This window comes from Opisthocomus hoazin, chromosome 14 (assembly GCF_030867145.1).
Source record: "Opisthocomus hoazin isolate bOpiHoa1 chromosome 14, bOpiHoa1.hap1, whole genome shotgun sequence".
In the NCBI taxonomy this organism is placed as follows: domain Eukaryota; kingdom Metazoa; phylum Chordata; class Aves; order Opisthocomiformes; family Opisthocomidae; genus Opisthocomus; species Opisthocomus hoazin.
The window spans coordinates 7,378,970-7,515,304 of NC_134427.1; the positions used below are offsets into that span (position 1 = coordinate 7,378,970).

At 57.6% G+C, this 136,335-nt stretch overlaps 7 protein-coding genes across 11 annotated transcripts in view; 3 read left to right on the top strand and 4 right to left on the bottom strand.

Annotated features, from left to right (window-relative positions):
- Positions 1 to 10,844: 10,844 nt before the first annotated feature.
- On the bottom strand, positions 10,845 to 70,270 carry PCDH19 (protocadherin 19). The gene is made up of 5 exons (XM_075435716.1): positions 68,110 to 70,270; positions 64,758 to 65,085; positions 41,820 to 41,878; positions 38,706 to 38,875; positions 10,845 to 15,591 (listed from the first exon to the last, which is right to left on the bottom strand). The coding sequence occupies exons 1-5, from the start codon at positions 70,248 to 70,250 to the stop codon at positions 15,008 to 15,010; spliced, it is 3,282 nt and encodes a 1,093-aa protein (XP_075291831.1). The 5' UTR covers positions 70,251 to 70,270; the 3' UTR covers positions 10,845 to 15,007.
- Positions 70,271 to 96,278: 26,008 nt separating this feature from the next.
- On the top strand, positions 96,279 to 104,989 carry TNMD (tenomodulin). The gene is made up of 7 exons (XM_009937161.2): positions 96,279 to 96,332; positions 96,460 to 96,594; positions 99,806 to 99,946; positions 100,749 to 100,850; positions 102,675 to 102,828; positions 103,949 to 104,121; positions 104,780 to 104,989. The coding sequence occupies exons 1-7, from the start codon at positions 96,294 to 96,296 to the stop codon at positions 104,987 to 104,989; spliced, it is 954 nt and encodes a 317-aa protein (XP_009935463.2). The 5' UTR covers positions 96,279 to 96,293.
- A 2,686-nt stretch (positions 104,990 to 107,675) lies between these two features.
- TSPAN6 (tetraspanin 6) lies at positions 107,676 to 113,641 on the bottom strand. Its single transcript, XM_075435796.1, has 8 exons — positions 113,503 to 113,641; positions 113,204 to 113,392; positions 112,750 to 112,824; positions 112,037 to 112,135; positions 111,618 to 111,773; positions 110,949 to 111,032; positions 108,624 to 108,723; positions 107,676 to 108,425 (listed from the first exon to the last, which is right to left on the bottom strand). Exons 1-7 carry the CDS (start codon positions 113,587 to 113,589, stop codon positions 108,655 to 108,657), a joined length of 759 nt encoding a protein of 252 aa, XP_075291911.1. The 5' UTR covers positions 113,590 to 113,641; the 3' UTR covers positions 107,676 to 108,425; positions 108,624 to 108,654.
- A 1,442-nt stretch (positions 113,642 to 115,083) lies between these two features.
- On the top strand, positions 115,084 to 120,572 carry SRPX2 (sushi repeat containing protein X-linked 2). Its single transcript, XM_075435431.1, is given in 11 exon segments — positions 115,084 to 115,712; positions 117,413 to 117,465; positions 117,467 to 117,500; positions 117,587 to 117,778; positions 117,886 to 118,062; positions 118,404 to 118,530; positions 118,617 to 118,738; positions 118,828 to 119,007; positions 119,139 to 119,272; positions 119,358 to 119,479; positions 119,778 to 120,572. Coding segments are annotated over 11 exon segments (1,392 nt in total). The 5' UTR covers positions 115,084 to 115,642; the 3' UTR covers positions 119,959 to 120,572.
- A 442-nt stretch (positions 120,573 to 121,014) lies between these two features.
- SYTL4 (synaptotagmin like 4) lies at positions 121,015 to 127,922 on the bottom strand. 2 transcript variants are annotated; one of them, XM_075435762.1, is made up of 16 exons: positions 127,762 to 127,922; positions 127,463 to 127,678; positions 126,892 to 127,001; positions 126,622 to 126,736; positions 126,350 to 126,457; positions 125,938 to 126,061; positions 125,760 to 125,850; positions 125,458 to 125,561; positions 125,282 to 125,365; positions 124,780 to 124,958; positions 124,517 to 124,619; positions 123,495 to 123,656; positions 122,591 to 122,696; positions 122,091 to 122,190; positions 121,409 to 121,617; positions 121,015 to 121,289 (listed from the first exon to the last, which is right to left on the bottom strand). In XM_075435762.1, the coding sequence occupies exons 1-16, from the start codon at positions 127,869 to 127,871 to the stop codon at positions 121,147 to 121,149; spliced, it is 2,064 nt and encodes a 687-aa protein (XP_075291877.1). In that variant the 5' UTR covers positions 127,872 to 127,922; the 3' UTR covers positions 121,015 to 121,146. The 2 variants fall into 2 exon arrangements, with proteins under 2 accessions (XP_075291877.1, XP_075291876.1); XM_075435761.1 differs by having other exon boundaries at positions 125,282 to 125,368.
- Positions 127,923 to 129,080: 1,158 nt separating this feature from the next.
- TYW2 (tRNA wybutosine-synthesizing protein 2) lies at positions 129,081 to 132,221 on the bottom strand. 2 transcript variants are annotated; one of them, XM_075435570.1, is made up of 7 exons: positions 131,941 to 132,221; positions 131,671 to 131,818; positions 131,408 to 131,597; positions 131,170 to 131,320; positions 130,983 to 131,092; positions 130,007 to 130,164; positions 129,081 to 129,935 (listed from the first exon to the last, which is right to left on the bottom strand). In XM_075435570.1, the coding sequence occupies exons 1-7, from the start codon at positions 132,003 to 132,005 to the stop codon at positions 129,501 to 129,503; spliced, it is 1,257 nt and encodes a 418-aa protein (XP_075291685.1). In that variant the 5' UTR covers positions 132,006 to 132,221; the 3' UTR covers positions 129,081 to 129,500. The 2 variants fall into 2 exon arrangements, with proteins under 2 accessions (XP_075291685.1, XP_075291683.1); XM_075435568.1 differs by having other exon boundaries at positions 131,170 to 131,597.
- Positions 132,222 to 132,269: 48 nt separating this feature from the next.
- CSTF2 (cleavage stimulation factor subunit 2) overlaps positions 132,270 to 136,335 on the top strand; it is a 7,722-nt gene continuing 3,656 nt past the window's right edge. For 2 of the 3 annotated variants that reach the window (XM_075435565.1, XM_075435566.1), the window contains exons 1-8: positions 132,270 to 132,398; positions 132,496 to 132,574; positions 133,845 to 134,014; positions 134,308 to 134,444; positions 134,563 to 134,682; positions 135,124 to 135,279; positions 135,407 to 135,524; positions 135,832 to 135,894. In XM_075435565.1, coding sequence (XP_075291680.1) covers positions 132,341 to 132,398; positions 132,496 to 132,574; positions 133,845 to 134,014; positions 134,308 to 134,444; positions 134,563 to 134,682; positions 135,124 to 135,279; positions 135,407 to 135,524; positions 135,832 to 135,894 — 901 coding nt within the window. In that variant the 5' untranslated portion in view covers positions 132,270 to 132,340. The remainder of the gene's footprint in view (positions 132,399 to 132,495; positions 132,575 to 133,844; positions 134,015 to 134,307; positions 134,445 to 134,562; positions 134,683 to 135,123; positions 135,280 to 135,406; positions 135,525 to 135,831; positions 135,895 to 136,335) is intronic. The other variant, XM_075435567.1, reaches the window with a different exon arrangement.

The window sequence follows — 136,335 nt, forward strand, 5'->3', positions numbered from 1 at the left end:
ATGTCAACTGCACCACTCAGCTTGATGTCATCTGCAAGCTTTCTGAGGGTGCACTCAATCACGCCATGTCGTTGATGAAAACATTAAACAGCACTGGCCCCAGTACAGATCCCTGAGGGTCACCACTCGTCACCGATCTCCATTTCAACATTGAGCCGTTGACCGCTACTCTCTGGATGCAACCATCCAACCAATTCCTTATCCACTGAACAGTCCACCCATCGAATCTGTATCTCTCCAATTTAGAGCCCTGGCAAGCAGTCCTTGCAAGCCAATTAGCAGCAAATGTGGCTGATACAGATTCTAGTTATATAGCATCTAGCAAACAAAAACGGATTTCAGCCCCATCTAACAGGGACGCAGAGGCTGGCATGGCCACGTGCCGGGTCACCTCAGCCCGCTCAGTGCATTCAGCGTGTCCCCGTGGGCTCTGGGTCTTTTACAGCACTGGAGGCTGTGGCAAGCAGAACACCCTGCAAATTACTGCCAGGGAGTGCCACAATGACATTCCCAGCCCATCCTTGGGCATGTGAAATTATTAGGTAGTAAATTTAAGCTGAAAAAAAAAGAGGAAACTCTTTTCCACACAGAACAAAATTACATGGTACAGTTTATTACCACCAGATGTTGCGGTAGCCAAGAGCACAAGCTGCTTCAAAAGAGACCAGACATACAAACAGGGGAGCAGACCGGCTGGCTACCGAGCCCGGCAGCCTGGCTGCCATCCCTGGCTCGGGATGTCCCCGTGCCCCTCGCTGCTGGAAGCCGGCAGGCGCTGCCATGGGAAAGAAAGCTCAGTCCTTCTTTCTGACACCTTCTCCCCAGCGTCTGCTGCTGGCTGGTGTTGGAGGCTGAGCATGGAGCTGAGCGCGGAGCTGGGCTGGCACAGCCACCCCCGTGCTCTGCTCGCCGGTGGGAAGGTGCTAAAGAGAGAACTTGGAGTCAGTGGCACCCTGGCAGGAGCCTGCAAGCGATCCAGCTGTGAGCTGCAAGGCAGGCATTTGAGTGACGGTTTAGATCCAGGCATCAACCGAGCCCTCCTGGCTGGGGGTAGCTACCTGCAGAGGATGTCAAGCTTTTTTTTTTGAAATCAGTGTACTGTGCAAGAAGGCAGCCCATCCTCGTGGCTCGGATGGTAGGCTCGTCTGGGGCGCTGCAGCAGACCCTGAGGATGGATTTCACATGCCTTGGCCAGACTGGCACCACGGGGCACCGAGGGCTGGAAACTGGAAGGCCCCTTGGCAGAACGGAGCCATCCCAGATGGGCAGGGCAGGGCACCCCTCTTTGCCGGGCACGGGGTTCACACCAGTGCCCCCCTGCAAACTCCTCCGCACATGAAGACAAGGAAAACTACTCCATCCTCCTCGTTACCAACTTAAATCCAACGTGCTGCTGCTTTGTCCACGCTGCAAGCCGTGCGGCAGCAAAAGCGAGTGGTGCTGTTGGATTAATCACTGCCACTCACTGGCACGGTTCACACCCACATCAGCCCAGCAGGAGTAGTACCGAGCTTTGTCATCGCAGAAGTACTTTTCAAATATACATATAACAAACCTAACATCAAAGATCCTGAAAGAGAAACTTCCTTCAGATGATATCCTAGGCTCAGCCTCTACAGAGCACAAACAGAAGGGATGAATGATGCTGGAAACAACAAAGAGAAGTAAATCGTCTCCTCTGGATGAACTCAAGCTTAAAATCTAAAAAAGGAACTTGTCTTGCTTTGTCTCTGCTGAAAATCCACCTCCTGTCTGGATAATACGCGGCTGCTGGGGAGGCAAGAGGCAGCCGGAGAGCTGGGCTGGAGCCTGGTCAAGCTCTGTTTACAACCCCGCAGATCACCACGGAAACAACAAAACCTGAGTGTTTGCTTCGATTGGCCTATTCAGATCTCCATCATACTAATGTAATGTGTTAATTAATAGCAATAAGTCGCGCTTCTGAGGTGCCTTTTACTCAACAATCAAGACAACTCTGTCAACCCTCATCTGCACCCCCCCGGCAGCGAGGTACGCGAGGGTCTCGTCTCTCCCTTCGAGACGATGAAACAGAGGGAGAGGGGCTCTGGGCTGCCAACGCAGCCGGGACACCAGGCTGAAACGGGCTTCGCAGGGCGGCCCTCGGGCACCCGGGATGGCTCACACAGAGAAGCGCCCGGCATCCGGCTGGAGCCGGTCAGAGTAGCTCCAACTCCAAACCCTCACTGCAAACCACTTGTGCCGCAGTCCCTAGGGTGGCCCATGTGGCATGGCATCCTCAGGGACCCTGTCCCCAGGGCAGCAGGAGAGCAAGCAGCACCCCTCTCTGAGAGGCGGCCATGAGCCAAGGCTGGGAAAGGCGGAGCAACGCCCAGCCACCGTGTGTCACTTAAGGAGAGGCATCCCCAGCTATTATATAAATTGCTGATACGCCATTTAACAAGTTAGCATTAATATTTATTGCAGCATGTTCACAATTGTAAAGATCTTCATTTAAAATGTTTTGTGCCTCACACCCTGTCAGCGGGGAAAGCACTATGAGGCAGAAAGCAGGCTTGCAGGCTCTAATGCAAAGTGATGGCTCCAGCTTCAGAAGGGAAGCCTATTTCCAGCAGGAACATCTGCTCTCGGCGTTGAAAGCGGGTACCTAGTCGAGAAGGCTGGGAGCAGATGGAACGGGAAAGTTTCTCCCCTTCTTGCTGCAGAGCCGCGGCGAGCGGGGTTCACCACCTCGCCAGATTGCCTGCCGGTGGTGCCGCCGTCCCGGGCCGCATCCTCAGGCTTTCTTCTCCTCTTGCTCCAAAGCAAGTAGGGAGCAGTGGGGGGGAAAGAGCTTTAATTGCTCTGTGCGGCAAGAGCAAGCCCAGTTTGGATCCGGTGCCAGAAGCCACGCTGCTGGGGGTGACGCGGCTCAGTCAGGGAAGGTGAGAACGGTCTGTGCGTCAGGGGGAGGGAGGAGGAGAGGTTCAGCTGCACGAGGCAAGGAAAGGTGAGAGGACTGTGGAGCAAAATAAAGATTAAGGTGGAAAAGTGCGAAGAACTTAATGCTAAGATCTGTTAAACCTCCCTCTTGCAAAGCCGTATGCAGGTGCTTAACTTTGCAGGCTGTGAGTAATCCAATTAAAGTTGTTAAATCCCGCAGAGACTTAAATTCAGGGGAATTAATGATAGCGCGCAAAGTTAAGCGCACGCTTACTGGGTGAAATTGTGTGAAAAAGACTGTTTAGGAGAGAAAGCTTCATGACTCGGAACTTTTAGAACTGGGGTAAAAAACACCATCAAAAATATCAAGAAATAATCGTGCTCTGGGTTGGAAGAAACGTTTGATGTGACCTAAAAGTCTCTTCCATCTCCGACTTCTATTAGTCTGTGACAAGACTTAAAAGGTCATCTAGTCCACCCCTTTGCTAATGCAGGATTATTCCCCACAGCACAGTGCCTGTTACTTTGTCCAGTCCAGTTTTAAATGAAAAGCCTTGCAAAATTTCCTCTTCCCAAGGACCATTATCCTCCCAATTCTAATGTGTTTCTTTTTGTCAATAGTTCTGTCAGTATAATGAAATCCTCACTGTGCTAAATTGCTAAAAAAGATCTAAAAGTCGAATCTTCTTCTAATATGACATGAAAGTGCTAGTATAAAAATAGGATTGTATTAGCGATTCTCCGCTGTATTGTATTAACATCCTATTTCACTTAAGAGAGGCAGGACTGAATTATCTGCGGATTCTTCCAGCCACTACTCTTCCAAATCTGTGTATTTGGGGTTCAGAGCTGCATGACTTCCCATTAAAGCAATACAATCAAATCCTATGCAGCGTGCAAAATGCTGAGGCAGCAGTTTATGGCATGTGCCAAGCATGGAGCTCGACCCCGTCCTTCCTCGCGCCCAAGCAAACTCCACAGGCTCTGCGAAGCTGCTGGGGGTGTGGGAAGAGGTGTAGGAAGGCAGGTGGGTGGGACGTGAGGCCCCAGGGCTACAAAAAAAGGACAGGTGAGACTCGAAGAAGTAGCAAGACTTAGAATGTCCATCACGGAAGCGCGGTGCGGAGGTGGGACGGGTTTCTCCCGTTCACAGGCCAGGGCTCTGGGGCAGCCCAGGTGAGAAGAGGAAAGAGCTGGCGACAGAGACCGTGCAACCTCGAGACAGTCAAAATGGGCGTTTGTAGGCAGTTTTGAGGGCATGCCAGGAAACCCAGCTGCCGGGAGGAGAACTGGTGCTCGCAGCACGCTTCAAGGAACGAAGCTCCTGGCATCCTTTGGAGACCAGCCAGGGATGGGGAGAAGAAGCGGAGGGGCTTGGGACCGGCACGGAGCCAGTGCCTCGGCCGGGAGCCGGGACAGGTAGTGCCCGACGAAGCAGAAAACAGAGGTGATGCTCTGAGCGCTCCCGACTACCGCCGGCACGGCCCCGACCCCAGCTCGGTGGCAGCCTGTGCATGACCTTTGCCTGCTGCGTGGTGGCAGGTGCTTTCCGACTGCGCCGTGGCTCCAAACAAGCATTTAAACTAGCAGCTTCCCACAGCCTGCCAGGATTCAGCAGAATTTAATATATCTTTGCATTATATTGTAATAAAACCTAACGCTACTGCAGCCCCAGTTTTTCCCCAAAAAAACAACTCTGGATTCTTTGAAGGCCCTGAGCTTCAGCGAAGCTGTCTGCAGCATCCCATTTTACCAGGAATCCGGAAAAAAACAGTTTCATCTTGTTTCAGCCCTGTTCTAGTCACCATTCCCAGCATGTCCCGCAGCCGCGCCCTCCCTGGGATTTACAGGGGCTATTTTCCCAACACATGCTCCCTCGTTGCTATTCTTTTTCCTTTTTTTTTTTTTTACTGCATGGCGGAAAGCTATTGAGTAGAAAGCCAGTGGGAAGCCACTGCTATTGTATCTCTGGTTTAGTTCCTTATCTGCCGAGGGGTCCTTTTGTGACTGTGTCGAGGAAGGACATGCAGACAGTGCCTTTTATCACCAGCACGGCATCTCCGGAATGAAAGGAGAGGCAGCGGGGATGCAGATGTGACGTTAAAGTATAAAAATCCACCATATGGTAAAGATTGCTTCAGCTACAGTCTGGTCAAGATGTTGACACTTTGGTTACGAAAAGCAGTATGTATCTCTCTCTTGGTGGTTTCTGTTCAAATTAAATGTTTTGTATCAGGCAGAGAACTAATAACGAGCCAGGTTTTCCCTTGACGGAGGAGTAGTAACAAATATGGAGTAATGTGAAAGCTGACTTGAAAATTACTATTCCCAAAGATGCAATAAATGTAGAGATAAGATTTGCTTAGAGGACTCGAATGAGATAAATGCTAAAGGTGCTGCTGGTGGGAAGAGCGTCCAGGGGGAACAGGCAAAAGCAAAAAAGTAGCATTTAAAAAACACAGCTTGACCTGTCAACATTGCTGTTAACACCCAACACCTCCCAGACACCAGGCACCGCGTCAGCTTTCTGCAAAACCCCCTCCTTCCCGCAGCGAAGCGTAGGCAAAGAACCGGGAAAAAAGGGCATTGGGTGCAAAGCGTTGGGCGTTCAAGCCAAGACAGCAAGGATGCCTCTGGGCGCCTCTGGAAGGGATGGGATGCTCCAAGGCGTGTGTGCAGAGGCGTACGGAGGCGGGAGCCGCTCTGCGGGCAGCGGGCAGGGCTCAGGCACAGCACCCGCGGCCGGGGAAATGCGACTGCACAGCACCGAGAGGAATCGAGGGGCAAAACCGACACAAAACCAGCCGAGGGTGTTCCTCCGACCAACAGCGTTCTGGAGGCGCAGCGATTCCTCTCTGGCTCAGGTGAAAATAAACTTGGCACATCAAATATTTAACACCCCAAAGCCTCTTCCCCAGGCTGCGCCCCGCAGCTGCACACCCCGCGCCGACAGGCTCCCGTCCCGGCACGCCGGGCTCTGCACGCCTCTCCCCGCACCCCCGGCACCTTCCGGTGCTGAGCGCGAGCGAACAGCAGTGCCGATGACTTATTTAAGAACAGATCAAGAAATATCCCAGCTCTCTTTGGAGACTTCAAAAAGCTGCTGAACGCTACCGCTGCCCTCCGATAAAGACACCGGTTTGCTGTACTGTCTGCGGGGGGAAGCGGCAGCGGGAAGGGGAGACGCGGCCGCCGCGGGGATGTCTCGGCAGAGGGGTCCCCGCTGCCGTCCGGTCCCAGCGCTGTGGCCACCGGACCCACTGCAAGCGGAGGGCAGCCAGCACGGCCCTTCCCCTGCCAGGGGCCGCGTCCTGCCCACGGCTGCCCGGCCAGCCCCAGTCACCTGCCAAGGAGGTGGGATGCGGTTGCTACGACAACAGGAAGCAAAAAAAAAAAAAAGAAATTTAAAAATGATGTTTTTTTCCCCAGGGAACACAGCACCAGAGTCCCCAGCACAACCATTGGTGTCAGCACTGGGCACCCTTCCTCTGCCGTGTACCAGTGAAGGGGCACTGGAGGATGCAGGGCCATGCCAGGGTTTGGAGGCTGGGACAAACGACAGAGGAAGGGACGGTGCAGACAGACAGAGCTTGCTCCATGCTGAGCACATCTCCTGCCTCGCCAGCCATAGCCATGCTACACCTTCACGCTTATGAGCACCTTCCCGAGGCGGCGAAGGAGCAAGGGGAGGGCTGGGGAGGTAACTGGCAGGTGCGTTGGATGCTTTCCACCAAAATTTAGAGCAGGATACTTCAGCCCTTGTCTCCATCATGAGCACAGGCAGCTGGGGCTGGAGCAGAAGGAGAGCAGAAGAATGTGCTTTAACAGAGACCTCGGGAACGGCTTGCTGGCCGAGGACAAAAATGTCCTCCATCGACAGATGACATTTCCCACTGGGAATGAGGGAACCAAAGCCCCATGGCCAAAATCTCCACCCCAGGCTGAGGCTGATAGGAGATCTGATATTGATTCACTGGGGCCAGGATTTCATCCTGTGATTTAAACCTAACTCCTCCAAAGAGAATAAGATCAATTTTACAGAGAATCAAATAGATAAAGAACAGCCTTTGAGCCGGTGTGCACCAGAGGCAGTGAGGGGAGTGAACAAAAAACGTTCTTTCCTTATCAGGAAAGTTAAAAAAAAAAAAAAAAAAAGAACAAAAAAAGATAGAAAGGAACCTGGAGAATGTTGTTTGCTCATTTTTCCTTTTCCAGTCAAAACAACCCCGCCTCTGTCTGCTCTCCGCATGGGCACCGAGGGAGCAGAGCAGCCGAAGGATTCTCATAGCGGGGCTGGGATGGAGCTGCTGTGGTCCCCATGCCCGGAGCCCCCCGCCTGCCCCTGCCCTAAGAAACTGGCCCACTGCCATGGCTGAGGGGGTTCGACGTGCTGGGGGCTCGCATCTGCAAAGGCTGCCACGAGAAATGGGAGAGGAGAGAATACGCTGGTGGTACAGCATCCTTCTGCACAGCCAGCACAGCCGCCTGCCAAATGGGCTGGGGAGCGAGGGGGGGGAAGGCAGAGATTTGGGGCTGGAAAGGGGAGACCAGGTCTGCTGCTGCAGGGGAGTGGGGCCCCACGGCAGCCCACTGCTACCTCCATCCCTGGGGGGATGCGGGCTCCCACCAGGCAACCCCCACCCCTCCTGTCCGGAAAGCTGGAAACCCTTGCACTGAGCTTCACCCTCTTGAAGGTTTTAGCGTCGTAATTCCTTTTTATTTCAGCCTTGGAAGACAATTCATCACCCCCAGGCAGCACAGACTGGTCCACACCAAGGCTGCTGCTCTGCTCCGGTGCCACCCCCCTCAAAGCACCAGGCCAGCTTGGAGTATCTTCTGCCCTGAAGCTTTGCAAGGGATCAGCCTGTGTCTGCTTTTAACCCTCCGCTGCCATCCCAGTCACCTCCGCTCACCCCGGGCAGCAGCACCCGTGAGAGGCACGGGGCGCCCGGCAGGGGCTTCTGCGGGCAGCGATCCCCCCGCCCGCGATTCCGCTGCCATCCAGAGACAATTCTTCTTGGGGAAAGCTTTTAAGCTTGATCAGTGGTGGGGTTAATACCGTTTGCCATGTGTCTCTATTTTTTATCGGTATTAATGGAAGGTGCCACAGCAGGGTTTTCTACAGCAGCGCTAGGACGGTGTCTTGTTGCGTGGTGGTTTTTTTTCCAGACACCGGGTTGCAGTGACAGATCACGCTGCAGCACAGTGGCTGCCAACCACGTCCCCACAGCAGCTGCCCCGCATGACGCCTACCCTAAAGCCCGGAGTTTGTCCCCAAAGAGCCATCCTTCCAGCCGCAGCCGGTTCCCGTCACCGAGGGCCGGGAGCGGAGGAGGGAGCCGCGCGGGGCCGAGCGCGGCAGCAGAGGTGAGCTCGATAATTGTACACCTGCCTGTGCGTGTTCTCTGATGGCTCTTTGGGGACACTCGGTGACATCACGTTCGAAAGAAAAGGACAACAACACACAAGAAAAAACCAGATTCAAGTTAAACAAGCGGAAGGAGCGCTGGGGCTGCCGGTGAAGCTGCATTCTGGTTTCTGCCCAAGGCGAGCGACTGCAGGCAGCCGGTCCCACGCCTGTCCCCACCAGCACCAGGACCCGAGAGCAGAGCCCGGACCCAGGACCAACAAACACAGGACAGGGACCTTCACCCCCCGCTCCCTGCCCTGCACGCAAGACCCCGTGTTTGCCAAGCCGTGCTTCAAACAGAAATACATACATTTTTGCTCTGTGCTTCCAGTCCTTTGATCCCTGCAATTTATTTGTTCTTGTCTTTGTGGGCTTAACAGTCAAAGTGTGTGATAACTCATTGCTTGTTAATCCAATTTGGGTCTATTTAGATATTCCAGTTTAACATCAAATGCAATATAAAATAACGTCCAGAAGAAACAGAAATGAGCTCCGTGTCTACGAACCAGCTCTGAACCTTGCCCAGTAAGGGCTGGCCCTTTCTTTGCTAATCTGCTCTCTCTGCGGCATCACTGAGCCGGTCCTCGTGGCCGAGCCCCTCACCGCGGCGGGGGGCACGGCGGGGCAGGGGGCTCCGACCTCGGGGTGCAGCACAGACCCCCCCGGCAGCTCTGTCCCAGGGGGACAGCCAGGCTCTGGCACCGCCCCAGGGAGCCTCTCGGCGGGGTGCTGGGGAGCTCGGGGGGCTGCAGGTCTGGGGCAGTCCTGGGGGAGCAGCAGCTCCCAGCTGAGCCCAGCGCACCCGCAGCACCCAGCTCTCCGTACCGGTGCGTGGTGCAGACCAAAGCCTGCAGCCCAGCAGTGCCGGCCAAAGCCAGCCCGGCCCCTGGGACCTCCCTGGGGCTTGCTTCAGCTCAGGACCTGGCCCTCAGAGCACGGACACCCGCCAAGCAGGAAGATTTAACCCACCAGCAGCGTTTCCAGACAGGCACGCTTGAACGCAGAATCCCTTTTTTATCTGCAGCATCACGCTCCCTCCCGCCGCCCGCCTCGGCCCTTCCTGGCACCGTTATTTATGCAAACTTCAACGCCGCCGTCGCTGCCGCCGTCTCGGCAGAGGCGACGCTGCGGCTCTTTGGGGTGCGCCGGCGGGGACAGAGCATGGTGACAGCCGGCCGGGGACACGGCACCCACCCGACACCTCCAAGCCCCCCGCTCACCGCGAGCAGGAGCCCGCAGCCGGCACGGCGAGCTGACGGGCATTAGGGGAGGTTTATTAAATCAGGAGAGCCCGCAGGGTCCCGGCAGGTTCTGCCAGCGAGCCAGGACTGGGGTGCTGCAAGGGGAGCCCTCCCTCTGGGGAGGTTTCAGCCTCGTCCCTACCTGGGAGACGAGCCCACGGTGCTGGGTCCCCGGCGCAGGCAGGGACACGGCTCAGGGATGCTGCAGCACAGGCATCAGTCTGCAGCCGCACCACGGGTCCCCGGGCAGGCTGTGAGCCAGCCCAGACAGGACTGGAAACCCCCCATCAGCCCCCAGCCTCCCCTCCACAGTCTGGCTTTATCTCCTTACACCCACCTGCCAATCATCTCACTAACGAGGGTGCAGCAAGGACCGGCAGCAAACCATTGCCGGGGTCCCTGTGCCGACACACACCTGTGCCGGAGCTGCCCCCGGGGTGGTCAACCAGACCCCACCGCGTTGCTGGAGCCTCTGCCATGGGGCTGCAGCGGCGAGGGGCCCGTCCAGGCGTGGTGAACCTGGCTGCCCCCCGCTCCCCGTGTGCCCCAGCCAGGAGGGGTGATGCTCGGGCGTGCAGCTCGAGCATCCTCCTGCCCCAGGGAAGGAGCTTCCCGTGTCACTGCTCTCGTTCTGGTTCCACCTTGGTGTCACCTTGGCTGAGCCACTGAATGAGCAGAGGCGATCAGGGCAGGGCATTTACCCCTGCCAGCCATGAAGCACTGGATACTGCCTGTGTAAGAGTGGTCCATGAACAGACCATTAATTCAGAGGCAATGGATGCTCCTCACCATCTTCTCAGAGCCTCCAAAGTGTCCTCCTGAAAACCCAGGGAAAATCCATCTTCTCTACCATGCCTCAGTCAAGAAGTGTGTGTTGGAGATGTTTCCTACCCGTGTCCACTCCTCTCGGAGTCGTGTTTCCCCCAAAGGTGAGGGAGGAGTGTGCAAAGGTGCTCAGTTTCGTGGGGGTGAGGAGGGGGGCCCTGCCATGGCCAAGGCTACAACAGGGCTCAGACCCTGCCTGCCCCGGTGGGTCACCCGTGGGGACGGGGATGACCCCTCCTCGGGGCCGGAAAAGCTCTGCCCGGGGTTTGCAGCCTCTCGGTTGCCAAACTGGATCAGCCATGGGAGAAGCGGAGGAGGAAGGGGCTGGGGTGGCACCCATGGGACCACGCCGGCGCCCAGCCATGCGCTGGCTTCTGCAGGACCGGCACCCGGAGCCCATCAAAGCAAACCCTCTTAGGCGTATTTAACCAAACACTTACTTTCCATTTTATTCAATAAATGCTTTAATACTAAAATGCATTAGATGCTCAAAGCAGAGAAAAGAAAAAAAGTCACATTTAGGTGGAAAACAAAGTTCTCATCAGATGAAAAAAACCCAGTGTGGCAGTTACACCATTTTGAAACAGAATCGTAATAATTTAATAAAGCTGCTTTATCATCTTCATAAAATAGACAGCATGGTGATTCTTTTTTTTTTTTTCCTTTTTACCATTTTGTTGTTTACAATGATTCAATCACTGTGAAAATGTACATAACATACATATCAGCATATACAACGATTTATTCTTCATACACTCTGCAACGGAGACACCATGACGAGACGCACCGCGCCCAGCCCCGCGGCCGCCGAGCACCGACGGTGCCGCCGCCGGCTCTTCCCGCGCCGGGAAGGCACCGGTGTCACGGCGCGGCACCCGCGGCTCGCACCCGGCAAGGCTGCTGAAAACCAGTTTGCGCTGGGTGCGTTTGAGGGTGACATCCCAGCTTAGAGCAGTGGGGCCGGCTGGGCTTCTCCCCGACGGGAACCGCCGCTCGCACGCTCGATCCAGGATCACCCGGAGCTGCGAAAGCAGCCGTAGCAACAAGAGCATCCATTTTCCCCAATGACAAATGTGTTTCCATTCATAATTAGGTTCCCTCCCCCCCCCCCAAGAATTATTTCAACATATTCATCAGACAGTGTGTTCTTTACAAAAGCAACTTGTTTCCTATTTGGGGAAAAAAAAAAAAATAAAGGATTCACTTCCGCAGAGCGTGTGATCCACAGGCACCTCCAGCTTCACAGCACACGGGGAACGGCGGCAACCTCAGCAGGACACTGCTCGGGGAGGGTTTCTCCAGCCGTTGGTCGTCCCCCTGCGTACCCCCAGCGCAGCCCTGCGGCCCCGAGGGTAGGAGAAGCCAGGGGGTCCCCGGGGCGCAGGGAAGGGTCCCTGGGTGGGCTCACACCCTCCCTCCCCACTCCGGTCCCCAGCCCCAGGGCTGCTCCAGATGGGGTCCTCGTCATGCTCGGGGGAGAACCCTGGATCAACAGGGGAGCAAAGCCTGGAGGAAACCAACAAATCCCAGCGATTTTTCCTAAACCAAATCTGAGGACAGGTTGAAGTTATTAAAGAGTGTGACAATTACATCTGGAACAACTCCCCCCCCAAAAAAAAAGCCACCAACCCACCTGCCCTGCAGCCTTGAAGGTTTTTGCATGGCCAGTTTTAATGCAACTGGGAAAAAACCCAAGACAGAGCACGATTTGCCCAGGAGCCCTGAACTCATCTCCAGTGACACAGAGGGACAGTGACAGGACTAGCGAAATATTCAGGAGCGGGACGAGGCGGCAGAGCCAGGGCCGCTCTCCGGCTCTCCCCTCGGCCCCGCGCAGCGAGGACGTGCCCCCTCGCTCCGCATCCCTGGCTGCAGCCCGGCTCAGCCCAGAAAACCGGTGTTTAAACGATTTTCTTGGAGGCATAAGGGTTTACTGACCTCTTTAATGCCCCCTTTTAATACAGAATTATTTCACATCCCTTCTCGGCTGCGCTTTTATTCAGAGTGGCAAGGAACGTTTCCTCTGGGTAAATTAGAGAAATGTTTCTTTCTCTTTTGTTTTTTTTCTTTCTTCCTTTTCAGTTAGCATCTATTTTTCATCCAAAACGCCAGGCTGGTGGTGGCAGCTCCGCAGGCAGAAGGCAGCGCTCAGCAGAAATTAACGGCTTTTTGGTCGGCTGGGATGAAGATGGGGTGACCGGGGGGGACCCGCGCTCCCCGTCCCTGCGATGGGGAACGGGGGGAGCCGGGTCCCACCCTGCGGAGGGGCGACGTGGGGCCATTGCCCTGCCAAGCCAAGAGGATCTGACAGACGGGGCATCGCAGGCTCTGTCGCTCAGCAAACACACAGGAGAAGCTTCCCCCAGAAAAATCCCCCCGAGCTGACAAAAGCAGGTAACAACAGAATGAACCCAGCCTAGCAGTTACAGAAAAAACAGTTACTCCAACAGCCTCAAGTCAGCCCCTTTCTTCTTTGCTTGTGTTCTAATAATACACACATTTGGGGGAAAAAAAAAACAAAACAGAAATAAATGACAGCAGTAACAGCACGCAGGTAGGAAACACTGCAGGAACAGAAATAACATCTCCCTGAAAAATGGGCTCAGACTCCAGAACAGAGGGGAAAACGCCCGGTTCGCTGTCTGGAGGGACGCAGGACATCACGTGAACGCATGGGATGGGAGCTGAATGAGGTAGTCATCAACACCAGCGAGGGAAGCGTCACAATTTTTGTTAGACGACCGTTTTTTTGTCAGTTCTTTCCCAATTCCTGGCCCTAGCAAGTGGCAGGGGGAACAGACTGACTGCGGACCTGTCTCGGGACCGGCTACATCTTCAGGCAGGATCAATTTGCCCTGAAGAAACAAATGGCTGGAGCTTAATTTTCTTTTGAGCATAATAATGGCTGGAGCTTGTTTTCTAGTTGATGTTTTTAATTTAAATAAATCAGAGTAACAAATATTTGATCATGATATGTAGATCTAGAAAGACTATTTCTTTAGAAACCGCTAATTTAAACTTGCTGGTACAGCAAACAGTGGCAAGAGCTATGTATTTTCCCTTCCGTAATCAATTTTAAATTCTAGGAAATATTATTTAAAGTAGGAAAACCTGTCTGGTGAAGGGTTAATAATAATAATAATAACACACTAACTGAAATCCTCCTACCTTACTCATACCTCACTGAGGAATTATATTCTCACTGCAAGAGAGCAGAGAGCTGTGAAACCCCTTCCCTCTCTCCCTTCTACAAAACGGCTATTAAAGTAGCTCAATTTTTAATTCAATTTTATATGAGTAAATTTGTACCCACACAAAAAAGTCCTTAATTATGAGAAAAAAATAATGAATTGCTTTAATTTTTTCTCCATTAAGAAGGCACATTAATTGAATTAGTAGCGTTGTTACATATCACCTGTCTGCCCCTAAATTAACATCACTATTGCTCATTCCATACTTATTTATGATGCAGGGATAGAAAGAAATCAGAACAGTCTAAAATCCATGCCATGGTGACACACAAACACACACAGACTTGGCATAATCACGACTGGGAAATGCTGACGTGGAAGCGTGTGTCTAATTGAGAAGGTAATTTAGATCTCTGAAGTAATTCCATCACTTTGACTTGGAAATGATTGGAGACGGGGGGATATCTAAATCTGGGAACTGGCAAAAAAAACCCAACCAACAGCTTCTGGAAAAACTTTCCATGCATTGCCTTGAAATTACACGAAAGAGAGAGATAAGGGAAAAAAATTCAGCACAGTGCATCCGACAATCGCAATCCAGGCAGAATTTTCCCCGAAACGTCTTCCCGCAACGCCCTGTCGCTGCCCTGCGAGCACCAGCGAGGCTGCAGGTGATGGTGGGGGCTGGGAGAAGCGCTTGCTCCACTGGGTCCGAGCACTGCAGGTTCCCCAAGGTTTAAGTAAGATGACTGTGATTTTTTTTTTCTTTTTTTTAAGCTTGAAAGCCTTTTGCCATCACTAGACATACAGTAATTTGCAATATCAAATACAATAATAGTACAGATAAGCGTGTGACAGCAAAAGGATTCATAAATGCAGGGCTGTCCATAGCAAAATAGCAACATCTTAAAATACAAAGAACCTCGTGTTGGGCGAATATTAAAACTCACCCGACTGTCATTTTGAACAGTCGCACACAAGAAATGGCCGCTATTTTGTCTGGGCTACAAAACCGCCGGGGTGGTTACTAAAGGCGTCCGAATAAGGAATTTGCCATTCAGTTCTTTCCAGGAATGGAAATCTATCTTCATTTTGAGATATAAAAATATATAAACTCCGAGGAGGGGATACCGAGCGCTCCTGAGGACCGGGGCAGAGGGGGGGTCTCGCCTCTGCCCCCTGCCACCCACCGCCTCCCGGCAAAAGCAAACCCCCAGCTACTTTGCTCCGGCTGCACACCCCTGCCGCCCGTTGAGACCAGTGGGATTGTCACATTAACGATAGCTTCATTTATAAACAATACATTTAGGGAAAGCTTTTAAATACAGCGATCTGTGAACCATTGGTAAGCGATAAAAACAATCTGCGCTGGGAGTCGTGCGGTCCCTCCTCCTCCTCCTCCTCCTGCTCCTGCTCCTGCTCCTCTCGCCGGGTGCCGCTCAGAGGACGATGTCTTTTAGTCTCCGGGCGCCGGGCGAGTCCTTTTCCCGGCGTTCCTGCAGGAGCGGGTTGCCCTCCTGCCCGCCGCCCTCGCTGTCCGCCCCGCGGGGCTCTGCCTCCGTCGGCCGCGAAGGACCAGTGTTCCCAAAGGGCTCCCGGCTGCCGGCGCAGTGCCCGGCGCCGTACGCTGCCGCCGGCTTGCCGGACAAAGGGCTCTTCAGGTGGAGCGGCGAGGTGACGGGGCTGACGGCCTCGCAGCCGTTGCCCGCCTCGCGCACGGCGCCGCTCACCTTGGGGCTGCCGGCGGCCGGGTCCACCGTTCGTTTGCCTTTGGGGTTGGCGAGCCGCTCATCGGCCAGGGGCTCGCCGCCCTCCTTGCCGAAGGTGGCGAAGGTCCTTTTTGTGCTGCAGTCTGCGTAAGGCTCCGCGTCCACCGCCGTCGCCTCGATGGAGAGGGCGATGACGTTCCTGCCGTGCTCGGGGGACTTGGCGCGGCTGGGGACGGCGCCGCGGGGCATCCAGCACCTGTCCGAGTGGCCCAGGATGCGGCACTCCTCCCTGCAATGAAATCCTTCGCTCTGATCTGCGGGGAGAAAACACACGCGACGGTGAGGTGGGGAGCCCAGCGCTGCCCACTGCTCCCACCCCGGCAGCGGGGACCCCACCCCACCAGCAATCGTTCCCAAGTCAAGGCTCCATGGAGGGATGGGTTTTTTCCCGCTGTTCTTGCTCCGCTGCTCAGAGGAGCGGAGTTCGATGTCCAACAGGTTGTGCGTCACCAGACCTGCAACCTGGGGACGGCGGTTGCGGCTGCGAGCCCGTCGCAGCGCGGCGAGATGCCCCAAGTCAGCGCTTAGTGACCAGTGCTAAAAGCCACCACGTTTTAAGCCTGGTTTGACATGGCATTTAAGCTTGACTTTTTGCAAAGGCGGGGAAGGGAGCGGAGGGAGGAGGGGGTTTTCTCTGATTTTTTTGGTATATACGTGTGTTTTAAGTTCTTGCTCAATCCCCGCTGACCTCCCACACAACAGAGGCTTCACAAATCTCGGAGACTGCCCACTCCACTGAAGATCAAATGCATCATTCCCAGCGTTGGGGCTTTATTCATACGAGAGCAATAAAGATCCCTTCTCTCGACTTTGGGCTGTCCCAACACCACTTTACAGGGCTGAAATACGGAGCGGGGGTTTAATCCGCTCCCAGCACCTTCCTTCCCCAGGTCTGAGCGCTCGCAGGCGGGTGCAAACCATCGTGCCCGGTGCTCGCACGCGTCCCCACGCTGCCGGCCGACCCCGAGGGACCGCACGGCCTCATCCCCCCCATCACCAGCGGGCAAACTGGGGCCTGGGGAAGCGGCCGGGCTCAGCCAAGTGCGAAGCTGGAAAGCAAATCCCGGAGCCTCAGCTTCCCCAGCCTTTGCTGAGCATCCGACTGCGGCTCCCATCGAACAGCGCGGGCTCCTGGCTGCTTTTCAGTCTCAGCTCATGACTTTTCCTTCATTCGATGAGAACTTGTAATTGCAGCTAGCCCTCATAAAGCACGACCTTCCCCTACGGAAAGGCTCAGCTCCTTCCCATCCTAACCCACGCACACGCAAAGCAGCATTAAAGCATTAACGCCATTACCCGTAGCAGACCGCGCTCGGTCGGTGCCAGGTTGGTGGATCAAAGCCCACGAAGGTGCAGACTCAGCCTGGGTTTGCTTCCCGTCCATCTGCAAACCGCTCATTCTGATGCTTCGTACATCTGTGTGCATAACCCCCGCTCCTCAGACACATTGGTATTTCCACCACATTCGAGCACTAGGGCGGCTGATAAAAATTCTCAGCACATAACACAATGCACCAAAATATGAGCAGCTTAACACTTACAGAGAACAAACGAGTAAAAGGCAGACCTCAAAAAAAAAAAAAAAAGGATTTTTTTTTTTTTTTTAAAAGGAGAAGAAGCCAATTAATCGAAAAATCTATGGATAAAACATCAGCTTTCTCTCGGCATCGGAGCAGCTGCCCGGAGGTGCGGAGCGTGGTGCTGGGTGGCTGTGCAGGGGGTCTGGCTTTCGGCAGCCGCCTTGCCAGCAGTTTGAGAGAAGGATGCTCTGAGCCTTACACGCAGAACAACCTACACCGAGATCTAAAAGCCCGTGCTCTTATACTTTGATACCATTACTTTCAAGTACTTGAGAAAAATAAAAAAAAAAAAAGAAAAATTGCCCAGAAAGTGTTGCCGTCTGCCTATTTATCCACAGCTTAACTTCAAAAAGGTGCTACAGGCATACAAAGTTGCGTAGTCTGGCTGTGATAGCAGAGGACTTGGTGATGGCCGGAGGGGCTACAGAAATATCTTGGGTTCTCATCCCCGACGAGACGCTGATTTATTGTGCTGTGTGACCTTGGGCGCGTTGCTGGAGCACACGTCACTTCAGCCTCTCCGCAGACACGAAAGGCCGGAGCTGGGCGCGCTGGGCTGGCTGGTGCAGCGCGGGAAGGCATGGGGGGGCTGCTGCTCCTCGCCTTCCCCGCACAGCATCGCAGCTCAGCCCCATGGCCACGGGACCACCGCAGCCGAGGCAAACCGCACTCCGGACGGAGCACAGGAGGGTTTGTTTCTCCTTGACCCCTTTATTCCAAGCTGGCATGTTTTACAGTTAAAAAACCAAATTGAGGACTTATTGCTGCACTGCGAGAGGATATTCCTCAATCCCTAGCAAGGGACCCGCGCTTTAAGATTGGTTTTATTAAAGACCGCTGGCACGGCGCCGATCTGCTGGGGAGGTGAACCACTTTGGACAGCAAGATGCTTGTCTGCAAGTCACGCCACCGGCAGCTGAAACGCAGGCGGGAGAAGAGATGGAAAGCATTACATTAAATTATACCATTCCAATCTTTTATTTCATGAAGGGAATGTAAGAAGTACAAAGGATGCTAGGCTGACAGGCAGAGGGACAGGAGTCACCATCCGTCCGCAGACCTGAAGACAACGGGCAGCTCCACGGCCCGTTCTGCCTCCCTGCCCCTGCCCCTGCTCAGCTTCACTCTGCAGAGACCACGGCCCGCAGCCAGAAACCGCTCTGCTCTCGGGGACACCACTGCGCTCTCCAGACCAGCCCTGACCTGGCAGCAGACCCAGGGACCAGCACAGGGCCCTGAGCAGCAGCCGCTTCTCCACGGCAGAATGCAGATCTTCAGCTACCCACCCATCATCGTCCTAACCCTGCAGCTGACACAAAATACTATTTTTACGCCACAAGCATGCCCTGTCGATACACACAAACACCCCAGCCCTCCTCTGCTACCCCAGGGCCAAAGGCCGGCTCGGAGGGATGCGGGCTGGTCACCTCGCGCCGGGCAGCAGGAGCAGCGATGCCCCAGAGCAGGCACCGAGCTGCCAGCACGGCTCCCGGTGCTGCCCGGTGCAGCGAGCTCTGGCTCACCCTGCTGTAACGGCCCCCAGGACGGTCATTCGCCTTCACGGGCTCTTTATTGCGCTGTTCTGTCTGTCTTTTTTTAACCACTTTAACAATCAGAAAGACAACAACAGGAAATTCTTCCACCGCCCTAGACCTGCCCTAGTCAATATGTCTGCACTAAAAATGGTCTTCATGCAAGGAGCGAAGCCCGGGTAATGACCGCCGCACCACGCACAACGCGGCGAGTGGCAGGCAGCCAAACCAGGCAGCGTCCCACCTCACTGATGATGACACGGGCTTGAGCAAGCTGGCGTGAAGCTACCGCCTGCCGGGGCCTGGCAGGAGCAAAGGGAGCAGGGAACAACGGAGGGGCAGCGCTGGGCCAGCTTCGCTGGAGCCACGGAGCCAACACCTCGCTCCGGTTACAGCAGTCCCCGAGGAGCGCGATGTGCCGGGCTGGCAGGGACCAGCCGGCTGGCACTGCCCCGGGAGGGGGAACACCACGCTGGGGGCTTTGCAAGCCACCCTGCGTCAGGCTGGGCTTTCCAACCAGCCAAGCACGTCGCGCACGCATTGCGAATCGGGCTGCGGGGATGCCCGTGTCGCGCGCGGGCTGTCCGGGGAGATGCTGAACGGCTCGCCTGAGCGCAGGTGCCACGCACGGGTGACGGCCGTGCAGCCCGGCAGGCGAGGTGCCCAGCTCCCACAGCAGCAACCTCCATTTCTCAGCCAGCCTGGCTTCACCCAGCACAAACCCAGAATCTTGTTTGGGAGCACCATAGGGCAGGGCCGCTTTTAACATGATTCCCCCCTCCCCAGGTGCAAAACACCCTGGCAGAAGCCTGGCCATGAGGAGGTGAGCGCTTATCCTCAAGCCAGGCTTGGCAGAAAAACCGTGTCATTGCCAAACGTAAGCCCTCACATAGCAAATATGAAATATAATAAAACTAACAGTCACCCCTGGAATAAATACGCTCCTCAACACATAGGGCAAAACCCGTGCCGAGCTCCAGGTTTCAAACCCGCTCCGCTTGCAGCTCGGGGGACCAGAACAAAGGTGACTAACGACGAGCTGCAGCCAGCCCCGGGGCCCGAGCCGGGCAGCGGGCTGCCGAGACCCAGCGGCTGCAGGGAGATGTGGTGGGACAGAGACCACCACCCGCGGCTCGTCCACAGGCAGCCCACATCACCAGCGGGGAGCGGGAGCCGGGGACAGCGGCACAGTGACACAAGAAGCAGGGAGGCGACAAGAAACATGGTGGCTGCCCTAATTCCTGGGGCGAGTGCCCTGCTGCTGGCCCAGCCGAGACCCTCAGCACCTCCCAGTCCCACCATGAAAGCTCTGGGCCAGGAGAGCAGGGAGATGGGATGGATGCCCACGAGCCAGGAGCCGAGAGCAGCCCAGGAGGAGCTGGCAGAGGACGTGGGGTGGGAGCTGGAGCAACAGAGCCTCCAGCTCCTCCCTGCACAGGGCCACCTCTCGTTAAAAGGAGGGATTAACGAATGTCCAGGGTGTACAAGTGCTTTTAGTCTCCTATTCAAAGCCTGCGTACCTGCGGCAGAGCCACCCGAAGCCAGCGTGCAGGCGCCCGTTCAGCTCTTGGAGCAATTGAATTATCTCCAGTGGAATCCAGCGCCGGCCAAAGAGACAAAGTTAAATCGTAGCAAGGTGCAAGTGCCTGGGAATGTAATATTCCTGATAAATGGCCAGATGACATGTGCTGTTCTACAATCTAAGGTGCAATTTGGGCGATGACAATAGTCCCCGGAGTTTCCATTTTCAAACAGCCGCTCAGTTCAATCCAATCCATGTCAGAGCGGCTTTGCCGAGGTGAGTAAGTAGAGCTCATTTGTGCTATTACATGGGGAGCAAGGAAAAGGACCGGAGGAGTCGCTTGAAAATGAAAAATAGGAAAAAGAAGGGTGACTGGAAGAGTCACAGCCCGGCTGGGACGTGCACGGGGCAGGGAGGGTGCACTGGTGAGCATCGCGCTGAGCGGCCCCAGCCCCGCGCCGGCGCGGGACACGCGTGCCCGTACCTGGGCCGGCACCACGGGTACCCTCGTGCAGGAGCCTGGCTTTATCTCCGCATGCCGGTGTTCCTTCAGCAACCGTATGATTATACTGTAATCACGATGACACTGCTCCCGGGTACGGCAAACAGCACCATCATTAAAAAATTCATTTCAAAATCTTCCTGGAAGCTAATAAATTTTACAGCAGTTTCAATCCTTTCTCATTGCAACAAAGAAAAGCTTAGTTCCAGACAAATTAAAAGTAAATTGATTGCCTTAGGGGAATCTATTCAAATATCACTTTTCCATGTTAGAAATCTCTTCCTGAAACAAGAAGAGGAAAACCAAGGAGAGCCAGCACGGGAACGATGTGGAAAAGCAAATCATTAAATCTCAGTTCACGAAACTAAGGGGGCTGGGGAGGGGGGGGGAATCGAACTTAAAATAAAATGCAAATGTCTCACTGGGGTGCGGGCCTAACATTTGTGACGGAATTTATGAATAATAAATATGAATAAATAGTAAACATGAAGGGATCAAACATTGCTGTTGATGTTTACTCACGGTTAGCCATCTTTCATGGACAACGCGCAACTGCATTATTTAACACTCCTCTTCCAGCTACTCTGGGGTTTCTTTTCAACTCCAAGCACCTTAATTTTCTCGGGTACGTGTGCCACAAGGCGCCAGGCACGTCCCCGAGCCGCCGTGCAGCACCCAGCACCCTCGCCACGCCGGCGGAGCCCACCTGCCCTCCAGCCCACCGGGAGCAGCTGCGCCCGGCTCGGGAGCAGCCATCCGCCGCATTATGCTTCAGATAAAATAATAAGCTCGAGCAAAACACAAACAGTCCCCAGCCATGGTTGATCATTTGTCTGTAAATTAAGACTCTGCACCTCTCCCTTATCTCCTGTAATAGCATAATATCAGGAAACGAGAGGTGGGGAATAGTGTATTATAGTTTTGACCTATGGGCTTGCACAGAGCCTCCTTCGCCGTTCCTAATAAGAAATCTCCAGCCTATGCAGAAATGCAATCCTGGTGTGGCTTCCCTCGCACAACGCTCGGAGGATACCACTAACCAGGGACAGTGACAAATGCTCTTTACTGCAACGAGCAGCCTTTCTTTTCCTCTCTTTTGCCATTGTTCGGGGTTTATGCAAGCTAAAAAATGCTTTCTTTTTAATCCTGGATTGTCTGTCCCGACACAGGAGGTTAACAGTGCTTGGATGAAGCAAATGCCTGCGAGGAATTATTTTAACGAAACAAGGGATGTGAATTAGATTAATTTATCAGGCCGCTGCTGATAAGGACCCATGGCTGAATGCAGCTCATGGGAAGCGCTTCTGTAATGGTCAACAGAGAGCCGCGACGGGGCTCGCTCCCAGCTGCTGCAGATACACACAGCTCCCAAGCAGCACCAAGGTCCCACACCGATTTACACCAGCCAGGTGTAAATCACCTTCTCCCCTGCTCTATGCTACCCTCAATAACGTGGTTCCTTCCGCAGAACGGTCTCTGGATTAGGGATGAAGACGGACACACCGACACATCCGGGGTGCCCGGCTGGCTACACACCGGAGGGCTAAGGACAGATTTGATGCACAAGATTTTCTCCGGAAAAACGCCTTCCCCGGCACGCCGAAGCCTTTGGGATGAGCAGGCGGCTGTGGGGAGGAGGGCGATCACCCGAAGCAAGAGGAGCTGGTGTTTGGGCACGCCGGGCACCCTGGCGGAGCCAGAGCCAGCAGGTATCACTGGGATGCAATTTAAGGCTGGCTGCCCCCCCGTTACCCGGGACTGCGGGCCAGTCCCCACCTCATTCACACAGCAAAATCAATTCTCCTTCACAGGGCCGGTGGAACACACCATTTAAACTCCAATTAATCGTTTTCTGAGGACTTATGCGGTCCGTAGAGCTCGTGCCAGCCCCAGAGCAGTGGGGCTTTCACCTCCAAAACTCTGCTACTCACGCCTCGACACAGGGCTCATTATCTTCCTAACCGGTGTCGGGATGCAGGATCCGGTCCTCGGAGAGGAGAGCGCTCCGGGATCCGACAGACCTTTTCCATCTCAAACCATTACGGCTCCGTGATTCATAGGCACAGCTCCCATTAATGCTAATGGCAGTCACTGCGCTGCCTGCACGAGCGCAGAATACAACCCTTTGACTTCATTACTGGAATTCAATTTCATTAACACTAGATACAGAGGGATTGTCCTAAATACACTCTTTCTTATATTTTTTTCATGTTAATGTAACCATTTGAGTATATTATACCCTGCAGAGATGGAAACATTTCTAGTCTGTTTAAACACATTTCCCACAATTGGGAGCAAAACTTTGTCTCCGTTTATGCCTTTGACACCAGCTGCCTTCCATTTAATGGGACTTTAGTCACTACAGCAAATGAATCCAAAGGTTACTTTTTGCCACCATTGTCAAATCTGAAACAGAGAAATTCACATATTCTGTCCGGGTAACATGGGACCAGCCAAGCAGCCACACTCCAACAGCAGCAATAAATCGAGTTATTACCCTCTCCCACTCAAAATTAGGCATTGCTCAGAAAACCGCTACGCGAGGATTCTGATAAAAATCCAACACAACAGAAATCACAGCTGGGGGAGATCAGCAGCGATTCCCAGCCGCTTGCACGGGGCCAGCCCCTGGCCCAGCGCCCGCCGGAGCAGCATCCCTGCCCTCGCCGAGCCGTACCGACGGACACCCCTCATGGCGAATGCGTCACCGCAGCCTTCTCCGGCACGGCGAAGGAGAACAACCCATCGCCACCCTCACCCCGCAGGGATGCGGCGGATGGGACCCCCGCCTCCCCCCTCCTCCTGCGCAGCCGCCCGGCGCGGCTCTCCCTTCCCTGCGAGGTTTCTGGTGCTTCCACACAACAAGTGAGAAATAAAGGAGCCGAGGTTAGAAACGCTGATACATAATTTACTCCTATTATCAAGATTAAACACATCTTTGCATGCTTAGCATAAAACAACTGCCTTTCCTCAGATTTCTCAAGGACATGCATAAAATTCATTATTATCTAAATAATCAAAAGAGTATTTCAATAGAATATTTAACTGTCTGCCTACTGGAAACTCACAGCCTTAATCTAACACTGATCCTCTGTTGTCCTTCATGTAAATATTGTTGGGACGTCAGCCAAAGCCTAGGGAAGTGAGCTTCATCTTGGTGGATGGGAATCTCTCGTGTCAGATACAGTCAGCCTGACTAATGAGACCTACAGCTTGCCAAAACCTACAGCCTCGCTGTCTGTTCCAGCCATTGAACGCGCTCAGAAACCCAGTGGCACCAGCCCAGCAGTCTACAGATCCCAATCAACTATCAATAGCTTAAGTGTAAGTGATTGTGTATGAAGTACGAGCCAAATGTGTTTCCTTTTTCAGTTTTAGGACCTCCAGTATTGTTATTGCACCAGTAATGCTTGCACGGAATTAATCATAGACGTACCCACAAGGCAAAACATTCTGAGGAGCTCTTTGTACTTTCTAAAAGTGCGCAGCTCTGAAGAGCGGAGGGAGCTGGAAGGCTTCCCAGCACGATGGGGCGTTCCCCACCGTCAAGAGACAGTTAGGGAATTTTTCCCTTTTTCTTTTTTTTGAACCAAAAGAGTTGGTTGCTGGCCATCCTTCATCATGACATTGACCTCTCACTCCTCCACCCTGGAGCCCAGTGTTATCCCCTCCCTGGTGTTCTACTTTTAACTCTTTTTCAGATGAACACAGGGCTTTTCCATGCGGGCGGATCCTCTCCTCCGAAGCACAGGGATGTCCCACGATGAGATGCTGGCCTAGGGTGGCGGGTGCATCAGAAAATCCCTCAGGGAACTGGGATGGCCATGAGGACAGGTCTGCAAAAGCTGCTTTACATTGTCCAGCAGCCAAGAGCACCCACAGTGTGATCTGGCACCATGACTCACTGTGACACAAGGACACTCCTGTTCCTCTGTGCCCTGGCCACGGATCTACACGGAGGGCTCGAAGGAGGCCCCGGCTCCACATCAATGAGGGATAACAGCGATGCCAGGGGAGCACTGGCCTCAGGTCAGACTGGCTCCATGGCCACCAGAAGAGATCATGACACTGCCAAAGTCTGGGAATCTGGCCCATTTAACTCAGCAGAAATTTCATTCTGGCAATGGAGTTTACCTTCATTAATTGAGTGATCACAGTATATAAATACACACATAAAATTACTGTAAGGTCAAGAGTCAAATCTAAAACCTCATTATAAGCCAAGGGAAACTACACTACCTGCAAGTCATGGACAAGCTCAATTTCCAGCAAGTCAGGTGGAGTCATAGAATCACAGAATCATTAAGGTTGGAAAAGACCTCTCAGATCATCAAGTCCAACCATCAACCCAACATCTCCATGACTGCTAAACCATGTCCTGCCCATCCCATCCCATCCTTCCCCATCCCCTCCCGCCCCATCCCTGTCGGCCCCGCAGTCATGGGGGCAAGATGGAGAGAACAAGCCCTCGAGTTTGTCTGGGGCTGTAGACTGAAGAGCCGCGGGGAGACAGCTGAGCAATGGGAATGGAAAATCAACATATTTTCATGACCGGTGTGAGCATTGCAGACAAAGTAGTCAGCTCCACAGCTCCAGCCCTCCTGGCCAAGGTGATGCCAAGCCATGGGTGCCCATGGGTGCCCAGGCACTGACACCAAGTCCGAAGCAGCGGGTCCGCACGCCGCCCCGGGGTCCTTCCCCACGCTCCCATCCTGTGGCTCCGACGCAGGGGCAGGAGGCTCCTGCTCCCTGAGGTGGGCTGCTCCAGCCCAAGCTCTGGACTTCTGGCCCAAGCTCTGCCTCCGATGATTTCCGATTTCTCCAAGGCACGTTTCTGCAGCGCTGCCCCGAGGTCAGGCTGGATTGTGTTGGCTCCCAGCCCTAGTTCACAGGGCTGTCAGCTAAATCACACCTCAGCATCGTTACTCCTGGTGACAGGTGTGACAGACAGACAGAACCCAGCTGGATTTTCAAAACCTAAGCATTTTGCAATACTGACAGGCAAGAAAAAGAAAAACCCACCAACCCACAACCCTCTTAGTCTGAGAGGGTTTTCTCTGGAAATACCCAAAGCTAGTAGGTGTAAGACCCCACAAAGCCATTCCTCCTAAACCACTTTTCTGACCAAACCTTTTAACTGTCACTGGGAAATGAAGAGCGCTAAGTACCAACCCTAGCCGGCGTTACCCAACTAGTCTAGACCCCACCGCATCCTTAACCAGCCTTTCTTCAAAGGGATAAAGCAACGCCGAAATGACTGATGTAATTTGGTGCTTTCAGACAGAGTTAGCGCGCGGAGGAGTCAAGTCCATCACATCGGAGATCACCACAGGGCTGCGGCAGCCGCGAAGACGCGGCCGGTGCCGGGGCTGAGCCGCCGGCGAGGCGCCCGCTTCTGCGGCAGGAACACGAGATGCGCCAAAAGCAGGCAGGTTTAACCCAAACGTGTCCCTCTGTGGTGGGAATCAGCCTGATGTTCCTCCCCCCAAGGACAAGTAGGGGGATGCAACGGGAAGGCAGGCAACGCGGCCCCGCAGTAATTCTGCCGGAGCCTCTCCACAGGGATCCACCCTCGCTGTCTGCGGCACACAGATGTAATGCTGCTTCTTTGCCACTGCACGCTCGCCTCATTTCTAAAACACTTACACATGCAGCATGCATTAGAATTAAAAAACCATTAAACCTCGGAAAGGAAAAACTTTGACAGGATGCGTAATATACTAAGTATAATTAATTAAATTGGATGAGGCACTGGGGGACGAGAGAAGAGTGGATGGAGACTGTTCTTGGAAAAGGGATGGTAATGCACTAATGTTCAGTGTGTGCCATTAAGTAAGAAACAGCCTTGGAAGAGGCGAGGATGAGCGACGGGAGCTTCGAGAGACGGCACCAGCCAGTTGGGCACCTCGGATGCATAGCAGAGAAGGCAATAGCATGAAATGCGGCCAGGTAGAGCTCTAAAAAAATGATCACAAAGGTGGAAAAGGCACCAGAGAGATGGAAGAGCAAAAATGGCATGAAGCTTGCTAAATAGGAATGCCCTACCAGTGACAGCCTCCTCCAGAGAGCATCTCTTGACCCCCCGCAAGGGCTCGGGGCGATGGACCACCTTCACCGCCCAGCACCAGGTCCTCGGGGCTGGCACAGGCATCGTGGCAGGCAACAGGAGATTCTGCAAAGCATCTGGCTCTCTGTGGGGTTGTTCTTTAGTTATTCATCCCCCCGGGCGCGACTCCTTAGCGTGGGTAGCACCCTGCTGCATCCTTGCCCGTCGGAGGTGGGGTGGGAAGCAGCAACCAAAGCCGGGGCCGGGGAGGGAGCATCAAAGGCGGCCCCAGCCGACACAGCAGGCACAACACGATGAGACAGCCACAGTCTGGCTGTTCAGCAGGACAAAGTTTTAACAGGCTTAACAACAGCATCAGCACTGATCATTAGGCAATTACAACTGCTGAAAGTTGACAAAGCACCAGGACCAAATGAATTATCTCCCCAAATCCTGCAGGCAGGAGCACGGAAAAGAGAAAAGTCATCGTCAACAGCCTCTGATAGCTCACCAGGTGCAGAAGCAGTCACTGAAAACCAAAGGGCTGCTCATTTACTTGCTGTTTGGAGAGATAAAAGGGAAAGTCCAGGAAATGAGGTCTTCAAAAACAGTCTCATCATTTAGGGAGCGGTGGGAGGGAAGGTCCTGGAAACACTGATACAGCCAGGCTTGCTCAGCCCTTGGGGAGGTCTGATTCAGCGAGGAAGGGACTGTGTGTGTTCGGGAAGGGAAGGCAGATTTTGGCCGGGGCAGTTCATTCCTGAATCATCCCCAGCGTGGTTACTTGCTCAGTTCTGCACGTTCCTGCACTGCAGCCAGCGCCGGGCGAGGGGATGGCCGCAAGCTCCTCTCCTTGTCAAAGCCCACTCCTCCAGGGATCTGCAGCGCTCAATCCACGCGGGACCGCGGCGACTCCCTGCTCGGCTCCCTTGCAAACCACGGGATGCTCAGCTTTGTCACGCCGTGCTTCTCAAGCACAGCCCTTCACTTTGAGTGACTAGGCACGCTTGCAGGAAAAACATGCAAATGTGATTTAAAGACTCTAAGTGATACAGAATATATCACATCCCTTGGGAACCTGTTCCAGGGGGTAATTATTCTAATTCCTAAAATCATGCGTCTCATTTGCAGCTAGAATTTTCTGAGGCAAACCTCCATCCTCCAGCAGCAGCTCTGCCTTGTTTGCTGTATCAGACAGATGCTCAGTAGCAGATATCTTCTCCCCGAGTTCACTTCTGAACACAGGCTGAGATGACCGATGTCTCAAGCAAAGTCCAGAGCATGTCCCCCGAGGATGCCAGCTCTCCTGGGTCCTATTTCAAGCCCAATGGTCTCAGCTACAAGAGTCCTGCCGGATTCAATGGGCTCTGAGTCAGGTCCTAAATCTCCAGACACGTGTTTGGAGAATGAAAGCCAATGCCTTCAGCTATACCCAGAAGCTCCTGATGCAGAATAGCCTCCAGAAAGCAAGGGGACATTTTTGCACCAACAAAGCAACTCCTCTCCACCCGACGTGCCAGAGCTCGGTGGTCCCTGCAAGGCACGTTTGCCCGGTGCAGGGCTTGCGTGGATTTTGTAGTGAATTAATTGGATGTATCTACCCAACAACAACAGAGGAAGACTGACAAAGCAGAGGTCGGGTGATGGGGGAACTGCAGGTGGAATTGTTCATTTTAATTACTTGTCTTCATTAAGGTGAGGTTCCTGGATCCTACAGCGATGACTAATGGGTCGAAATATTTGCATGAGTGAATATACTTCCACGAAAGGATGCGTGGCTAAAGGGTGGCACAGATACGGAATTTTCTTTGGATTTTACAAGGGTGCTTCCACCACAAGATGAAGTGACTTCGCAGAGCCCAGCAGCGTACCAGAGCGGAGCAACCCTAGATGCAAGTTAAACTTTTTTATGAGGCCTAAAAGTGCCCAGAACAAGCACGGCTGAAGGTGGGAATAAGTGATGAACAAGGTAAAACAGGGGTTATACTCCAGCTACTTGTGCCTCCCTGGCGCCGGAATGAGTTGGATACAAGCGTCACGGCTACCTGTCCTCCTGACAGCACCGAAAGGAAACTGAAATTTGGAACTAGCCAAACACATTCAATTTGCCTGAATAATTTAGGCTGCTGAGTTGTCACGTGCGTCATGGAGTGTCATCGAGAAAAGCTGTACTGCAGAGGAAAGGTCTGTAAATCAATGCATCTGAGGGACCAAAACTGATCAGAGAGCGGCTGCAAAAGCACTGCCTGCCTGAACAGGGGCAGGACATGGAACCAACCGGCGAGCAGCCCCGGCTCCCAGGGCTGGCTTCTCAGGAGCCTGCGGTAGGAGACGCAGTGAGGCCGGGCAGGGTGGAGCAGCGAGAAGACAAGGCTCCCCTTGGAACATGCTGGTACGTCAGCGGCACCGATAACTCAGCTGGGAAACGCAGAGAATGAAAGCCATATGAACGGCCAGTATATACACAGTGCCACCTGAGTGTGCCAGACCCTCCCCGAGGGTATTTATACCCTCCGTTAACGCACCCACTGCTCCCAAAACCGCTTCTGGCTCTCTGAACTTTCCTGAATTACCACTTTGCCAAATTCCTCTTCCCGAGCGGGAGCTGCCCCTTTGTAACTTCTCACCGAGCTGCATCAAAGGCAGAAGCCCAGTGAGCTGAATCGAGAAAGCCGCTGCTCTCGCGGGGCAAACCCGGGGGCTCCTCGCCTGGCTCGGGAGCACCTCGCCGGTTAAACCAGCTGACTGGAGAACGCGCCCGAGCAGCCGAGGCGGCACCGTCTGCTGCGCTCGCACCAGCCACCCTCCTGCCTCATCCCGCTAACGAAGCCGACACTTCCACAGCAGCCAGAGGAAATCAAGTGCCCGACCTATTTTGGCTTACAAGCGATGCAGACACCCACCTTCCTCGGGCTCCTCACAAAAAATTCCCAACCAACGCTCTTCGCTCTTCCATTTTCCCACAAAACGGTGCGAGAACAACCGCAGAGCCTCCTCTCTCCAGCATCAACTCACCTCTCATCCCCACCAGCCGCAGGCACCCCGCACCCCGCAGGACGCGGCCCCCCGCCTCACAGCCCCCCCCGGCGCAGGAACCTCCGGTGACCGTCCCCGCAGCCACGTGCCGTGTGCCCGGGCGGCTGCGCGGCCCCCGAGCGCTTCCGTACGACGCCAGGCGGCATCCGCGGTGAAATCTCACCAAAGGATCCGAGATCGTTTTCTCCAGCTGGGACTGATTGAATACAGCCCGGGCACCGGATGATGTGGGAAATCAGTCGTAGCCGAGCACAAATTGCATGCATAGAGGTAATTACTGCAGCGCAAGGTTGGTAGCACCACTACCCACATGACAGTATATCTCAGCAATTTTCATTTCCTATTGCTTCAATTCAGAGAGTGTTTTTTCACCTTTTTTTTTTTTTTTTTGTGGTTCAATTTTCTCCTTTTCCTACAGGGACCGACGTTAACCCAGGATTTCTTCGGGATAAAGCTCCGCTTTCACTACAGCCAGTCATTCCCCACACCCAGATGTCCTCCTATTTACTGCACCCAGACCTCGAGCCCAACCCGTCTCGACCCGACTCCGCTTCCCTGCCCCGAGCGTGGCTGTCGCTGCCCGAAGGTGCAGTGACACAGCGGTGACCGCCGGTCACCCGCTGCCATGTGCTGTCACCCGCAGCCGGCTGTGGATATCGGTAATGAAACACAACGGGCGAGTAGCTAATGAAGCTGGTTACAAAGCAAGCCGTTCTCCACACTTGAAAAAGGGCAAAAATATGATAAGGAAAATGGAACAAAACAGGGTTTCTTCTGAAAAATAAAAACACTAAGAGAGCTAATGCTGAGAGTGGGGAAGCTGATCATTACTATTACAGAAATTCAGCAAAAATAGGGCCACATTATGCTCACTGTGATTATACACATTGTGGCCAGCATATATCTATAATATACTTGCTGCAGAGAACTTATTTTCCAAACAGACACCGGGGTTAAATGCAGGATGGAAGGGGAAATCACCGAGCAAAGGCAACAGCCGGAATCCCAGCCCAGCCCGCGCCGCTGCATACCTGCGTGCCCACCGTCAGGAACGGCTGCCAAACTTCTTCATAATTCCGTGACCCATTTAAAAACATCTACTCTCTTACATTCATCTATGCTCTATGAGAAATAAAATATAGCGCTTGTAAGTTTTGAGTGGCAGCCCTTCCCTGAAGACGGATAAAAGCTGCAAGTTCTCTTTGCTGTTTGGTGCCAATTATTGCAGAGTTTTGACTTATATATTATTACATAGATCATTTAGTAAAACAACCTACCCACAAACCCAGTGGTATATCTCCCTTCAGCAGTTTTCTGCTGGAACCAGAGCAGTTTAAACGCTCACCCATACACTCCATATTTCAGAGCCAGGCGAGCTCCTTCCCCCGCACCCAGGGGAGATGCAGTCCCCTGCCCTACAGCTCTCAGCAGCGTGCAAGCGTAATTAAGAGAGCTCCAAATGATTTATCTTTATTGCACTCATAAAGTTGTTTGCATCACTTTTCAGGGAAAAAAACCCAGGCAACCGACTGGTACCACCCCGTCCAGGGATGCCGGTCCAGCGCCGGACCCGGATCATCCCAGAGCTGCCGGATGCACGTCTGGATGGCGCGGGACTGGGTTTCACCTGATGGCAACCACCCACGCCCAGGAGCCTGCTCCGAAACCCGCCGCGCCGGGCACCCCGCGCCCGCCGAGCCCAGGGTCAGCGCGCTGCTTGCGGTGATTACTCCTTTAATAAAGAGCTCTGTATTTTCCAGCGGCTGCAAAATTGATGCGGGTTGCCATGGTAAGCACACACTTTCCCATTTAGTAGAATAATAGACAGCTTTGTATAATTCACTGATTTCGGATGATTTCTCACCCCAAGAGCAAGTCGCTCAAGTTACATAAGTCACCTGTTGTTTAGTCAATCTGGCAATTTTAATTAGAATAAATTTTTGTGATTCCTCTTTGCAACACTTAGAGCTGCTCTGCCACCAGAATGCGGAGATGTCTGTAAATTACACAGGCTCCAATCACATCTTTTTTTGCCTTTTTAATTACAGTAACATTGCAGCATTAATCACGTAAGCCTCTGTTAAACAAGTAACAGCCATCCTCCATCATAATTAGAATGAAAGGCCAAGCAAACAGGAGCTTTGGAGTTTACCATCTTTCCTCTGAAAATTGTATTTTACCTTAAGAGTTTCACAAACAGTAGTTTTATTTGGCTCTAATTAGTGTTGTGAAGGAAACACCGAAAGGTTAATAAGAGATGGTTAGTTTGTAATGCAAGTTTCCCAGTGCCAGCCCCAGCAGTTCAGTCTGTTTTCAGAGTCATTAACGATGTAGATTGATTACAGGAGGAGATCAGGAAGTGCTGGCTTGCTGCGTTAGCAGAAGGTTCAGTTTTATTCATATACCTTCCCTACTGTTAAGTAAGATGGCCATTACCTTGACCATTTTGCTGGTCTTAACTGCTGTGAGACAGAAAGTGTTAATGGTTTCCTTAGAGGTTACTGACAAAGGAAAAAAAAAAGTCCACATGAGCCTTTTTTTGGCTTGTTTATAAGGGAAAAGGAAGCTGCAAGCTTGATTGAACTGTTTATTTATCTTGGAAATATTTGAAAATCCAAGTATTGTGTCGTGGTTTTGGAAAAGGATGCTTTGGGAGGGCCAGGGCTAGCACCGCCCCGTCCTTCAGCTGAACCCTGACAGGCATCTTCTCTGCGAACCTTCTGCTTGGGCTGGAGTTGCGGAGCAGTCAACAAAACCAAGCACAAATAGAAGGTGAAAGCCTCTAATCAGAAATATCACTTCTTCGTATCTCCTCCAAATTGCTCTCCAGTCACCCAGCAAAAATATGGGTAAACAACAACTAAATTTGACAAAATCTCATTAAAAAGTGCGATAAAACACTAGAAACCCTCCAACTTTCTGGGCTGACCATGCATCCATTACAAACCTACACAACAGGGCACAGATCCAAGTTTTAATTTTCCTCGCGAAGTTGCCAAAATGTTCACATCTGGTGAGTGTTTTCTGTGCTTGGATGGAAAGGACTTGAGGATCTAAAGGTTACAACTCCTGTGACCCTGGACTGAGTAACTTCAGTGATGGAGACACTGCAAGAGTTATCTTTGATGGGAGGAACCCGAAAACTGAAGAAAGAGTGCCAGGAATGTGGGATATATGATAATGCTTCTTCTGCAAACAAAGGCGGTTACACATCTGTTTGTTATTTAGTTCTGCTGTTGCAGAAGGGGATTGGCATTCATTTATCGTGACAGACATGACTTCAGTGTCACCCCTGCCCCACCACCAGTTTCCAGCGAGGAGTTCTCCAGGCTGTGCTCAACACTGCAGAGCTACGAACCTAAGGAAGAGACAACACCAGAGACCCCTCTGTGCCAGCCAGAGTGTCCGTGCATGGATGGTCCCTCCTCGAGGGACCGGTGCCCCGCTCTGCTGCGACGCAAGGCAGCGGCGGAGGGAGCTGAGCCCATCGGTGGGGTGGCCCGACCCACTGCCCCACTCTGCCTGCCCAGATCAGTCGCCAAAGACGGAGCTAAGCACCGGGCAACGATAAGGGCTAACTGAAGAGAGACTTGTTAGTCTGAGGGCTTGATGGCTTTTTCCCCAGTTACATTCACTGGTCTAACAAGAGATACCATGTCCTGCTGCAAGCCCGCCAGCAGGAGCAGGTGCGTGAGGAGGATGGAGAGAGCGCGTACAGAAGAGTCAGTAACCACCATGCAGCCATCCACGGGCTGACTTAGCGGCTCGGTACGTAAGCATTTAAAAGCATAAGAATTATAAGACAATCAACGCCTCTTCCTAAAGCCCAGCTTACCCACTCATCATAAAAATCCTTCTCTGGGGTTTCAAAGTACTGCGAGAAGCTGGCTGCTCCCTCCTGGCTGGCCACTGCAGGAGCACCACTGAGCTCGCCGAGGCTGCGTGACTGAGAGATCCCCGCAATAATACAGAAATCAGAGGAGCTGTAATAATTGACATTGCCCTGTAAAGAAAGCTTACAGCGTTTATCCATCTTAAGGAATGTGCTGTCATTCACATACGAATGTTCTACTTTATGTCTCGAGCTGCATATATGAATACAAGAAAGCAGGTATTTCTACTAATTTGCAGAAACTTCCAGAGAAATGCAGCTGTATTTCGAGCCTCCAAAGCCCTAGAATATGTCACTTAGGTCTCCATGTACATACAGCTCTACAGAAAGGCTTTTCTGCAGAGTAAAAGGGAGTTGCAGGTGGAACGACTGCTGGAAATCAGCTTAAAAAATCAACAGTTCCTAATACCTGTGTTTGCCTCCAGCTAATGCCATTAGTCATGTTCCCAGTTCACAGCTGAAATGCACCCAGATACTATGGAGATGAGCATAAGAACCAATTGGAATATTCTAGATAAAGCCTGATCCCCTAAATGACGATGTATCTGCATAATTTGGGATGAAGCCAGCAAGCAAAGTTTCAGTGAATACCATGTGCCCAGCTCTCCTTTACATCCAAGCCTATTTCTACACTGTGCCACGGTACGAGGAAGACTTAACGTAAGCATTTAACTATAACTCATTTCTATTCAAAGAACCCTTCGTCTTGCTGGAGTTTATGAGATACAATTAAACCACCTATGTGAGCAAAGTTACTCAAATGTGGAAATGTATGCAGGATCAGGTCTTTCCAGATGACATTTCACGCCAACCTTTACTGCTGATCTGGCACCAGAAAAATGGAAGTGATGCTTTTAGAAGCAATTCTGTAGAGACACATTACTGACATTGCTTAAAAACCCTCTCACTTTGATTTTAAAGCTTTTTCACTATTTAATGGCTGCGGTGACTGTTTCTAACACTGGCTTTTTTATGATTAGTGTGTGTTTATTCTTTTTGTACTTTCTTTTAGATTCTATTTTTATCTTCAACAGCAAATCACTTCTTCATTGGGCCAACAATTTTCCTTCTATCACTGATGGTAAAAAGTACTGGTCAGCACTGGGAATTAGGATAAGTTTGAAATCTGTTACTTCTAACATTAAAACCACATATTCAAAATAGTTCCTTTCTGATTCCTGTGCTGGCAAGAGCTCCTATAACTTACAGAGTACAAGTATGGCTCTGGCTCAAGGCAAGGTAAAAAAGGTAACAGAAAACATTTAAGCAGATCTAGGTGCTCATACACATCCACACCAAGAAAACAAGCTATGCCTGCACAAACGCTGTGTTTGGAAGAGGGCAAAGGGATTTAAAAAAAAAAAAAAAGTCTCAGTATGAGTAAAACCAAGGGAAGAATAACTACCTGAATCACAAAACAGAGTATCTAGCCTCAAAGATGCTAATTCAGGTCCTGAGGGATCTAATCAACCTCTTTGTTGAAGTAAAGATAAAACTTTTTGACAGCAAATGCTTTCTGATAAAATGGAATTTTCAATTACCCTGCGAAACATCTGGTCCATGCTGCCATTTCCCGGGAAAAGCACCGCCACTTTCTGCAGTGTTAGAAAACATTTCAGGCTGAGATTTCCCCACATTGCTTGGAGGAACAGGCGTCAGGAGCTTCAAAACCTGACAGCAAAGCTCCCGTAGCTGCTGGCATCGCCCACCACTGTCCCACAGAGGCGATGCCATTGGTGGGTCTCCACCGCACACTTCACCCCCTTGCTGGAAATCAGGGGTTCCTCCAGTGCTGGACTTGGAGTCCAGGTTACACCAGGACATAGAGAAAATCCACCCCATGTTGCGGTGAAACAGGCCAAGATATGACAGGGGACCCTGGGATTGACCCCCATCCTCCAACAGACTTCTCCACCCAACCCAAAACGCCGCTGAGATCCAACAGCCGCTTGAAAACCTCCCTTCCTCAAACAAATCCATCTGGAAGTTCAGCTGAGGACACTGTTAGGAAAGGAGTGCATATAAACTTCTAGCAGCGCTTAACACCTCCACGAATAAACAAACAATTAAGCGGCAGCGAGGCAATCGCGAAAGGTGGAGCGGTGCCGGTGCCCGCCTTCCTCAGCGTCCCATTTGGTATCAATTAGCAGGGGAAGGAAAACAATTCTGGGTGATAATGAACTCCAAATTGGGTACATATTAGAGCAATTAAAGCCACCTTTTCAGCTGATGAATTTATAATCAATAATTAAGATCCTGAGGTAAAGAGGGACTGGGCAGAAGTCCTGCTCCCAAAATAAGCGATGTGGCTGAGCTCCAGGTGATGCTTCTGATGAGCCACTGCTGCCCACTAAAGCTTGACACCCTCCACACTACATTTTGCCATTTTTCTGGAAATCTAGGTCATTTGCAAAGGAAGAGAATGGGCTCCTGCCAGTGGGACTGGCAGCTGGTGTCACTCCCACCCAAGCTTGGCACCAGAGCAGTGAAGGGGTAGAGGGCCCAAGGCCACCTGAGCATCTGCAGCAGGTCCCCGGGGCTCCCACGGCCACGTACTCACCACCAATGCCAGGCTCACACACTGGCTGATGAACACTAAAGGAGCCTGGACCCCTCCACACCTACCCCACGCCTACCTCTTTCTGCAGGAAATCCAGCATCTCCGTAGGTGAAGGCTGGCCGGACAGGTCCACGCTAACCCCCCCAGTGCCACCACAGCGGGATCATCCTCTATCCCCGAGCTGCAAGGCTTTCTGCCAACCAGCATCTGGCCTCGGCAGATCCAGGATTACCCACCGAGCAGATAAAGACTTCCAAATTACCTGACCAAGTCTGAGAGTTGGCCACTAATAAAGGACTATTGGTGTTAGAAGCTGAGGTCCAAGCCCAGCAGAGCCTGGCCGCAGGGGCAGCTTGCAGGGCACCCAGGCAGGTTCGTCAACGCCGACGAGCAAACCCCGGCGCCTCGCCCACCCCGCTTCCCTGGGATGACGCGAGACGCGCTTCGGGCAGGGCCGGCGAGCGAAGGCAAAGCATGGGGACGTCAGCTGCCAGGCTGCCTTTGGCCGCGGACGGTGTGCTCGGGGCGGTGGTCAGCCCACCGGTCCTGCGCGTCCTTGGCACGGAACTTGTGTTTCCCCCCCGCCCTGCCACTCTGACCCGAAAACGGGTAAAAATTACCATGCCAAAACCATCGCTTTAATCACGCGGGAACCGCTGTTATCGCCATCATCTCAGCATCTTGATTTTCCTGATTATTTTCTGCAGTCCCTGCTCGACAAATCAGCTCAGAAAATCTTCTCTGTAACCTTTTTTTTTGGCTTCTGTGACAGTAGCTGCTAACCTCCCCGCCTGCGCCGCTCCCCTCATCGCTCCACGAACACCCCGACACCTCGCAGGCGAGGACCCCCTGCTCCCCCGCACGTGGCAGCGTGGGTCCCGCGGGACGGGAGGGCTGGACCCCGGCACCGCTCCCTGCCCACCCGCCTGCGGGTCCAGAGGGACGGCAATGCCGCGCCGACACGCCAGCTTCCTCCCAAAAAGGATCCAGAGCCAAGAGCACCCACCCGCTGGCCATGGCGGGACGGGGAGCCAGGCACACCAGCCGCCTTCTGGGAATACTCTTGATTTTTGGGGGGTATTTTACATGCAATGAGGAGTGCGTGTTACATGGATTGGATCGGATTTATTTCCATCTGACTCCTCTGACGAGCTCTGCCTCCAACTCCTCCTCTTTAACTTATTTGCATTGCTATCTGGTGCACCACAGAGCCAGCACGCAGACTTATCAGAAATGTAATCTCTGTAAAACCCTATCTGCAGTCCATTGAGATTGTTTTTTTGCCCAAGAAATGTGACAAAAAATTAACAGATGTTGCTCAGACCATTCAACGGGACGGGAATCAATTATGAACATTTTTGCTCCTACAGTTATCCCTCACTGCAAATGCATCTTAGGAAACCCTCTCCTGATCGAAATGAAAAAGCATTTCTTTGTAATAGAAGAATAATAAATGATAGCTATCAGCCTGCATTCTCTGACATGGCGACAGTCCGCAGAGAATTAAACTGCCACTGTACAGTTATATAAATGTTTAATTTTTTTCATCTTTGGCCACAGTAGGGTTGTCTGGAAATACATTATCGCTGCGGATGCCATCCCTCTCCAATTAGCGTGGCTGGCAGCACAGAATGGGTAGGTGACCTCCGCGTTCCCCTCCTCGCGGAGTCTTACAGGGTTAACTACGGCCATTTAACAGACTCTATCGAGAATTAATACAGCGATCAGCTTCCCTCCAGAAAAAAAACCACATTCAGCGGCGCAGATGGCAAGAACTCTCTCTCCCCCGTTTGACTCTTTTATGACAGCAAAACAAAGGCTTTTAATGATGTTTACCATGAATTGAATTAAACAGCTGAAGACCAGTTCATAATCACAGCATTTTGTTTTCATATCCTTAAGTCTTTTAGCAGTGGGGCTTCCAGTTGAGCCTCAGCCACAGCTTATCTCAAGATATAGCCAAGCGCCCCGAGGCTCCCCTGCGCCGGAGCACCAAACCGCACTCCGGCTTCATAATTGAAAAAGACAGGATGTTTGCAGAGGATGTTTGCATCCGTCAGACATTAAAAGCGACATTCATGCCCAAGTACAAACGACGGCCTGGGCTCCGCCGAACTCCTCTGACTTCTTTCCTCTAGCTAGCACCGGGCTGGTTTCGGGGCAGGAATTCACCCCTGCACGTGGGGATGCGCAAGAGCTGACACCCTGTTCGGGGGCAGAAGATGTAAACCCTCGCCCACTGGCCTGAGCTAATCCCTCGTGGGATGCCTGACTAATTGCCTACACGCTCCGCTGACCTCTTGGACAAGTTTCCCCGACGGCACCTGCGCGCGAGCTCCGCTCTGCAGCGTCTGCGCTCTGGAGAGGAGCGCCGGCACGGGCCAGCAGCCGGCACGGCACCAGCAATTCCTGCCCTCGTCCCAGCTCCGCCACTCGCTCGCTGTCAGGTGGATGCTCAGTGCCTCAGGTTTCCTGCCTGTTAGAGGATAATCCTAACTGCTTGCCCACCCGACAGGCGCGGCGTGAAGGTTAATTTCGATCTACGCAGCACTCTGGCGATGTACGGCGGCGTTATCCCCAGCACGCGCGAAGCATCCTTGTGGTGCACCCACCCAGGTGGCACCAGGGCTGGTGGCGGGGGCATGTGGGGGCCGAAGGGGTGGTGGACAGCCCCCCAGGGCGGACGTCAGCGGCTCACCTTGCTCAGGACCCTGGGACCCCATGGAGGGGACGCTGGTGTTCAGCACGTCGTTGACGGCCGTGTCGCAGTAGAGGCCCCGCTGCACGTCGTGCTCGCTGTCCGTCTGGTCGCTCTCCTCGTGGCCGCTGTCCTTCAGGCTGTTCCCCTCCAAGTCCTTGAACGTGGAGCTGCTGGGGGAGACACAGCTGTGACTTACCGGGTGACCGCAGCAGCGAGACCCGCCATGGCGGCATGGCTGCCAACGCTCAGACTCGTGCCCCGCGGGGACGAGGAGGTCCCCTGCGTCCCCAGCACCCAGCGACAGGGCTGGGACTGCTGGGACTGCTCCCCCAGCTGGGGCCGGGGTGCGGGGGTCGCCCCCTGCTCGGTACCTCTGCACCCCAAAACACAACACCCAGCCTGCACCACCTCGCAGGGTGCTTCTGCCCGGGGGTGAGCTGCTGTGGGCAGTATGGAAGCTGAGAGCGAAGCAGGATCGGAGAATAAAATTGGAGAATAAAACCTATGCATTAAAGGAGCTGTTTCTGTAACTAGGCTCCTCAAGTCACATTATCTCACACTGAAGTTAGACAGGTTTTAGGTTTGTAATTTTTTAGGTTATAGGCCAAATGCTAATCACTTAAAGTTTGGAAACAAAAGTCTTCCCGGAAATGGGAATTTCGTTTCACGATGATGATGCCATTCTTGTTTATAAAAATCACCCGGTCATTCTGGGTCCAAGTTCACCCAGCTTCAAGATATGACCCACAGCTGAGCTCCCTGACATCCCCGGCAAGCGCAGCCACTGCTGGGGGGACCCGAGGGCTGAGCTGCTCCCGAATTTCCCCCAAGGGCTGAGCAGCTCCGTCACCCCATGGCACCCAGCTCCTAGGCTGGAGGGATGGAAGAGTTCCCCTGGGGATCCTTCTGCTGTCACTGCTGCCCTGCGACGGTGAAGCCCCACGCACGGCCATTGGGGCGTCCCTGGGGCCACCGACCCCACACCTCCTTCCACAGCCAGCCGCGGCACGGGAAATCTGTGCCCGTCGAGGGGGATCCACCGGCACCCACTCGGCCCCAAACTTTCGCGCTGGCTGATTTGGCGTGAAACGTCGGTGGAAGACGCGGCCTGTGCTTCAAAGCCCCAACGAGCTGGAGCATTACTTTGAAAAGCCCTTTTGCGTCTCCACGGAAACCAAGCAGACCACCTACCATCTGATGCTTTGCAAAAGCACGCGAGAGGGGAGCTCTGAAACACATATAAATTGGTAAACCTTCAAACATTACCTTTTAAATAAAGATGTCCCTGTTGAAGCCACTGACTTTGATTCCAGGCGACATCAAAGAATTTAAAGTTAAGAAAGCGCCACAAATCTACAATTCATTTGTGTGCGCGTGGATGAGCGAGAGAGGCAGGCAGACAACACAGGAGAAGTACAAATAGATTAATTAAAGCGCTGAATTTGAGGAGATTCACTCACCAAAGATAGAAGAGCTACAACATCTTCATAAAGGCAAAGGATGAACATGATGCCACAGTACGTTACAGAAAATATTTTTTGTTCTGAGGTGTCTGCGCAGCGCTCCCGGCACCCGTTGCACTTCAGATACAAGACAAAGGCAGAAAGCGAGGGGGAACGCTGTCCTACACGGAGCTGCTGTTCCTAACACGCAGACAACCCCGCGTTACAGCGCGTTTATCTTCCCCGCAGCGAGCCAGACCGTGATGCGCAGCCACAAGACGCGTTCCCGCGGCTGACACTTGGCGACAGGACGGGCAGGTCTCGGGGAACTGGCGGCAGCAGCGTTGCCCAAACAATACAGCCCGGGAGTAAGCCCCGCTGCGGCAGGCGGGAGCGCTGCCTGCCTTGATCTTGGGTGTGAACGAGGAAAGATTAATAGATTTGGGTTTTTTCAGGACGCCTGCAGACTCTCTGGCGAGGAGCAGCGTGGCGCAGGCAAACCGTCTCTCTCGCGGTCGCATTAGCATCGTTAAACATCATGAGCCACGCAGGCAAATATACCTGCCCTTCGCTAGCTGAACCCGAGCTGCTCAAACAATGCGCTCGCAGCTCCCTTACTCCTTATATTTTTAAGATGTAAACAAATGGGATCTCAGCCAGGCAGATAATTGGATTTTTTTACTGCTCAGATCAGATCTCAACAGCTCAGGGCCGGATCCTGCTCTCCGTTACACCCCTGCCTCCGTGCTGGCTTCTGCAGAGCCCCAACAGCCCCACCGGGCATGGGCATGGCCACGGCCGCGGTTCACCCGCCGCACACCCTGGCCGGTCCCCGGGGAGAGGACCGGAGGTGGGCAGAGAGCTGCCGGCCACCCCCTGCGTGGGGACACGGCCCCACGGCCCCGCGCGGCGGCTCCGGACGAGCGTCGATGGAGCTGTGCGTGCCTTCCCGCCTCGGCAAGAGCCGGGCAGGCAGGGGCACGCCTGGCCACCGGCCCCGCGGGGGGATGCTCACCTCCGGGTTAGCGCAGTCCAGAGGGGCTCAACCCGGTAACCCCGGCGTTAACCTCCCCGAGACATTTCCTCGCCACTGGTAAGCTCTGAGGATACCAGTGTTTTACCCAAAGGGTTAAATTCCCCCTCGGGTAATCGCCAGGCTGCAACCGAACTGACGGTTTCCTTTTTACCCGTGCAGGGAAAAAGCCCAGCAAAGTGCTGTTTTGCCTCGGTATTCAAACTAGAACAGCGAGCGTGTATCCAACCCAATTACCTGCCCCCAAATGAGCTTTTTTCCTTCTTTTTCCTTCTTTTTTTTCTCACATGGCAGGGAGATCTCGCCACCCAAATCCATCATTTTACTCCTGTGCATTCAAACAGAATAAACTCTACGAATCTGAAAGTTGTTGGGGTAGCGGCACTCCAGCTAACTCGCTGCAGCTCCCCAGTGCGAAGGCGCCAAAAAGAAGAAGAAGAAAAGCCCTGCCTTCATCGCAAACCAAGAGCAATGGGACTTAATAGGAAGTAAATACTGTTTTTAAAATCAAATGATTACTCTTGAAACGTTTTGCATATTAACAGAAGCAAGCAGTATATAACGCAGTAAGGCAGAACATTAAATAATCGGGATTTGGCTGGGCAAACCCAAGGGCTTTCAGGCGAGCCTACGTACCTTTTTATTAAATGGGCTCTGCTGTTCACGTAGTTGGAATCGAAGGAGTAGTTTTCAGTCTGGAAGGAGGAAAAGAAAAGGGAGATGGTTACAAGTCTGATTTCCCCACGCCTGGGAAGCGCCGGCTTTGCAGGGCCAGGACAAGAGCCAGCACAAAGCCCACGGGAGGGAAGGAGCACCCCGGCCCAGCGAGCGGGACGGAGCCGGGCGCCGAAAACTCCGGTCCCCGTTGGTCTGCCCACCAGCTTTCACCAAAAAAAAGGCCGGCTGGTGACCACAGAACAATTTTCAGAGAAGAAACAATGTGACTATGCTCTGTTACAAAACTAATTGCTTTTAATTCCCTGATGGACTCGGTGCTGTGTGTGTCAATTTGACTGAAAGTTCAAAAGGTATTTTTCTTATTAGTGTATAATTAACATGTTAAAATATTTATTGCATAGATATGTAAATGCCAGCAAGGTAATCCCCTGCCGGAGAATTTAATGCGGGCGCTTTTCTTTGTTTTACATCATTTCATTTGCAGAGACAGTGGGCTCTGTTATTAATAAAAAAGCCAACAATGGGTGACATGCTTAAAAGTTGGAGAGGAGTGAAAGCAGGGGACAAAAGTCAATGGACCTGTCATTTGCAAGCAAAACCCACCAACTTGCTCTGCACTGAAAACACTGCCTTTTAACCTCAGATTACAAAGCCCCAGATAGCTGGTGCTCACAGCAGGTAAGGAACCACGTAAAGCAACCTGTGGCTGTGGCAGGTAGGATGTGCTGGGAGCTGCATGGTGAGATGTGGTAGGACCTCCACGGTGAGATGTGCTGGGAGCTGTATGGTGGGACGTGGTGGGACCTGCATGGTGGGATGGGGTGGGAGCTGCATGGTGGGACGTGGTGGGAGCTGCATGGTGAGATGTGGTGGGACCTGCATGGTGAGTCACAGTGGACGCCATGTGGTGGGACATGGTGGGATCTGCGTGGCCTGGCCAGGATCCTTCCTGGGCTTCAGCGACCCAGGAGGATGCAGATCTCTTTGTACGAGTCAGGCACCCTACTCCATCCGTCCGTCCATCCGTCCACCCAAAGCCCCCCCAGATCTGCAGGGATGTCACCCGGGCTCCCCACCAGCATCACCCGTGGCCCGGGGGATGCTCCTTGCCCCTTCCAGGCACCCTGGGCAACAGAAGGGGCCGACTCTGCCCGGTCCCCCTTGCTCTGGGCTGGCAGCAGTGTCCCCCCGGGACAGGACCGGGGACAGCCCCCCACCCCAGCAGCCCCATCCTGCCTCCTCCCTGCCATGGCTCCTCCTCGCCCCGGCCCCACGGCCGCTCTCCTTCCCAAAGAGCCGCTCTGGGATACTATGGCCTGTTTTTATGGCAATTATGAACATGGTAAAAATAAATGCATGCATCTTTAATGTCTCAATAAATAAAGGAAAGCAGAGTCTGCTGCTAACGTAATCACAACGGCAGGATGCAGGGAGCGGGGCCGCTGCAGCAGAGCCGAACGTGAAATCCAATCGTACCCCGGCAGAGGTTACGCTGCTCTGCCAAGATAATAAAGCAAAGGCAGCGTTGGTTAAGTGTGACCTTTTCTGAAATACAGCACAATATCTAATTTACCAAACAGGAGCCTCCCAGAGAGAAACATGCAAGGAGCTGCGAGCCGGGGGAGTTGGCCTAGCACTCAGCACAGCTCAGTTATTACTTTCAGATAGTAATTACTGCTGGAGAGTCACGCAGGAGATTTACTGCACAAACGACTGGTCCCTGCAGCTCCTGCGTCCTCGGTCCTGCAGGACGACTGATGGCTGGAGCTCGGGAGCAAACGGACATGGGGATTTTTGAAACACGCGATGCCCAAGGCTTTAAACGCCGCACAAAATGCCTGATCCTGTGTTTATCCATCAATCCTGACGCTGCCATCCCGGAGGGGGGGATGCCAGTGCCTGCCAGCAGCCCCTCGGGAGATCCCAGCCCCACAAACGGGCTCTGATGGCAGCCCAGCGATGGAGGGCAGGAGGGATCGGAGGCAGATTCGGGGCAATCCCTGCTTGGCGGGGAGTCCCCTCCGTCACCCTGCGCTGGCAGACGTGGGAATGGCTCCAGCAACCCCGGAGCCTCAGGTGGCTCCATCCCCGCATCCCCAGCAGCAGCGTGAGACCCCCGACACCCATCACCGCCTCCATCAGCTTCATCCCTGTGTGCGCCGCTCAGCCCCGGGACAACCAGGAGAGGAAGGGGTGGGTGGGAGGACCCAGAAAGCAAATTTCAACACACACAGAGCTTTCAAGCGCTCAGAGCACTGCCGTCGCGTGGCCCTGGCTGCAGAGGCCCAGAGCCATCCGCAGGGAACACCCAACCGGTGCCACCAAAACCCCACCGCAAGCCGAGGGAACGCCGCACGGGCTGCCATCACTCTCCTGATGGATGATCCTGATGGATCCTCCTTGTGATGGTACAAGGCAGCCAGTTCCCGCGGCCTCGGTCACAGCATCCGTTCCCAGGCTTCGAATCCCCCACGCCACCGAAAGCAGCACGACTAATGCTAATTACTTCCAGATTTCGGATAAAACAAGGAGCGACACGGCCACAAGGATGGGAAACGTGCTCAGGCCTGGGGGTTCACGCCCTGGGCGAGAGCTGCCTGCCCTGCCCGCGCCGGCACGGTCCCACCAGTGCGCGGGCAGCCCGGCAGTTTACGAGGCCTCCCCTCAGCCATGGGATTATCCGTCAAAGTTATCTCCACGCAGGCTAGGGGATCAAAACAGAAAAATAAAAAAGAAATGAGATTTTTCACGGAGAAGGGCTGCTTTATAGCTCACGATATTCAATCGAAGTTCACTTGATTTAATTCTGGTTTATCCTGAGAAGCGCAATCACTTACAAACAGAGGCAAAACGACGGGGAAGGTAAACGTCTCCGACATGTCAACATTTTAATTGGGAAAGGATCCGCTCCCTCTCTTAATGAGGCCCAAAGAACAAAGTCGAAGCACTAAAAAGAGGGAAAAGGTAGGGCTGGCTGGCGCCGATGAAAGCATGTTCTTCATAAAGAGCGTCATTGAGAGGCCGGTCCTCATCTTCTTCATCATTTTGGCAGAAGCAAACAAGCCGTCGCTTCCTCACCGCTCAGCCCCGCTCCTGCAGAAATCAAAGGGGAGCCCAGCCTCCAGCCCAGCCTCTCCTTTCCACGTCCAGAGCCGGGTACAGCGAGGACCTCCTCAATGGCGCTGCCAATTCTTCTCTCCTGCTCATCCGAACACGAATAAAGGATGCTCACGCTCGTCAGGATCAGACCCTCAGCCTCTGCGCTATGAATAAACAATACACTCCAGACCCAATAAGAATAACACCCAGCAGAAAGTCTGTGGTCTCAGCCTGCATTGCTCTCGGAGGAGGGAAACCCTGCTGTCCTCCGGGCTCGGGATTTGCTTTCCAGATGCAGGAATGTTGGTGTCAACGCCATCAACCAGAGAGCCCTGGCTCTGCACGCAGCTTACCAGTGCCTAATTCGAAAAATGCTTTTAACTGCTGCCTTAGCAACACAAATATAAATATAACAACAGACAGACTCGGAATCGAGCAATCAGCAGGGAAATTTTAAACTTTTTTTTTTCCCCCAGCGGTTGCTTTCTGTTGAGGACTGCCAATTCCATTAAATCAAAAAAAACGATGTACAAACATCAGTACAACTCTTCTCGACCTGGACATCGGGGCGGGGAGGGGGGATTGACTTCCCCATTAGCAAAAGGTCCGTTAGCAACAGGGCGCTGCTCTAACGACTGCTCACTCCCTGCCTTAGAAACAGAAATAAACCCCGGAGGATCCAAAGGCGGTTTAAGGGGAATTAATGGAAGCGCCAGCAGAAAGGTCAGCGGGCTGCGGGGACGCCGGGCACCACCACCGCTGTGGCCTGATGGAGAAACTGAGGATGCCATCCAGGGTCGGTCCCCGGGGCAGGGGGACATGTCCTGGGCCGTGCCAGGAGGCTCGGATCAGCGCAGCCGTGTCCCTGCCAGCCTCGGGCAGATGCCCAGGATCTGGCTCTTTCTCACTTCTCCCGCTTTTCAGCTGTTTCAAATGTGGAGTTTTTTCCAAACCAAACTCCGTGGAGGTGAAAATCCAGCTTTCCCCGCTGTGTCTGGATCCAGGCTCTTGATGGAAGGTTTGGCTCCCCGGTCCGCACATCGGCCTCCCAGCAAAGTCCACAGCTCTTCGAAGATGGACCCATCTCTTCTGACCCGAAGTGACAGGTATCTGTCCCTCCGCCAGCCTCCGCCGCAGACGACGACTCTAAAGCATCTCAACGCGGGGTATTTTTGCCCTTCTTCTCACTTCAGGGTGAAAACATTTCTGTCTTTCCACAAATTATTGTAAACCTGCTGCAACCTCCTGCCAAAGCATGTAGGGACCCTTCACAAAATCAACTTCATAAAAATGACACATTTAGCACCACTTTTTCAGGGTTATCCCTTGAGCCTTTTTTTTTCCCCTACGTGCCTTGTTAATAAAGCTTGCATGTCACCCTTGATTATTAAAAAACAAAGCGGACCTTTCTCCAAGGCTGCAATGTGCATCTCTCCTTTTGGGTGTCAGAAAATCCTCCCAAAACACGCGATGGCTCCTCATCCTCCGCATCAAGCTGCACATCTTCACCTGGAGCACGGGTCTCCTGACCTTCCTTCCGTGCCATGGGCATCATCAGGGACCACAGAAATCACAAATGGTTCCCAAAAATCCACAGGGCCTTCCCAGTGGGAAGGGCAGGGCTTGTGAGACCGCTTCTCCTGGTTCTCCAGTATCCTCGGTCTTGTTCTCCATGGGTGACTCAATCACAGGCTCCAGCATCTGCAATAAAACTGTTACCGCCTGTTAGGAGATCTCGTCAGCACTTGATTCTTTAGGTTTGAACTATATTGTGGGTGATGCAGAATTCATGCAAATCGAATAAAAACACTCCAGCTGCACTTGGGAAGCAGGGAAAATTTCAAAGTAGGGACCAGGTCAAATGAAGTGTGGATCAGCAATGAGGTAAAGTCATTATCATTTAGCAAGCTGCTTATTACCCCAGGGGAAATTTAGGTGGTCTAAGACTCGTTCTTCCTGAGAGCAGGCACGGTACGAAACCCCACCGAGCACCGAAATCTCACCCCGTGGCCCCGAGAAGAACAGCTGGGCTTGTCCTGACGCTCTCACACCCAGCAACGCCGCTGGTCTCGTCCCGCACACTGGCAGGAGGCTCATCGGATCCAGCTCCGGGCTGGAGCAGATCACAAAGGACGTCAGGACAGATTTTCCCCTGTTGTGTGTGACACCACGCAATTAGCTCCTGAGCTACAGGCTGCTGACGAGGACACCGCTGCCTCAGAGCATCAGTTGGAGGCCAGGACTGGCGAACAGACCAGCCCGGTGTCTGACCCACCTGAGGAGCTCTGCTCCTCCTTCCCCACGCTCGCCATCTGCTCTGCTCAGGCACTGGTGGCATCTGCAATGTCTGAGGGTCCTGAGCACCATGGCCACAGCCTGGGAAGATGGAACAGGAAACAGACTCGTATCTCCCAGTTCCTCACTCTCCAGCATCGCCACCTCCCAGCATGGTGGGTATCAGAGATGTGACAGCAGCACCAGCCCAAGGCTTTGGGTTGAACCCCCATGCAAACTCTACCCAAAGAGCTACTGGTGCTTCCACCGTGGCGGAAAGTCAGCAAATAGGCTACGAGGACAGTGAGGGGACTGGAACATCTCTCCTACGAGGAGAGGCTGAGGGAGCTGGGCTTGTTCAGCCTGAAGAAGAGAAGGCTGCGAGGGGACCTAATATATACTTACAAATATCTGCAGGGTGGGTGTCAGGAGGATGGGGCCAAGCTCTTTTCAGTGGTGCCCAGCGACAGGACAAGGGGCAATGGGCACAAACTGAAGCAGAGGAAGTTCCAGCTGAACATGAGGAAGAACTTCTTCCCTCTGAGGGTGACGGAGCCCTGGAACAGGCTGCCCAGGGAGGTTGTGGAGTCTCCTTCTCTGGAGATATTCAAGACCCGCCTGGGCAAGATCCTGTGCAGCCTACTGTAGGTGACCCTGCTTCGGCAGGGGGGTTGGACTAGATGACCCACAGAGGTCCCTTCCAACCCCTACTATTCTGTGATTCTGTGATTCTGTGACCCACAGAGGTCCCTTCCAACCCCTACTATTCTGTGATTCTGTGAAATGCTGATGGGCGTGATGGTGCGAGCGATGCCTGCATCACCCCAAGGAGCCCACCACCATCTCCTCCGACAGCCAAGCTGTGCTGTGGCTCGGAGACCCCCATGGGGTCAGGGCCCTTGGAAAGGTCCCGGCTGGCCACCGGTCCCCATCAGTAGCCCCAGCCCGCCCCACGGGCGCTGGAGCACAAGGCGGGGGACACACCTCTGCTGTGTCAACAGCCCCTGGCAAGACGGCAGGCCAACGCGAAGCAGTTCGGCTCTCATTAAGGAGCATTTAAGAGCCAGCCACCTGGAGGACTTCAATACGGGTTAAAAAGATCTGACCTCCGGCATCTCCCTCTGCGGCATTTCCCCATAGCCCAGCTTACTGCTAAAGCCTGTAAGACAGGAGATTGCAAACTGTAAACTAGCCATATAGTGCCTCCGAAAAAGTAAGTGCATTTAGCATCTGATATTGATGTTTTATAATTAGATGTAATACAGCAGATCATTTTCCTGCCCTTGATCAATGAAACCAGGGTTGGTTTTGGGGTTGGGCTTTTTTGCAGACACTCTGATTGCTGCCTAAACCAAATGGAGCGGTGCCTCGCTCGGTTCAGCAGGAACGAGCAGAGACGAGGATGTGCAAACACAGCATCCATTTAGATTTACTGTCCCTGAAATATAAACAGAATATTTATTTCTGACCTTTTAAGCACTAATTCCAAATTTAATGAGGCACAATGAACATTCCTCAGAGCCAGAATCCATGGCTGCTTAACACCACCGACCCTCTAATTATTGCTGCAGCTTAAATAAAGGGCATTTGGTGCTGATGGACGTTATTAAACACCGAAGGAACTGAGTCCAGCCTCCATTTTCTCTTGATGAAATAAAAAGCATTGCAGAGAAATTGCTGGGAGAGTTCATCCTTTAGCATCACCCTGCTCATCAGAATGAGCAGAAGTATCAAACCAGATTGTATTACGGCGCAGGCATGCCCACTAATCCACGCCGAACTCCTGTCCCCTCCCCACGTAAATACAGGCTTTCTCATTTTTTGTCTGAAAATGGATCAGAGGCAGGAGGAAAGGAGCTGCTGTGACGAGATTTGGAAAAAGGGTATAGGATTAGAAACCCAGATTGAATCCCGGGAGTGACAACACACAATGAAGCCATAATTACACTCCTAAAAGCCAAAAACACTGTCACCAGTTGAGTTTGTCAATGTATCAGAACTCTGCAATATGGTTATGAAGAGCAAAAATGCAACCATAAAAAACCTGCCGTATATTCCCATGGCACCTACAACCCAAAAGCTCTTTGGTGGCCATGGCACAGGGGTCCCTCCAGCAGCCACAGCCGGGCAGGCACCCACTTGGCACCACCCCCCCAAAATCGATCGAAAAGCAAAATACCGACCCAAAAGCAGGGCACGCTTTCTAGGGGAGAGCATACAGATGCCCTGGTGGGACCGTGAGCAGCTAGCGGGCTGGCAATGCCCCAGCAGATGCCCAATGTCCCCCCGCGGCTGGGACAGGAGGGATTTTGGGGCAGGGGGGCAATGCCTCCCTCCCCTGTGCCCAGCGATGGGCACAGGGCCGAGCTCGCCACCCCCCCCGGGGCGCAGCCTTCTGCACGCGGTGGCTGCCTCGGTATGCCGTGGGAAAATCCCTGCGGGGATATAATAGCCAATCAAGCTAATCAGAGGGTTTTTTCCCATCACCTATGCCTGGGACTTTCCGATGTGTAATGGATCCGTGCATGCAGCTTCCAGCGCGGGCTACATCCCTCCCTAAGTAGTGCGAGAAACAATCTGGATCTAATCAGCAGCCCCAGGGTAATGGGGCATGACTTACAGATTTGTTAAAAAACCTTTCAGAACTGTCCTTTCCCTGCCTCCTGCCATTAGGAATGAAAACAAATATAACAGAGGAACCTTTTTTTAAATGTTCCCATCGCTAGGGCTAAATAAAACTCCTTGTCATTCACCTTCTGGAGCGGCAGGTCAGACCGACGCATTTTATAGGGAACAGGAGAAATCACAGATTTGCCACTGCAAAAAAAATAGAGAAAGAAAAACCAAAAATCATTGCAGATGAGTTAAAAATAGGGAAGGCGTGAGATGCCTCCGCCAGCTCTGCACATCGGAGTGACGGGACGCCCCGGCAGCCGCCCCGCCGGCTGCATCCCTGCGCACGCAGAAGCCCCGGGGCAGGCGGGGGGCACGCCAAAACGGGGCCAGGTACCGGAACGGGGAGCCAGGCTCGGCCGGTGCCCGGGCCCCATGGGGACACCTCATTCCGCTTCCGCATCCCAGAGCCGGGGACGGCCGAGAGGCACCCCAGGGCGAGGGGGCTCGCAGCGGCGGCCGGAGGATTTCCCCGCTCAGCGGTGAGAAATTCAGCCGTGGGTACCAAGACCGGTGCCGTGGCAGCCAGGGAGGGCAGGATGGGCACACGGGGACCTCGGCCCTGCCCTGTGTCTCAGTGCAAGCTCCCTTTCTTCTGTTTTTTGGGCTTCCCATATCACCGACACACCCCACAGCCGTTTTCATCCTACGGCTTCACCGGAGGCTGGTCCAGCGCCACGTGTGCCCCCGGCACATGGCCGGGCACATCCACACCAGCTCTGGGGTGGAACCTTCGCACCAGCAGCTCCCGCCTGGCTTCAGCTAAAATTGCCCGGCAATGGCGGACAATACATCCGAGGGGAAGGCTGCCCTGTGTGCTCATCGCGTTATCATTTGCATTGTTTATCTGTAATTGCACGGGAAGGCTTGCAACCAGGATAGCCTCAGCCAGCTCCCACCGCCAGCATCAAGGGCTCACAACAAAATTATTTATCAAAACCACTTTTCCCTTCTTTTAATTTTTTTCCCTATTTCAGCAGGAAAACAAAATTTTCCGGCTCATAAAACTACCCTGCAGCCATGAGCCCGACCGCAAGCCCGAGCGGTGCTGGCCTTGCTGCCATCGCCGTCCTCGGTGGCCCCGGCACCACGTGCAGAGCCCGGGTGGGGTGCGGGGTGCGAAGCCCGGCTCGGCTCGGCTCCCCGGGACGCTCGCAGCTCCCAGAGGTACCACACTGCTCCAGCATCCCTGGGGACACGCCAGCACCCTCCGATCAGCCCTTCCTCCCCTCCGAGCCATGCTGCCAGCTCGGGGGCACCGGGAAACTGAGGAATTCAGCCCAACAGGAGCCCGTTCTCTTCCAGAATAAATTGTAGGGAAATAAACGATAACAAAACGCTCGTCGGGTTTGGGGATCTCTGGTCCGGCACTAACTGGGTGCCCCTCTCCATCTCTGCATCTCCCCCTGCCCGACAGCCACCCCACATTATTAACAGCCTGGTAAACACAGCCCGTTGGTTATTACAAAGATGCCAAAACCTTACTACTTCTTGTTCCTTCCAGTTAATGTACCATAGCCAAGGATGAATTGCTATTACAAGGAACTAAAAATAAAACTGTTTCAGAGGCCGTAATTGGCTTGTCTTGTTGGGCTTTTTAAGGAGCCAAAGTACCAGTTCCAGGCTATTAGCCCTAAGGTTGTAGGAGAATGGTGTAAAATATTTCTTCATTAAAACCCTACCTTTTCCATGGAGGTGTTTTTCTTTAGGGTTTTTTTCCCCCTTTCCTCTTTCTTCTTTTTTCATTCTTTTCTTTATAAAAGATATGTGTTACCAAACAAGCTTTAGTTAAAAGAGGGCTTCGAAAGCCCAGAGGTGATATAAATAGACAGGGCTTGGTGCAGCTGGAGAACCAGCCAGAGCTTCACTCATGTATTCAGGTCATTTTTCTACTAAACTTACGTAATATTCCTCAGTCGTATCTGTAATCTCGGGCCATTTTTAATAATCAGCATCAAATCTTGCCGTCCTCGGGGAGATGGTGCTCTGTGCCGGCAAGAACCCAGGCCACCGGCATGGGACAGGGACTGCCACTGGCATGGGACGGGGACTGCCACCGGCATGGGACGGGGACTGCCACCGGCGCAGGCTGCAAAGCTCCTACGAGGAGGCAGCCGGGGGTGCCCAGGGTGCTGCCCTGGGATGGGGACTATAGGGATTTGTTTTTCCTTTTGCGGGTCTTTGGTGCTACTTGGTTATTAAGAGCCTTAGTTCCCCCCACTAGTCAGTATCAGCAGCAACCAGCACAAAACCAAAACAACTTCTTTAGCAACACCCTTCATTCGAAAGCAGCAGATGCTCTGCTGAGCGAGGACTCGGCGGCTTGGCACCAGCCATCCTGATGAGGATGGTGACGATGCACCAGCAAAACAACAATAATTTATGGTCACGACTTTAAAATTGGCTTTAAATCCTGCCACTTGCAGAGCCTGCTCCGACCCATGGGAGCACCTCGGGGCTGCCCTCGCCGCCTGCACGGAGCCGGGCACAGCAGAGACCCCTCTGCAACAACGGCTTGGAGCAGCACAGCATTAAAATAAATAATAATAATAATATCAATAATGATGACGACAGATCTCCAGACCGCACTGCACAGCAGGGGAAGCTCAGCAGAAAAATCACAACAGAGCCTTTCACTCCCCGCTTTTGTGCATGAGAAGGATGACACGTTTCTTTGTGAGACGACAACCCAACGGGGTATTTACTACTTTGATTTTGTGATTTGAAGGTGGCTGCTAGCAGAAGACTATTTCTGTTAGGTACAATTGCTATTTTTTGATACTGTCTAGGCAATACCTTGTTAAAAAGGGCAAAACAACAGTTATTAATTACCCTAATTAACCCAATTCATAAGACACATTTGTGTGGCTGTCATGACAACTGCTTTGACTAACTTGCCAAGAATAGCTTAGCTGTCCATTCAAATAAATCCCTGATAATTACTAGTCTAGTTTACTGGGCTTCTGTGATAATAATAATTAGTGCTACTGTACAAAAGGTCGCGCTAAACAGTTTATGAATGATGCATTTCGCATGGCGATTACATGAGTCATGCAGCAGCCAGCAAGCGGACGCAGCCACACTCGCATCGTGGCGAGATGCGATTAGATTGGAGCCTGCGGCTGCTCTGCCTGCGGACAGCACGGCGGCCTGAGAGGCAGAAGTCGTTAAAGTCGGAGGAGAAATTACCAAGAAGTTGGGTGAAGCCAGGATGGCCACCGCCCTGCCTCCTCGACAGCCAGGCTGTCCATCCGTCCGTTCGTCCAGCCACCACAAGCCAGAAGATGGGACTAATGAAGGCACTGGTAGGCACTGAAAAGCTTCCAAGTCTGACCTGTCACATATTGGTATCTCTCCTTTCCACCTCATTTCCCTCCCTGTCAACAACAGACAATCATGGGTCACCTCTCTGCTTTTGGTATTGTTCCTCATCATTAGAATCACAGAATCATTAAGTCCGGAAAAGGCCTCTAAGTCCAACCGTCAACCCAACACCACCATGCCTACTAAACCATGTCCTGAAGTGCCACATCTACATGTTTTTTGAACACCTCCAGGGATGGTGACTCCACCACTGCCCTGGGCAGCCTGTTCCAATGTCTGACCACTCTTTCAGTAGAGAAATTTTTCCTAATATCCATTCTAAACCTTCCCTGGCGCAACTTGAGGCCATTGCCTCTCATCCTATTGCTAGTTAGTTGGGACAAGAGACCAACATCTGCCTCACCACACCCTCCTTTCAGGCAGTTGTAGAGAGCAATAAGGTCCCCCCTCAGCCTCCTCTTCTCCAGACTAAACAGCCCCCACTCCCTCAGCCGCTCCTCATCAGACTTGTTCTCCAGACCCCTCACCAGCCTCACTGCCCTTCTCTGGACACGCTCCAGCATCTCAATGTCCTTCTTGTAGTGAGGGGCCCAGAACTGAACACAGCTCTCGAGGTGCGGCCTCACCAGTGCCGAGCGCAGGGGCACGATCGCCTTCCGACTCCTGCTGCCCACACTATTCCTATTCTTGGCCACCTGGGCACTCTGCTGGCTCATGTTCAGCCGACTGTCAACCAACACCCCGTTGCAGGACCCGGCATTTGGCCTTGTTGAACCTCATACAACTGGTCTCAGCCCATCGATCCAGTCTGTCCAGATCCCTCTGCAGAGCCTTCCTACCCTCCAGCAGATCAACACTCCCACCCAACTTTGTTTCATCTGCAAACTTACTGAGGGAGCACTCAATCCTCTCATCCAGATCACTGATAAAGACATTAAACAAGACTGGCCCCAAAACTGAGTCCTGGGGAACACCAGGTTTCAGGATCAACAACAAAAGAGGGGTCAGGTCCCCAAAGGCAACGCGAGCCGGGGCCGGGCAGCTCCAGCCCTCTCTGTCTCCCTCTCCGCAGGAAGAAGTCCTCTGCCCTGGGGTCTGGGTGTCCCCCTGACCAGCGGCAGCCCCAGCCCACCCTGTGGGTGCTGGCTGTCCCATGGCAGCAGGCATCACCCAGCCCAGCACCGCTGCTGCGGCCACCAGAAGAATGGGCTACCTCCGTTTCCCCTTTGCTCAGGTCTGTAGGTGAAAACTGATCCGTTGGGATTCCCTTCAGGGCAGCGAGGTGGGACGGGACTGCGACACCGCAAAACCCTGCAAAACTCTGGGGCGGGCAGGGCAGCGGGGCAGGGACGGAGGCAGCACGTTCACATTTAATACAGAGGACAGCTGTCAGCTCCATGGAAATCTATGAAATCACCCCATTTAGACTAAATTCTGATTAAATACCACATATGGTCCTTATTGTCCGTCCCTTGTTACCTATCACCAGAGGCATCTGCATGTAAACAGGGTCTTAATCTGCAACTATTTGTCTGCTACAGCACTCTCCTCCCTCACCCCCACCTGAACTTGCAATTATTCTTATTGATTGACTTTAAGAGAGCACCACGCACACGCCTCGAGCTGCCACGCGCCGAGCAAACGAGGGAGCAACGCCGGGCTCCGCTGTCATCATTACCGGGGCGAGCAATTGCCCTGTCACACATGGCAGGTTATGGCTTCAGACTGGAGGCAGCAAGGCCAGATGAACGCTTAAAACGTCGTTACAGTGCGAAAAGCGAGGATGTAGAAATGACACCTCCTTTCTCAACAAATCTGTTCCCGCAGCATCTCCCGGCCCTGCGGACGGATGCGAAATTCCATCCTGTTAAGCCTGAAGAGCCAGCACAGAGACAGGGGCTCGTGTCCTCTCCATGCGCCAAAATAAGCCCGGATGAGGACATGTTCAATCCGGGGAAAGGTGGATTTGAGGTCCCAAGAAGAAATTTGGTGCCGGTGCCGGAGCCCAGGCTCGCCTGCCTGCACATCACCCACAGCCCTGGCCAAAAGCACGCACTAGAAGATGAGGTGCAGAGGTTTAGCAGACCAACGAGGAGGAATCCGGGAAGCCTGATGCCAGGCAGAACCTTCCTCGGTTTTCCCAAGTGAAGTTTGCAGCTCAGTTCGATATGTTAGTGCCTAATGAAGGTTTCCCCCATATTCTGCAGGGTACAATCATTCTCCTCCTAATGAGCATGTGTTAATGGCATATTCATGCTGACAACAACTAAGTGCGGAGAACAAGAGGCGAACGTATTCCAAAATTCGTCTTTTTTTCTTTTTTTTTTCCAAACAAAGGAATCCATCGTGCGGCCGAGCGAGCCCCAGCCTGGCGGGAGCCCGTGGCTCCCCCGGCGACGCTGCCGGCTCCAGGCCATGGGCTCACCACGGGATGCAGAGCCCGCGCGGGACCGCGGCTCGGGCCTCCCACTAACCCCACCCCTGCCATTAATTGACGTACAGGAAAGGATCTTGGCCCAGGAGCGGTATTACCCCCCAGACAGGGGACACGGCCGCGGCGGGGGCTGAACAAGCAAGCAGAGGAACCGCTCGCAAACGTCTGGAAAAGCGTTTCACCGGGCAGACAGGTTTGGATGCTGTTTCTAAGCCAACAGCCGTGTGGATTTGATTACTAAATGTCAACGAAGCTGGGTTCCTGCCAGAGCATCCAGATGTGCATCTGAATATGAAAAGTGCAGCAGGGAGCAGGTGACGGAGTCGCAGGCGTGGGCACCGAGCCCCCATCCCGGTGCCGGCATCCCAGCCCATCTGGGTTTGCATCCCCGAGTTTACAGCAGCTCGCAGGCACGGAAAAGAACACACAAATCAAATGGGTTTTTCCCCGGTTTTTCATCTCTGTTTGTGACAACAGCTCCCCAAACCCCGGCCGCTCCCCAAAAGCAGCATCAGTCTGCCCCGCGGGTGCGCTGCCCACGGCCAGGGGCTGCGGGGAGGTGCGGAAGCCACTCCCTGACTGTCCGACTCCCGTGGGCTCCCACCAGCACATACATTTATATTTCCAGATCGATAATTGATGCTAGAATCAATAACAGGGAATTTAGCTACATTATAAAAACAGTAAAATCAGCCAATACTGAGAAATGACTATTGAGTCCTGTGTTTTCTGTACTCACTTAGTCTAATAATGGTGAATGATATTTTCCAAGTACATTATTCAGCAATAAAACCGCTGAATTATTTGATCTCTTTCTAACCTTTATGATTCTAAGCACTCTTTTTGACCCAGATTGAATGAGGCAACATCTGCAGAGCCTTTCACAAAATTGTACTCGGCGTGCACTACTGTAGGTCCACTGCCAGAGATAAATGTTATTATTTTAAAGCCATCATCCTCCTAATAGATGAGCAAACGCACTGCATTAGCATAGCCTGCAGAGCTCCAGCACGGGTGAGAAAATGCCAGAGGGTTTTTGCTTAATGGAATTTTACATACCTGACTTAGGATGGGTTAATGCAACCCACCAACATGGGAATTTTAAAACCTGCCCTGTGGCATACACCTGCCATTACAAAAGACGGCATAATCCGACGAGCTCCAGATCCCCGTGAGAACCACGAAGGATCCACGTCCAGATCTCCTGCGGCCAACCGAGCGTCGAGACGAGGACCTCATCGACACGGCAGCCCTACGCTGCTTCTGGCAGACCGACACGGCGTCCCTGGGTGAAAGGAGGAGGAGCGGCTGGGGTTGTGCTGGGGTTTCCAGCACGGGGTGTACGATGTGCAAGCCCTGCGACGCACGTCTGCCCACCGCAGCATCAGCAGTCGCCGCACTCCAGCCTTCGCCAGCCTAACGAGAACTCACCGTAATTCCGTGTTAAACAGGGAATCACGCCGAGGCCAAGTACTAATCACTTGTCTGGCTGACATAAGCCATTACTTCACTCCAAATTTAGACTAGAAACTAGAGGGAGACGCCGAAGCAACGATGCTGTGGCCTCTTCTCCAGCAAACTCTCCAGCGGGTGCCAGGGGCAAGCTCTGCCCCAACGGGAACCGCGGAACTGGGAGCTGTCATCGGCCTCAGTGCCCCATTGCTGAGCCCTGGGCGATGCTCCCCTGGGGACGGGGGGGACCGGGACCGCAGGGACCCCAGGAGCCCTGCGAGGGTAGCACTGCCTGCAGAGCACCCCATCCATCGCCAATTCAGAGCACGCTCTAATTTAAATTATAATTACTCTTATAAGTACACAGATTACAACTATTTATGCTACAAATAAGACCATCCTGTATTTTAATTAACAGAAAATGATTGGAACTCCACTATAGCCTCTACTGGGAACAATATCTAATCATTTATTGAAGCGAGGCCGTGCCCAGCCCCGCAGGCAGCCGGGCAGGGAAGGGGGAGCAGGCAGGGCAAAGGGTTCCCCCCATCCCAGCCCTCGCACGAGAGCGGCAGCCGCCATCGGAGCGGGCGAGAGGAGAGGGCTCCCGGGCGAGACAGAGGGCTCCTCGCTGGAACAGGCAGAGCCCGCGGAGAGGCGGGCAGGGACGGAGGGCGGGCAGGGCTCTGGCCTTGCCGGGTGATGGGAATTTCGGAGAGACCCACGCAGGGCACCCTCGGTGAGGGCAGGAGCCCGGGGACCTGGGACGGCACCTGGCTGAGGAGCTGCTCCGGCTTAAAGCCCTCAGGAGGGACTTCAGGAGATGGCAGCTGGAAAATACGGCTCTTCCACGGAGCCGAGCAGATGCGCATGAGGTTATTCAAAGGCTACATGCGCGTGGCGTGTGCTTTATGCAAAGCAAATGACAGGGAGAAACCACAGAGTTCAAATCGCTCAATACCACAGGCGCTCGTTTGGAAAGCACTGTAAGAAAGGCCATAAGTAGCATGCAAGACCACTCCTTCGATGTCATTTAAAAAAAAAATGGCTATACATCTTTCCTAATTGAAGGGAAAAATCTCATCTCCCATGTAAATGTAGTTGCAGGAGCTTTTTTTTACAGACTCATCAAGTAAGAGTTCTGCATCAGAAATTCAAATTTACTAAAAGGAAAACAAGACGAGCCTCTCTACTTTCAGTAAAAGTGACCCCTAACTGGTAGCATAAAACCATATTTTATATATATATAATTATATGACATATCATATACTTATTTACATAGTTAGGTACCATATGTAATAATTCTGTGCACAGTTTTTGGATGGTTATAAATATATCCTGTACACCATATAGCGTATGGTATATAACAGATAATATATAAGATATAATATACAGTATGTAACATATAATCTTGTAATCATATCCATGTTGAGCACTCTAGGTCTTGCCATCAGAGGAGAGGGTTTTTGCTGTTAAACACAGCTTGGCTACTGCCACCACACCACACACCGGCCCCAGCTGGTCCACAGACCCTTGCAGCAAACCCCCTTGGTCCCACCCAGCCAGGACCCCACTGCGGGCTGGAAAACCCTTGGAAAACTCAAATCAGTGCCGGGACGGGGTGGCAGCCCCTTGTCACCGGTCCAGAACAGACACGGTTTAGTGATGGGCTTGGCAGCGTTAGGTTTACAGTTGGACTCAGCGACCTCCAATGTCTTTTCCAACCTAAACGATTCTGGGAGTCTACGGAAAGCCAAAGCGTGTGGAACTGAAGGCTCGCCCCAGACCCAGCGAGAGACGTGGCTAAGCGAGGATGGGACCTGGCCTATTGATCTCTGTCGCCAGGCATCCAGCTGAACTTCTCCAAACGGAGAGCCTGGAGCGATGACGCCCGGAGATGTATCATTTGGTTGGGCTGACCTCGGAACGGAATAAAAAGCTGCTGATTTCCATAAGGTTGGCCTCCGACGCCGGGAGAGGTCAGGGGATGTGCAGTGATATACAAACCACTTTGGGAGTTGTCCAGCCGAGGGATTTGCCGGGAATCGTGATTTCGGGGCCCGTTCGGAGCGAGCAGGGAGAGCACGGGGGGTGTCCGGGGCTCCCAGCCCGCAGGCTGCGGTCCCGGGGGCTGCCCCGTGCCTCCCCCAGTGAGGGCACAACCGGTCGCTCCCTAAAGCTGGAAGCTTTCATAAATAAAAGAGAGGCTGCGGCTGGCTCCCAGACATCCCAGGGATGCGCGGGCGCGGCGAGGCGGAGGCACTAAGGAGAGCCGCGACCTGTGCTCACCCATGGCGGTGAGCATCGCAGGCACAAAAAAGCGCTGAGTTACAGTGACCTCCCAAGGAGAAAACCAGACTGGCAACGCACGCTCGCTGCCAAGCCAGCCTTCCGACTAGTCGAACATCATCGCAGATCATGCTTTAATTATTAGCTCTGCTGAAAATCAGCCTTATTTCCACAGCCTGGCGTGTCTAAGCACCGCAAACTTTCTCCGGGTTTGAAATTATCTCCTTTTTTTTTTTCCTTCCCCCCGTTCTATACACGCTATTACTCAGAGGCAAGCCAAATCCCTTCCAATTATGTATCATGACGTTTCCCCAGCGTTACACTAAAGCAAGGCCCTTCACTTCTAAATGGCATGGTTTATAACAAATTGTCTGTTATACCAGACAGAAACTGATTTCCTCAAACCCAGCATATTAAAGTGAGTACATTCATTCTGGTTGTAACACACAAAATGTGATTATAACGGACACTTTGGGGGCTTTTTAAGGCTAGCGGAGAAAAGGAAGATAAGCTGGAGGGGAAGAAAGAATTGACAAGTAGAGAAATGACAGAGAAAGAGGAACAGCCATGCTGATTTCATTTCTTACAAAACAAAACTCTTTGTGCGTTGTAGAAATGTGCTTTAGTTAACACCGCCAGATAGCCAGCGCAAAAACTGCCGGTGCCGCCTGAAACGAAAATTGCTCTATTGTGCTTAGAAACCCATTTCCTACGGCGAGGAGAACGCTTTCCAGGTAGTAAAAAGCATATCTGAAACCACCGGGGCCTTATCCTGCCACCGCTGCTCGCTCAAATAATCCCCGCTGCCACGATGAGCCCAAACGAAATCCGTGCGAGTGAGGATTACGCGGGAGTGTATCAAGGTTGGGGGATTAGACCAGGATTATCACTAAAACCAGTAATTCCCCATCTTACTGATGGTGGCCACCAGCTCGGGAGGCGGCGGATCGCCACGGCCACCAACCCCCCGGCGCCGGGGACGGAGTTGCCGGGCACACGGCTTCCCGGGGCACTCGAGTCCCGTTGGATGGGCGGCTGCTCCACCTTGACCTTCTCCATCGGGACCTGCCACAGCAGCACCAGGCCGTGCCGGATCCGCAGCCTGCCCGTGGCATAATGGCAGCGCTGCTGCTTCCCTCCCTGCCGCCACCGCGACGGGGCCACCCCGGACCCCCAGATCCAGTCCCGAACCCCCACGCTAACCCCACCTTTGGACGTCCAACCTCTCAAAGAAGGCTCGCCCGCTCCCGTCTCACACCTCCTCGCCTCTCCCATGCCCCATCCCGCCGGGGACTGGCCACCGCTGCAGCCCCGGGCGAGCCCGAGGGGCCGAGCCAGCCGGGGGATGCTCCCCGGGGGATGCTCCCCGTCCCGGGGCACTGCACCGCGCTCCAGCACCGCTTCCAAAAGCGGCGCAGACTTTGGATGTGTAACTGTCTCCGAAGCACAGATGCAGCCGTTAGACGCACATCGTTTTCTTTTAAACCCACGAAGTAAAACTCCAGGCATGTAAGTGTTACCCAAGGGTGGCTGCTCTGCATGCAAGTCGTGTGCCGGGGATCCTAAACGGCTCGGCATTCAGACCGCTTTCCACACCACCCCACTGCAACCTGCATTTTTATCAAGGAAGCTGCCTAATGGCTCCTATTAATTTTGATCTTTAATCTCCTGGTACAACTTCCAGTAATGCACACACAAAAACTGACAACAAGCCCTTTTGGTTTCAAAGCTGGCTTCTCCTCCGGCTCAGCAGGAAGAAGAAAAAAGCCCTCGGCAGCAGCAACGCCTCTGACCGGCAATGCCCTTGCAGCTCCGCCATGCCCCGCTCTCCCTCCTGCAAAACGAGCCAAGGCACTAACCGGGGCCAAGCCTCCCGCTGTCAGCCACGCTCACCAGAGCTGCTCACAAACACTTCTTGTCATAGCTGCCGACAGCCATGAGGATGCTAAAAGGCCACGGGCAGGGGTCCCCGAGTGGTACCCCGGCACCCAAGGGACCACTGGCCCCCAGCGGGGCCAGGAACCCCCCCGGGACATCCCCCGCTGCCTCCCGATGCTCTCTTGGCAGCCGTGCCCCGGCACAAGCAGAGCCAGCAGCCGAGCCCAGCCCCCACCCAAACCGAAAAGCTTTTCAAGGGTCATCTCGGACTTTTTTTGCATCCTCAGAGCAGGGGTGCAGCCCTCGCAGATGTCACTGTCTAATCCTCTCTGGATCAGCGGGGAGGGTGGGGAGCACCGACGAACCCAACCACGGCCGGCACGGCGCGGCCCGCCAGCCCGAGACCCGCCGCCGCAGCGCGGGAGGAAACATTTCCTCAAGTTCCACAAACAACCCATCCTTGGGGACTTCGATGTCAACGTTCGTGACTTCTAAAGCAAATGAGCCTCACGTTACAGGCCAGTCCCATTGCAAACCCACCGCTGCTAGGACAGAGGCGATCGCTTACGCCCAGCCGCAGCCATCGCGTGCTAAGCGACGCCGCCAGCAACACGTTTACCTCCGCATTTCATCTTTTATCAACCGATGCTTTGCCTTCCCATCAGGAAAAGTCACTCCCAGGCGGAGCAGCAGCGGTATCTCCCCGACGCTGACACCTCGTAAAGGCTCCCGGGGGGGAAACACCGGCGGCCTCGTCACAGGCAGCGCTCCAAACTGGCCCAGACAAAGTCCTACTGCATGCACTGCAGGGAACTGTTTGGCTCTGGAAACTCCAGACTTGGGCAGAAATTTAATTTATTAAATCCTCGTCACCCGGCGGCGTACCGACAGCACAGCTCACGCACGCATCGCCGCGCCAGGAGCACCCGCTGAGGCAGCGACGGGCCATGGCGGGCACCAGGCTGCGATGCTCCTCCGCCAAAGCATCTTTTCTGGAGTCCCCGTGCCACCCTGCGTGCCGGGACAGGGCTGTCGCTCCGGTCGCTGCTGAGCCTCCTCACCCTCGGGATTTTTAGGAGCCAGTTGAACCCACCCCACCAGCAGGATAACGTCCCTCGCAACAGCTGGAAGCATGACACGGAGGCTCTCTGCCAAAATAACAGAAAAGTTCCCACCCTAAACCAAACTCCCAAGCAGCTTCCAGCTGAGATTTCTCCTCCCCGCGCCCCAGCCCTGCCCTTTTGTCCAAAAGCATCCCCAGGGAGCGAGCAGAGCCCTGCCAGGACGCGCTGCTCTCGCCACCAGCGCCCACCCGAGAGGTGCTGGTCCCTGCGCAGGGCCGGAGCCGCCAGCTGCCCTCCCGCGTGCCCGCAGGGCTGCCCGAGGCCACGTCTTCACCTGACACTCCAGGGCACTCATTACAAGAGACAAACTCATCTCTCCAGGCGAGGCACCGGCTCTTCACAGCGCATCCTACCTGCACGAGGGACGGGGAAATGGACCCAGCTGGAGGCACGGGGAGAAGCAACCAGTGTCCCGGCTCCCTCACAGGAGGGGGCAGAAGGTGGTGGGGGTTTTCGGAGAGCCCACCCTGACGGACCCCAGGCTAACCGCTGTGTCGAGGAGGAGCGCGGGCAGCACTGCCTTCTGCCTGCAGGTGCCTGTTAACTTTATGAGCTGGGCTGTGATGCTCCCGACAGTCCTTCCCTCCTCCCCGCCACTGCAGACCTCCCGCTGCCGGCACGTGCTTCCGGCCAACGCCAACGGGTGATGGATTTTACCACTGAATTTTGACCGTAGGAATGAATCACCGGCTGACAGGGTGCTCCGCTGCTCAGCGCCTTCAGCAAGGCACCAGCCAGGGATGCGCCCGAGACCCCTCTCCACAGGACATCGCTCCAGGAAGGCAGGAATTCCTCAGGGACCGCTGTCTGTCAGCGACGGTCACCCACAACCTTGGCAAGAGTCCCCCAGGCAGCTGGGCACCCTGAACCCCAGCTGGTACTCGGCGAAGCACACAGGCAAATCCGAGCGTCGATGGGAACCCCCTAGTACATGACGGGTGGTGTTTCCCACCCCCAGCTCGCCCAGGCACAGCGCAAGGAGCAGGCGGCTTCGGCAGCAGCTCTTCTGCCACATTTGACCAGAGACAGGCTTATCCCAAACTGCTCCCATCCAGACTCGGATGCAAAGCCCCCGCCTCACCCCGTCACGGCATTTGGGAGGAGCAGAGCATGCTCAGCTCTAGGGCTGGATACGTGCCAGCAGAATGAGCGCTCACATCCAAGTCATCCCCATTCAGCTATTGCTAAGAACCTCCACCACAGCTTTCAGACTGACACTGGAGGTTAAGCTGAGCTTTAATTCTTGGGACCCACCGCACCCTCCCGCAGGCAGGCGGGCTCCCGGCCCCGCAGCGCTGGGCTGCGCCGGTGAACCCGTGCGGACGTCAGCTCCTCGCTGCGTCCCCACGGGTACCCTTGGCACGGCAACGCCCAAGCGGGGCTTAAACATCAGGGTTCAACAAGCGTTTTGCCAGCACAGAAGCTGCAGGCTCAGGCCCGCCGGCACCCGCAGCCCCGCGGGTTCTCGCAGAGGGCCAGGCTCTGCTCTCCGTAGCACAAGTATAAATCTGAAGCAGCTCCACTCTCTTCAGCAGCATCATTTTGCATTTACACCAGTACACTGAACGCAAAACAGAGCAAGCCATAAATATTTTAGCTGCTTTTTCAGCCTTGTTATTCCGTTCAAAGCAGGAAACATGACAAACCTTTGATTGTTTTGCTTAATACCAAACAATAATTCAAAGAGAGACAAACAAGCAACATTAAATGATGCCTGTGATGTACAGGAAAGCTGATGAATGAGAAGAGCCTGATGAGGATGGCACGGATCGGAGCAGCCTCTTCCCCTGCCTCCGGCGGGTACCGCGCATCCCTCCCATGTCCGGCACGGCGAGGGGACGGCACCAGGCCAGGCGCGCAGGAGGTCACACCGGGGCGTCCCGCGCTCAACCCGCTGCCTCCAGGGCAACAGCCACCAACACCACCTGCAGCAACCTTCTAAAAAGCTCCTGCGAAGGCAACCAGTGTCTCCTCCCTTGAGCATCGCCACACTCCAGATCCACTCGCAGCTCAGCCACTCCCGGCAGCGCGGAGGCAGCCTGGGCTGGCCGGCCACGCCGGCATCCCCGCCTGGGCATTGCTGGGGGTCTCGGCAGCATCTGGGGGCGAAACACCCACCCGCGAGCACGTGCCGGGGTTGCCCCAGAACCCATAAGCTGGGTGCCCGCCGTTCCCCCGGCCCGTCCTCCACCGCTCCCTCGCCCCAGAGGGTCGGACACGCAGAAGCCACCACCGCCTGCTTGCTCGGCACCCGCTTCGGCGGCGCAGGCACCGGCAGACCCGCACGCCACGGCCCACGTGCGAAGCGGTGGCCGATGGCCGGGGCAGGGGCTGCCCGCCCGCACTCACCTCCGGCAGCGGCATCCCGTTGATGATGAGGTCGGGCTGCTGGGGGCTCTGCCCCGTGAAGGTGTGATGGTAAATGTGGTTGGAGCCAGCGTTCCTGTTGTTCTGGCTCTCCACGTTGAGGAAGGTGCTTTCGGAGCGGCGGCAGCCCAGCGGCAGGGTCTGCTGGTGGTAGTCGAAGTAGTTGAGGGAGGAAGTGAGAGAGGAGCAGCTCACAACGTTCATTTTATCCGTCTCCTCCACGTCGCGCGGCACCAGGCGGATATCATTCTTGCTGATCTTCTTTTTCTTGCTTGACTTCTTTTGATGCCCGTAGGAGTATTCTGCGATTCTGGGGGACAGAAGGAAAATGAATAGCTGAGAGCATCCCGAACCCTGCCCCGCCAGACACACATGCAGGAACTCGGAGGGCTTGGCCCCCATCTCCATGTAGGCTTCTTAGTCATGCACATTACGTCATGTTTGGGGTCTGCTGGCACAACACGGTCTTTGGGTTTTTTTTCACACTTAGAACGCTTTTAGGTCAAACAGGAAAAATAATGGGAAGGGAGAACGACTCTGTTTTTCTCTAGTGTTTATAATTGCTGGTATTTAGTTACTAGGAGTAAAGTCCAGCCTGCAGAAGAGAAAAATGGAGATGTTAAAATCCATGAACTGAAAAGGGTACCTGCATTCATTTCCATCTATAATAAGGATTTTGAAAGTGATTTAATTTGGTCCCCATAATGAAAATTCAAAATGAGTAGTGGATTTTTCTCCCAGTTCATTTTCCACAGCAGTAAATAAAGCAGACCCAGAAGCGGCCCTAGCTGGCAAGCTCTGTTCTCTCACACTCCAAAGGCTGTTTGTTTATTAATGCTTTATCCAAATTGCTGGTGTTTTGACTATCTCCTGATAATACCTGATAACTCCAAATCTTTTCTCCAACCGCATCCTACCCCTCCCTCGCTCCCCGACACGCACAGCCCCTTCTGCTGGGAAATGCTTTCATCTTCTAGAAATCGGAGACAAAAAAAAATGTGTTTTGTGAAGAGAAGTGATCCTTTTTGACCTTTTTTTTTTTTTTTTACTGCAAGCTTGTTTTTCTCTGCCTTTCTTTGCTTCCCACCTGCCAAAGGAACCAACTGATGAAGTGCCTTGTTTGCCTTCTGCAAAACACCGGAGGAAAAAAGTTACCGTAAAACACCACCCGAGCAAATAATGACAGATAGGACTGCACCTTGCACGAACCGGGTACGCTCGGTGCGGAGTGACTGGGGCTCCTCTTCCCGTAGGGAGCAACGCAGCCCCAGCCAATGCCCCACCGACGAATCCGTACAGGCACAGCACTGGGCAGCTCGGTATTTCCCAGGGAAGCACATCAAACGCTACCCACCCTCAGAAATACACATTGGAAAGTCAGGACTTTGCGCCTCTTCTTGTTATGAAAGCAGCATTAAAAAAAAAAAAAAAAAAAAGGAAAGAAAATCCAACAGCTGCAACAGAAATAATGGGATGAATAAATAATACAGTTTATCTAGAAAGGCAAATATTGGAAAAATATTCTTGTTCCAGAAAGCTAATTGCCTGAGCATGAAAATGCCACCAAGCCGAACAGCTCCCATATAACCTTACGTGTCTCATAAATTAACTCATTTTACGAAGACTCTCCAGCGGCTGCTCGTGAAGAACCTCCAAAATCAGGCACTGCAAAGCCTAAAGGCGCTCACCCAGCACGGGGAGAGGGTGCCCCACGGTCGCGGCCGCTGCTGAGCCTACCTGGTGCGTCCCTGCCTCTGCGGCTGGCTTCTCCTGCCCAGATGCACGCTGATAACAGCCCCTGCGTCCCCTGGGCACGCAAATAAATCAGGGGACGACGGCAGGGATTTCTGTTGTGCCAACAATCTATATGCTGCTGACTCGTCTAACAATGCTTGATGAAGCTTTAATTGTTTTGTTTACCTAAATGTTTAAGTTTGGCAATGCGAGAGCCCAATTATTTCCTGCAGGCATTCATTTTGCTGTCCTTTCTCTATTGACCAATTATCTAATTAAACTGCACTTCATTAATCCCTAAGCCGTCACAGTAAACCCAGGGCTTATAGATATGTGTGAAGCTGTTAGGGGCACCCCACGATGTGATTTTTATCCCTTCAGGTCCTATTCTCGTTTAACGGGCCGAGCTGGCAAGAAACCCGGTGCAAGAGCTTTCACTTGAAGCTAGGCATCCCATAATACAGCACAGACCGACCTTTATTTGCAGACGATTTTTCCCCCATGGAGCAAAAAAGGCTTACGAACGCACTTGAACGCTCCAAAAACGGGACGTAAAAAACCGAACTCTCCGGCATTATTTCTGCGTAAATAAAACTTTAAAAACCACGCACCCCCCCGCGCCACGGAATGGCCGGGGGCCAGCCTGCGTTTCCAAGGCAGGGCAAAATTAATTTCCATCCCTCCCCTCCGGAACGGCTCGGTGCCGAAGGAATGGAGAAGTCATGGCTATTTCACTGGTAACAGGATTAAACCATTTATGAGGCATTGCAGCTGCTCTTTTATGGCATCTGATTGATATTCATGTGTGGTTAGCGTTTGTCTCCTAACTTGTGTAACACCGAGAATAGTAAAAGAGAGACAATAATCGCCGGGCTGTTACATATTCAGGGGACCGGCTTTCCCCTCTGCGCCTTTCAGCAGCTCCGGGCGCGGGGCTGACCTCCCCGCCGGCATTTCGGACCCCGCAGCACGCATTCAGCCAGGGCAAAACCACGCAACGCCGCCAAAATCCCCGCCTCGCCCCATCGCCGCCAGCCCAACGGGCCGCGCCGGGTGGCGGACCGGGGCCAACCGTTGGCTTCTCCCCGCGGTTTGATCCGGGTGGCCCCACCGCCAGCCGCGGCGAGGAGCCGCAGCGGGCGCACAATAGCTCTTTTGACCGGCGAGCGAGGGCTGGCGGATGGCACGGCGGCCGCTCGCCCCGTCTGCTGCCGCGGGGATGCGGCGGTGGCTTGGGGGGCTCTCGCCCTCCCGCCGGCGAGCACCGGGGACGGGGGGCTGCCCGCGGGAACCGGCCGCGCCGCTGTAAAACTGTTCTCCCCCCTTCCCGCGACGGAGCGCGTGAAACCAGGGACGCTGCAACAGATTGTCAAGCCGCGCAGTGAAGTCGATTCGTTGCTCGGCTTCTCCCGGAGAACAGTTTTTTCAAGCTCGGCAGGAAATTTCCTTAGAGGGACGGGAACCTCGCTTGCCTTCCGAAAGCAAATCTCCCCCCCCCCACACACACCTCCCCCAGGTACACAGCAGCAAACAGAAGAGTAACCGGGCTGACAAAACCACAGCAGACCAGGCAGGCGGGCAGCAACAAAGATGTCTTTACCTGCAGTTGTAGGTCCTGATTTCCTTGTTATCCCTTTTGCACTTGACTGCCACAAAGATCATGGTGACAAAAAGAATGGCTGCGATAGAGCCCAGGGCAATAATGAAAATCAGGGAGAGGTTAACAGATCCGATGGACTCCTGGGCATCCAGGGCTGGAGACAGGTATATCAAAATCAAGGCGGAAGCCGACAGAGATGTTTTTCCATGGTCGTGAGCCACCACGATCAGCTCGTAGGCTGTCTTTGCGTTCTCCCCAAAGGCTCTGGTGGTCCTTATCTCTCCATTGACCTGGTCTATCTCAAAAAATCCTCTGTCTCCTTCCACCATTTCGTAGGAAAGTCTGCCATTTTCACCCTCATCATAGTCGTCTGCCTTGACCACCGTCACCAAGTAGCCGACCCCTGCGTTCCTGGGGATGTACACCTCTGCGGTCCCGTTGACCAGTGGCGGGGCCGTGATCACGGGGGTGTTGTCGTTGACGTCCAGGACGATCACCCTGACAGTGGCATTGCTCTGCAGAGAGGGATTACCCCCGTCTTTTGCCAAGACCTTGAACTCAAAGGCCTTCGTCTGTTCATGATTGAAGGACCTCAAAGCATAGATATCTCCAGAGTTGGGGTTGATGGAGACGTAGGTGAAGACAGGCATGTCCCTAACTTGGGAGGGCACGATCTGGTAGGAGACGCTGCCATTGAGGCCCAGGTCAGGGTCCCTGGCCGAGACTGAGAGGAGGTAGGCCCCCGGGGTGTTGTTCTCCTGCACGATGACCTGGTAGTAAGGCTTAGAGAAGTGGGGATGGTTGTCATTCTCATCGGTGATCTTGACGGTGAAGGACTTGGTGGCCTGCAACGAGGGGACGCCATTGTCCTTGGCCTGGATGGTGAGGTTGTACTGGTCCCTCTGCTCCCGGTCCAGCCGCCCGTCCACCAGGATGGTGGAGAAGCTCTCATACTCCTGGAGCCGGAAAGGCACGTTGCCCAGGAGCTTGCACTGCACCCGCCCGTTGGCCCCAGAGTCGCGGTCCGAGACCCGCACCAGGGCGATGACGTACCCCGGCGGGGCGTTCTCGCTCACCTCCACCAGCTCGCTGTTGACGGAGAGCAGGTTGATGAGGGGCGGGTTGTCGTTGGCATCCTGGACGCTGATGGTCACTTTGCAATGGGCAGGGATGGAGTTAGGCCCCAAGTCCTTGGCCTGCACGTCCAGCTCGTAGACGTGACCCTCCTCGTAGTCAATGGCTCCGCTCACCGTGATGAGACCGCTCTGGGGGTCGATCTGGAAGAGCTCCCGGGCCCGCTCGGAGACGTAGCTGTGGAAGGAGTAGAGGACCTGGCCATTGGTGCCCTCGTCCGGGTCGGAGGCGTTGAGGCGGATAACCGGCGTACCCGGCGGGGCATTTTCAGGCACGCTGACGGTGTAGGCCGGCTCCTCAAAGAGCGGGTTGTTGTCGTTGGAGTCGATGACGCGGATGCTGAGCTCCACCGTGCCGAAGTTGGGCGGGTCACCACCATCCAGCGCTGTGATCACGTAGCTGTAGTGGGACTGGGTCTCACGGTCCAGGCTCTTCTCCACCACCAGCTCTGCAAAGCGGGACCCATCGCCCCGCGTCTTGGTCTCCAGCCCAAAGAGGTCGTTGGGGGTGATCTCATAGCTTTGCACACCAAAGCTGCCCGAGTCCGGGTCGTAGGCGCTCTCCAGCGGCACCCGGGTGCCGGGGCTGGCCGTCTCCGAGATTTCCAGCTCGATCTGGTCGGTGGGGAAGCTGGGCGCGTTGTCGTTGAGGTCCTTGATCTCCAGCTTGATCACGCAGATCTCCATGGAGCTGGACATCACCTCCAGCGAGATGACGCACTTGGGGCTCTGCCGGCACAGCAGGTCCCGGTCGATCTTCTGCTTGGTCACCAGCAGCCCGGAGCCGGGGCTGATGTCCACCAGGTGGGGGGCCGAGTTGGAGACCACCCGGAAGGCGGCGGGCTGCCGGGAGTCCAGCACGAACCCGGCGTCCCGGGCGTCCTTGGCGACGTTGGCGATCACCGTGCCGGCCCGCTGCTCCTCCTCCACCGAGTACTTCAGGTTGACGAGGGCCCCAGCGCCGGCCCACAGCAAGGCGGCCCCCAGCAGCGCCGGGAGAGCCCCCATCGCCGCCGCCGCGCCCCGACGGCCGCCGGCCGCCCGCCTCAGGGGCCCGCCGCCCTCATGCGGGCAGCACCCGCCGGGCTGACCCGGCGGCGGGCGGGCGGGAGGCGGGGAGGGAGCGGGCACCGGAGCCGCGGTCCCCCGCGCCCACTCCAACGCCGCCCGCTCAGGCGCTGCGAGCCGGCGGTGCCGCGGATGGGCCGGGCATGGCGTGCGGGAGCGGGAGCGGGGAGCCGAGCCGAGCCGCGCCGAGCCCGCTCCTGCCGGCGCTCGCTGCGGCGGCCGCACGCCACTGCCCGCAGTCCGGAGCGCCGGCGGGCGGCGCGGGGGCGGGCGGGCGGCGCGGGGGCGGGCGGCGGCGAGCCTCGGCCAATGGGCGCGAGGGGGCGGAGCCGGCGCGCCGCGCCTCCGCCAATGGGACCGCGCCGAGCCGCGCTGCCGGCCGGCGGGGCGGGGCTGGGGCGGGGCCCGCGGAGCGGCGCGGTCGGGAGCGGGAGCGGGGCGCGGAGCTGCGCGGAGGGCGCCGAGCCCGACCCGGTGCCCGGGAGCTGCGGGCCCGGTCAGTCGCTTTCCCTCTGGGGCAGGAGTGAGCCCGCCCCTCTCCGGCTGCACCGCACCCCGGGAGCCGGCGTGGGGCCCGGGACCGCCGGGCTCTCCCGGGCGGCCGCAGCCCCTGCTCGCTGCTAATTCCCGGAGAAGGCACCGTGGTTCCGTCTTCTTTTAAAAACGAAATAAAGCTTCCATCGTCCGTGTGCCGGCGCCTTACCTCGGGTCTCCGCGCGCGGCACGCAAGCTCCCGGGGTGCGATTAAAAAGGGGCACCGGGAAGACGTCGCCGTGCCTCGGGCACCGGGGTGGCGCGGCTCCCCCCGCTCCCGAGGTTAAAAGAGGGGCCGGGAGCCGGCGCGTCCCTGCGGCAAACCGCCCCGGGAGCCCGCCGATCGATAGCGGCGAGCCGGCGCCGCGGTGGTGGGGGGCGGCCGGGTGGGCACAGACCTGTCGGGACGGTGGGCAGCGGGAGCCGCCGCCTCGCCGGTGCGGACGCGGCCCGGGCACCCCCCCAAGGCGGCGGCTCCGGCCCCGGCCCCCCGGCCCCCCCGGCCCGGCCGCGCCGTCGGGCCCCGCCGCGCCTTCCCAGGCACAACGGCGCCATCTAGCGGCCACGGCGGGGAGGCGGAGCGGCGGGACCGGCCCGGACCGCGCACGGCGGAGACGGGAACGCGCCTGGCCCCGGGGGTAGCAGGGGTGCCGTGGCCCCACCACCACCACCCTCACCCCCCCCCCCCCCCCCGGGTATCGTTGCCCCGGAGACTCTGGAGGGGACACGGCGCGGGTCGCCACCCGGGGGGGGGGGGGGGGGGCCTGCGGAGGGTGCCCGGGACACCACCCCTTCCACGGACACCCCTCACCGGGACAGCACCCCCGGGAAAACACCCCTCCACGGACACTACCCCCCCGGGACAACACCCGTCCGGAGCCACCACCCCCCCGGACATCACCCGTCCAGGGACACCCCCCGCTCCAGGGACACCCGAAGGGACCCCGGGGGGGCGGGGGGCCCAAGCCAGTGGGGAGAAGTCCCTTCGCCCGGAGTTTCTTCCCCTCTCCGGGAAGCAGCAGCGTGGGTCACCGGGACCCACGGGGGAGTGGGGGGGGGCAGGTGGCAGGGGGGGACGGTGCGAGCGGGCAAACCCCCCTCCCCCCCAGCTCCCGCGTTCGCCAAGTCTTCCTTGGAAAAATTAATTGTGATGACTTGAACTGTGCCATGCGGATTGAAAACCTGGCTGAGGGCTCATAAACAAAGGGTAATTAGAAACAGGGGGAGGTGTTTATGGGGTGCTGCGGGGATCTAGGTTAGGTCTGCTCTCGTTTAACACCCTCATTAACGACCTGGAAAGAGGGAGTAAACTACACATTAATGAATTTGGCAGGTGATGCTATGTTGGGAGGTGCTGTGAGCTCCAGCAAGCATAGAAAATTAACGCAAAAAGGGTTTAGAGAGATGAGGAAAAGGAGCTGAGCCTTGGACAAACGCGAGCGAGCGCAGCCGGGAGGCGAAGGCCGACAGCAGAAGGGGCGGCGGGAGCCGGGGTGCAGGGCCCGGGGCGAGGGGGACAGCGAGGGGGACGTGGGAGGCTGCTGGGCAGCAGGGAGGGGTCGGCCACTGGTGTCCGGGGACGGCGTGGAGGTGCTGGGAGGCTCAGGTGTGGCCGGAGCGCGGGGCTCCCTCGGCGCAGACGCGCTGGCGGACGTTGGGAGGGAAGCCACGCAGATGATCAAAGGCACGGAGAGACTGATTTCTGAAGGAAGATTAAAAGGCTTAAGTACATATATTGCTTGGCTAAGAGCTGTCCACGGGGAGACAAACTAAGAGCCTTACAGACCTGGGTGGTGTAAATAGAGAGGGAGGGAAGGAGTTATTTAATAGAGTACAAGGGGCATCACCAGAAGGGATGACAGGAAATGAAGAAATGGAGCATTTAGGTTGAATGTCACAGGGGAAAAAATCCCCTCTGCTGACAGTGAGAATTGTGAGGCTGCGATGTGGTTCCCAGGAGGGAGAAAGTCCTGTGGCTTGAGATATTTAAACCCAGACGGGATCAGTCTGAATATAAAGGCGCCCGGGATGAGCCACAGGCAGGGCATGCGCGGAGGAGCAAGAGCTGGGTGGGGACGCGCCTCATTTTCCAGCTCTTTTTTCCAATGAAATATTTCTTTGTACATCACACATATAGAAGATCTGCATTTTTTTATTTATTGCATATGTGTATTTCTGCTGCTGTGAAGGAAATCGCTGACATGATTAATGCTTTGCCAGGCACCTTGTAGCCAGGCAGGGCTGAAAAGACCCTGAAATCGGAGCAGCTTCACCTCCAAACACTTACGGAGGGGGTTAGAGGGGGTTCAGTGACTGGCACGAGGCTGCTGAGTGGGTCCATGGCAGAGCCCGGTGCTGGTGTCCCTGCCCAGCGTGATGTGCCCTGGAGCACAAGGTCTCCTGCAGGTTTGGCTTCTGTAGATCACCTTGTATCTCAGCAGCTTTCTGCAGGATGCTCTCCAGGTGACCAAGGAGCAGCCAGGCCACAGCTAGCCAGCTGCATGGCACCTGTAACCTTGGTTAACGCTCCATCCTTCCACCCCGAGCTAATGCTCAGTTTGCCGGAGGTTGTGACGGGATCCCTGAGGAGCAAAACGGGGATCGATTGCAACCCCACCCCTCCCCGTCTCGTGCCTCACTGGAGGTCTGCGAGTGCTGTCAACAAAATGGATTAATAGTCCTATTATCAGCTCAGATGGATGGCCAGGGTGAGGAGAAAACATCGCGTCCCAGGGAACTCAAGTAGGCACATTAATAAAGATGCCACATGTTGGCTCTGAAATCTAAAAGCTTTGCTCCACTCCTTGCAACACAATTAGTTCATCCAAAGCCCAACGCTGCCGTCACGACGCGCCTGCCGATGCCCCCAGCACCGGTGCATGGTGGCCTGGCAGGGAGGGAGGGGACAGGTGGCATGGTGGTCCCCACGTCTCTCTTGGCCAAACCCCTGCAAGAGCTCTCCGTGCAAGACAGCGGCCCATGCCACAGCCCCCTGCTCCGGCCGTGCGGCCGTTGGGGAGCTGCCTCGTCCTCCTCGGCGTCACGCTGGGGGTCCGGAGGGGCTGCAGGGCCAGCCCAGCCCCGGCCTCTCGCAGCTGAGACACGGAGTGACAGGGCTGCACCGCGGCCTGTCACTCAGCCAGCTCGTTGATGGGTACGGGCAGCATGTAACGAAGACACGGGTTCTGGTTCTGCCCAGGCTGTAAAATAAGGAAAGCTTTTAATTAAGAGCAAGTGGTGCAGCTTGCAGCCCTTCGTTTGAGCGCTGAGGCGAACGGCTTTCCTTTCCAGCCCAGCATTTATAGCTGTCTCTCCCGCACCTGTCAAAAAGTAAATCTCAGGATCTAAAACATGCAGATTTAAAACTACGGTATCAGCAGACGGGGCAGCGCGATGGACTCACCTCCTGCCCGGGCAGTTCCTCAGAGCAGCTCCTGCCCACCCGCTGCCTCGCCCAGGGCACGCTGCTGCAGAGGCCAGCGGGCTTGGGGGGCTCGACACCCACCCTGCCTCCCTCTATAGAAAAGGCTTCCCACCGGTACCCTGTCGCAGTGCCGGTACCCTGCCCCGGTGCTGGTACCCTGCCGCAGTGCCGGTACCCTGCCACGGTGCCGGTACCCTGCCCCGGTGCCGGTACCCAAGCCACCACTTGCGTCCTCTGCTACAGCAAGGAGGGAGCGAAGCTGGCTCAGACCCAGCTCCCCCAGCACCCCATTTCTCCAGCTGCGGTGCAGAACTGGAGAAAACATGCACAAAATGGTCTGAAATTTTGAAATTTGTTTTAAACATCAAAGAGGAACTTTATCTTTTTAATTTTTCAGAACCTTTCTTTTAATTTCACATTTCTGAAGTGTTGTTTTTCCCCTTTCCCGCACCTTTTCCTTTTAGTTACTAGGTGAAGTAAAATAAATGATGTAGGTTTATTTTTTCCTTTCTTTGCTTATCCAGTTCTGCAAAACTTGAAAGCTTTTCAAAGCATCTGGGTGTCGGGAGTTACAGTTTAGATTTGTGATTTTTTTTCCCCTAGCAATGTTTCTAACATAACAGCACAGTAGAAAAAAAAAAAACTATAGCATAGAAAAAGGAAATGAAGAAATAGGAAAACTCAGAGCAAAATCCCTAGACTGTTCAGCCATCAGACATCTGCTGTGTGTGGAGAAGGGGAAGACCTAAAAAGGAGAAAAATACAATATTTTTTTTTAGGGGGTGGTGGAAAATAAGACAAAATATTCAGCTTAGAATTAAACACACAATTCTTTTTCCCATCACTCTCAAGAGGCTTTGGAGCAAGGACAGCCTGGCCAGCTCTGCCTGTCAGCCCTCTGAGAGCCAAACTCTATCGAGCATCCGCGGGACTTGCCGACATCTGTCCATGTCACTCTGTTAACAGTTTGCACATAATGCAGATAAGGCACCGCTGCTGTAAAATATTGCATCTTTAGGCCATAAAAAACTGTCTTTCTAAGCTGAAATCTAACTTTATTTGTACTCCCGCAATTCCACCCAAGTCAGCAGGGTTTCCTGGCTGTTAGCAAGGGCAGCGCCTGGCACGCTCCTTCCACAGGAGAGGTTAAAGTGCCAAAGAGAGGACAGCATCACTCGGAGGAATTCGATAAACTCCTATCACTCAATAGTTTAATTCACTTTTACTGAAGCAGCATCTTTTATCAAAGATTACATAATGCTGAATAATCACGAAACGCATAATGCAGAGCCAGACAGGCAGTTCTAATCAGATTTAAAGCCTATGTTAAAGAAGTGGCAGGTGCCGGGCTAATTCTCCGCTCCCGCGCTGGTGTCGGTCCAGAGGCAGCCCGCTGGAGCCGCTCCAGTTCCTGACAGCGAGACGCGGACGGGGCGAGAAATAACCGGGCGGTGCTTTCTGGGGGTACCTGAGGAGCCAGGCAGGCAAACCCCGGGCGAACGCAGGCAGCGCAGGGCACGGCGAGGAGCTGGGGGCAATCCGAGGGCAAAAGGCAGCCACCATCAGCAGCCGCTCTCTCTCCGATGTGGTACGTTGAGATGTGAAGCAAAAAGTGCTGCAGAAATCAGGGGGCCGTGGTAGGCGACGCGGGCTTTCGCCCTGCCTCGCTGGCCCGCGCCGCACCGCCGGCTGCCAGCACTCATGAGCCAGTGGCTACTGGATGGCCAACGAGCGCGCTGGTTCTCAGGCCACTTCCCAGAGGGCACATTATGAAAACCACTGCTGGAATCGGCATCTCCACCGGCTGCGTCAGCTGAGAGGCCAGGACTGAGCAGGGTGGGGAGGTGTCCTCACCAGGGCAGGGGACCCACAGCAAGAGACGGGCACGCTGCCGAGCGAGCCGGTCCCACAGCCGGCACAGCCCCACCGCGGCCAGGGTCAGCGTCGAGCACCAAACAGCATCCCCACAGGGGGCTGACAGCCGACCCGCCGCCTGCTGCAGGGCCACGCCAAAGAACTGTGTGGCTTGGTTGATTTAATCCCATATTTTATACGAAAAGCTGACCTGGGGGTCTGAAAAGAGCCTGCGCCGGGGGTCGTTGCGGCACCTGGAGGTGCTGAGAGCAGCAGCGTTCCCAGGCAGCGTGGTCCTGGTGTATGTCCTCGCTGCGAGGAGTGATGGCAGTGCCAGGGTCAGATCCCGGCTCCGTGCGGGCTCAGCCGCTCACGCCGGTGTGCCTCACGTCACGGAGGACCGCGCTGACCAAGACGCCCCATGCTGAGTCCCTGCAGCACCTCAGAAAGCGGCGAAAGGAAGGCGAATTCAGCCTTGCTGATGCCGCGAGCCCCTGGTGTACGCCTGCCTGGTCCCGACCCGGGGGGCTGGGCAGGACCACCAGCCTCACGTGGGCACCGGGGCTGCTGGAGACCCTCTGAGACGCTGCCCCGGCCCCTCGGGTGCTGCAGCACGCCGGCACCTGGCAGCCAGCGGGGAGATACAGGTTTCAGCTGCGCTGGCTAAATATTTCCCATGCAATCAATTCCAGAGTATAAAACCATCAAACAGGATAACCTTGTGATCAAACGGCCAACAGAGAAAAGTGCTTAATATTATCCACTCCAGATAATGAGCTGTATTTCCAGCACAGGCCCCAAACACACATCACCGTGCACTAAATGCCATGCAATTGCCGGCACAACAAGTTAAGCAAAGATTAAATGCGAGGAGGAGAGCAGAGGGAGGGTAGAAGGCGAAGCGTGAGGAGATGGCAATCTGTGCCGCCGGCGCGTGCGGGAGCGGAGCGCGGGCAGCGCCGCAATGCAGCTCAGCGCACAGCTGCGTGGTGGACCTTCAGCACGGCGCGGTGGACGCCTGCCTGGATTTACACAGCGTGCGTGCTGGTACCCACAGAGGTGAAGAACAGCCAGCCCTAGGGTTTACAAGACAGCGATGCCATGGTTGAGCTAAGAGGCAACCAAAGTTCTCTCTGCAGGAGACCAGCCTGCTGGCTAAGGTTATCCTAGGTGATGGGAGCATCTCTGCTCTTCCCACCCTGCTTGCAAACAGCACGTCTTAATTCAGTCTCCGGGCCCTTGCGTGGACAAACAGATTGCAAAGGTCAGGGGAATAAAGACACCTAGAGAACGACAGTGATTTAGAGAAAGAGAGCAGCACGGTGTTTCTGGTCTAGATGGCTGCATGGCTAACGCACAGAGGTTAGCAAACTCTCCACAGCCGCTCCAGCAACATCCATTCTGCCTTTAAAATACAACTAAATCTCTTACACTACAATTTTTCTCTCTTCCTTTCTCCCCCCTTTATTCCAGCACGCTGCTAAGTCTGCTGCTGACCCCATGGGATGGGAAAGAGACTGCAATGCTTTCCTTTTCCAGCAGAAATTAGATACCTGGCACTGGCGGAGAGCTGACAGCTCCCAAATGCTCTCTCGCTTTTACACCCGAGCGGCGAGCCTCCCGCCCAGCACGCCAACAGGCAGGAGAGAGCGTTTCGGGGATATACAGCCTCCTGCGCAGCGCTGAACGCCAGCTGGGAGATTTCGGCAGCGCTCCTCAGCTGGCACGGTTTGTCCCGGCTCCGGGGCGGCCCATGGAGACGAGCGGCACCAGCTGAGCAGCAGCCGCAGGGCTGGGACCGAGCTCCGGCTCCATCCCACCGAGGGGCCCGCATCAGGGAACCCGGCTCTGGTTCCTCCCTGCTGTTGACCTAGCAGCATCCCGCAGCTTGGCGTTTCAAACACCGCCTGCCTGTATCCTACACCCAGCAATTAGCCGTCCAGGCACCAGCCCCGGCGTGCTTCCCTCCTCCCCTCGCACTTCTGCAACTGCAGATGCAGGGAAATCGCAGAACACAGCCGCCGAAGCCCCAGCTCTCCCCCAGCATCGCCGCGTGGGTCATTTTCACCCCCCAAACCGAGATGCGCACGTTATGGCACCCTGCCTGTGCCGTCTGCGGCGAGCCCGATGTCCCCACACCGCAGCGCAGGCGGGGTGCCGGTGGTGTTTCGGCAGAGCGTTTGGAGATGTGAATGTCAGCGAAAGCGATTTGTCACGTAACATTACCTACGAGAGAAGGGAGAAAAGGCTAGAAAAATGCCTAACAGTTGCTGTAATTACGGCCTCTTCAAATGGCTACACGATGTCAGACACGGCGCGGGGGAAAGGGCTGGCACAGCTTAGCATCACCGAACCCAGGGTGGATGCTGTTCCAAGCCGGTGATTAATAGTCTGCGAGGATTTGTTTTGGCACGGTGAAAAACCGAGCGCGGTGTCTCAGCAAGCTGCCAGATGGATTGCCCGGAGCAGAGCCCCCCGGCACGCCGCGCAGCGGGTCCTGGCATCGCCGGTGCCGGCGGTCACCCCAAGCCGCGCGGTGCTCGCTCCTTGTTTGCGGGGTAGCTGCATCCCGGCAGGGACCGGGTCCTGCCGCTGCCCCGGCGCTCCTCGAGCTGTCCCCGGCGCCTGGCGGAGCAGGCGGAATGCCGGATGCGAAGGCCAGCGTGCAGGCGGGATTGCTGGCTCCCGTCCTCCGGCAGCGCAGGCTGGCGAGCATCGCGGGCACAGGAAGGCAGCCTCGTCACCACCCTTGCGTCAGGTGCATCTCCACAGCAAATCCCTGGACCTCATTTCTATCACAAGCGCCAGGATGAAGCCTTCCTCCCGCAGGCCAGGCTGGTCTTCCTCCCCTTCCCCAGCCCGTGGACTTCATGTGCTCCAGGGTGATGAGAAACCACACTCCGGGCAGCCGAATCGGCAGCCGGTGCTCCAGCGGTGCGAAAGCACGAAGCGTGGTCGCGGGGGAGGCTGCCCGGCTGCCGCGGAGCGGGTGTGCGGGGCACCCAGCCCGGACCGAGCTGCCTTCCCCCCGGGACCCCGGGCTGATGTGCCACCACCGCCAACACAGACCCTCTCCTTCGGAGAAGGACACAGCGGGGAGATGGCAAGATCTCGCATCGCTCGTCCCCTTGGAAAGCAAGAGGCAGAGCCTGGCTGTCCGCGCGGTCGGGTACCGACGTCTCCGTGTCTGCTGATGGCAATGCACCCGCCAGTGTGCGGCTAAGGAGAAAAGCGAGTCCAGCTGGGCCACAAGATATATTGTTTGGATCAGGCTGAGAATCACTTATGCGGTGTTTTATTAACCATAATGGATAGCTGTGCCTGGTGAAATGAGCAGTAATCTTGTTTAAGGGATTGCTCCTGATTCACAGTGTTGTTGCCAGTGCTGCAAACTTTCCGCACTGGTCTGCAGGCCAAATCATGTTCTGGAGCAAGCGATGCCCAGAACAGAGCACAAATCAGATAAGAACAGTTTTCTGCCTTTTTTTTTCTTTAACAATTGGAGATAATATGACAGGTAGCATCCTCCATCTCACAGTCCCTCTGATTTTCACGCTTCGTCTCATCTCAGCCCATCAGGAGTGCTATCTCACCCAGCACTTACCCAGCCTGCCGCTCCACATCCAGCTCGGCCGCTTCCCGCGGACAGAGCTCCGCCTGGGGTAAATGGTTGGTGGCTAATGGAAGGAAAGAGAGGAGAAAGTCATTTACATCAGCTAGGCATTTATTCTGTACGCTGCTATTTTGTGATCATCTATAATTTTATTCTATTAACGGTAAAAGATGCATCTGTTCTCCAGATTCATCTTGTTTACAGGTGATGTGATCTCGAGGGACTGGTCTGCTATTTGAGGGCGTTTTTGGACATTCCGTATTTCCACCACTGTGCGTGACCCCTGAAGGCGAGGGGGGCACCCGGGGAGGGACGGCATCCTACCTGGCAGAGGAGCTGCCTTCTAAGCAAGAGCGTTACGCGCTCAGGAGTAGCAAAGCGTGCCGCGCCGAGATGGCCAGCCAGCTTTTACGATGACGAGACACACCGCTGCCGTCACCACAGCTCTGCTTACGGAGCAGCGAGGTGCAGCGGGTGACGGCAGCCTGGGGACGGACACCCAGACGCCGCGCAGAGCTGGGACCAGGGACCCAGGCTGGGGGACTGGTGGGGAGCGCACCGGGACCCCAGCCCACAGCGTAGCTCCATGTGCACATCCTCCTGCACCGTCCCCTCCCTGGTTCGCCACCCTGCGCCCGAGACCCTCCCGCCGCCGAGCTGAGGCTGTGACTCAGGGCACCGAGCTCTCCTGCAGCCAGGGAATAAATAACCATTAAAGTTAGGGCAAGTCACATTCAAAGGGAAAAGCAGCAATTAGAGCCTGGACCACGCGGCAGAATTACGTGATACACTACGTAAAAAAAACACCCTTCCTGGTACAGCTTTAACATTTACCCCAACCCTGTCATCATAAATTGTTTTAATTAGCAAGCTAATCAGCTGACGGCGCTGTGGAGCCAGGGCTGGCACTGGGTGATGGCTGAGGGTCCTGATGGAGAAAGCCACTGGCGTGAGCCATCGCCCACGCAGCCCCTCCGCACCCCACACAGGGCATCCCTAAACCCCGTTCAGCTGTGAGGGGTGGGAGTGGGGGGCTCGGCACCGCAGGGCTCGTGTCAACCGTCTGTCCTTCCATCCATCCGTCTGTCCACGGGGGAAGGCCTGAGCAACCAGCCCGTGACCGAGATCAGGTTTCCAGCCCTGAAGAATGAAAACGCAGCTCGTTGAAATTCTGCCTGCCTTCGCAAACAAAGCCGGCGGCTGCCTCTGGGCCGGGTGCCCCAGCCCTGCCCGCGCGGTTGCGACGTCGGGCTCGCCCCGCACCCGGATTGGGGACCCCACGCAGCCAGCAAGACCACCGCTCAGCCTCCTGCAAACTACAAATACAGGGAAATAAATACTAAATAGGTCTCTCGCAATGCACACCGATGCTGTGAGGACCATCCTCTTTAATAAAAGCCGGTTCCCCCCGGAAGCCTCCTTTGAACTCCGTTTTCTTCCAAGCCCGGGACCGCACCTTCCCTTTCCTCGCCGCTATCGAGGCCAGCAGCGCAGGCGGGCTTCTCCCCCGCTGTTCTCCCCAAGGGGACGTTCCTGCCCGTGCATACAGAAACGTGACACACTTGCTCGGGTTTTGAATAAGCCACCTATCTCCAGAAATCACAGCCACCACCAGCAGCTCTGCCCACCGGGCTCCGGCTGGTGCCATCACTCGCGCAGCGAGGTTTTCACGGCTTAGGGCACCAGCGGAGCTGGAACCGACGGGGCTGGCTTAGGTATTCTGCGAATTCGCAGCAAACCGTTTATTGGAAACATTTAGCCCTCTTTCTGTTCATTAAAATGAAGTTCAAACATGCTTTGATTCTCTTCATGTTTGCTCGTCACTTGAAGTTGCACGGGGATGCTTTAACGGAGGTGTTTCTGAGCGGGGGCTGTTCAAAGGCAGGCAGGCGGCAGCCGCCGCACGTCCCCGCTCCGGCCCCGACATGCTCTGCGGGACGGAAACCTGGCAAGGACTCAGGCTCCTGCCGCCACCCCCCAGACCTTCCGCAGGCTTTTCTGCAAGCAGGCTCTCCTCCAGACACAGAAGCGCTTGCTGCGAGCAATTTAAAAGGGTTTGCAAACACCAGCATGGTTCTTAGTGAAACAAATATCCGCCGATCTGCGCCGTGCTCCGAGCGCACCAGCTCCGGGAAAGATCGCGTCTGCCCAGCTGCTTCGGACACGGTGTCACGGCAGCCGTGTCGCAGCTGCTTGGCTGCAGGCAGCCTCCTGCCCCAGCCCTGCCCGCGCCGTGGGGCTTGCGTCCCAGCCACCGGCCCACAGCCGCCATGGGACCACGCTGCTGGGGGAGAGGAGGGGGGCGGATGCAGCCGGAGGGCACCCCATCACCGAAATGCCCCGTGCGGAGGGAGCACCCAAGCTGGGCAGCGGCATGGGAGGTTGTTGTGGGCACCAAGCGCAGCTTCTCCGTGCTCCCATCAATACCTGCATGGATTGCAAAGCTCCACACGAGACCACTGCGCAGCCAGGAGAATACAGGGCAGGACTATGAGTCATTTCCTTTCCCTGCTTCTTCAGCCGCCTGCCTGACCTCGGCCAGGAGATCTGAGGTGACCCTAGCTGGTGTAATAATAAGAGAACTGTGGGGTAAGACACAAACCCCTCGACGACCCTGGTTACACCAAGAAGGAGTGTCGGTGAAGGAAGTCTTGCTGAAGGAAGTCTCACCCCAGGCACAGCGGAGCTTCCCAGCCCCAGGACGAGCAGCCACCGCGGGGGTTTCCAAGCAAGCAGCGGATACCAACCAGCAGAAAGCTCTTGTGCGGATGCTCCTAGCGTTGCCCAAACTTCTGCAAACTGAATATTCCAGACCTGCTGTAACATTTGGGTGTTTCACATGTATCGCACAAGCCCGGTTTATTTTGGGAATTATATGGTGATGGATAGCTAGATGCAAGGAAAGGCCATTATACGCTATAAAAAGCTGCACAGTCTTCCTGCCTGCTCCGTGCTCTGTGACAAACCATCTGCTTTGCCTGCACCTCCCTTTGTTTATCCTGCTCAGCTCAGCTGAAATTAAAATTGACAAAAGCAATTTCTCCCGATCAAGTTGGAAAGATAAGGAGAGCGGCTGCTGCAAACACTGCCATAGAAACCTGGGCTACTCCAGCGTTTCACCCTCCTCCTCCCCATGCAGCAGCTCAGCCTGTGAAGTGCCCAGCTGCAGTGGGAAGATCCTCCTGCTCACGCCAAAGGAGAAGCACAGATGGATTTAGCCACGGGAGATCCATCTCGCAAACGCAGCGCTGAGAAGGAGTTTTGTTTTGTTCGTGCTCTGATCCCCTCCCCTTGGATTCAGAAGTACAAAGTGGCCCCTTTGATTAGAAAAGCACATTTGGATGAATTTGGAATTATTTTCCCGTTCGAGGGAAGGGAGGGGGAACGGCAGCGTATTTTGTCGGAGAACATTTCTGGAGTGTGTGAGAACCTTCTAGGTTATATTTACACCACTAAAGCACTTTTCAGCTCAAAGCACTCTGCAAAATACAGGTCCAGGCTGCAGACGCAGCTGTAGCTCAGCTCTGGCACCAAACCTCCAGGATTCGGTCCCCCAGCACTGAAGCCCGGTCTCTGACAATAAACCTGCATGGGGCCGTAAAGGCGGTGGGATGGGAGAGAGCCCCTCATCACCTCTCCCAGCTCGGGGACCCCCTCCTCGAGGGGCTGGAGCACAAGCCCCCCCTTTAAGCCCAGCAGGGTCTGCTCCTGCAACCCATTTGCGCCCCACGGTGCCGCCCGGTGCGTGCAAATCCAGGAGCCGGAGGCACAGAGTGCAGCTCTTGAAAGGCAGGGGACCTTCATATTTCTACATCAAATTTCTTTAGACATGTTAATAGCACGAGGCGTCTTTTCTCCGAGATGCAGGAGCAGCTGCTCGAGAGTCTCCACTGAATTAAGCTAAGGGCAAGTTTTACGTTTTGAAGAGAGATTTTTGGGGTCTGGTATTTTTTTTAAATCTGAAAGCAAAGAAAGACATCAGAAAAACATCAAGCTGCGAGACATACCATTTTCCCTGTGCTGTTATAACTCAGGAATAGCTGAATAAAACCTCAGTCCGTGTTCCTGACAAATTCCCTGGTGAGCTGAGTAAAGTCTGAAGAAATTCCACCCCAGAAGGAAATTGCTTTTTTTTTTTTCCTCCGCTTTCCTGAAGTTATTAGAGTTGCAGGAAGGCCCTGAAGCAGAAGCCCCTTGGCTCAGCCCTGCCGGAGGAGCAGGAGACCTGGAGCCCGCTGCTGCGGGCTGCACATGGGGCTGGTGGGCTGCAGGGACCAGCTTTCGCAGGGAGATGCAGCAAAGGGATGTCATGGCCCTTCTGCTCACTAAAGTCAAGGGTGGAGGGTCAGGAGACCTCCAGAGCCTGAGAGGAGACCAAGAACCACAGAATGGTAGGGGTTGGAAGGCACCTCTGTGAGTCACCAAGTTCAACCCCCTGCCGAAGCAGGGTCACCTACAGGAGGCTGTAGAGGACCTTGTCCAGGCGGGTCTTGAATATCTCCAGAGAAGGAGACTCCCCAACCTCCCTGGGCAGCCTGTGCCAGGGCTCCATCACCTTCAGAGGGAAGAAGTTCTTCCTCATGTTCAGATGGAACTTCCTGTGCCTCAGTTTGTGTCCATTGCCCCTTGTCCTGTCGCTGGGCACCACTGAAAAGAGCTTGGCCCCATCCTCCTGACACCCACCCTGCAGATATTTGTAAGTATATATTAGGTCCCCTCGCAGCCTTCTCTTCTTCAGGCTGAACAAGCCCAGCTCCCTCAGCCTCTCCTCGTAGGGGAGATGTTCCAGTCCCCTCACCATCCTTGTAGCCCTCCGCTGGACTCTCTCCAGTAGCTCCTCATCTTTCTTGAACTGGGGAGCCAGGTGGGAGCAGGAGCCTCACCGACACAGACTGCACCTTCTGCAGGCATCCATGGCTCCATGCCTGCCTTTGACAGCAAAGAAAAGCTCTCGCAGCTCAGGTGAAGCATGAACAGAGGGTGTCTTGACTCCCGGCCAGCATTTAACCTCCTCCCTCCATTGTGCCAGTCTTACGCAGGAAGCCCCATGGCTCCGCGGTCCTGCAGCCGGAGACGCCAGGCACTCCTTGCCACCAATTAATCAAGATGACCGCTTTGATTGCGTTACACGTCAAGGGGCAGATAACGCCGATAAACCCCTCCGCAGCAAGGCAAAGCTGGAGCGACGACGTCAGCAAATCGATAGAGCAATTCTGGCTTTGCACAGGATGGGTTACCTTAGGATCTGGATCTGCTCCTGGGTTTGTCCGGGATAAGCAAGATTAGATCAGGATCAATCCCAGGCTTACCAGGGCTAAGCAAGATTAGACCGTGGATCAGCCTCCCTATTGATCGTATAATTTGTCACTACTATGCTTGGGGAAAAAAATCCCCCGTGCAGCCAATGGAGGCTGCACCAGCACGAGGGAGTGGAGATGCCAGCCCTCCTCCCCTCGCTAGATTCATTAGAGATGTCATTCACTCGGCGCAGTCACTGTTTTCTGTGATACCGTACTTAAAATTCAGCAGCACGCTCTTCCCCACGTTTAAATAGAAACAGAGATTTACCCCCGGACTTATATTCTGCATTAAAACAGTATTTTAGGAATTGGAGTACGAATTCACCTGACTCCTCACTTATCTGCAGCTAATGAGGCTCCACAAATCAGCACCCCCTGCACGCTCCCCCCCAGACGAGAGCCGGAGGGACCGCGACACCGGGACGCACAAGCGGAGGGAACAGCGTGCGGTCTGGGTCGTGACTCGGGGGAGAAGCGAGCTGAGCATCCGAGGGAGCCGGGCACACAAAGAGAATGGGGAATGACCCGCAATGGCTCCTGCCTGGCAGCGTCTGCCGGCGTCGGCCGATGCGATGTGACATTTTGGTGTCTGGGATGGGGATGCGACTTCTTCATCTAGACCTTGCTGAGTTGCCCTGGGATTTTGAAGAGTTTGATGATCATAACAACTGGTTGGGTTTTTTTTTGCGTGAGCTGCTTTTTATGCATCCCTGACTGTAAGAGTTAGAAGGAATCAAAGGCTTTGCAAACCTGGCAGCGTTAGGGATCGCAGCCCACTGTGAGCAGGGGCAGAGGGAAGAGCTCCGCCAGCCTCTGAAGTCTGCTCCTCCTCAGGGAGCAGCCAGAAGTTATTTCTGCAATATTGCAACTGGATCAGCTGCGGAGGAGACGACACCAGCTTAATGAAATAGAGCTCTGTGGGCTGAGCAGGGCAGGATATGGCCCTGGCAGCGCTCCTGCCAGCTAGCTGAGCATCAGGCAGGCGAAACCACGGACGCCGGCCTTCTGCCTCCAACTTTTTGCCTCCAGCAGCAAGAACTTTTTCTGTTCGCATCTTTCCTGCGCCCTTGTCCCCTCCCAGGCAAGGGAGGGTCGTTTCCAGTTGCAGAGGGGACGTGTTGCTCAGATCTGGCTGCTTGCTCTGCTTGCAGCGTGGTGAGCACGCAGTGCTTGGGGCTCATTTATCCAAACAGAAGCCATCTCCAAAGTTCCTCTGCAAATTTGCCCAAGGCATCCGCGTCCCCTTCTTATTGACTGCACTATCGAAAGCGTTACCTGAAGACAAGCGTTCTCGCGTGCGTGGCGGGTCACACCAATAAATCACCAGGTCACGCCGCCACCAGGGAGATGCTGCTGGGGAAGGGCTGCAGGGGCACCTGGTGCTGGTTTGTGGTCACCCTGACCCCCCAGTTCTCCTTTCTGCCCCTGCCTCGGAGCACAGCCACGGCTTGCCCTGCCCCATGCACCGGGAGCCCCTCGAGGGCTCAGCCACCTTCTGCAGACACCGGGTTCTGCAAACAACCTGTGCGCAAGGGGGTTTTTTTTGCCTGCTTATCCCAGTAAATATGTTTCGGTTAATCCAATTTGCTCCCACATTGAGCAGCATCAAACACAGCAGCTGCCAACCAAATATTAAAGGTATCAGAACAAGCAGCTCCAGCCCCTTGCTGGCGGTTTGGGAGAAGGCTCGGCACGGGCATCTACACATTGCAGAGGGCAAGCAACTCCCTCGGCCCCCCGAGACACAGCTGGGGTACGCTGGTGACCGGCAGCAAATAACATAGGGGCAAAGGACTAAATCACATTTGTACAACCTCCTCCTCTGTGTTTCTCTGCATTATTTAAGAGAAAACATGTTCTCTTCTCATCTTTATTCTTCGCCTTTTGCGCTTGATTCCTGCTGCTGGTGGATGAGCTACATCAAACCCTCCAAGCCCAGGTTTCAAAGCGGCATGAAGCCACGCTCTGGGTCTGATCCAGGTCTAGAAAGTCACCCCTGTTCCTGCAGGGGGACAGAGCCGGCTCTCGGATCGGACGGACCCAGAGCAGTGCAGACCCGGGCTCAGCAGAGCCGACAGCTGCCATGCACTCACAGAAAGCCCAGAGCCCAGCACTTGTAGCTTTGAAATGCAGATCCAGGTCCAAACATGGGACAGAGCCATGCCCAGGGAGCACACACAGGCAGCCACTCGGCCCAGGACCATCACAAGCATCGAGAAGGACCAAGACAAAGCAAGAGCCTGGGGCCACCGTGGTCAGGCAGTGTTTGGAGCCGAGGGCAGGCACCCCACACCACTGAGACCCCCAGGCTCCCCACCCTTGCTTGAGCATCAGATGGGTCCACAGCACTTGCAGTGCCATGTGGCACTTGAGGGTGACTTGGGGCAGCCCCACACGTGGCTGGGTGCCGGCAGGGGAGCCGGTTCCCCCCCAGCAGGCTGAGCTGGAGGCAGGGAGGGGATTCTGCACCCCACCAGCGCACGCGTAAGGGAGAGAGGTTAGAGCAAGCACCAGCATCTCTATCAGAAAACCTACCCCTGCAGAGCTCAATTGATTTTTTAAATTAATCTATTTACGGCAGTTGGAGTTGAGCTAGCTTTAGGTGCTATTTAAGCTGCTTTCCCTGTGCCTCGCACTCAGCGCCTGCACAGTGGGATGAAGGCAGATGGGGGAGCGGGAGCAGAGGCACGAGCACTTCTGGGTGCCACTGCTCGATGTCTGCACACCCAGGGTAGGGCCTGAGCCTCCTCGCAGCCCCCCATCCTGCGTGCCCAAAGCATCCCCCCACCAAGGCAAGGCTGGGGAAGCCACGAAGGAACCCCAAAAGCTTTGGGGTGCAGCGTTGGAGGGCCAGACCCCCCCGCCTGAGCTGTTCCAGCTCAGCAGTACCCCCAGCAGCCTCCACCAGAGATCCTTCATGCTTTGGAAAAAAGCTTAGTGGGAAGGATTTCTCCTCTCCGTCATTAACCTGACATAATGTCTTTCCTGCTGGCAGCTTTCAGGCTCAGCAGGTTTGTTATAAAATTCATTATCAGATATTGCAATCACAGTCACCTTTATTGGGCTCTGCATTTACAATAATTAGGCCAATAAACACTGATTTATAAAAATGACAAACAGGAACTCCCAGTAAGCAAGAAAAATGTGCTTTCTTTAGCGAGCAGTTTCTCACCGGACCAAAAAAAAAGTGTAAAAAGGCAGAAACCAATCACCGTAGGTGAAGGCAAAGTTAAGCGGGTCCTCCCGGGAGTTCCCACTTGCCAGCTTAGACCTCGCCAGGGACAGACCCGGGGTGCAGACGCCATGGCCAGGCAGCCCGGCTTGGGGCAGAGGCTGCACCGCTGGGGTGCATCTCCCTGCCCAGGGGCTGCAGCCCCCTCCTCCGCAGAGCCGAGGCAGCCGGGCAGCAGGGGAGATGCTGGGGGTGCAACGGGAGGAGAAGCTCGCAGCAGGTGGCACGGAGAGGGAAAGAGCAAGGAGGAGGTGGGAGGAACCAGGAGGGAGAGCAGGAACAAAGCGAAGGAGGAGAGAAAAATCCAACAGAAGGGAAGCACCTTGGCAGGGAGGGAGGAAAAAAAAAAAAATCCCTGCCAGGTATAGCAAGGGGAGAGAAGAGAAAAAGGAGAGAAAAAGGGTGAAATGGAGCTTCAAGCCTTACTATTAGGAAAAGATATAAGAGCCTCAGCAGGAGGGAAGGACAGAGAAGGGAGGCATCACCCGAGAGGCAATGCAGATGCTTTCTGTGTGCCCAGACTCCTCCAAAGGCACGTGGGGCTGGGCTCAGCCCACTGCAGATGGGTTTGGGGGACACAGGCTGGGCACAGCCTTGCTGTGGCAGTGAGCTGAGCCCCACTGCAGCAGACCCTGGTGGGTTCATCGGGTGGAAGGAAAGGGCAGACAGGTCAGCAAGACAGAGTGCACAGCAGAGGAGGGGTTGCAATGACGATCCCAAAGACAAAGACTCACCAAACTGAAGCAGCAGCTGAGGTGCAGGAAGCCCAGCTGTGGGGGAAGGAGGCAGCGAGCTTGCAGGGCACAGCATGGGGCCAGCCAGGGCACCAGTGGCCTGGCACCACACGGGCTGCGAGCCAGCCCTCCCACAGCCCCCAGGATGGGCACTGGGACAGCCCTGTCCAAGGCTGGATGCTCTGGGACTCAGCACACCCCAACAGGGCCATGGCTGGGTCACCAGGGTTAGGCAGGGCCCCCCGTCATGGTGAGACATCAGCTCCTGGGACAACCTGCCACAGCTCCCGGTACCACCAGACACAGCCCCGGAGCACCGAAACCCTGGATTGCCGCCAGTCAGGCAGCAGGTTGAGGACATGGGTGGCTCCAGAAGCCACCCATGCGTGGTGCAGGAGGAAGCCCAGTGGCACGGCAGCCAACCCGCTCTTGCAGGCAGCGAGCGGCGTGTGCCACGGCACATCATCACCAATATGCTTATCGTCTCCCCTCCGCGCCCCCTTTGCAGCCCATCTGCGAGCGCACATGGCTGAGGCAGAGAGGGAGCTGACAAGGAGGAGGAGGAGGAGATCCCCTACCACCATCGCAGCGTGGGCACGCAGCCCAGCCTGGCACAGGTGCCATTCCTCTGCAGGAACAGGGCTGGCCAATGCACACAGCACTGCCACCAGCCCACAGCTCCCACCTCCCCTGCACACCGCAGCCTCCTCCCTGCTCCGTTTCCCACCTTTTTCATCTATTCTCACCCCAAAATGCTGTTGCTGATCCTCAGCTCTTGGTGCTGCTGGAAGCCCTGCAGCCCTCTTCTGCCATCCAAGGGCCAGCAGCAGCCCAGCCAAACCCCCCTGTAGCCACCCCCTCCCCTATAAACCCTCCCAGGCAGGGGCAGCTGAGCAGCGTTGGCTCCAGCCACTCTTGCTCATGGGGAGCACCTGGTGCCCCAGGTGGAAGCATGGCTGGCTGGAGCGACCCCCTGACCTGGGCCCCCCCAGGGCCCCCCCAGCGCTGGTGAGAAGGGGAGGGGAGCCAGCCTGCAGCAGCACCTGCTGATGGACCCCAAAGTTCATAGAGTTGCAGAGCCTTCCACTGCCGCTTTCTGTTTGGGGCAGAGATGGGCGATCACGCCGACTTTGGTTCATTTTATTTATTTTATTGATTTTTCAAACAGCTGCTTTTTTTCCAAAAGGACCGTGGTGCCGTGCACAGCTCGACTGTAGGTGTGAGTGCCGAGGAGGGGGCAGCGGCTGGGCTCGAGGCGCAGGGGAAGCGGCTAGGGCTGCATGGAGACATCGCTGCGAAAGGACCAGGAGAACGCCCATCTCCTGAGCCTCAGGACCTCCCCAGAAACCTCAGTGCACCCGAGAGACCAGGGCGTTCATCCTCCCATCGCTGGGACAATGCGTGCGGTCTCAGAGGACGAGGGAAAATGATGCTCACAGCGTCACAGTGCAATTAATTGCAAGGGCCATCAATGGGAGATTTAATGACAATCAAAGAAAAATTAACTGTGTTGAAATTCTTCCATGTAATGGATTCCTTCTTGATTAGTTGCATTCAGGAGTAATCTCAATTCTGTCTTCACTTGCCTTAGTGAGTAAACAACATTAACACATATATCAGGTGACAGTACAGTAATGCCAGAGCCACTGTGATATTGAACTGAACTGATTCAGCAGGAGATGTTTCATATGTTAATATTAAATATTTCAGGTTTACTAAGCAGTGATAATCAACCGGTTATTCTCTCCACACAATCCCAGCACAACGCAGCAATTTTTACCAAAAATTGCCTCCTCCCTGCGGGTTCCCCACTGTCGAGTTCACGACCGTGGCGAGATCCAGCCCTGCAGCCCCTCGAAGCAGCGCCTGGTGCCTCTCCCCGCGCCGACGGGATTATCGCTGCCGCTGGAGGTATCCCGAGTATCCACCCGCCCTGCCATGCATCCGCACACCTGCAGCCCGGCATCTGCGCTTCCTCAGCTGGCCTCCTCCGCCTCCTTCCCCCCGCGCCGCACACCCAGTCAGCACAAAATTACCCGCTTCTAACGAAGCAGGCAGGCAATTAGCGGCTGCCAGTGAGCGCCTGCATCACCCCCAGCATCCGTCCGCTGCCGGGAACGTGGAAACCAAGAAGAGCCCCTGGACAGAGGCTTTGGGTGATGGGCACCAGGGCCAGGGGTGGTTACTGCAGGGCAGGGGGAGCGACCGACCCCTCGCTCCCCCAGTTGTCCTCTTCTGGTTTCCTTTCTCGCATCTGCGAGGAGCTGTAGACGATTCCTTCAGATCTTAACAACCCTTAAACTATTTTTAATAAAATGCTTTTTGGTGTGACACCGATACACGCGTAGGTTTCAATTACATTTTAGCACTCCCTGTAGGAAGTAGCTCTTCATTAGGAGAAGTGACTTATGATAGTGCAGGATTATGGGTTTGGTCTTTGCATTACAGCTATTCAAAGCCTGCTGAAGATAAAAACTGCTCAGCATATATTCTATAGATGAGCTAAGCCTCGTGCACAGGGAAGCAGTTCTGAAGATGTTAAGCGTTTGAAATAAAACTGTGTAGTCATCTGGTAGAACAGAGCCATGGAATTGTTATTTATCAAGATGAAACCAGCATTTGGATAAAATCCTCCAGTGCTGTTAATAACTTCTGTTGACGAGGGAGTCACAACAGCAGCACTGAGGTAGACGTCCCCCTGAGCTCGGAGGAGCGGGATGTTTCGTGGGCTGTGAGCAAGGAGAAGCGTGTGTCTTCGGTAATAACTTTCTGAGCGGCTCCATCACAATGGCCACCATGAATTTATCTTTTTCTATTCTCTCCAAAAGCTTTGTCAGCTTTGAATAATCTACCGTGGCTGCAGACTGCCGGGGTGCCACATGGCCACGTGCGTCTCCAACATGAAGTCCAACTCCCCGAGCAGTTTTATCAGAATGATTTAGTTTCGTAACTTAAACCAAGGATGTCTCCGGAGTTCCCTATGACTACGTGGGCTTAAGATAAACAATGAATGATGAATAGGCCAATTACTGAGCCCTCCCTTCAGCTGGGGCCATATGCGACTGGGTGATAAGGGGAGGTACGCGTCCTCTCGTCTGGCAAATGTCACAGAAAATGGGACGGTTTGAAGCAGAAATGTTCTGTGTAATCAGCCGCTGGCTAATGAGAAATTTCCTTTTGTATGATTCTTCCTTTTCTCTGTTTGCTGTCTGGGATGTTGGAAGCGGGGAGGGAGGCAGCAGCCTGACCGACATGCGTGCAAAATCTTGGCTTTGGGATAAATCCCTGCCCTCTGCCCCCACGGCGGGTCCCAGTCCGAGACACAACAGCAGCGGGAGATGGCTCAGGGCTGCACGACAGCACTGCGCATGTCTCCTGAAGGCGTGGACGACTTTCCTGAGAGACCCACCCAAACCAGGGGAAATGACCATCTGTAAATCTACTGTCAGCCTGCCCAAAGATTCATGTGTGCAACAGCAAAGGGGGACAGACCACTTGGACCACAGCTGAGGACCAAGGGACTGACCACTTGGACCACAGCTGAGGACCAAGGGACTGACACTTTGGACCACAGCTGAGGACCAAGGGACTGACACCTTGGACCATGGCTGCAGGACCAGGGGACAGACACCTTGGACCACGGCTGAGGACCAGGGGACAAACACCTTGGACCATGGCTGCAGGACCAGGGTGCAGACACCTTGGACAATGGATGCAGGACCAGGGTACAGACATCTTGGACCACAGCTGAGGACCAGGGGACAGACACCTTGGACCGTGGCGGCAGGACTGGGGTACAGACACTGTGGGCAACGGGTGCAATGCCCCAGACAAGCTGCAAGCCAGCACTCTGGATGTATTTTGGGGCTGGAGCACCTAAAAGAGCAAAGCAAGAGGGGTTTCCCTATCGAGAGACACCCCCAGGAAGCACCCAAGGAGAAGGGGCAAAGGCTAGCAGAGGTGGACGTAGCGGGGTCCCCCCAGGTGCTGCGGCTCCGTGTTGCTCCCCTGGCTCCATCCAGACACGGATGCCACCCTGCAGCAAGAGCCGCCAGGCGCCGCGTCCCGCGGTAAACGATATGATTTACTTACTACCTACGGAATTGCCCAATTAATTCACTATCCACATTAATATTATGGCTCATTTTTAACTTTACTGTCTCCATCGTTCCAATTTAGTGCTTCTCAGAGATGCTGCCACTGACCTTAATGGGTTTTTCATTATAAAAAAGAGCTCCATATTAATCATGACGAGTTTTCAGCTGGAGGTTGCTGCCCGAGCCCCACTGCTGTGGAGAGCTGCTTTTTAGCAGCTCAGGGACCTATTTTATTTCTGCCGGGCTTCTCACCCCCGCTCACACCATGTGCAAGCCTCCGCACCGTCCGGGTGGAATTTCTTGATATAACATTTCCAGGCACAGAGATTTTATGCGGCAGCCGAGCCACGCTGCGGAGATGATGGATTTTTCTGGGCAAATCGGAGCAAGAAGTAGAAAACTGAAAGGATGCACCAGTCGTAGCCAATGAGCCTCTTACTGTCCTGTATAAAAATCAAATGCCTTTTAATCATTTCAAATGTTCTTCTGGGTATCAATTAGTCACACATTAATATCAGTATTGCTTCTCTTCCTCAGTTCACATCAGATTAAATTCTCCCCTGTCATATAGACTTGCGCTCATTAGCTGCAAGGAAAATTAGTGATTGTTCCCTCTCCATTGGCACTGATGGGAGATTTCCATCGGAACTGCTTTTTATACAGACAACCTGATTGTCATCTTAAAGAGCTGGACTTTTTTTTCCCCAGAAACTGTTGTCTTCTCATGGAAAATCCTTCTGTTTTTCTTTCTCTGAAACCCTGAATGCCGAGCCTCAGCACTGGGGAAGGGGGAAAAATCCCCTATTCCCGACCAGTGTCATCCCGCGGTGTCTGTCCCTCTCCTCATCCCAAGTATCCGTCTCCCCGCCGGGATCCGGCAGCTGTCGCACAGCCCACGGCTGCCGAGGGGAAGGACAATTTGGGTCGCTCCGGGGTTTGCTGCCATCAAACCACCCCCGTTTCAAGGTTGGGTGTTTATAATGCTCTCTGTGGAGAGCGGCGGGGGGGGGGATCCCATCCTGCTCCCTGCCCAGCGCAGGAGCCTGGGAGCAGAGGGCTGAGCTGGCTCTGGGGCCACATGCATGTGCACACACGTGTGTGCATGGATGTGTGTGCATGCACGTGTGTGCTCGCTCCCGCTGCTCCCACCCCCCGGGCCAGCAGTGCCCCATTCCGCAGGCTGCAGCGAACCGAGGTCTCCAGCCCCGCAGCGGGACCCCCCCGCACCCCCAGCCGCTCGCCCCAGCCGCTCCATCCCCGGCACTCACCAGGCGCTGGAAGGGACCGGTGATATTTATGGAGCTTTATTAACTCCCAGCCCTGGGAGGTTCTCACCTCTTCCAGCTAATTCAGACGCCCGACTCCTGACGGAGTTACAGTGATTGCCATTAAAAAGCTTGACATTTACCTTACAACAGTAATAAAATAATAATGCCTAATTTGGTTTATGAGTGGTATTTGCAGTGTTTCCTGTGCCTGGAGTGGGGGATATTGTGAAGATCGCTGCTACGCTGATCAATTATGTCTGCTTAACAGCACTGCTGTAATTCTTTCCTGTAATCATCACTGTCTTTCAGCAGAGCTGCTCCAAAGTTTTCCTCTGAAACTGTAATTTTGACAAGAAAAGAAAATGTTTTCAGATACTTCAGCTTCTAGTGAATAACAAAAGCTTTGGAGGTGAAACTTTCTGGTGGAAGAGTGGAGAAAGCCAAAGCTGGAGCCTGCACAGATTTGCTGCATTTAGATTTCCAGAATCTTTCAGATGTTTTCAAAGGCTGCCTGTGATTGCTTTCCATTAAAAAGCGATTTTTCTCCTGCAAATAACCAGCTGTCTTTCACTCGTCAATGCAATTCCCTTCTGTTATTTGCCTCTCAAATATTAAAAATCCCTGGGGTGTTTCACCTCCCCACCGATCGCTGCCGAGTGCAGGGACGGGGAGCTGGCCCCGGGGCCGCTGCTGGGCTGGGGGCGAGGGGCTGCTGCCGCCCCGGGGCCAGGGAGCCCAGACCCCTTCTCGGGGAGCCGAATCACCCCAGAGCACATGCACCCCTGCACACACACAACGCTGTCCCTGAGCTATTCAGCAAGGCCGCTTCCATCCCGCTGGGATTTACCCCCGGGATGCAGGCGGCGATGCCCCGACACGCTCGCAAGCCAGCGCCGGGCCCGCTAAAAGCAATTTCTTTCTCCATTGCTCACCCTGAGCAAAACTCGACGTCGATTTTCCTTTATTTTCAGTGCAATTTTAATTAGTGCATGATGCACTCCGGGTTTTTATGAGCGTAAACAGCTTGGAAAAACAGTGCATTCCAGCTCCCCTACGCCGGGGAGCCTCATCCTGTTCAGACTAGAAACTTCACGCTGGATTTCTGGAAGTCGTGCTTAAGATGGGTTCATTTCCACGAAGAAACGGGACGATTTCAACAAATGGAAATTTTTGAAAGTAGGAAAAAAAAAAGTCAGGAAATTCTTGGCTGGGCCGACTCTGGGGCAAGGCTCTGCACGCAGCGGGTGCGGGATGCCGGAGCCCTGCGTGGGGAGAGCTCGGGCTTCGCACCGCGCTGCAGCGAGCGCGTGCACACACGCACGCACACCCCTGCACGTGAACACACGCAGACGTGCACGCGCATGCCTACACACGAGCACACGTGCCCGCACACACACACATGCGTATGCACACACACCCGTGCCCACGCACACCCCCGCACCTCCCACCGCGCCGTGTCCCCCCGCCACGCGGGCACCCCACCGGCAGCTCCCGGGCTGCCCCCCTGCAGCAGCCCCCGCATGCGTGGGCGCAGCCGAGGAGCCCCCCAAAAGCAGCCGTGCCCATGTCCCCAGTGCTCCAGGGGGCAGCGGGGACCCTTGCACAGCCTGGGCACCTCCAGCCACCAGTGCACGGGCAGATGTAGAGGGCAGGAGCTTTTAAATGAAAATCTGGGACCTTGACCGCGGCCGATGGACACCACCAGCAGAGCTTCGTGCGGGCTCGTCTCCAAAAGCGTGGGGATTGCTCGCGCCCTGCAAGCAGCGAGCGCCGCGGGAGCGCCCGGGGCCCGGCACGCTGCGGGGGAAAGCTGGCTGCCTCCGTCACGGGGTCGGCAGCGACCCAGCCTTCCCGCCACATGTGCAGCTCAGAGCCGCCAAAACTCCACCTCGGAGCGGGCTCGGCGTCCTCGCACACGGAGGAGACCATGGGAGGGGAGAGCCCAGAGGACTGCCGCTTTCTGGACGTAAGTTGGTGGCTTGCTTTGCCACCGTGCAGCCGGTCAGCATGACAAATGTCCGATGTGCACGCGTCCCCGTCCCTCCGCGAGCCGCCGGCCGACCGCTGCCTGTCGCTGGTTTGTCCTTAATTAGGCGGAAGCATCCAAGACGCGAAAGAAGACCTGCACCAGATACCGGGTCTGCGGGTTGCTCTTCGGCGTGCTGCTCGTTTCTCTTATTCTGATGTTTTTCGGTGTCAAATATCTCTGGAACCCAACAGCCAGAAAAGTAAGTAAAAACTCTCTGATCCCGCGTTTCTGAGCGCCGCTTCCCCAGACAGAGCTGTTCCCCCCCGACTCGCTGAAACTTCTAACTACACCCCAAAACCCAGGCAACTTTACAAAATGCATTTTCTGAGACCACAAGTATTCATGGGACTCTTAAAAATCTTTGTATTATTCATAACTAGCTTTTACTTTATACAGGCTGGGCTTTTTCTCTGTCACCACATTCTTTCCCCAGCTGACAATTACAGGGGACGGGAGCTACGCCACGAAGAGTTAAAGTTACTCCTATTTCACCGGCAGCAAATTTTATGACAAGTAAGAAAATATTTTCCATTTCATTTCAATTATCTTGCCAGAAACTGGTGGAAAAGTCATTATGCCACCGCATAAAGAGGAGAGAAAGCCAGGACGCAGTGGTGATTGATTGTCATGGATTATATTTCTTGCTTTAATGTGTCTGCAATGTGAGGGGACGGTGAGACGGATTAGCTTTTGGAGGAGCTCCTGCTAACTGGATTGTGCTCGTTTATTCCCAGCTCCCCAGACGGACGCTGCTGTAAGTACCGAGCGTGCCGGGGGCGGCATCTCCGCCCGCTCCGGCCAAGATCTTGGCAATTCTGCCAAAACCACTTTTTGTCATCCCGTACCCCAAGCCAGTCTCTTGACCTTGAAGCCAACGGCTTTCCCAGTGCTCCTCATCCTCCTCCTCTGTGAGTTTCCATGCTCGTGCAGGAGGCCCCGATTGCACCCTGCTGCCGGCGGGTTTTGCTGACCCTGAAGAATTTTTCCAAGATTCCCGTGCACAGCCAAGGCGGCCTCCTTCCCACGGCTGCATCTGCTCTCTCCTCCCAGCCCCAGGCCAGAGCCTCGCCAGCCCCACCGGGCTGCCCTCCCGCCGGGCAGAGGAAGCACCCCGCTCGCTGGAAACTTTGTCTTCTTATCAGCAAATAGAAATAAACACCCCCAAAAAGAAAAGAAAAAGCAATGAAAGCCATATGTGCCTCCAGGCTCCTGCCAAGACGGTTATAAAGTCTCTACTGTTCCTCGAAAAACAGGGTGCGTGCCAGCCGTGGGGGGAAGCGGCTGTTAACCCCCGGAGGGGAGATCTTCTCCAAGCCGGCGTCGCAGAGCCATGGCCACAGCCTCGGAAAGGTTATCCAGAGCACTGCCCTCGGCGTCCTCACCGGTGGGCACTGGCGGGGGACGGAGTCAGTCGGCGTTTCTGAAAGCCCTTCTCAACGCCTGATGGGCGGTGGAGCTGCACGCCGATGCTCCCGGCGTCCGGCATCGCCGCGTCCTCTGCGGCCACAGGGCAGCTGCTTCTCCGGCCGGCCCGGGAGACCTCCGGGAACGGCAGGACGGGGGAGGCAGAAAGTTCCTAACGCTCAAAAATATAAACCGAGGAGAATTAAGCTCTTTAAAGAACAAAAAACCCTTCAAGCTCCCTTTGTGCAACCGGAGAGTGGAAGAAATCTTTAAAGCAGACTTGTTCCTCCGAGGGGTGGCCTTGGACACGGCGCTGCCCTCTGCACAGCAGCATCTGCTCTGGCCGGCACCGCCGGCGAGTGAAGGCGATGAGTCAGCTAACGAGGGGCTCGTCGCGGCCTCGCCGAGGAACATATTTCAGCAATTCGCGAGCGAGTGTCATTTTCAGCCCTATAAAGCATCTCACAGCTCTCTGAGCAGCGCGGAGCCAGCCAAGCCCAAATGGGGTAGCTGGCTACTGCGCTGGCGAAAGTAATTCTTCGTAAATGGAGAGGCACTCGAAGGTAAGGTGCCACTCGGGATCCTACCCTCCTAGAAACGATTTACAGCACCATGCACATTTTATCAGTCCAAACCAGCGGCCTTCCAGCCATTTTAGGCTGCAGACTATTTTTTCCATACCATAAAACCCACTGACAGCCGTATATCTTTATAAAAGCCTCCTGCCGACTAGCAGGAGATGCTCATGGCTGCCAAGGTGCACATCGCTCTTCTAACTTTTCAGCAGGGGTAAAGGCACCTGGCTGTTACCCACGGCCCGTTCTGCGCCCAGGCTTCCTCCAGCGGCTGCAAAACGGCGATGCTGATGCTGAATACACTGCTAAGAGCAATCGCCCTCCCTGACGGGGAGGGACGTGCAAGAACCAGGCGGCTGCGGAAGGGGGTTCAGGCTGGGACTGCAGGCAGAGGCCGCAGGGGCATTGCTGCGGGGCCAGGGTGCTCCTTCCCCGGCTCCACGGCCGTGCCAGGGGACAAACAGGCCTTTCCCATCCCCGTGCCTCCATCACTCCCCTCTGCCCTGTGGACCTGAGGGCTTTTGCACAAGTCCTTTGCTTCCGCACGACACCGTTTGATTTGGGAAGCGAGACTCCCCAAGGCTCGCCAGCTCTCGCCGTGCCAGCAGGATCATTTCTGTGCTTCAAGCGGCATCTGCCACTGCTCATCCTTTCAGGGTCAGGCGTCCGTGGAGACTGGAGGGCTGCCGGGCTGGCTGAGTGCGGCGAGCACCTGCGAGGAGAAGAGGGCTGCTCACCCCGGCTCCCCGCAGGGATGAGTGCCGCCGGGAAGCCGGCTGCTACGCCCCGAAGCTCTTCAGCAGCCCTCGAGGAGGTCTTTGATCCGTAGGCAATCCCTGATCTCCTCCAGGCAGAGAGAGGCTTTTACCTCCGCCTTTCCAGGAAAAACAGAAGGCACAGAGATGGAGCGAGCGAGCCGGGGATGCAACGATGGAGCGAGTAAGCCGGGGACACAGTGATGGAGTGAGTGATGCAGTGATGGGGCAAGCCAGCCAGGGACACAGTGATGGAGTGAGTGAGGCAGGGATGCAGTGATGGGGCAAGACAGCCAGGGACAGGGGAAAGTGAGTTCCTTTGGTCTCAGGGCTTCAGTCCAGCCTGGGACGTAAACAGGCTCGTGCCACAGAAAACGCCGGCAAAGGCTGAGCCATGGCAAAGCTCCTGGTGCGAGCGTGGGATGAGGAACTTCTCCCAGGCTTGACACACGTGTGCCCCCACAGCCTGGCCCCACGCTGCCCTGCTTCCCAGCCCCGATGTCCGGGAGCTGCCTCTCCTCGCACTACACGGACGATTGTCCTGGCTCCGAGCTGGGGTGCGGGGAAGCAGCTGGCCCCGTGGCAGGGTACCCAGCACCAGCCCGCTTGCCCCCCGGCCGGCACGTGAAATCGGGTCGGGGCTCAGCCAACCCCTGTGCGGTTTTGGCCCTAGCAGGTCTACGACATGGAGCACACGTTCTTCAGCCACGGCGAGAAGAAGAAGATTGTGATGGAGATCGACCCACTGGCCAGGACGGAGACCTTCAGGAGTGGGAACGGCAGTGAGGAAATCCTGGAGATCCATGACTTCAAAAACGTGAGTGCGGCAGTGTCTGTCCCCGGGAACCCGCCTGCCACCTCGCAGCAGGACCAGCAGGATCCCATAGGACCTCGCAGGGTGGCTGGAGCAAGCCCCAGGACAATTTGTTTCTGCGTCGGGGAGAGCAATGCCCAGAGGCAGACTCTCTGGGGATGCTCTCAAAGGAAAGGAGATGTGTATCTACATAAGCTTCCACCGACATTTAATAGTGGCATGGTTCAGTTCCAATGAAATACGTCTTAAAAGCGAGACCTAGTTATTGGATTTACCCTTGCAAAGGAACGCAATCATCATAAATCTATCCGAGCCCAGTACATTTGTCTGTCTGGAGAGCATTAAAACCTCGTGACAATGTTGTAGGCTCTCTCTGAAACCTAATTAAAATTTGTAGGGAAATACCTTGCGCAGTGACATATGGCAAAATTTTCAGCTAATAGCCTAGCAGGAACTGGGGGCTGAATGTTCATATAACCATAACGGTCAGATGCTATTCTGCCTATTTTTATTTATGATAACTAGAGCTCGTGATAGTTACAAGGAGAAGGGAGCAAAGTAAAATTTTATTACTATCTGCCTTAAAATATTTGTAAAAAGCCCAATTCTCCCAAACCATAAAATGCAATATCCCCTAGGAGAACCTGTTAGTACATCTTAGCATCGCCGCTGAACAGTTTGCACAAAAACATCAACAGGAAGAATACACCTAAACCCCCATCCAGCTGTACCCTCGGTGCGATGCAGTTATTTGTCCTCCTGCTCTGCCCTGACTGCTTTTTTGGTGTTTGTTTTGATGCTGTAGGGAATAACTGGCATCTTCTTCGTGGGACTTCAAAAATGTTTCATCAAAACTCAGACTAAAGTCCTACCTGAGACGACAGAGGCCAAGATCCCTGAGCTTGAGGTAGGTGAAACCTCTGCCCCCGGCAAAACCCGCTCCTCTCCCTGGCGCTGGGAGCGTGGCTGCCATCCCCACCACCCTCCCATCTGCTCCAGCCTTCCTGGAGACTCTGCAATAAAGAATTAATGAGTTGCGATCGCTTCATAAAATGATCTTATATTGGAGGATTGCTTCTGAAAACAACAAGTGGGAAGCGATGGGATTAGACAGCCGACAGACAAAAACCTCTCGGCACAATACCAGAGATCAAGAACAATAATCCTGTTGTAGTCAAAAGGTCGCAAGGCAGCTCAGGATTAGCGGGCACCAAAAAGTCAATCAAATTGTTTTCTCCAAAATCTGAGCCTCGTGTTCTCCAGCAGAATGAGGCAGATGTAATGAATTTAAAAAGCAGCCGTGTTTCAGAAATGCGATTTGAGCAAGCGCTTGGCGTGCAGCCCTAGGAGGTGGGAAGCGCCAGGCTGGGGCCACCCCCCTGCCCTGCGTGGACCTTCCTCCCACTGCAGCATCTTGCACCCGTTTGACTTCTGCCCACCACATCCTGCTGCACGCAGTCTCACGCTTTGCATGCTGCGTGGAGAGAAGTGTTTGACTCCACATCTCAAGCCCTCTCTGACAGCGTGACCTGGAGTGATGGCTCAGTCCCTCAAAAGCAGTTGTCCCCTGTCCCCATCCCCACCTCCGAGCCCTCGGCGGTGGCACAGCCCTCCCGCCTCCCCCTTTGCCAGGCAAAGGGTGTCACCAGGCTGGATCCCCCGCAAGGAAGCCGTTGCAGATAGAACGCCAGCAGGACACGTGCTTGAAACAAAGCGTGGGCAGAAACGTTTCCCTGAATCGCGACCCAAATTCCCAGACTATCAATTCTTTGATTATGCCGTAAGAAGCTGATAGATCTTCTCGGCTGCCGTTGTAAACGGGATACGACTTCCCAGGCTTTAGCAGAACATAGCCCCAGGTAGAGAGCTGAAATGTAAAACCCAATGAGATAAATGTAGTTTTAAGCTCCAGTCATCTCCTCCCAGAGCCTGTGTGCTGCTAGGTCCTTCAGGCAGCTTCTTCCCAACCCCGCAGCTTTCGGCAGAGACCCTGAAGATGACTCAGACTGGGTCAGGTTGTGCTGGCTCTTTCCTAAGACTTCCCAAAGACATAAAGAAAAGCTCTATGAAAGATAAATACAGCTCCAGACGCCTTCTGGAGAGAAAAATGCCGTTTGCCAGGTTTGTCTATGGGCTACCACCACGAACATACACAAGACTGCCTTGGCAGATAGCTCAGCACAGACCCATCCAATAATCGTTATACATCTCCCTCCCTAAGCGCCTGCCAAAACACCACACGGACTAATGCAGTGGCAGAGACATGTGGTATAAATTACAGAATACGGCCGTGCAAGGAATTTCTGCGAGGAATAAATTAAAGTGTTCGATCAGAAAATCAGTAGCAGAAGGAGAGAGAAATTAAGTAGTAGGAGCAAAGCAGAGAGGAGATGTTTTAATCTTGGGTTTTAAATGAGCTGGGGCACTCCAGAAGGCTCTTCCAGATGGTGGGGACTGCACAGGAGAAGGCTCTTGAAGCACGATGAACGGAGGGAGGAGAGAGAGTGGTGGTGTTGGCTGAGAGCGGGCTGGAAAGACAAGGCTCACAATGGGTGTCCCTCCGTGAGGACCAGTGGGGTGTTCCAGGTGCACCCAGCGAGCACCACAAGCCAAGGCAGAAGCAGTCCAGCTGCTTTCTGGGAGGGGAGAGGGGCCTCTGGGTAGGAGAAGCAGCCAGCGGTGGGGACAGGGTGTCTCACCACGCTGGGGTGAAATCTCACTCTTCTTCCAGGGAGAAGAAATCACGACCACCTACTTTGAGCAGTCCGTGGTCTGGGTGCCTGGGGAAAAGCCCATTCAGAACAAGGAGTTCCTGAAGAGCTCCAAAATTTTTGACATCTGCAGAAATGTGACCATCTACTGGATCCACCCCACACCGATAGCAGGTACAAGAAGCCACCTCCTACCTGAAGTGCTCGTGAGTCCCTGCACCGGGACCAGCCCTGCCACCCACCCATGTCCCCTCTGCCATTTGCCCCAGTGCAGTGTGGTGGGAACCCATTTCTGCAGCCTCATTGTACATCTCAGACACGAACACAATGCTGGCCACAACCATGAGAGAACATGGCCAATGCAACAGCAGGGGCTGAAGTTTCTCTCTGCAAAGCGCTTGTCTCTGCCGGCTCCCCGCCGCCCTGCACTTTGCAGAGCAGCCACCCTCCTCATAACACGGCAAAAAAAAATATCCCCAAACCCTTTTTAACTGCAAAGAAGCCAATGCTGCTGGAAACTGGGACGCCTAAATTCTCATCACCGCATGAGCAGACGTCTGCATCTAAATCACACAATGGGGTTGCCACCTCCAGCTGCTCGCTACACGGCCCTCGCAGAGGTTGTGGCCTCTCAGATCCACCGGCGTAATTACCCGCTCTCTCTAACCCACTTCTATCCGAGTGAGCTAGTTTAAAAACCCCTTCCAAGAAAAATCCCGCTGCTCTGCAGCCGCAGAGGCACATCTCGTCCCCCACGGGTACCAGTCAGCTCACGGCCATCAATGGTCCCAGGAGGAAGTGGGCATCAGAGATCCCCAACGCAGAGAGAAGCTGTTGTCCCCGCTGCTGTCCCCTTTCCCCTTCCTGGGACCCCCCTGTTAGACCCCACCTGCAGCTGAGTTTCAGTGAAGGACATTAGCATCACTGTGGCTCTTACCTAAGCCATGGATGCTGTAGCTGGCTCTAATCTGCCCCAAATTGTGTCGCTTTGCTGCGTCTCTAAAAATCCCCCCGACAGCAGCAGAGCCCACCACGAGGACACGCTTCCCCAACACCACCCATCAGCATGGGGCAGGAAGACGGGCCGTGTCTCCTCTACCCTCTCCTCCTGCCATATCATCTCCTACAGCCCTTCTTCTAGGGTTGGTAAGAGCAGGAGGCAACGGAGTACAGCTGTTCTGCTGGAGGGCTCTTATACCTTGGCACCAAATTTTGGTAGAGACATTAATGCTTGCTGTGCATTTGTCCCCTTGCTCCCTGGCTGTTGACACCAACGTTTGGGCTCTTCCTGCAGCTCCTGAGCTGGTCAGCCTTGAAGGGGCAGAAGAAGAAGACCCTGAGCTACTCGTAGACGACCAGAGCTGGTTGGACAGGGGGAGTGAACATGAGGTAGAGAAGAATGCGCAGCCAGGGCCCAAGCGTCGGGCACGGCAGCTCACCGAAGAGGATCTGCCCGTCAACGACTACGTGAGTGAGGGGAATCACACGCTGGGGTAACCTGGCCATGGTTTAATCTGGTCACCTGATCACACTCCTGGGGTGTCCTGGCCATGTTCCTAGGGTGTCCTGGCCATGGTCCCAGGGCGTCCTGGCTGTACTCCAGGGGTATCCTGGTTGTATTCCTGGGGAGCCCTGGCTGTGCTCCTTAGGAAGTCCAGTCCATGCTTCTGGGGTGCCCCGGCCATGCTTCTGGGGTGCCCAGGCTGCTGTCTTCTCCATATTCCAGGGGTATCCTGGTTGTATTCCTGGGGAGCCCTGGCTGTGCTCCTTAGGAAGTCCAGTCCATGCTTCTGGGGTGCCCCGGCCATGCTTCTGGGGTGCCCAGGCTGCTGTCTTCTCCATATTCCTGGGGTGCCCTGGTCATGGTCCTGGGGGGTCCTGGTTGTGTTCCTGGGGTGTCCTGGTTGTGCTCCTTGGGATGTCCTGTCCATGCTTCTGAAGTGCCCTGTCCAAGCTCCTGGGGTGCCCTGGCCATGTTCCTAGGGTGCTCTGCCTATGCTCCTGGGGTGCCCAGGCTGCCCTCCCAGGACGTCCTCTCTATGCTCCTGGGGTCTCCTGACCATGTTCCCGGGGTGCCTTGGCCACGCATCCCCCTTGCTGAGCTGATGCTGGCTTTTCCTGGCAGTCGGAGAACGGGCTGGAGTTCCACCCCTCGTGGGATGAGCAAGGCTACTGCTGCGCCCAATGCCGCCGAGCCAACCGCTACTGCCGGCGGGTCTGCGAGCCCCTCCTGGGCTACTACCCCTACCCGTACTGCTACCAGGGCGGGAGGGTCATCTGCCGCATCATCATGCCCTGCAACTGGTGGATCGCGCGGATGCTGGGCAGGGTGTAGTACCCAGTGCTCGGGTGCTGTCCTGCACCCTCCTCCCGCGTCGGCACCCATCTGGATGCACCTCGACGCAGCTGAAGTGTGGATCTTCACCTGCTTGATTGCCGGCGGGCATGCAAGCCCGCGGGCCGCGGCACCGTCACCGAGCACGCGTCGCCTGTCCCCCTCCCGCACCCTGCGCTGCTGGGGGAGGCCGTGCTCGAGCGCATCGTCGCCACGCTGAGCAGCAAGAGGCAAACAATAAATGTCTTGTATGAGCGATTGCAAAGAAAATGGAAAGTCGTTTAGTCTCGGTCTGTGATGCTTAATGGGTCTGAGAAGTGATCTAATTGCACGGCTGCCTCGTCACCAGCATCCATAACTCAGGTACCGGGACTGCCGGCGCTCGCCTCGCTGGGAACGTGCAGAGGTCCCTAATTTGCTCCCTGACGATGCCGGTAGTTGTTCAGCACATCCCAGCCCTCTGCTCCGGCGTGCCCTGACGCGCTCGGTAGCTATTAGTGACAGCTCAGGGGTGGCACCCGTCCCCGGGAGCGACGTGCAGCACAGCAGTGTGTGGGCAAGGCGCAAGGAGCACACGGGGGACCGGGCAGCCACAGCCGGAGGGAGCGGCAGCACAGAGGACCCCAAGTGCCATCAGCTGTCCCTAGCCTTGTGACCAACAAATGTGCAAAACTTGAGCCGCAGGAGGCAAAAAAAGTCCTTGACACTGCAGCCGCCCTGAGCAGGACACTGCCTGCAGCAGTGCCGAGGGCTGGCGGCCAAAATCCCCTGCTCGTGGCCTCGGTGCTCAGGCCAGACCCCCGCTTCCAGCTCTCGTCCCAGGGAGCCAGCTGCTGCCAAGGAGATTTGACATCGGCGGGTGTCACCAGGCAAATCCCCCTTGGTGTCACCGAGGGTGACATGCTGCCATGGCTGGGTCCTTTCTGCCCAGCCGTGCGTGCAGAGGAGGGGGCAGAGGGTCGGGCTCTGCTCACCTCCACCGCGCCGGGTGCTGGCCAGGGTGTCCCCAGGGCTGCCGGGCCCTCCACGCGTCCCCGTGACTCCCATGGGGACGTGAGCATGTTCTCAGGGCAGCTCCCTCCATCCCTGCTCACAGCCGTGCCGACAACGTGGTTCAAACACCGGGAGCTGCCGGGAGCACAGTGCAGCAGAGCTCCCCGCGCGGCATCCCAAGAGACACCAGCCAGCCTTGGGGACACCAGGTGTTTCTGACAAGTCCCCTGAGACATTTCTCCCCCTGAGAGGGGATGTTCAGACATGGCGGGGACGTGTGACACCCACCCGGCCACAGCTGCTGCAGGAACTCGGAGCCCTGGGTCCAGCCAGCGGTGCTTGTGTCCTGGCTCGGTGGCTCCGGCCGGGTCACCAAGGCACATTGAACACCTTTGCCAGGACAGTGGTGTCCCAGGTCCGCCTGGCATCTCCCCCAGCGCTTGCCCGTACCTCCAGGACATCACTGGTGTCTCTCCAGATAAAGCAAGGTGTCTACTGAAGCACTATGTAACGAGGTAAGATCTTCTGATGGCCACCATGCCGCGAGTGTCCATGCTTCTCAGGCTGGGATGGACAAACAGTCAGTGCTGGTTTTCCCACATCAGCTCAGAAACCCTCGGGCTCCCCGTGCCACCCTCTGCCAGCACCATTCCCACCCGGCATCGCCTCCGCCGCCCGCCCGGGAAGGAAGGCAGGGGCGAGGCAGCGCGGGGTCGCTTCCCTCTGCGCAGGCTTTCTGGTGAAGACGGGTTTATCCAAACCCGGGCCTGCTTCTCTCGTGTCCCTGCTCCGTCTCCACCCACCCATGAATTGCTGTCAGCCGTCTCTCCACCCCAGTTTCCGTGCTCTGACACACTCTGACTCGCCGTCCCGACCCGGAGGCTTTCAGCCAGCCAGGCACTTACAAGCCTGATTTACCCGCCCGGGTTAAACGCAGCGTCAGGGTTTGGGTGTTCCCCTTCGGGTTCCTCCGTCAGCAGCCACGCCGCGCCGTACCTGGCGATGTGCCGCGCCACGGGGCGGTTTGGTTGAGCAGCTCACCCGGCATCGGAGCAGCGTTTATCCTGACGAAGGGCCACCACTCCTACCCACGGCTTAAACCATCCTTTCACACCCGCCTCCTGCCCCGCAGCGGCAGCCCCGGCAGCCGGCCGGCGGCTCCGAGCCACAGCCCTTGCGCGTTTGGTGCTTGAGACTCAAAAATCCCCCAAGCTGGGCGGGAGAGGAGCTTCACGGCACCGCTGCAGCACCACGCTCAGCAAGGCGAAGGCGTCCCGACGCAACAGCCCAGCAGGACCAAACCAACACCAAAGCCTAACTCCGCGTTTCTCGCCCCGGGGAGAGGCCGGGGACGTGGGCAGCCCCAGCAGCGCTGCCCTGCCCTCGGCCCCGAGCGAGCTGGCAGAGGATGCCCGCGTTTGCGTGGGGCTGAACTCGTCCACCCAGCCCCTGGGCTGGGATGCTCCAGGCCTTCTGCTTCAGCGCCGTTACACAACCGCTGTAGGAAGAAAATTCCCCTAGAGCAGGTATTTGCAAGCACAAGTGCACCGGTGAGCGCTGCAGAAACGCCAGCTGCAGTGGTCCAGAGGTTACCGGCCGGCCCGGGGCGAGCGGATTACCTCCCCGGGGGGGTCTGCTGCTCTTTGCAGCAACTCCAGCAGAGGAATTTCTAGGAAATGAAAAGCCAAGGCAGTTTCATAGAGTAAAATATCTTAATGTTTATTGTGTTTCAGGACAAAAGAGTTCTACTCGATACACAAAACGAGTCAAAGCAGCATATAATACTGACAATCAAGTCACAGCTGATTCGGTGCAAGGACACCTACCAAGGTAAAGGCACCAGGAGCTACATCACCAAACCTCACTACAGCTTACACAGAGTCACTACAGCCTGTACTTTAAAAAGTACAACTATAAAAAAGTATATAAAACCCAGGGCAGGGATGAGAGGGAGCTTGGCAACAAGCCGAGACCTTGCTGAGCCAAGGGCTTCAGGCAGGCAGGGCCGTGTCGTAACAGGGCAACGGCCCCGTCTCGAGAGCAACCGCGTCCGGAGAGCGAGGGCACGCCGAGGGGCTGCCAGAGACGAGGGGAAGCACCGCTTTCCCGACGGAGGCACTGAAGGTGAGCGCTGGGATTCCCGTGAGGCCGTCGGCACGGTCGGTTCGGCACGGCACGGCACGGCACACGAGCGTGCTGCCGAGGACAGAGCCGGGGCCCGCGGCGCCCGGAGGAGCGCGCTTGCTGTAACCACCGCAGCTACACTAATTATCCCACGCAGTGGCACAGCGGAGTAGTGTCAGGACAAGTCCCCGAGCGCACCAGGACAGCTGCTGCGCTCGTTTCTACGAGCTAGTTGAGAAGAAGATCAGTCAGTTCAAAGCAAGATTTCACGAGGGAAACTGGAGGCGGTGGCATCCTCCCTGGCCACGCAGAACACACCCTGCAAGGCACAGGACGAAGCGTTAACAGACAAGGCTGGATTTATACACAGCTTACGGTGACGTAGCAGACACGGTCCTGCAGGTGCCCTCTACACCCGCACGCCCCCAGAAGCGGTACCCTGTGCCCCAGGGGCGACGGGGCCGCAGGCAGGGAGGCAGCGGCAGCCCACCGAGCTCACGTCGCTGCACAGACGTACCTGGCCACAGCCACGGCGTGCTGGGGACCAGCTACACCATCTCGTACTGATTGTTCGTGATGTACTGGGACAGGCAGCAGGCGAGAATGATGCCAACCAACTGAAAAAGAAAAAAAAAAAACACAAACCACGCATCAGAGGTAGCTAAAACCGGGATGTGGTGTTTTGGGGGGAAAGCCTGACACATTGCTCCAAAGCACCAGTTTTAAAAAATCCAAAGACGAACGGCGCTCCGTGCCCTGCTTCGGAGTAACCGAGGGAGGCTGAAGCAGAGGATCACAGAATCACAGAATGACAGAATGGTGGGGGTTGGAAAGGACCTCTGTGGGTCACCCAGTCCAACCCCCCTGCCGAAGCAGGGTCACCTACAGTAAGCTGCACAGCACCGCGTCCAGGCAGGGCTGGAATATCTCCAGAGAAGGAGACTCCACACCCTCCCTGGGCAGCCTGTTCCAGGGCTCCGTCACCCTCAGAGGGAAGAAGTTCTTCCTCATGTTCAGACGGAACTTCCTCTGCTTCAGTTTGTTCCCATTGCCCCTTGTCCTGTCGCTGGGCACCACTGAAAAGAGCTTGGCCCCATCCTCCTGACACCCACACTGCAGATATTTGTAAACATTTCTAAGGTCCCCTCTCAGCCTTCTCTTCTTCAGGCTGAACAAGCCCAGCTCCCTCAGCCTCTCCTCACAGGAGAGATGCTCCAGTCCCCTCACCATCCTTGTAGCCCTCCACTGGACTCTCTCCAGTAACTCCTCATCTTTCATGAACTGGGGAGCCCAGAACTGGACACAGCACTGCAGATGAGGCCTCACTATGGCAGAGTAGAGGGGAAGGAGAACCTCCCTCAACCTCCTGGCAGGCATCAGCCAAACAAGCTCCTCGCAAGAGATGCTCTGCATCCTGTCCCGTGACATTTTGCTTCACGAAGCATCTCCTGTTCTACGGTAATTCTGCAGATTACACAGCTATCAGGAGCGTCACAGCCAATTACACGGCCACCAGAGAACAGCAGCCGCCTCTCCCTCTCGCAAGGACGGCGGGGAAGCAAGGCTGCTGTTTTCGCAGCAGCATCCGAAGGACGCGCTGCCGTTATCACAACGCGGCCCCCCAGCCCCCGCGCAGACATTTCGGGCCAGAACGTGCAGGAGTTTGACCTCCGCCAGCCAAACCAGGGGCACATTTGCACGGCGGGTCCCCGCCGGCCGCACCGCGCAGCAAGGCGTGTCGAAAGAGCGACAAAAGCCAGGAGCAGTGACAAGTCCCAAGCCTGGCATCAGCCGAGGCAACAGCGCAGCTGGCAGCACGCAGCTCGCCGTCGGCGTGTCGGTCGCGTCTCGGTGACCCCGCGGCCGGCACAGCCCAAGCGAGGAGCAGAGCAGGGTGAGCGGCTGGGCACCGCGGAGCGGCTGCGGCTCTGCCGGCAGCACGAGCTGCAGCCAGGAGCTGTCGGCTCCCGCCTCTCCCCCAGTCCAGTGCGAAACGCACGGCGAGGCGGCCGTTACGGGAGGAATATCTTGGTGGGGATCCTTCTCCCCGCACTGGTGCAGTCAGCCCTGGGGCCCCCGTGCGCCGGATGAAGGGGAGGGGGAATACAAGCCCCTGCCAAGCGAAGCCCAGCCGAGCTCAGACCGCGGCTGCCTGGCGCCGAGAGCCCGGCGAGCTTCCACCGCCCGGCTGCGCATCCCGCCGCTCCCGCCACGGCGCGTCGGAAAACCCTCGGCACCTCGGGAGAGCCCGCGGCGGCGGAGCTGGGGGCAGGGGCCTCTCGCTTCCTGGCGGGATGAGGCACGCCGCTGCCGATCCCACGGGAAGCGTCTGGCAGGACAGAGCGAAGGAGCGGCGGGGGAGAGGGAGGCAGAGGCGGCGATGGCGGGGCGAGGTGGCACGAGCGGTGCCCCACGGGCGCTCACGGGGCCTCAGCCGCGCAGAACCGACGCCAAAACGCCTCCCTGACCGAAAGGGAGGACGGTGGGTGGGAAAAGGAAGGGTGAGATTTGATCCCTGCAACAGCAAACGCCGGGAGCTCGCCCGGCGCGGCACAGGCTCCGTCTGGGTTTTCTCAAAGTCGGTCGTTTCAGACGCGAGCTCTTCTCGAACAGCCCGCGCTCCCGGAAACGGAGCTGGTGCTTCCGCCCCGGGGTTACGAGACTGGAGGCGGCACGGCGGCGAGATTCAACCCAAGGGGAATCTGCAGAACAGCTGCTCCTCCGCGGCTGCAGCGGGCCGTGCCTTTTGTACACACCGCGGGCTCTGCGCAGCAGTTAAACACGGCCCGAGACACGCCGGCTTCACCCGGCACCCCTGCGCCGGCCAGCCAGGGCGAGTTACCTGGAAGCACGCGATGCCGAAGGAGATCCCAGCCACAATGCTCATTTTGGACTCCATGGTTGACGTCACCAGGAAAAAACAACCCTGCGGAGGAGGGAAAGCGAGCACGTGGGTCCAGTGCTTTCCACCCGCCCAGAGCAGGAACTGGCATCTCCCCAGAGCTCCGGGGGAAGATGCCAAGGGCTTCTGGCTGCCGCCCTCCTGCGTTATCATGGAGCTGCCCTTGGGCTGCTCCCAAGGGGAGCGTGGGGCTGAGCAAGGTGACTCATCAGAGGAACGTCCCTTGCATCACCCAGACGGCCCTGCCGGATGAGGTCACCCGCGCTCAGCGCCGCGTCAGGACTTTGCACGGCTGTCGGAAGACGTCAGCGCTGCCGAAACGAACTTTGCTGGGAAATGAGCTCCTTGTTCAGCTGCTCTCCAGCCCCCGGCGCAAACGCCTGGGTCTGGCTGGTCCCTGACCTCCAAGGGAGGAGCCGGGAGGACCTCAGACACCAGGGCTCGTTGCTCCACACCCTTCCCCTGCCTCCACCCCAGGGGATTCCCCAGGCCGCACCTAGAGCAGTTCTCCTTCCGAGCCTCCTGGGGAAGGCAAGCCCTTCGCCACCACCCAGCTCTGCCCTCCCCACCTCCAGGACTGGCAGGGGGATTTTTCCCAGCTTCACTTACATCCACAAAGACTTTCAGCTTGGCTTTGCTCGGGTCTTTCAGATCCTCCTCCGAGCAGTCGTCCTGGCTCTTGCAGCAGCTCCGGGGGATGCCCCTCTGGGCGAAGTACTCGGTCTTCTCCCAGTCCGAGTAGTTCTGCACCCCGCAGCAGTGCAGCTGGAGGGGGAAGCAGGTTCGGGGAGCACGGCCACGCCGGGGGACCGACCCCCAGCCCCCCACCACCCCCACGGCTCCCCGGCCCTCACCTCTCTAGGAACTGCCCCCATCTCACCCAGCACCTCCCCCCACACCCAAAGGCCCATGGTGCAGAAGGACCCCCGTCCCCATGACGGGGATGTCACCGACGCCAGAGGTCCCAGGGGACGAGGCGAGCGTGTCCGTCCCCCCCCCCCCACCAGACGCCAGCCTGCGGCACTCACGGTCCTCTGGATGGTGTCGACGGCCTCGCTGTGCTGATCCGCGGTCACGTTGTAGTCCCTCAAGGCCACGTTGAGGTTGCTCTCAAAGTTCGTCTTAATCTGCAAGACAGAGGTCTCTGCGGCGGCGCCGTCCCCTCCCGCGCCTCGGGACCCGCGGTCCCGCGTCAGTCACCTCTCGGCGACGGCAGGCATGACCCCGGCCGTGGCCAGCGGACATCGCCCCGGCCAGCCAGGCAACGAAACGCTGTATGAAAGGGCAGGCTGGGATGCGCTGCGCTGGCAGGGATGCCGCCGCGCCTAATAACAGGGGCCAGCGCGGTGCCGGCTGCCCCCACGCAGGCTGCTCCACGGCGCAGGAACCCTCAGAGGAGCTTTAATTACAGAAATTATTGCAGGAGACAGACCAAAGCCAGAAATTAAAGTCCAGGGCTGCTTCATCTGCTCTAGTGGAGGGGCAGCGTCCTGTGCCGGGCAGGCCCTGCACCCAGACTAAGGTCCTTATGGGGACTTTATGGGTGCTTACGGGGACCTTATGGGTGCTTAGGGGGACCAAGCTGCTCTTTGCGCCGTTTTAACCCCGTTTTAGCTAAACCAAGCACTGCTCCCAGCAGCACCTCTGTCCCACCAGCAACATCTGCGACTGCGCTTGGGTTAAACCCAGCAGCAAGCTCTCCCCGCAGCATCGGGGGACAGCAGCGGCCGCCCACACTCACCTCGTGCCTGAAGACGAACCCCACAACGGCGGCCACCAGGACGATGAGGAAGATGAGGGACAGGAGCATGGCGTACTGCAGGCAGAAAGGGCGGGATGGGACGGGGTGGGTGGGATGGGGCAGGATGGGACGAGATGGGGTGGGATGGGATGGGGTTGAGAAGGGATGAGATGGGTCAGGACAGGTCGGGATGGGGTTGGGGTGGGATGGGACGGGATGGGGTGGGATGGGATAAGATGGGTCAGGATGGGACGGGATGGGGTTGGGATGGGATGAGATGGGTCAGGATGGGATGGGATGAGGAAGGATGGGATGGGGTAGGATGGGATGGGATGGGGTTGGGATAGGACGAGGAAGGATGGGACAGGTCGGGACGGGTCAGGATGGGTCGGGACAGGTCGGGACAGGCCAGGCGGGGATGGGACCCCATCCCGCCCCACCCGGGGCCACCCACCAGCTTGAGCATCCAGGTGCTGCCGCGGCAGGTGGCGAAGCAGCCGAAGGTGCCCAGGAGGACGACGACGGTGCCGGCACCCACCAGGACGAAGGGGACGTTGGTGGCCTTCTCGTCCAGCAGGGAGAAGTAGACGGCCAGGCTCACCCTGCCCCAGACGCCCACGGCCAGCAGCACGATACCCGACACCTGGGGAGAGGGGAAAGGCGCCGCGGCTCGCGACTGTCGCGACAGGGCGGCGCGGCCGCGACGCGTGGCGGGGCCGGGAGGCGGCGGGGCGGCCTCGGGCCGGCGCTCACCCAGAAGACGAAGGTGTAGGTGAGCAGGACGCTCTTGAGGCAGGTGATCACCGGCTTCGTCTGCAGCCGCCGCGACGGGGACGCCATGGCCGAGGCGGGCGCGACTGCTGCCGGGACGGGCCCCGCCGCGCCGAGCGCCGCGCCCCGCCCCGCCGGGCAGGCCCCGCCCCCGCCGGAGGCGCCCGAGCGGCGGCGGAGATTGCCGAGCGCTGACGGAAACGGCCGAGCGCGCCCGAAGGCGCGGCCCTGCGCCCCGCGGGGAGAGTCCCGGGACGCCGAGACGCCCTGCCTGCGCCGGGACACCGGGACACCCTCCCTGCGCCGTCACACCCTGCCTGCACCGGGACACCGGGACACCCTGCCTGCACCGTCACACCCTGCCTGCACCGGGACATCGTGGCACCCTGCCTGCACCGTGTCCTGGCACACCATGGCACCCCTGCCTGCACTGTGTCCTGGGACACCATGGCACCCTGCCTGCGCTGTGTCCTGGGACACCATGGCACCCTGCCTGCACCATGACACCCTGCCTGCACTATGGCACCCCTGCCTGCACTGTGACACCGTGACACCCTCCCTGCACCGTGACACCGGGACACCCTGCCTGCGCCGGGACACTGTGGCACCCTCCCTGCACCGTGTCCTGGCACACCATGGCACCCCTGCCTGCACTGTGTCCTGGGACACCATGGCACCCTGCCTGCACCATGACACCCTGCCTGCACTATGGCACCCTGCCTGCACTGTGCCCCCTTGCCTGCACCATGTCCCAGGACACCATGGCACCCCTACCTGCACCATGGCACCCTGCCTGCACCATGGCACCCTGCCTGCACCGTGACACTGTAGCACCCTGCCTGCACCATGTCCTGGCACATCATGGCACCCCTGCCTGCACTGTGACACCCTGCCTGCACCATGTCCCAGGACACCATGGCACCCCTACCTGCACCGTGGCACCCTGCCTGCACCGTATCCTGGCACACCATGGCACCCCTGCCTGCCCTGTGCCCCCCCTGCCTGCACCGTGTCCCGGGACACCATGCCCCCCCTGCCTGCACCGTGCCCCCCTGCCTGCCCTCCTGCCTCAGCGGTGGGCGATGCAGCCCCAGACAGCACGACCCCCGAGCCCCTGCTCAGCCCCAGCCGGGGCAGCCACCCCACACCGCAGCGCACGGCACGGCCGCCACGCCAGCAAGCGACGGGCATCCCGCCCGCCGTGGGGCAGGCACCCCGCCCCCGCCTCGGGGGTGTCCCCGGGCTGCGGGGGGCTGCGGGCTCACCGGCCAGCCTTCCCTCACCGCTGCTCCTGCAGCCCAGGCAGCGTCACCCCACACAGCAGCCGCCTCCTGGCAGCCCTCTCCCGCTCAGGACAGCTGTGTTATTAATTAGCGCGCTCACCGGCCTGGCCGCTGTATAATTAGTGCATTCAGGCAGCACGACCCCCCCGGGGCCCCACGCCGGCTCTCCTACCTGTCGACGCCAGGCTGGTCCCTCATCTCCCCTCACCCACGCGGTCCCGTGCTCCGGAGCCCAAATCCTGGGTGGCTCCAGCTCCCGGCTCCCGCCCCATCCCGTGGGGTCCTAACGAAGGCGCTTCGTTACCGCTGCCTCGCAGGGGCTGAACCGCAGCTGGAAAACAGACCCCAGCTGGAAGCGCTGGGCTCCGGACGGGTTTCGGAGCCCGCCGTCGGCAGCGGGGTCTCTGCCTCCCTCCTGGCGGGGGGTGGAAAAAGCGTCCTGGCTCCCGTGGTTTCGCCCTCGGCCCCCCCGGGACCCCCGTTCCCGGAGCTCGGCAGGGCTGGCACGGGCTCGGCTACGCTCTCTCCTGGGTCAAAACAGGCTCCTGGCTCTTCTGCTTGCTAAGAAAAAAATCTGACAACTCTTTACAGTCTCGGAGAAGCAGGAGGTGGACTGGAAAACGGGCAATCCTGGGATTTATTATTTTTGACAATCTCATCATTTTGGGCCTGACTCACGGCTTTTGAATGTTTGGGACGTGCAGCAGAAGGCAAAAGTAGGTTTGCTGGGCGAGGGCAGGCAGCAGGGTCAGGCAACAAGGCGACGGAGGGGGCCCTGGTCCCCGTCCCAGCCCCTCGCCGTCCTCGCTGGGGCTGGCGGCTGCCCCCGGCCCCCCGGCATGGCGCGGGAGGCGGCCCCCGTCCTGCTGGTCGTCCTCGCCAGGCTGGTGTCATCCACGTGGCACGAAGGTGAGTGCTGGGGCGCGCGGGCAGAGCGGGGGTCCCCGGGGACGGCAGCCAGCCGGGTCCTGCGCCCCGCGGGGGGCTTGCTGTGGGGAGGGAGTGAGGGAGGGGTGCCCTGGTACGGTGATGCCGGGGAGAGCATCAGTGCCCGGGGGGTGTGGGGTGCCTGCAGCAGTGCACGGAGGGGTACGGGGAGGAGCGGAGGGGGTGCTGGGCGGCATCCAGAGAGGAACAGAAAACCAGTGTCTCCATCACACCCCTGCCTGCAGCTCCCGCCGGGGCCCTCGGCCAGAGTGCTCAGGTCCAAGACCCCCCCCCTCCCCCCCACGGCTGGGCAGACTGGCCAAGGACCAAAAGCTCTTGCCCTGTTTGGGGGGGGAAGGGGGGTCCCCATCGCTGTCCACTGGCCCGGCTGCCAGCACGGCTGGCTGGGGATGCTCCCGCTCGGCACAGCCGGGGCTGCGCGCTGGCCCCAGGTGAGCAGGGAACGGCAGCGCCGGCACGAAAAGGGAACATGGACACGTACGGCAGGTCTGCCTGGGGGACAGAGCACACCCCGGCCCCGCGGTCCCCGTGAGGGGCTCGGCAGCCCCCCGGGAAGCAGCCCTGCTCTCCGGGTCGCCGGCGCGTCCCCACCGCCAGCCCCAGGGATGCTCGCCCCGAGCCCCTCTGCCCCCCGAGGCGGCCATGCCGTGTGGGATGGGCGTCGGGATACCAGGCTTCGTGGAAACGAGCGGGCGACTTAACGGGGCTCGTGGGGAGTCGCGCTGTGAGAAAGTTCGCGTCGGAAAGATTTGTAATGGAGTTTCCTCCCCATGACGGCGGGGCTGCTGCTCGGATTCCTTGGCGGATATCACCTTCCCAAAACCAGGGCAGACGGGTGCCGCTTCGGCGGGGGTCCCCTCCCCGGCTGAGCATCCCCGCCATGCCGGAGCGGGGGCCGCGGCGGGGTGGGCTGGCGGCGAGGAGGGGGCAGCGCTGGCGGGGGCTGCGGAAACGCGGCGGAAACGTGAGCTCAGCGCTGGGGAATGCCGCGGCCGGGCGAGGGGCCGCGGGGAACGACGCCAGCCCGCTCCCCCTGCTCGGCTCCCTCCACACCCGCTGGTCCCTTGCTCGTGGGGACACGGTGAGGGCCAGGGGATGTCCGTCCCCCCGTCCGTGGGCCCCTCTGCGCAGCATGGAAGGCGTGGGGCCAGCAGCTCCGGCCAAGCCCCTCCGGCACCGTCCCTCCCGCAGCCTCATCCGTGGCTGGCGGCTGGGCGAGGGGCCGCGTCCCCCCAGCCCCCCGGCCGGGCAGCCTGCCTCCCCTCGCTCGCCTTGGCCGGGGGCTCGCTGGCATGGGCAGGAGCGGGCAGCTGGCTTCCTCCCCTCGGGACGCCCGCTGCCGCGGAGAGGGTGGAAGGAGGGCTGGCTTCCCGGCAGCACGAAGCCGGGGGTCGGTGCCAGCGCCCGTTTCCTGCCGCGACCGCGCCGGCTCCCGCCACTGTTTAGTCTGCGGGCTGGTGCCAGCGCGCGCCATGTCGCTGGGGACCAGGCTCGCTCGCTGCCCGGCTTAACCCTGGACGGCAGCTCCAAGGGCAGCAGGACAGGGTCTGCGCGGGGGTGGGATCGCTTGCTGGGGGGTTGCAGGGTGTCTCAGGGTGGCCTGGGTGCTGCCGCGGCCATGAACCGTCGTGCAGCTCCCTCGCCTCTCTCCTCCTCCCCAGGGTCCGGCTATTACGCAGCCGAGAGCCACACCAATGAGGTGTACGTGGAAGACCCCCCCCCCCGAGCCTGCCCTGGACTACCACCGAGGTACCGGCACCCGAGCCCACCCCTGGGACCCTCGTGGGGAAGCCGTGGTGGGGCCGGGTGCCGCGCTGACCTCCCCTGTCCCCCAGTGCCGCAGTGGTGTGCCACGCTCAGCATCCACCGCGGGGAAGCCACCTGCTACTCGCCCCGGGGGGGCTCCTACCGCAGCAGCCTGGGGACGCGCTGCGAGCTGAGCTGCGCCCGCGGGTACCGGCTGGTGGGGCCCAGCGCCGTCCAGTGCCTGCCCAGTCGCCACTGGTCCGGGATGGCGTACTGCCGACGTGAGTGTCCCCGGCCATCGGCCTGCCCGCATCCCCCCGGGCGTGGGGGGTCCCGGGCGCGTGGCCACGCAGCCGCATCGCTCCCGTCTTCGCTCTCCCCACGGCAGAGATCCGGTGCCACGTGCTGCCGGCCGTGCTGCGGGGCTCCTACGTGTGCTCGGCGGGCGTGCAGATGGACTCCCGCTGCGACTACAGCTGTCTGCCCGGCTACCAGCTGGAGGGCGACCGGAGCCGCGTCTGCATGGAGGACGGGCGCTGGAGCGGCAGCGAGCCAATCTGTGTAGGTAAATCCTCACCCTACCGCGCTCCCCGCGCCGGGCACGCGCGGGCAGCCCACCCTCCATCCCCGGGGTGCCGGCAGGTATCACCCCCACCACCGGCTCCTCACCACCCAGCCCCGGGACCCCTGTCCCTGCGGCTCCCCGGGGCCGTGAGCCCTGAACAGGGCGCCTGGGTCTGGGATCGGGGCGCTTGGTGCCGGCGTTGCAGCAGGTCCCATGGCTCTGGGGTGCCCGGGCTGCGCGCAGCGTCCCTGGGATTGCCGAGCGCAGGGGTTGTGCCCGGCTCTCGTCGCCCAGCCCCGGCACCCGCGGGTTCCCCCAATCCCTCTCCTCCCCGCGGGCAGATCTGGAGCCTCCCAAGATCCGCTGCCCGGACTCCCGGGAGCGGATAGCCGAGCCGGGCAAGCTGACCGCCACCGTCTACTGGGACCCCCCCCGCGTGAAGGACTCCGCCGACGGCGTCATCAAGAGGTGAGGGCCGAGGCAGCGAGGGCTGGGGGCCACACCGGGTACCCCCTCCCCAGACCCTGACGGAGAAACCCGTCTGCCGGGCGCAGGGTGATGCTGCGGGGCCCGGAGCCTGGCTCCGAATTCCCCGAGGGAGAGCACGTCATCCGCTACACCGCCCACGACCAGGCGTACAACCGAGCCAGCTGCAAGTTCAGCGTCCGCGTCCAAGGTGAAGCGGGGTCCCCCCCGGCGCCGGGCTCCGCGCCCCGCGGCCGTGCCCCGTCACCCCCAGCCCTCACCCGGGCTCCCCCTGCGCAGTGAGGCGTTGCCCCGTCCTGAAGCCCCCGCAGAACGGCTACCTCTCCTGCACCTCCGACGGCAACAACTACGGCGCTGCGTGCGAGTACCTCTGCGACGGCGGCTACGAGCGCCAGGGCATCTCCCTGCGCGTCTGCCAGTCCACCCAGCAGTGGACGGGCTCCCAGCCCCTCTGCGCACGTAAGTGGCACTGGGCAGGGTGGGTCCTGCCCGCAGCCGTGCCCTGCGCTCGGTGGGGACGCTGCCCGGCGGCGAAGGGATGACGGGGGGGGCGAAACGGCGTCTCCCCACGCGCCGGCCTCTCACCCCAGCCATGCAGATCGACACGGCCGTGAACTCGGCCGCCAGCCTGCTGGATCAGTTCCACGAGAAACGCCGCCTCCTCGTCATCTCGGCTCCCGACCCTTCTAACCGCTACTACAAGATGCAGATCTCCATGCTGCAGGTGAGCAGACCCTCCTGCCGCCCCCCCTTCCCGCACAGACACCCCACCTCCCCAGCACCCTTTCACCACCCCCCCCTCTCCGCAGCAAGCCGCCTGCGGGCTGGACCTGCGTCACGTCACCACGGTCGAGCTGGTGGGGCAGCCCCCGCACGAGGTTGGACGCATCCGGGAGCACCAACTGTCCCTCGGCATCATCGAGGAGCTCAGGTAGCGGGGACGAGGGGCTGGACGGGGGGACACCTCCGGGGATGGCGAGGCATGAGGGCACAGCTGGGTTCACAGACAGCCCCTTCCTGCTCGCCAGAGGGGCTTCTGCAATGCGGGGACACCTCCGGCGAGGTCCAATACGGCGTCCCCAGGCCCCCCCTCCCCCAGAGCTCACAGCCTGGAGGAAGAGATGGGAGCCACCACTCCAGGAGGACCCGAGCTCGTTGCACGGGGTGGGCAGGCTCAGCCCCAACCCTCAGCCCCCCAGCCCTGACCTGGCTCCCCCCTGCACCCCCAGGCAGTTCCTGCACCTCACCCGCTCCCACTTCAACGCCGTGCTGCTGGACAAGGCGGGGGCCGACCGCGAGCGCTACATCTCCCCCATCAGCCCCGACGAGCTCTTCGTCTTCATCGACACCTACCTGCTGAGCGAGCGGGAGGCGGCGCGGCGGGCGCAGAGCGGGGACCCCTGCGAGTGAGGCAGCACCGGGAGACCCCTGCTCTGCGCCGCTGGCCTTAGGGGACGGACACCTCCCTTTCTGCTTTTCTAGTCGCCCACCGTAGAGGAGGACCAGGGCGCCGAGGACCTCCAGGGGAAGGGGAGCTCCTCTCCGGCTGCTCTGGCACAAAGAGGGGAGCCGGGACGGGGGCCATGTGCCGGCAGCGTCCCCACTGCCCAGCAGCCAGGAGCAGCCTCCGGCTGCGGGCTGGGATGGCTCAGCCCGGGCAGGACCACGGTGGGAGACACTGATGTGCCTCTGCTCCAGCCCCAGGGCAGGGGGGAGATGGGGAGCCGGACAGCTCAGAGGAGAGCGGGCAGGGCAGGCAGGGCGACAGCACGACAGCCTCCCACACAGCTTCACCCTCGCCCCACGCACAGCCCGAACCCGCTCCCTCCCACCCTGGGGCCAGCCCTGCCAGGCGGGCGCTGCTGCCGGGGTCCTGCCAGGAAGCCTTGATGAAAAGCAACCGGCTCAGCCAGCACACAGCCCCCCCCCCCCGAAGGCTCGCCCTCCCCACCCTACCCCTCGCTTCCCCTGCCCCCAGCCATGGGGCGTCCTTCCCGGGAGCTGCCTTGGCAGTAGAATATTAACTCAGAATAAATAAGTTTGTATAAAAGTCAGTGCTGGCAGAAGGTGTGTCGCAGAGACGCCCGGGAAACGAGTCCTTCCCCGGGGACAGCGACCCCCAGCCCCCCTAAGCTGACCCCACATGGCTCCATCCTGGCCCCACAGCCAGAGCTGGGACTGGGACTGGGCTGTGCACGGCTGCCCCAGCCCTGGAGCCAGCAGCATCCCACGCCAGGAGGGTGGGGAAGATGAGGAAGGAGCAGACTAAAACAGAGGGCGTGGGACGAATGAAGAGGAATGGAAAGAAGAGAAAAACCCAACTGCAGCATTTCAAAGCATTTTGCCTGGGGGGTAAGAAGGGAGCGTCCACAAGGACTCCAGTTCAGCCTGAAAACGTGGTGCAAAGCTTAAGACAAAAGGAAAACCCTTTAAACAAAGCCAGGCCAAGAAGACTTTCTGCCCAAGCCTGTTTAGAGAAGATCATGTTTATTCAAGTATAAGCAAAAAAAACCCCAAACCAGCCCCTGTCTGGCAGCCCTGCCAGAGCGTGGCTTCACGCAGCGGTGCCAGCCCTCGGCTGAGTCCTGGTGCCGCAGCCTACGGCCTCAGCTTGGCCATGGTGGAGCGGAGCTGGAGCGTCCCCTCCGCCCACGAGCCCGGGTACTGGCACATCTTCTGCCACAGGTTCAGCTCCTCGCCCGTGGAGTCCATCCAGTCCACAGCCTGCCCGTTGCTCATGCCTGGGAGAAAGCATGGGTGGGAGCAAAGTTACTGCTGGAGCAGCCTCCTGCCCCCAGCGAGGCAGCCCCAAGCAAGGCTGCTTGTCCCCAAGGTGTGGTAGGACCCCAGAGCTCCTCACCGTTGCCCACCCCCAGACGGACACCCCCGAGGAAGTCATTGCTGGACAGCGGCTCTCGGTCCCAGACCGTCAGCTCCAGGCAGATGTGCTGCAGGTCCTCGGGGTTGACGCCGTTGTAGACAAAGGTGTGGTTGTAATGAGGGTTCAGGGTCTTCTTCACCACGGGCGTCTTCCTCTTGGAGGCTTTGTTTTTGTGTGGCAGGAGGTAGCTGGGGAAAGCAGCCCTTTGGGTTAGCAGCACCTGTGTAACCGCCTTCTGCCCCAGGGGCTGGGGCACCTCAGTAACCCCAGGACCTGGGCTGGAGCCCACCTTCCCCAACACGGCCCAAGAAGAGCCACGATGGTCTGCAAGGGGGTGGGTCTCTGCCGCGACCCCTGAAAAGCCGCCCAGCAGACTGCAGGTGGTCTAAGGAGGAGAGAGAGCATGGAGCTGCTCACCTCCAGCCACGCTGCCCAGTGGCTTGGTGACCTCTGGGAAGACCATTTGATGGCAGCAGGAGCCCTGCCCTGCATGCAGACTCTGACTGCGACCTCTGAGACGGCCAAAACCCAAGAGAGCATTTGCTACCAGGAGCATCTCGCCTCCAGGCAGAGGTGGGCAGGCAGTGACTTTCAGGGTACCAACGCAGACAGCGTGGGGCAGCTAAGAGACCCATCCCCCCCACCCGGGACCCACACTCACCCCTTGACAAAGCTGTCAGAGGTGCCTCCTGATTTAGCAGCCGTGAGGTTCTTGGCTTCTTTGATCCAGACCTGGAGCTCACCGCCTTCCCCCGCTTTGCCTGGGAAAAACCCAACACAGCAAGAATTCATCAACCTTAATTTCCACCACTGCTAACTTCTGGAAAGGTCCTGCTGAACAGCCTGCATGGCAGAGGCAGGTACAGATCCCCAGCTGGTGTCTCCTCCTGCCTCTTCCCTTACTGGCCCTGCCTGCTGAGGAGAAGGCAGACAACTGCTTCACACAGGGCCTGGTGGTCCAGTCTGGTCCAGCCCCAGCAAAGCACTGGGACTCCTGGGCCAGCGTGAGGACAGCCAGGTCTGCCCCGAGCCAGAGCAGCCTTGCAGGCGTTGCAGAGAAGGCTGCAGTGGCACCACCCAAGAAACCCACCCAGACCCAACCCACGCGGCCACGAGCAGGTGCCCCAGGCTACACAGAGATCCTGGAGCTTCAGCACTCACCCTTCCTGCTATTCCCAGCCCCGGGATGCTTGGAAGACGGGATGTACTTCATGGAGACAACCAGCTCCCCCTTGTACTGGTGGAGACCAGCAGCATCTGCCCCAATCTGCAAAGAGGGAAGGCTTCTCAGACACCGCTGCAGAGCCCGAAGCGGACATGGTGATGTCCTGGTCTGCACGCAGCACCTCCCCGTGCGGGGCCAAAGGGCTTGCCTTCTCCTGGAGGTGGCTTAGCTGACATGAATGGCTGCAGACCCTCCGCAGCACCACCCCGTCAGATTCAGATCAGCTCCTCTGGGATCCCTTTGGGGTCCTACTTTGGCTCAACCACCTCCCTTGGGAAACCCTAGTTTGGGGTTCCCACAAGCTGCTCAAGCCCCAGCAGCGCCGAGGGCTGAGCCCGCAGCACGAGCCAGTCCGGAGAACCGGACTTCTCAGCCCAGCAGCAGCACCTGCTGTTGCCATCGAGCCGCACAGGCCCTCGCCGCCCGGCTCTGCAACCCGCAGCAGGATGTCCCAGCCAATTTCCCCCATTTGTTTCCCTGAATTTGGCTCCAGTTCCTCTCGGCCGGGAGCTGGGAAGAGCTGCGCTCTTGGAGCAATCAAGGAAGCAGAATGAAAATAGCTGATGGGGCAGGGACACATCCCGCTGCATCCCACAGGGGATTTACAGAGCAGGAGGAGGGGAGCCAGGCTCGAGGCAGAAGATCTGCCCTTTTTTACTGTGACAGCACTGCTGTCTGCTTCTGGGGTCTCGGTTTCTCCAAAGATTTGGTTTGGCACAAGCCTTCTGGCAGCTCTCAGCCAAGGTCTCTGAGCCCCTGTGCCCACGAGGGCCACCCCCGGGACAGGGCCAGGCGAGGGAGGCTGCTGCGGGTGGCAGGGCTGGGTGGCAGGGCCAGCACCTTGCCGTGCAGGGGGAGAAACTCATCCAGGTGGCTCTCGAAGTCCCAGGCGTCCAGCGGGACCTCCACCTCCCCCAGGAACGTGTTGCGGCCGAAGCGATCGTGGTGCCAGACTGAGAACTGCAGCGTCCTCGCAAGCAGGAGGGACTTGTTAATCTCGTACTAGGAAGAGAGACAGAAAGAACACCGGTGAGCAGGCAGCACCGGGCAGCGGACAGGCTTGGCGCACACCACCAGCCACAGCTCTTCAGCAGGAGAGAAGGCAGGTTTGAGGAGCAATGGATGCACACAGGAGACTGTTTGTGTTCCTTTCCAAGCCTGCTGAAACGTCAGAGTCCTGGGGCAGTGGTGCAGGAGCCCGTGCCCTCCAGGCAAGCAGTCCTCAGAGCCCGTGCAGAGCCAGGACCAGGAGTCATGGCACCTGGCCACCCCACCCTGTCCCACCACACGGGAAGCTCTGCCAGCCCACCGAGCCTCAGGTGGCCACAGCACGAGACCTCTGCAAACCCGGGGCTGAGGGAGCCGGGAAACCAAACCACAGTTCCCACTTCCCTCCTGTCTGGAGAGTGCCTGGCCTCAGCGACGCGCTGCCGGGCTCGGGATGGAGCCAGCCCTTCCCACCAGCCTGCGGGGACCGTGCAGGGCAGCACCAAGCGTTTCTGCCCGGGGCCCCGAACTGCCTGATCTCTGCCTCCGCAGCCGTGCTGCCTGCCCTCCTGCCAGCGTAACCGGCCCGCAACGGCCCAGGAGCCTCCTCCACAGACCGCAATGCCAGGGGAAGCAGGAGCCAGGAACACTGGCCCTGACACACATTGACGTCCGCAGCCGTGCACCCCACCACGGCGCCCGGGGCTTGATGCCGCAGCCCCATCAGAGCAGCGACCCAGCCTGGAAGCGGGGTTTGTCCAGCTTGGGGGTTCAGTGGCTGGACGTGGGACCTCTGCAGAGCCCCCACCTCAGGGCTCGGAGCCCACCCCTCTCCTGCTTCGTGGCAGCAGCACCCCCAGCCCGTCCCCACTCACCTTCAGCAGCTCGTTGTACAGGGGGTTGACGGTGTTGCGTTTGATGGTGGTCTTGCGTTTCCCTTGCCGGGATTTGTCGGGCAGGAGGTAGGTCTTCACGTACCTGCAGGGAGCAGCAGGCAGCCCTTCACCAAGCTCTCCCCACAGCTCGTCCCCCAAGCCCCCCCAAGACAACCCCGGACCTCCTGCCTTGCCAAGACCCCCCCACAACCCAGCTGAGCACCACCAGCAGTGCCACCAGCCACGGCCCCCCCGGCTCTCACGGGTTGGAGCGCTTCTTGCCCTCGTCCCCGTAGGCCAGCTGGCGACACTCCTTCACGTGGATGAGCAAGGTCTGCGTCTTCTGCTCGTAGCTCAGGGAGAAGGAGATTCCCCCGGTGACCGCGACGTTGCCGAAGTCGCCGGCCTCGCTGTAGATGCTGACCATGCTCCCCAGCGTGCTCTGGAAGACACGGCAGGGCTGAGCCAGGGCAGCATCACTCGGCAGTCCCTCTTCATCCTCAGCAAGGCTACTCCCCACGCCTGCTCCGCGGCTGGGGATGGCTGTCGAGTGCCTCCCACCCGCACGCAGGCTCCGTGGGACAGAGCTGGGTCTCCACATTTTGACCTCCTTCAAGGGGAGGAAGCCCCCACGCCCCAAGCTCTCGCCCCCACGCCCCGAGAGCTGCCTGCCCTGCCTGCCTCCCACCAGACCAGTCGGTGCTGCCCTTCTCCAGCAGTTCTTCCTGCAACGGAGCGGAGCACGGCCACGCTGCGGGGACCCACCGAGGAGGTGCCGCTGCGCATGCTGCCCCGGGCCACCCTCTGCCGATGGATCTCCACCAGGTTATCGATGTCCTCCTCCTCCTCCTCCTGCCAGGAGAGAGACAAGCCGCTGGCGTGGGGAGCGGCGGGCCACGGCCGGCCGGGCAGCCAGCTCCGCGGCACGCCGAGGGTCTCACCAGCTCCGTGTTGAGGCCGGGGACCGACTTGCTCCTGTCCCCCAAGGAGCTGCCTTCTCCCACCAAGTCCTCGGGGCGCAGGTCGATCACCGACTTGGTGTAGTCTGCACAAGAGACGGTGAGGCGGGCGGCAGGAGCACAGGGCAGAACTAGCAGGGCCCTGCTGCTCCCTCGCTGCGAGGGGCTGCCCCAGCCGCTGCCATCTGCGCCGAAAGCCCACCACAGCCCAGGAAGAAGCGGCCGCCCACCCGCTGCCATGTCAGCACCCAAACCCCCCCCCCCGGCATCCATGCAGCTCTCACCCGCGGGCCTCGCCGCCCGCCGCGGATTCTTCTTGAATATGGTTTCATGGTCGCCCACCAAGGTGCTGCCGCGGCTCCCCACGGCAGCATCCTGGGGAGGAAGGGTCCCGTCAGGGCAGGGCAGGGCCGGGCACCCCACGGGGCTCGCAGCCCCGCGCCGCGGAGCAGCGGCACGCACCCAGCCCTCGGAGAGCGTGTTTCGAGAGCGGAGAGGGAGCGTCAGGCTGGAGGCCGCGGGCCCCGCCGGCACAGCAGCCTGCTTTCCATCCCTGAGAGGGGCGGCTTTCTCCAGGGAGTTCCTCCTGCAAAGGACACAGAAAGGGCTGTCCCGGGCCAAGAGCAGGGCTGGGAGAGCAGGCACTGGCTGGGAAGCGCCGTCTCCCCGCAAGCTCCCCGGAGCACCCCAGCCTGGGGAGCAGAGCCTGCCTGCCCAGGGCCAGGTTTCAGCCCAGCCGGAGGAACCAGCTCCCCCTTACTAGAACAAGAAGCTGAACAGATTAAAAGCACACTTCAGACACAGGTCCTCATCCTCTGCCAGGCCAGCCTTGCCATGCACATCCCGCTCAGGTCCCCCCCGGGGAGCCCCTCACCTGCCCCCCACACCACCAGCACTAGGTCGGTAGCCATCCAGGCTCATGTTTTCCATGGATTCCGTGTCGCTTTTGCCATCCCGAGGGTCTGAGGCATCCGGAAACAAACTGCAGACAAACAAAACCACAGGTATGTCCTGTTTGGCGAGGAGGTCCGTCTGAGAGGGAGCTTCTGTGCCACCAGCGATCCAAACCAGGCGGCAGCGTCCCTCCCGTCCCTGCAGAAGATGAGGGCTGGCGCCCGGAGAGGGGGAGACGGCAGGGATCCTCACCTGGGCCCCTCCTGGGGTGCTGGGGGGCTCTGCTGCCGGGCTGTGGAGCAGCTTTTGGGCTCACCAAGCTGGGCTTTCTGCAGCAGCGTTTGTCCCACGGTCTCTCTTTTGCTGGCTGGAAGGAGAGAGGCGTCCGGACCGCTCCAAGCCCATCGCCTGGAGCAAGGGCTGCTCCCGGCCAACTCCGTGCCGGGCAGAGGCACGCCAGGGAAAGCTGGAGCATCCCGGAGGGCCGGGCTGTGGGAGAAGGCATCGCCGCGGCACCCGTACCTGCCGACCTGTGCCGCAGGGACAGCCGCACCATGTCGCTGCCCAGCCGGTTGGCGAAGCGGTTGACCCTCTGGTCGTAGAACCAGTCGCCCGTCGCCTTCTTCAGCTCTCTGCGGGGTGGGGGGGCCGTGGGGGGCAGTCAGGGGCACCGGGGGCCGCCCCCCGTGCCCCGCTGCACCCCGCGGTGCTGCCGCGGCCGAGGAGAGCTGGGGCACCGTGGGCACGCTGGGCAGAGACGGTGCAGACGGCGGGCCCAGCTACGTCCCCAGCAAACGCCAGAGCAGGATGGGGTTTGCCGGGCAGGGGAGGGAGGAAACCCGCGGCGCCCGAAAGTCCGGCTGTGCGAGGGGCGCGGGGGGACGCCAGAGTCGAGTGAGGGGGAAACAAGCGGGGCGGGCATGAGGGAGACCCAAGAGCGGGGCACGACCCAGTTCTCCCTCGCCCAGCCGCGGGTGCCCACCCCGGGGAAGCGACAGCAGCGACAGCCGCCGGGCTGGCAGAGGTCCGCGGCGGGGCACGGGTGAGGAGGAGGAGGAGGAGGAGGAAGGGGACCGCGTCCCCGCGTACTCACGCCTCCTTGGCGCAGACCTGGCAGCGCCAGGAGCCGTCGGGCCCGTAGCAGCGGCAGTCCCGGCACACCGGGTGGCTGCAGCCGCGGCAGCCGCCGGCCCGGGGCCCGAGGCGGCCCAGGCTCTGCTGGCAGCGGGCGCAGGTCCGCTCCCCGTAGCGCTGGCTGCCCCGCTTGGCCCCCCGCCGCCGCACCTCCAGCAGCTCGTTCTTCAGCCGCCTGCTCCGGGACACCGGCAGCCGGTCAGGGCCTCGGCCCGCCCGCCCCGCCCGCCCCGCCGGCCCGCGGAGCCCCGTCCTCACCGGACCCTGCGCTCCTCCGCCCGGCGCAGCTCCTCGTCCCGCTGCAGCACCCGCACGATCAGGTCCCGCTCCGCGTCCGACAGGAACGACAGGTCCACGGCCTCCGACATGGCCCCGGGCTCCGCCGCCCCCCGGCTCTGTCCCGCCGACCGGGGCTGCCCCCGGCCCCGCGCTCCCCCCGCCCGGCCCCGCTCCCCGCGGCCCGGCACCGGCCGCGCCACCGCCTCCGCCTTAAAGGGGCCGCGCCCGCCGCGCCGACGGGGCGCCCGGGAGGGAGGCGGCGCCCGGGGAGGCGGCTCCTCCCGCAGAGCACACACGGGGACACGGACACGGACACACACACGGGGACACGGACACACACACGGACACGGGGACACGGACACGGTGGCACAAAGCCCGCAGCCGCCCGCGCCGCTGCCGTGCCCTCCCCGGGGCGCCCAGCGCGGCGGCGGGCGAGGGGCCGGGGCCCGTCGGTGGGCAGAGACACGGTCCCGGGCGGGCTCCCCGGGGAACCGCCGGCACGCGTGGGGGGCAGCTTCTCTCGGGGCTCACGCGTGGGGAGGTGGCAGCGTGTCACAGGGCTCACACGCGTGGGGGGCAGCTTCTCGTGGGACTCACATGTCGGGAGGTGGCATCTTCTCACGGGGCACACGCATGGGAAGGCGGCTTCTTGCAGGGCTCACGCATGGGGGGGTGGCTTCTCATGGGGCTCGTGTGGGGAGGTGGCTGCTTCTCACAGGGCACACATGTGAGGAGGCAGCTTCTTGCGGGGCTCATGTGTGGGGAAGTGGCAGCTTGTCACAGAGCTCATGTGGGGAGGCAGCTTCTTGTGGGGCTCACACATGTGGGGAGGTGGCAGCTTCTCGCAGGGCTCACACATGTGGGGAGGTGGCAGCTTCTCGCAGGGCTCACACGTGTGGGGAGCTGGCAGCCTCTCACCACGCAGGAGCGGGACGGGGCTGCGTGTGAAGCCAGCTGGGCGCAGCCCCGGAGCAAAGGCGAGGCTGCGGCTCTGCCTACGCTTCGGGCCATGCCCAGGGCTCCCTGTCACAGGGCAGGGTAGAGGCAGAGGTTCCCAGCCCCGCGTGAGGAGACGGGACACCAAAGGGAGCTCGCTCCCCATGCAGCGTTTTCTCTGTAACATGGGCAGACGCACGATGCTTTGGGCTGGCAGGCAGAGGCTTTGCTCTCCCAGCCCCTCCACACGCGGTGCGGGGACCCGGCCTCCCCAGGCAGGACCCCCCCACTTGCACTGGTGTTTGTGTTTTAACTGGACGCCAACAAGAGAGGTGGGAAACACCCTTATTTCTGCAAAAAGGTGAGAGGAACAGACCTGTTTCCAGTATAACAAAAAAAAAGCACTGGTAAATGTAGGCACAAGGCCTGCGCCCGACTCGCTGAAACGACGCCCGGCAGGAGCCCGAGGTTTCCTCAGCCCTCCACCTCCCTCCCGCATGAAAACAGGGCTGAAAGCAGCACCACGTTTCCACAGCGTGGGCAGCGACAGGCAGCCCGGGGCAGGACTCCGGGTGCTCTCAGCCCCAGCTCTCCCCACCCTCAGCCAGGATACGGCTCCTGGAGGGATCTCCGGTGGGAGCGCAGCCCTTGGTGTGGGCACGGGCAGGTCGCCGGTAAAGGAGGGGACGTAAAGCACGTCCAGGCTGGCAGCAAGCACCGGTAGCATCTCCCGGGCGCCGATGCTCCAATGCCACTGGAGCCACGCCAGGGCCCGGGGCCAGCTAGGCGGGCAGCGCCGGCCGGCACTCGAGGTCCAGCACGAGGTGATGCACGTGGGGCGCGTAGGACTTCACCGCCTCGACGTGCAGGATGCTGGTGCGCCACGGCCGCCCGTGCAGCTCCGCCAGCAGCCCACGGATCCGTGCCGCCGTCGCCTCAGCCCACCTCTGCCACTCGGGTCTGGTCCCCGCCCGCCGCGTCGCCTTCCCACCGTCCTCCGTTGGGTGCTGTGCTTCTCCGTCAGAGCCGGCTGCCTCTGGAGACCCCCGCTCAGCCCGCAGGACCGGGGCCGGCGCGGGGAGAGTCTCCACGTTGTGGTGGATGTGGAGAACTCCGCCCGTGGCCTTCTTCAGGACGCGGCAGGCCACCGGCCAGCCTTCCTCCGAGCTGGGGAGCAGCCCCAGGTTCACCCGGTCCGCTACGTCGCACAGCTCCAGCTGGAAGGCGCGGGGAGGTGAGGGGGACGCCGCGCGGGGACGGGGCGGCTGCGGCCAGCGGCACCGCTCACCTGCCGGCTGTCCCCGTGGTGGACGCGGCAGCGGTCCTGCACGCCGTTCAGCACCAGGTTCCTCCGCAGGGCCTCCACGGCGTGGTCATTCCACTCGCAGGCGTGGGCGAAGGCGGCCGCCGCGTGAACCAGGTAGGGCAGCGTGAAGTAGCCGATGCCTGGGGGCAGAAGACGTGGCAGCGGCTGAGGGCAGGGTCCGTGCACCTCCCCGGAGGCAGGGCAGGATGCAGATCACCGCCCCAGCTCTCTGCATCTGCTTTGCTCCAGGTCAGAACAAGCCCAGATGCTGGGAAAATGGAAAGTCATTCCCCTCTCCCCCCACAAAAGCAGAATCTGTCTTGAAAAATGTTTACAGAGGAGCTTATTTTATCTTCAGGCTTTGGCCGTTAGCTCGAGACCTGCCCCGCTCTGCTTCCCCTCCGTGCAGAAGTGCCCAGACTAGCATCCATTTTAATTAACCCGGCGCAGTTTCGTGAGTGCCGCATCCTTTCTGTGCGGCACAAACTGGAAGCACTAACTTCCCCAAGCACGAAACAGCAGCTCTGCAGACACACAGATGCCCAACGTGATCTCCCCAGCCATCTCTCAGCACAGGACGCTTCAGTCAGCGCCAGCTCATCACAAAAGCGCACCAGTACAGGCTCAGGACATCCACGGGAGCTTTTCAGAAACAACACTGAGGGCCAATCTTTTCCCTGGATCTAAATGACTCCCATGACCAGCACCAGGTACACGGCAGTGCTCCACAGAGCCTGAGCACAAGGTCGTCCCCAGCGTCCAAGGGCAACAGGGACACAGGAGGGACGGCAGTGCCAGGTTAGCTGAGGGCTCACAGACGGGGCAGGAGCTCTAAGTCTGGGTGCTTTTCCCAGCCTGGATTGGAAGTGACGTTTCACGTCCCCCTGGATGCCATCGACGCCTGCATCGCTGCCCTCTGCCCGCCCGCCCCGCCAAACCCCTCCGCCATCCCCGTTACCTGCGTAGAGATCCACCAGGACCTCCCCGGAGCAGGGCAGTGAGGCCACCCGCAGCTTCTCCGTGATGTTGCCCGGGGAGAACATGCACTTGGTCACATCGAACGTGTACCTGGGAGACAGCGCCAGCCCGGTGAGGGCAGCCCCTTCCCCGCGCCAGCCGCGTCCCGCGCCGCGGCTCCTGCCCACCTGATCCCGTTGTCCACGCGCTCCACCCAGCCGTCCCGGCCCAGCAGCAGGGTGACGCTGGGGGACCGCATCCCGTCTGGCAGCACCCGTCCTCGCCTGGCCAGCCGCCGCGCACCCAGAGCCGAGGCGACCGTCTCCCAGAGCGCCGGACCTGCAACGCGCCCGTCCCGGCAGCGTTGCCAAGGCCGGCTCAGCCCCGCGGGCCGGCTCGGGGCGGGCAGACCCCGCTGCCCCTTACCCAGCTTCTCCCACGGCGCGGCCCCGAAGCCGTCCTCGCTCAGCAGGACCAGGTCGCCGTGCCGCTGCCAGGCGCGGGGCACGTCCCGCTCCAGCTCCTCCGACCAGCTCTCGCCCAGCAGCCGCCGCAGCTGGTCCCGCAGCTCCCGGGCGGGCGGCCGCCGGCGGGCTGCCCGGGAGGGGGCCGGCTCCTGCGGGAAGAACGCGGGGCTCAGAGCCCACCGCGCTCCCACGGCCGGGCCCGGCGCCGAGGTCTGTCCCTACCTGGAGGCGGACCAGGCCGCAGGGCAGCTCCCGGGGCAGCCGCAGCCGGCCCAGCTCCTCCTCCAGCACGGGCAGGGCCACGCGGCCCCCGGGCACCTCCTGCAGCCGGTACCGCCGGTCCAGCAGCCGCTCCGCTTCCAGGCGCTGCCTGCGGGGAAGGCCCCGGCGCCTCAGGCCCCGCGAGCTCCCCCCCGCCCCGGGTGCGGGGCCGGGCCCCCGAGCTCCAAACCCCCCTCCCCCCGGCCCTGCCCGCAACCCCGCAGCGCTAACCTCAGGCGCTGGGCGAACCGCGGCTCCGTGGCCAGCGCGGGGACGGAGGCGTCCGCGGCCTCCATCTTGCTAGGCCCCGGGGACGCGGGGCCTGAGGGGACGGGGTACCCGGGTGCGGAGGGCGGGAGGCCCGGCCGGCTGCACCCCTGAGGCCCCCGGGAAGGGCTCCCCAAGGCCAGGCACCCCCGGCCCGGTCTCCCGCCCGCCCCGCTCCTACCGAGCGCGGCGCGCAGGCCCCGGTTTCCCCCCGGAGCGCTTTTCCCGCCGCGCCGTCGCCCGGAAGCGGGGGGACGGCTTGGGGCGATGGACCGGAAGCGGCGGCGAGACCCGGGCGGAAGCGGGGGGACGGCTTGGGGTGGCGGACCGGAAGCGGCGGCGAGGCCCGGGCAGCAGCGGCGGGATGGCGGGGTTGTCGGTGCGGGACCCCGCCGTGGACCGCTCCTTGCGCTCCGTCTTCGGTGAGTGCCGCAGGGGCGGGCGGGGGGCCGGCCGGGCCTCCCCAGCCGATCGGGGCCGGCCTCCGCGCTGACCGGCGGCCGCCGCCTCTCTCCGCAGTGGGGAACATCCCCTACGAAGCCACCGAGGAGCAGCTGAAGGATATTTTCTCGGAGGTCGGGCCCGTGGTCAGCTTCAGGTGAGAATGGCTGCCGGGCTCCGGGGGCTGGGCAGGCCGCGGCGGCCGCGCTGAGGGTGCGGGCACCCGGCGGCTTTGCTGGGACCTTTCCCCAGCTCGGCCACGGGCTGCGAAGGGCTTGGGACCCCGCCGGGAGCCACTGGTCCAGCCGCGGGGCCCCCGGAGCTGCCAGCGTGAGCGGGGCATGGGCCCCGGGGTCGTGGGAAGCACGGCACGTTATTGGTGGCCTTCCTGGGCACCCACCGGCCTCGGTCACAGAATCACAGCATGGTGGGGGCTGGAAGGGACTGGATCACCCAGTCCAACCCCCTGCCAAAGCAGGGTCACCCAGAGCAGGCTGCACAGGACCTTGTCCAGGCGGGTCTGGAATATCTCCAGAGAAGGAGACTCCACAGCTTCCCTGGGCAGCCTGTGCCAGGGCTCCGTCACCCTCAGAGGGAAGAAGTTCTTCCTCATGTTCAGACGGAACTTCCTCTGCTTCAGTTTGTGCCCGTTGCCCCTTGTCCTGTTGCTGGGCACCACTGGAAAGAGTCTGGCCCCATCCTCCTGACACCCACCGTGTAGATGTTTATAGGCATTTATAAGGTCCCCTCTCAGCCTTCTCTTCTGCAGGCTGAACAAGCCCAGCTCCCTCAGCCTCTCCTCGTAGGGGAGATGCTCCTGTCCCCTCACCATCCTTGTAGCCCTCCACTGGACCCGCTCCAGTAGCTCCTCATCTTTCTTGAACTGGGGAGCCCAGAACTGGACACAGTACTGCAGATGGGCCCTCACTAAGGCAGTGTAGAGGGGAAGGAGAACCTCCCTCGACCTGCTGGCCACACTCCTCTTGATGCACCTCAGGATCCCATTGGCCTTCTTGGCAGCCAGGGCACACTGCTGGCTCATGGTCAACGTGTTGTCCACCAGGACACCCAGGTCCCTCTCCACAGAGCTGCTCTCCAGCAGGTCCGCCCCAGCCTGTACTGGTGCATGGGGTTGTTCCTCCCCAGGTGCAGGACCCTGCCCTTGCCCTGGTTGAATTTCATCAGGTTCCTCTGCGCCCAACTCTCCAGCCTGTCCGGGTCAGGTGTAGGAGGCCCTTTGGCTCTGGCTGAGGGCAGACTGTTGCGCTCCTTGACCTGACCCCGTTGCCTTCGCTCCGCTCCCCAGCGCTGCAGTGTGGGGTACCCTGACAGCCCCCTCCCCAGCGGCAAGGAGCTGCGGGCCCTGTGCCCCGCTCGATGCCCGTGCTGCCCTCAGCGGTGGTGGTTCTGTGCCCCTCGCCGTGCAGGCTGGTCTACGACAGGGAGACGGGAAAGCCGAAGGGCTATGGCTTCTGTGAGTACCAAGACCAGGAGACGGCCCTCAGTGCCATGCGGAACCTGAACGGGCGAGAGTTCAGCGGGAGGGCCCTGCGCGTCGACAACGCGGCCAGCGAGAAGAACAAGGAGGAGCTGAAGAGTGAGTCTGAGTTTTGCGGTGGAGAGCGCGCCGGTGCCGTGCTGGGCCTGGCTTTTTCGGTGGTACAAAGCGTGCCTCTGCCGCGAGGCTGGCGAGGAGGAGGCCTCGCGGAGCCGGCCTGAAAGTGGTTTTGCGGAGGGGTGCGTGGGCTCCGCTCTGTATTTCCTCTCCCCGATGACCTCTCGGTTGCCGCTGCCTCCCTTTCCCCGTCATGGCATGGCCCTTCCCTTCTGACGAGCCCGGTGGAAGCGGCCGGTTCGCGTTGCCGTGCGAGGTCACAAACTCTGTTGCAGGCTTGGGCACGGGCGCGCCCATCATAGAGTCGCCCTATGGGGACCCCGTCAATCCTGAGGACGCCCCCGAGTCCATCAGCCGGGCCGTCGCCAGCCTCCCGCCCGAGCAGATGTTTGAGCTGATGAAGCAGATGAAGGTGAGCGAAGCGGAGAGCTGCGCTGCTCGGCGTCAGCACAGCCTCTGCCACCGCTGCCCGTGCCCTGGCAGCGCCTGTCGTGCCGTGCCAGAGCTCTGAGCTGCCCGTGTCTCCTCAGCTGTGTGTCCAGAACAGCCCCCAGGAAGCCAGGAACATGCTGCTCCAGAACCCCCAGCTGGCTTACGCCCTCCTGCAGGCCCAGGTGGTCATGAGGATCGTCGACCCGGAGATCGCGCTGGTTTGTCCCTCGCTGCCTTATCCGGGGTCGGTGGGATGTCTGTGGCAGCCTGTTGTGGAGGGGAGCTGGGAGACAACTGCTATCACAGAATCACAGAATGGTAGGAGTTGGAAGGGACCTCTGTGGGTCATCTAGTCCAACCCTCCTGCTGAAGCAGGGTCACCTACAGTAGGTTGCAGAGGACCTTGTCCAGGCGGGTCTTGAATATCTCCAGAGAAGGAGACTCCACAACCTCCCTGGGCAGCCTGTGCCAGGGCTCCGTCACCCTCAGAGGGAAGAAGTTCTTCCTCATGTTCAGCTGGAACTTCCTGTGCTTCAGTTTGTGCCCATTGCCTCTTGTCCTGTCGCTGGGCACCACTGAAAAGAGCTTGGCCCCATCCTCCTGACACCCACCCTTCAGATATTTGTAAGCATTTATAATTCTCCTCCTTCTGTCCCTAGAAAATCCTGCATCGCCAGACCAGCGTTCCTCCTCTGATCCCAGGCAACCAGCAGCCAGTGCCGGGGCCGGGGCCTGGGCCGGGACCGGGGCCTGGGCCAGGGCCAAACGCCCAGCTGAACCCGCAGAACACCCCCTCGTCCCAGCCGCAGCCCATGGTAAGAGCCTACACGGCGCACGTGCTGCGGGGTGGAGGGACGGGCGTCGCCGGCTCCCGCTCTGCCCGCCGGGCCGCGCGTGCCCCCGTGCTGGGGCTGCCCTGAGGTCCGGTTTCTCTCTGGGCAGGGTGGGATGCACGTGAACGGCGCTCCTCCTCTGATGCAGCCGCCCATGCAGGGGGGGGTGCCGGCCCCGGGGCAGATGGCAGCCCCTGTGCAGGGCCCCGGCCCCCTGGCTCCGGGAGGTGAGTGCGTGCGTTTGGGCTGAACGGTGCCCTGGGCGCGCGGGTCCTGCAGACGGCCCCCCTCTACCTTCCCCCTAACCGGGGGGCTCGGCCCCCTGAGAGCATGCGTCGTCCCACACTGTGTGCTGTGGTCGTGGCTGCTGCCAGCAGTGGTCCAGAAAGTCAGCTTATCTCGGGGGGGGACACCCCAACACCAAGACAACAAACCTCCAGGAGCTGGGAGGGGGAGGTATCTGGGGCCGAAGGAATCGCTCAGTGGAGCGGGGATGGCCGGGGAGGGCTCTGATCTCTGGCTGTTCCCTCTCAGGTGGGATGCAGCCGCAGGTTGGGATGCCGGGCGCAGGGCCTGTCGCCTTGGAGCGCGGACAAGGTAAAACCAGATGCGGGTCAGCGCCGTGCGCTGTGGGAGCCCCGGGCCGCGGGTGCTGAGCCCCGCCAGCTCCCTGCAGCCTTCCCCTCCCTGCACCCGGGGCTGCTCCCGCAGCGCTGCGCCCGGGCTTGTCCGCCGAGGCGCAGGGCTGTGGCGGCAGCGCTCCTGCTTCCCGGGCCCCAGCCCGCGCGCCGATTTGCTCCCAGCTTGTCCCGCGCCGCGTTGCGCTGATGGCACGCTGGAAGCCAGGATTGCTGCCCGTCCCGGCCGAGCTGGGCACGCCTCTGTTTTCCACCTCTCTGCGAGCCCCTCTCTGTCCCTGCGCTTGAGCAGACGGCAGAGCTTGCCCTTGGCTGGTCCCTGTCCTGCTCCTTTGCTGCCTGGGTGCTGGGGAGCAGCTTGTGCTGCCGCCGCGTCTCCCAGCGCTCCCGGTGCCGTGCC

Excerpts from the sequence above, each read along its gene's own strand:
- PCDH19 (XM_075435716.1), bottom strand. The coding sequence starts at position 70,250 with ATGGGGGCTCTCCCGGCGCTGCTGGGGGCCGCCTTGCTGTGGGCCGGC. Across the intron at positions 38,876-41,819 it reads AGAGCCCATTTAATAAAAAG|CTCCACGTTCAAGGACTTGG; the intron begins GTACGTAGGCTC and ends CTCCCCCAGCAG. Across the intron at positions 15,592-38,705 it reads GTCCCAGGGTCCTGAGCAAG|ATCAGAGCGAAGGATTTCAT; the intron begins GTGAGCCGCTGA and ends TTCTCCCCGCAG.
- TNMD (XM_009937161.2), top strand. The coding sequence starts at position 96,294 with ATGGGAGGGGAGAGCCCAGAGGACTGCCGCTTTCTGGAC. Across the intron at positions 96,595-99,805 it reads GGAACCCAACAGCCAGAAAA|GTCTACGACATGGAGCACAC; the intron begins GTAAGTAAAAAC and ends TGGCCCTAGCAG. Across the intron at positions 104,122-104,779 it reads ATCTGCCCGTCAACGACTAC|TCGGAGAACGGGCTGGAGTT; the intron begins GTGAGTGAGGGG and ends TTTTCCTGGCAG.
- TSPAN6 (XM_075435796.1), bottom strand. The coding sequence starts at position 113,589 with ATGGCGTCCCCGTCGCGGCGGCTGCAGACGAAGCCGGTGATCACCTGC. Across the intron at positions 112,136-112,749 it reads GGTTCGTCTTCAGGCACGAG|ATTAAGACGAACTTTGAGAG; the intron begins GTGAGTGTGGGC and ends TCTGTCTTGCAG. Across the intron at positions 111,774-112,036 it reads TCGACACCATCCAGAGGACC|CTGCACTGCTGCGGGGTGCA; the intron begins GTGAGTGCCGCA and ends TTCCCCCTCCAG.
- SYTL4 (XM_075435761.1), bottom strand. The coding sequence starts at position 127,871 with ATGTCGGAGGCCGTGGACCTGTCGTTCCTGTCGGACGCGGAGCGGGAC. Across the intron at positions 125,562-125,759 it reads GCGGGCGGCGAGGCCCGCGG|ACTACACCAAGTCGGTGATC; the intron begins GTGAGAGCTGCA and ends TCTCTTGTGCAG. Across the intron at positions 124,620-124,779 it reads GGCAAGAAGCGCTCCAACCC|GTACGTGAAGACCTACCTCC; the intron begins GTGAGAGCCGGG and ends TGCTCCCTGCAG.
- TYW2 (XM_075435568.1), bottom strand. The coding sequence starts at position 132,005 with ATGGAGGCCGCGGACGCCTCCGTCCCCGCGCTGGCCACGGAGCCGCGG. Across the intron at positions 131,598-131,670 it reads GCGGCCTGGTCCGCCTCCAG|GAGCCGGCCCCCTCCCGGGC; the intron begins GTAGGGACAGAC and ends TTCTTCCCGCAG. Across the intron at positions 130,165-130,982 it reads CCTGGTGGATCTCTACGCAG|GCATCGGCTACTTCACGCTG; the intron begins GTAACGGGGATG and ends TTCTGCCCCCAG.